Raw genomic sequence first — 144,179 nt, forward strand, 5'->3', positions numbered from 1 at the left:
ATTCTTAGAAAAGGCAGAAATCAAAGCAGTGGTTGACTTGGGCTGGGAATGGGAGCAAATGGGCTGAGAAAACTTTTTAGGGCAGTGAGAATGCTCCAAAACTCTGTAAACCCATGAAAAACAATCAATGACCTGTATACTTAAATTGGGTGAATTTTGTAGTATGTAAGTTCTACCCTAAGAAAGCTTAGTGTACCATAAAAATCATAGAATCATTCTATATGGATGAAAAAATCATCTACCCTAATCTTATTTTGTTTCAGATTCTTCCAGTTCTTTTCCCTCTTACTGTTTCTAGTTCTTTCTAGTTATCCCCCCTCTTATTTCATTGACAAGCTTCTACACATGGTGACTTTTGCTTAATCTGGAGACAGAATGAATCATAGACACTTATAGACAAGTTGAAACATTATGATACTCATCTTTTCAAATGACTAAATACATTTGTTTAAATTTCATCTCCAGTACTACCTACAGGATATTTGAAACCATAAGAATCAATTTTTGAAAGCTGAGGCAGAATTTGTTATTTGGGAAAGAGAAGATGTATGCTTTCTGTTGATTTTCTCTCTTGCTTCTCGTGTGTAAATCCCAGTATTGGAGATTCACTAGGAAACTTTAAGAATCCTTGCAGGTTGAATATGTTTATCTGTGATTTTACTTTATAGAAAACTAAATCTATTTTATTCTTGAAATGTAACTTTTTGTGTGTGTGTGTGAATCTTACAAATATAAATTGTCAAAGAGAAGGACCTTCAAAATCATATGTATTGTCCCATGCTCTCATTTACCTATGAGTCTCACAGCTTATGAATGCTAGAAAAAAAAGAGTTCACGTATTAGTTTAAAATTCTTAAGTGGTTTTATGACGTTCTTCAAAAATTTCATTCTAGTTACCTAATACTCACATCTCTTGAGAGTTGGATCTGTTTATCTAAATTCCAACTAGAAATGTTCATTTGGTTGATCTATGGGTACCTCTTCCTCCAAGGGTCTAAAGTTGAAGTTATTATACATTCTTCCTCAAGGAGGGTAAGTACTGAAGATCATGTGCTCTGTTGACTTTCAAATGACAGCTCATCTATGTGTTAATTTTGTGACCTTGCACGTGTAATTTAGCTTCTCGAAGACTTAGTTTACTTATCTATAAAATGAGGATTATAATAGTATCCCTTTCATTGGTTTGTGGTAAATATCAAGTAAGATAATTCATCAAGAAAAACTGCACAAGATTTCAACAATCGTAAGTACTCAATATTATCTATTTTCTCTTTTTTTTATTCTTTGTTTCCTATTTCAGTAAATGTCATCAGATTCTTCCAAATTACACAAGCAACAACCGCCTTTTGGTCCTTCTTTACCTCCTAAATAAATAGCATCAAATCCTGCTGTAATAAAAGAGAGATATCAGAAAAAAGAGAGGTAAAATCAAGGGCAGTGAAGGAAAAATGAAGAGTTGGGGGCTATGGAAGAAAAGTCTGAGGAGTGTAGGTTGTGTGGTCACTGAGAATGTGGCCCATGAATAGTGTTGCTGGATGTTATGAACTGTATTCCTTTTTGCTGCTATGAGACAGAAGTAAAGATTGGAATTCTTTTTCGTAGTAGCCATATTACCTCACATCTGAGCTCCATAAGTCCAGAACTTTATTAGGATTATAGTTGGATACATTTTAATTTAAAATTGAGTACAAAAAGAAACAGCGCTAAGAGTGGGTGGCAGGTAGTTTTCAATTTTTCAATACTTGATTTACTAACTCAAGGAGAGTTTGATCACCAAAAGCATTGGATTGTCAAACTAAACCCAGGAGGATGACATACTCTTACTTCCCACTAGGCAACCACTTTAAGATGAGAGATGACATATCGTGAGATAAAATTACTTTAAGTTTTTAAAAATAAAAACATTAAGAATTTTGGAATATATTCCTGCAGTCTGTATGCATGGATGTGTGTGTGTGTGTGTGTGTACGAGCACACACGCTAAATTAAGATCACAGTAGTCACACTATTATGACACCAGCTTTTTTCATTTAACAAGAAATCTAAGCATTTTATCATATCATTGAATATTTTCCAAAATATAATTTTGCTTGGATGCATATGGATATATGTAAACCAATTTTTTTAGATCAACTGCTTCATGTTTTCTTTCAAAATTTTGAACTGAGATGATAATGATTCAAGCACTGATTTTTAAAAACTCAAACCTTTCCTATCTTTCTGCCTTCCCTGACATTTTATAGACGCTGTGGGCTCATTCATGATAAGTTGTCTTATTTTTTCTTGATGGTAACCACATTTACTTGATTATAAGTAAAAGTAATTAATTTGGTATAAATTATAGGGGAAAAGGCCCATGTGACTCATAAGAAAGTCTGAATTGTAGATTATTTGAAAATAAATTTAGTTTTATTTCTAATGACCATATATAAGTAAAATTAGGATAATAAAAATAGTTTATAATTGTTCAAGAATCTAGTGACAAGAAGAGTAAGGGGTCATGTGGAATCCATTCTGGAGAAAGTGTGGAAGGGGTAAGTTTTCTGTGCACTGCTGTCCAGTTTTGGTGTTATCAGTGGGGTGAGCTTAGGCCCAGTGTTGGCTCTGTGTCTTCACCAGCAGAGTAGTTCTGTGCTGTGATATTAGGTATTGCTCTGGCTGTGTAGCTTCCATTCCTGATTCTGCAGCCATCTTAAGATCCTATGAGCTAGGTCCTTTTAATAAATTCCTTAAATTTTTTTCTTAGCAGGTTTCTGTGTCTTGCAATTACAAATACCAATAGAGTTGTAGATACCATTCATCACACGAAAGTTTACCTAGAATATGGAATGTATAAAGCCAATGAGCCTTTTAAAAAATGAGGAGATCCAAGGCTTGGCAAGCGGATTAACTTACTTATGGACTTGCAGCCAGTTGATGTGAATTTTACGATGATTTTAGGGGAAGGAGGTGCAATGGTCTGGAATAATGGAAACTGCCCGGTCCATTGGGCCATAAAATTTTGACCTTGAGCGACTGAGGCAGCTCAAGTGGTAGAAAGAGACTAATTTTGCCTACCTTTTTGAATTTGCCCAGGAAGAGCCTGAAAGCCAGTTGTAGACTTCACTGGTGTACTCTGTAGGCTTCACGCATGGGGTCCATGTCTTTGTGGAAGGCACAGGGGTGGAGGTGATGAGGCTGGTCCTGCACCGTCTGCTGTAGTCAGCCTTCCCAACCAGGTCATACAAATAGAAAAGACATTCTCATGCTTTTAAAGAGAGAAGAAGGCTCCGGGCTACAGAATTGAATAGTACAATTTAGGTGCCAGGCCACTCAGTCTTTGGAAGGAAAGTACATATAGGCTCTGCCTTCTATACAACCGATTGCTCAATAATTACAGCATGGAACTGGGTGCACTCTTCACCACAGAGCAAGGGGATCACTTTTTGCCAAATTGTCAAGAGAGGTTCATCACAGTCATGACAGGTGTTTTTATTTCACTTGCAGGCTTCTTTGAAAAGACCTTGGAATGAATAAGTTTCTGGCATGCCAGCTTAACCTGAAGGGAATTCCAAGCTGCAGAAAGCCTTTTCTTTGGCTACTAAAATTCCTCCACCTCTTTCATAACCAGTCTCCTCCCTCTGCTTCCAAGAATTTCTTATTTTGAGAGGTCGCAAATTGGCTCACACCAACACCTGCACGTTGAAAGCTTGATTCTGTATCTATGAAGATTTTGCAGGTTGATACCAGATAGTGTCTCTTCCTATTTCCACATCAGATCTGTGTCTTCCTCTCAGACTCTGGTTCCTCCCTGCCCTTGGTCAGCCTACTACCACATTTCTGTGTAAAATAGAAATTAATAGGATTTGCTTATCACATCAGCTTTGGAGCCTTCATTATGAAGCGTTTGTTTACAAGTCACTTGCTCATCTGTTTCGGTTACTGTTCCTTTCCTGATTGGTTACTTCCTTTGCTTCCTGCTTCCTTTGTCCTCTGCATCATTATCACTCTTCACGTGGTGGTGGTGGGGGATTGTATTAACCTTGTTCTCCTTTGTCCATTATCGTGTTTCTAGTTCCTTTAAATAAAAGCACACACATGTAATAGACGTGTTTATGACCGTTAGCAGCACAACGATCTCAGTACAGCTTGCGTCCAATGGTAGGTCGTGAAATGTCTTGGTTCGGAGGGGACTTTTGGACGGCCATTCCCTACCCCAAGGCAGACTCTCATTTCTACCCACACAGATTCTTTGCCAATGGGAATTGTATAACCTCTTCACTAGCATCTTAATGACGCCTCTTAAGAAATCCTGCCTTCTGTTTAAATGCGCACATGGATGATATGAACTGACAGGGTGTCAAATCCTTTCGTCTCTTTCATTTCAGAGGATAGTTTGACACTGAAATGTACTAGGAATTCCAGATTCAGCTCCAGGTCAAATTTCAGAAGTTGGGTTGTTAAGAACTCCTCAGGCCTACTTTGAGCAAACTGTTTTGAACCTTAATACCAAGATAGCCTTAGAACTGGCTGGCCTGCAGAGGCTTTTATGCTGGGTGCAAAGACTGGGGTTTAACTTGTGGAATTTGGCCTCAGTAAACATCCCTAAAGCTGGGATAGAGTTGAGTAATTTCTAGTGGTAGAAAAATACCTTCCTTTCCTCACAGTCACTTTGGTGTTAGATTACCATGAAAATCTCTTTTTCCCTTCTGTATTCAGGGAAAGGAGAACAACATTCTCCACTTAATAGCTATAGATATGCATAGTGGGTGGAGTCAAAGTGAGAATATAACTGATATGGAACTCTTTTTTTTTTTTTTTTTTTTTTTTTTTTGCGGTACGCGGACCTCTCACCGTTGTGGCCTCTCCCGTTGCGGAGCACAGGCTCCGGACGCGCAGGCCCAGCGGCCATGGCTCACGGGCCCAGCCGCCCCGCGGCATGTGGGATCTTCCCGGACCGGGGCACAAACCCGTGTCCCCTGCATCGGCAGGCGGACTCTCAACCACTGAGCCACAAAGGAAGCCCCGATATGGAACTCTTAATGTGCAAGAGCAGAGAAGGCACTGCATGCAGGGCCAAATCTAGGCAAATTCTGAGGACACAAAATATGTTTTTATATTTTTAATCTCCATATCTAGGCACTATCCTAGTATTCTCTAATACAAATTTCCAGACTGTCATGCACCCAGCACTCTTACATGTTCCCTCCACCCCCCTTTTTAAAAACTTGCATTCAGGAAGAGATGAAAAATGCATCCACATTGTGTTAGCACTACCAGGACTATTTATACCAAAGATCACTGAGTAAATCAACTGTGAAACTTTCTGCGGAATTCCAATCAATCAGTAGTATGGGAGGTAGAGTTCTATGTAGTGGACTCCACTCTGTAGAAATTATACAGTATAGGAACTTGGACCATAATTTCTGACTTGAAACTATTTTAAATAGTTTTCATGTGATGACAGAGCAAAACATTTGAACTAGAGATTGTCCTGGAAAAATTAAGACAAAAGGTCATTCTACACTGGAGAGGTCACCCATTGTATCTTCATATATTCTACTTTTTTTGTGTTAATTATGAGTCAAAATCCTGCCTAATGTTACCGTCTCATTTTTTTTTTTTAACTGCTAGTTAACAGTGGATTTAGGCTACTAACATCAACTCTGGAAATCGGTCAAACATAAGTTGGGAAAGCTAACACATTATTAGAAATTCTTTGAAGTCACTTTCACTTCAGTAAGACTCATAATATAGCCTTGTGTAAGTGGACTTGAGGATACAATTACTGAATTTACTTGAAAATCATCTCCAACAAGCACACAGAACACTAGCTCTTCATCATATATTTTATGGGCTGGGCTGCCTTCCGGCATGGAGGTGCGTGGAAAGAAGTGGAGTGAAGTCAGTGTCAGCTTCTAGCCTGAGACACATAACAACTTTTCTCAGGTGTTTATGAAAGTGACCCTTTATAAGGCTATTCTAGACAAAACATGAGAAAATAAGACTTGGAAATGTGGCCTTTTCAAAACCAATTTTAAGGCAAGAACCTTTATCCTAGCTTAAATCGTTGGGATTTTTTTTTTAATACCTTCTGTTTCCCTCTACCATTCAACCCCATTTTTCATTATGTAATACCTTTTTCTTCTCAAGGAGAAAATCTGTGTTCACATAAATGGTAGGCAGATAAAAGCTCTAATACATTATCCTTGAGAGTGGGGAAGGCAAAACTCTAACTCCTTTCCCAAGGTTTGGCCTAGGGTAGATACTCTGTAAATATTAGCTTAAAGAAGAAAAGAAAAAAACAAGTGAATGGCCAGTTTGAATGACAAGCACAGATATTTCATCTTGAAAAGGAGTACAAACTTATGGTTTGAAATAACATCTGCCTAAAAACTCTTTATGGAATATCTTCCAACTTCTTCTAAAATAGTTAAAGAAAATAAAAATGTAGTAAAAATCAAATCACAGCCTAACTGTAAGTCTTAGAGACAACCTACTAGAGATTCTTGGAGAAATCCCAAGATAATAAGTTTGCCAATACCTGGACTGATAACAGTACAACTAGCCTCGCTGTATTTTGCCTAATGTAACAAAACAAACCTCACATACCTGAAGTAATGGAAGACATCTCCTTGATTTACTAGTCTAGATTTAGACCCAGGTGGTGAATCAGTTAGGAAATGAGGCAAGGGATTCTTCTACTCATGCTTTTGGAAAAGCATGATACTATTCTTCTACTCCCCATTTTTTTCCCTCCATATTAATAAAATGTAAGCTCATTAGGACGACAAGTATCTCCCGAAGATGTCAACTCTCCAGAAGACTACCAAAAATTCTGGTGATCGGTCAAATATGTATTTAGTAGACCTAATGCAATAAAGGAGAACACTACTTTTGTCATCTTAGAAGTGTCTCAGAAAAGGAAGGTCTGGGAAGGATATTTATAGGGTGTTAGTATCCAGGCTAAAGTGGCTTAAAGCTAGTTGTTCAGGGTGGGAAGCCTATGTATTAGGACTGAGCTAAGTTCATGACATAATAGTTTAGTGTTAGTGAACGCAGTGGAATTACGATCTTGAGAAAGTCTTACTAAGCAAGTTGTTTGCTTAGATTATAAAAAATACATTGGTTTGTAAGAATTTACCGAAGCCAGCGGTGAAATTATTTACCGACTTGCATCCCTATCTTCCTTCAATAATGTCCTGGAATAAATAAAGTCATGTTGACACATGCGGCCGGATTCCTCCATTCTAATAGTTAAGTTCTGTGGACACAAGTGGTCTTAGCTCTCACAGTTTAGGAAGCAGGGAGAGAATGAGTGGTGATGACTGCATCCTGGGACATTTAAAACTGAGGTGAAAAGGGTAGAAATAGGAAGAGTCCTGGTTTCAGTGGGTGCTGTGGCTCATAAGTGCACACAGTCTGTTAGGAATATCAGATTCTAGGGAGTGGGATATGAAGATAATCTCAACTCAGTTTAGCCTCAAAGACATTGGGAATTGGATTAGAAAGTGCACGTGTTAACATGCTCGCTCCTCTGCAGAATTTTGATGGATGGAATTTTGACCAACACCCAATCAAAGGATAAGCAGGGCCAAGGACCTGCTATTTCCCAGGATTTTTGGAAACATCAGGTCTTCATAGGGCTTATTTGAGGATAAGTAGACAGTACAAAACTTACACAGAGCCAATAGAAATACAAAAGGAGAGTGGAAAAGGAATACCATTTGTAGCATGCTGCTCTAAATGATTTTCCTTGGAAGTCAGAGAAAACTTTTATATGCTATTTGGCATCCTAGGTGGGGTGCAGAACAACCTGCCTGACCACTATGAACAAGGAGCAGAAAATTATATGTACTGAGAAACTCAGATAAAACAGGAAGAGCATAAATAAAGAGACAAGAAGATACGAAAAAAGGAGCAGAGAAGAAAAGAATTAAAATTAATAGTCTGATAACAAATTTTTTCTACAGGTTGACCTTGTTGAAAAATAAACAAAGTTTTGAGTTCTGCTATAGAATTTGTGACTTTAGAGGCAGTCTTTGTCTTAAACGTGTCAGAGCAGAGACAGAGTGCTGCCGTTTCAAACACTGGAACTAACACAGTAGTGTTTATGGTACTGGTGGAAACAACGATATAGCTTTTGGGAGAAAAACTGAAAATTAAAAATTACATTTTTTTGTCACCAGTTTGTGAGTTACCACAATAGCATGAAACATATTTCATGATTCTTTACATGTATAAAAGCTTTTAGAAGTTTATAGAGCTGATATCTAAAAAGAATCCTTTATGTTAAAAGAATTTAATAGCAATATAATCCTTATTTTGTTACATGGAGTAGTGTGAAAACACAACAGAAAATAATTTCAGTTGCACTAGAACATAAAAAATAGTCCTTAGTTTAGCAGCCTGGGTCATATGTATTCTGCATCCTCTAACTTCTCTCATCAGCAAAGAGAAGATATGTACATCACAGAGCTGGAATAAAATAAATTCCCTCAGTGATCGGTGAATGGCTTCACAATTTTTTAACAAAATTACAGCTGACTGGAAAAAGGAGACTCACATTTCTGGTTTCATGTTTTTTCTCTTTCAAATGAGAGCTCTTACCGCCTCCAGTTTAGTTAAGTGTAAGAAGTTCTGTGCCTAGATCTCAGCAAAGTAATTGAGTTTGAAAGAACTAGCTAATATAAAATTAAATATAAATTATTTCATAAACATAGTTACGTTTAAGAGACAGTTTCTGGATAAGATACTGAAATGAAGTATCTGCTGCCTTGTAGAATCTCCCTGCTCCAATTCGTAATGGAATAAACAACAACAAAGGAAAAACTAGGCAAAAAAGTCCAAAGCAGCGATCAAAACCAGAAAGGGACAAAACTCAGGCTTCAAAGAGTTACAGCTAAGGAAAGAAACATGATTCTGGCATGGCAAGGTTCCTAAACCCACAGCACTCCCCAGGAGCCATACTGATGAGTCCATGAAATCCTGAGAATTCACTCTAATATGCCTCAATCTGGAAGGAAGCAACCTGAGTAAGTCACCTTACATTTTCAAGTGATGATCTTTTAAATGAGAAATAGCAATCCAAGTTTGCAATGTTATATTTTATTGCAGATTTCTTTCCTTTGTGGATACATGTTACCTAGAAAATAGCTATTATTTTGTATACCCTCTAACGCACAGCACTAGAATATACAGATTATTAAGCATATGTTTGATCTAAAAGGGCTGGAATCTGTGTTTCGAATGATTAAGAGCAAAATGGCTAATATTTCCCACACATCAGCTCAGGGAGCCTGGCTCACGCTGGGTTCTACAGGACTCTTGTCCTCCTCTAGGAGGTTGATTTCCAACTGGGAGTGAGAGTCACTTCTAGAGATCTAAAAGATACAAATATCTTCCATTCCTTCTTCTATCCCCCCACCAACTGGAGTTGGGAGAGCTACATATGTATTTTTTAAAAAAATTCCACAGATGATTTTGATATGCATTCCCTGTTAAACACTTCTTTGAAATGATATTTATTTTGTGAAAAAGGATGGTCAAATAAAACTAAAATAATTGTTCCATGGTTAAATAAATGTGGATTATACCAGGTGAAACAAGTTTCTTTTGTGTAGAATTATACACACATTTTAATATACTAATGTGATTGTGAAATTCCAAACAGGACTATTTTGTAAGCAAAGTCTGCAAACAATGAACAAAAGGGCCATGCCAGATTCTTTAGCAAGAATATTTCAGTGCTGTCCAAACTTTTTATCCTCAGGTTCAGCATGAAAATTGTAATCTATTAAATCTGGCTACAATATGTCAAGTCATATTACATCAGAAATAGCAAATGATTAGTCACTTTGACTTTGTTACAGAAAATCTGAAGGGATATATGCATTAATATTGTGAGTACACATTTGTTTGTTCTTTGGTTTCCCAATATTCCTTTCTGTTTGCAGGAGAGCCTTGAATTCCTGGTGGGGAATTACCATCATAAGTGGCCTTGATATGATGGGGTTCCCAGTTTTCCCTCTTAGTACAACTGTCAAAGGGGCCAGATTCTTCTTCTCGCCCTGGGGACATTCAGTGTGTGGGCATGTGATCCACACACACTGTGCCAACCGGACACTTATTCCTAGGATTTAGCTAAGCGTGTTATAAGAGGTAGGGGACCGCTAAAGTTTGGATCATCTCAAGGAAACCATTTACTCTCTGAAGCGTCTAGAAAATGAGTTGATTATCACCATGGTGGAAATTTGGATTAGAGCATTATTAGTAGTATTATTCACAGTTATTTTTCCGAGATAAGGGGTGGTTACTGGTGTCACTGAAGCAACTGGGAACGTTGAGTGGTTCCCACCAGCATTTACAGCCTTCTCTTGTCTGCAGAAGGATGTCCCAGCCGGAAAACTGAGCCCACATAAGTAACGACTGAAAGAGGACAAGAATGTGTAAAAACAGAATATTAAAACACTGAATGTCTGGCCAAAGTTTATTTAGTGCAACAAACATTTGTCCAGCGCTTATACTCTGTGCTAGGCACTCTGTCATACAAATTATTGAAAACTAAAGGGTTTTTCATTTTTTAAAGCAATCTATCTGACTCTTTTATTTTTCACGTGAGGAATTATACCACAAGAGATTAAATCTTTTCCATAAGTTTCCAAAGCTGGTTAGTGAAGGTCCAGGACTGAAACTCAGATACACTGTCGCCTGACTCAGGCCTGCTTCTTCTGCCCCCGTTAGGCTCCCCATGAAGGGCTGCTCTGTAGAGCGTGACTGTCCTCAGTCCTTGGAGGGTGAAGGCAGTGGAGAAGCAGAGACCAGATGGGATGAAAAGAAGGATTTGCCAGTGCGGGCTGTCATACATTCCTGTCAATTATTAAATCTCTTCTTTGAAAGGTTTGTAAATAAATATCATGGTCCATCTCTGGGAATCTATTTGCAGGTAGCTGGGTGGGCTGTACTCAAATTTAGAAAACAAGAGTATTGATCTTGGGCTCAGGAATGTAGACCCTGTTCTCTGATTTTAGGAAGTCCGTGAATCACACTGAGTCTATTTGTAAACGGAGCAATTGAGCCGAAATACAGGAGGACGCTCTGGGGGGGGTACCGCCTGTGTGACCAGACAGCCTTACATTCCAATCCTGATTTTGTCGCTTGCTAATTACATGACTATCGGCATACTTCTTAACTCATTGTTCTTTGGTTTCTTTGCTGTAAAATGACAATAGGCTTGTCTGATTTTTGTGAGGACTGCATGAATAATAACTACTAAGCTGTTAGTACAGTGTGTTGACTCATTATTATTATATGATTATATGATTATAATCATATAATATATATATAATATATATAATATATATATTATATGATTATATGATTATTATATGATATCTGCTGAAGTCTCTTCAAGCTAAAAAAGTGTGTACTCTATCTATAATTCAGTTCTATACAAATGTATTACAAATATTGGTTACGATCTAAGAAAAAGCAGAACAAATACACCTGCAAAGGAGAAGAGTCACTTTAGTTGTATGTAAGGCATCTTTCTTGAGTGTCCATTATGCAGCTAACATAGTTCTGAATAGATTAGGTGACTTTCTGCCTAGAGATGGGAAGAATAACTTCAGTAACATTGTCCTCTGATTTACAATGTCTGTTGTTTCCCTTTATTTTCACTGTAAAAAAGTATATAGAGGGACAGAGATAAGAAAAATTAGATCCATGCTCTCAGATCCAAACAGAAATATCAGGAAAGTATTAAAGAGTCAAGAGAGGGATAAATAACCCTGAGGGGAGTCTGAGAAGGCTTCTTAAGGAAGGTTTGAGATGTCTTCATTGTCACAAATTACCTTTCGTTTCCACGGAAAAAATCAGACAGATGCAGCATTGGGCTTCAAGAACATACAAATTATCTTAAATAGTAAAATGTGAACATGAATCCTTCCTGAACTCCATTCCCTAATCTGGGTTAGAAATCAGTAAATGTGAAATTCCACGATTTTCTCAGCACTGTGCTAGTTAGTCTCTGTTGGCTGAGCTGACACATTCTGCCATCTTGATGAAAATTAGTTATGGTTCCCACTGAAAACTCCTCTATGCCAGGGATGTGCGGTGATCTCCTGGTATTACTGCTGACAGTTCTGTCTCAGAGTCATGGGCTCCTGATTAATTGGACTTTCCTTAAGTGCAAGCTTAGTTTTGTTTGAAATTTGAGCTCTAGTATCTTCTTTGTCCAGAACCAATTGTTCGCCCCAGATGTTTAGATTTTTTTTGAAGTAACCTTGAAAGACTCCGACATAAGACTTTGACCAAGCTTGAGTCATGAGACTGTGGTGCACCCTGCGGTGCTTTTCTTGTGCCTAAGGCCTTAGGCAGCACCCCTTCTGATATGAATACCATTTGTAGTTTGCCTACACTTTTAATAAAACCTTTTTAGCTGGAATCAGCATGACTCCTTCCAAGCTGCTGCTTGCCCAAGAAGGCAATGCCCGTAAGTGCCACCATATGACCAAATCTGTTGCAAAATTGTGTCTTTGGTTTTGTTCATAGAAGCTGATGAAGAGACATTCTCCCTAAGAACTCAGGTTATTCAAGCTCAACTGCATTTTCATCTGAGTTGAAGTTTGTTTTAGAAAGTTTTTTGAAGGCACTTTCAGCAAATACTGGAAAAAAGTTTATGTAAATAAAAATAGTGAGACATTTTAATTTTAAGAAGAAAGTCAAAGACATGTTTTCCTTGAATAATATCCCTGCTTTCCTCCTGTCTTAAAACAACACGATCACTATGATAAGGTTATACAAACATAGTCCTTAAGGAAGTGGACAGATGCTGAACATCAACACGGGAGTAGGGACTCTGGTCCATAAAAACCCCAATCTGTTGTTATAAAGCAGAAACTAACACACCATTGTAAAGCAATTATACCCCAATAAAGATGTTAAAAAAAACCCCAAAACAACCCTAATCTGCCAGCTGTCTGTCAACCCAGGCCTTCCTCATCTCTGTATCTCCTATCCCCTTGCCTAGTAGAATAACTGCTCTTTGCTGGGGAACCTCTATTTGAGGGTATCAGTACACAGATGCATATTCTCTAGTACCTGAGAAATGAGTAGGACAGAAACAGTCCAAATCCACCCATGTGACTGGAAAAACAATTCCAGATGATACTGATAGCATTTTGTTTACAAAACAAATGTCATTAAACTTCTTATGACAAATCAGTTAAACTGATGGTGATTTATTTTTAAGATCCCTAAATTTGGTTTTCTTTTAAGGTTTTCCTTTTATTTTTCAAAATGAAAAAGGTTCTATTATTTATTTTAACTGTAAAATAATACATGTAAAAAATCCCACCGTTAAAGAAAAATATTATAACAAAGTAAAAGTTACCTATATTCCAGTATCCAGCAATAACGTCTCCTACCATTTTAGCGACTGTCCTTCCAAATGGTTTTCCATGCTACAGTTCTCAAACTGTGCTCTCAGAACCCTGGTTCAGTTAATATATTATGTTTTTTTTTTTTTTTTTTTTTTGCGGTACGCGGGCCTCTCACTGTTGTGGCCTCTCCCGCACGGGCTCCGGCCGCACAAGCTCAGTGGCCATGGCTCACGGGCCTAGCCGCTCTGTGGCATGTGGGATCTTCCCGGACCGGGGCACGAACCAGTGTCCCCTGCATCGGCAGGCGGACTCTCAACCACTGCGCCACCAGGGAAGCCCAATATATTATGTTTTAATGAGAAAGGTTTAGTGATAAATTAAGTCTGAGAAATACTACTTTGAACAATGTTAAGCATATTTCTTTATTGTAACTTCCTCAGAACTTTTACTATCTGGTTATGCTGTGAGAACCACAAAGAAAAATTTAGCGTACAGTAGTTCCCAAACTTATGACACTGGAATTCCTTTTTGGAAAACAAACCCCAAAAATATGGAAAATGCTGACCTTTGGGCACTTACTCATACATTCATACACTTTATACAAATGAGGTAACAGAACCCAAACCAGTCTTTACTGTGTTTTCATGTAAACTCAACAATGTGTAATGAACATGTGCTTGTATTCATGAATAGAGAGCTACATCATCATTTTTAATGGCTGTATAATATTCCATGGTATACAAGTACTATCCTCTACTCAGCAAAATTCTTTATTAGTGAGCACTGGGGCATAAAGCCAAAATAAAGACATACACACTAAATTTACAAAAATATCTGCAAAAACTATAATAAAATCAATAGGCAGAAAGTTAAACATATCATTAATAACATGTACAAAAACACAGACAATTCACAGAAGGAAAAACAATAGACCAATAGAGACACAAAATTATGATCAACCTTACACTATGCCATGCAAATAAGGACATTGAATTATAATGCTTTATTGATTAGATTGGCAAAGGGTGGAAAGACTAACAAAACTGAGCACTGGTGAGGATTTGAGGAAATGTACACTTTTTCCCTGTTAGTGAAAAATGTAAATTGGTACCACCTTTCTTGGGGTTAGGGTATCTATAGTTATTAAATTTTCAATGAGCATATCCTTGGAACCAGCAGGTCCACTTTAGATTACTTTTTGGCTGAAAAACCACTACCATCTTCTATAAATTATCCCCTATTGAGGTATTGCTGCAGGCTGCACACTGTGCTAGATTTATGGGCAAGACAAAACTCTGTTCTTTACTTTTCCTCAAGAAGTTTATGATATGCGGACTTTGAGGAAATCAAGCTCACAAAGACACCACTGGATTTTTCACCAAAAACTTTTGAATACCCGGTAATAATAATAATGCATTCGACTAAAATCATGATTAGAACACTGAAATTAATGAAGCTTTTTCTAAACAGAATTTTTCCTCTTTCAGTAGGGATTAAAAGAAAGTTTATATTCCCAGAAGGTCCTGACAGGGCTAGCATTTGGTACCACTGGAAATCCTTCTAGTGCGTATAGGCTAGTGAAGGGCAGGCTTCAAGTCAGTGTTTTCTGAGACACTCTGTCTTTTCCTTCTTGTACTTAGTTACACGTCTATCTCCATCATGATTCTTTACTTCAGTCACTGAATGATGACTTTTCTTTTCAGAAAAATAAATTCTGGCATAGAGGAAGACATCAACTGTATAAATAAGATAAACCCTTTCAGCTGGAAGGTCCTTGAGGGGAGGGGTTGTGTGATACTCACTGCCCTTTCCCCAGGACCCAGTGCTAAATGCCCTGCCCAAGGGGTGGACTCAGTAAAGACTTGTTGACTCTAGTTGGGCAAACCTCATGAAAGGTGATGTTAATAAACTTAGACCTTTGAAGGTGCGCTTTAGGTGGAAAGCATAACCCCGATATCCACTCCACATCCGTGTTTAATAACTTTTAATAACATTTAATGACTTTAAATGTTATTTCCTAGATATAAATTTAAAATCACTGTATATAGAGAGTAGAAACTTCATGGCCAAATGGAAATTTAGCTAAATGAGAAATATAAAGAGTAAATATTTGGAAATGCTTCTCAAAATCAGATTGGATCATTAAGATGGAGTATCAAGGGCTTCCCTGGTGGCGCAGTGGTTGAGAGTCCGCCTGCCGATGCAGGGGACACGGGTTCGTGCCCTGGTCCGGGAGGATCCCACATGCCGCGGAGCAGCTGGGCCCGTGAGCCATGGCCGCTGAGCCTGCGCGTCCAGATCCTGTGCTCCGCAACGGGAGAGGCCACAACAGTGAGAGGCCCGTGTACTGCAAAAAAAACAAAAACAAAAACAAAAAAACTGAGTCAGTGACCAAGAAGTATTTATTTGAGGCCTGTGATGGGCCTAATACTACTTTAAGCACCCAGTGATGCACGGAAGATATAGAAGAATCATCTCTGCCCATAAGGATCTTTATATTTAGGTGGAGAAACACGCATAGAAAATAATTCAAGGGTAGTGTAGAAAACACAAATTCCTTTTCATAGGTAAAAACGTTCAGCACAGTGCCAGCCAGACTGTAATCTCATCATAGGTTCTGTTAAGAACGTGCAGCCCCAGTGGAACTGACAAACAAACAAACAAAAATTGAAGAATAACTTTTCCACTTTACAGATACATTTGACATCTTGCTGATTCTGAATAGTCTTGAGTAAACTAAAGATACCATTGGTAATGCTGAGAAGGAGTAACTCCCAACCTAGGCCAAATGCATGGTAGGGAAAACATTCTGTCCTGGTGGGAGAATAAGATGAAAGATGAAACAGTAAAGCACTTTCCAGGTTCAACAAAGATCTAAATAAACTGAAGAAGTGAGGGGAGAACAAGACAGAATTATGAAAAGATCAAATGGAAAAGACTCGTGGACAAGGTTGTCTCTGTGACTCACCTGGGAGCGAAACTGCTATCACACAAGACATTTCCTGAGGTCTTAGAACTCTAGTCAGTCTTCCTCCAAAGCCTGTGTCCCTACATCTTTCACCTTCCTGTGAACAGTCCCTGGAGGTGTTGTTCGGAGGGTAACTCGATGGAATTGCTCAAGGCTCTTCTGGGAGACACAAGACGTTAAGGAAGGGGAAGTAGAACAGGGAGACTCAAACTCCAATGGCTCAAAATCACTGCAGGTATAGGAGACAAGGGGGCTGGTGAGGAGCAGGGCTGGGAGGGGACCGCAGGTCTGAAAGCTCCCCCTGCCAATCGGCTGCCACCATCTGTTGTCACAGGGAGACATGGACATGCCAGAAGTCCAGTCGTTCATGTAAAGACATCTCTCACATTTGAAACATTGGAATTTAATTCAAGTTGGTTTTTAAAAAAAGTACTGTGCAGGCTAACTAAAACATCTTTCTAGTTAATAACTGATGGGTTGCAAACTCTGCGATGGTATGCCATGCTGAGCACTCTTTATTACTTGAAGGTAGAATTCTGCCTTTCTTTTATTCGAGAAAGCCTTTAGGGAGAAACTGGTCATCTTCCTTTGTGCTATTGACTTCTAGAAGGAGAGTGGAACTCTTTGGGAGAGAGAATGGTAACGGGTTAAAGGCTCAGAAATTGTGTGGGTCTCAATCACAGAAGCCCTAAACAGCCATTTGACTCTGCTAATCCCCTTGCGGTCTGTCCACCTAGAGTGTCAGCGCTCGTAGGCGGAGGAGGGCTTGATATACCTTAGAACACAGTTATAACTAGTGCAGGACAGAGCAGAAAGCGAGTGCTGAAGGAATACTCAAATGTTGACTAAAACATTTGATGTAGATTGAGTTGTATGAAATGAGCAATATTTGATTGATTTTGACCCCAAAATGTCACTGTGGTGATATTGTGACTGGCTCAAAGTCACCTCCTTCCTCAGATACTAACCCAGATAAGACGGTTGACCTTGAGCATCAGAAGATATCTGGGGGGGAATTTAACATGATGAATAAAAGTGTGGGCTATGGAGCGAGACTGCCTAGGTTTGAAAACTGGCTCTGCCATTTTCTAGCTGCTTTGCCTCTGTTTCCTCACGTGTGCAATGGGGCTAAAAGTAGAACCTACCCTCTATTGACACTGTGAGGGTGAAAGGCGCTATTGAACGTGACATTTAAAAATGGTGCTGGGCACTTAATAAGCTCTTAGTAAAGGAGAACTATGGTTTCCATGTTCTCTTTCTCCACTTCTCATAATCTGTTTGCTTAGGAAAGTTCACCCTAGACACCTTACCCAGCCTAGCTTTCCCCTGACAGCACTGCAAAATGACCTATTCATTTCCTTATCCAAATTTCTTTCCCAACAGCTCTAATCTTAATTGTCACAAGAAATGCAGTTGGATAGGTTATGACTGAGACCAGTTTACGAGGTGACTTTTCCCCGTGGCATTTGCATTTTAAATAAAACTCCTGAGGAAGTAATCTTTTGTTTCCCAAACCTGCCTGATGGCAAGAAATACTCAAGGCTGTTCAACCTTCTAATCCCATCCTTGGAGATTCAGGCTTATGTGGTCCAGGATGGGCTCTGGGAATCTATATTTTAAATAACTACCTAAGGAATTAATATTTTGGGGCAAGTTTGAAAAAAAAAAACTACTTTAGGCCAAATAACTCAATTTCTGATGATTACATGCCATCCTCTATGATCGGTATCTTTTTTTCTTCTTTCTTGGGAGGAGTTTGTTCTAATGGCCCTTAAATCACAAATATGGGCCACTCTCTTGTCCATCCACACTGATAAACTGAGATCTTAATTTTGAAATTAATTGTGAAATTCGAAAATAAGTTACTCTGTCATAAAGTCTACAAGGAGAGGGTCTTGCTTGTGATCGTTGCTGATAAAAATACTCTTCAGACGAGTGCTATTCAAGGTGAGAAGGAACAATAGCACTTGCTTCACCTGGAAACTTGTTATACATGTAACTTCCTTTGGCTTCACCCTGGACCTCCTGAATCAGAATCTGCATTTTAAAGTGTCCTTGGGTGATTCACATGCATATTAAAGTTTGAGGAGCATAGCCTCCGATCATGAAAAGACCTTTCTGACACATTTAATTTACTCAATAGAGTTTGATTAGCAGTGATATTTAAAAATGTTGTCTTCTATATTCTTTTTGTTTGTTTGTTTGTTTGAGGTACGCGGGCCTCTCACTGTTGTGGCCTCTCCCGTTGCGGAGCACAGGCTCCGGACGCGCAGGCTCAGTGGCCATGGCTCATGGGCCCAGCCGCTCCGCGGCATGTGGGATCTTCCCGGACCGGGGCACGAACCCGCGTCGCCTGCATCGGCAGGCGGACTCTCAACCACTGTACCACCAGGGAAGCCCCTCTTCTGTATTCTTGATGTTCTCTTTTTAAGTAAGGTGATTTTGTGTTTTGTATTTTGACAATATCATTTTATTATTTTTTATTTTTAATTTAATTTTTATTTTATATTGGGGTATAGTTGATTTACAATGTTGTGTTAGTTTCGGGTGCACAACAAAGTACTTCAGTTATACATATAATTATATCCATTCTTTTTCATATTCTTTTCCCATGTAGGTTATTAAAGAATATTGAGTAGAGTTCCCTGTGCTATACCGTAGACAATATCATTTTAGATAAAAAGAAAAATATTTTATTATATATTTCTATCTGTAAAGAACCTCTCCTGTAGTTTAAAATGTCTTCCATATGTGTGATACTTTAAACCGTGCATTTTAATGAAAAAAAAAAAACGTGTAGATAACCACTATGAAAGTTAGTTCAACAAAATTTCTAAGCATACATTCCACATGTGGCAACTTATAGAAAAGCACACTAGCATGACCTATATTGATGTATCTGTGGTTTCCTTGCAGACTATGTCCCAGCCACTTCTCTTTTTTTTTTTTTTTGCGGTACGCGGGCCTCTCACTGTTGTGGCCTCTCCTGTTGCGGAGCACAGGCTCCGGACGTGCAGGCTCAGCAGCCATGGCTCACGGGCCCAGCCGCTCCGTGGCATGTGGGATCCTCCCGGACCGGGGCACGAACCCGCATCCCCTGCATCGGCAGGCGGACTCTCAACCACTGCGCCACCAGGGAAGCCCCACCTCTCTAACTTTTTAATGAAAAGTTACAGAGGAAAAATTAAACCTAGTTCAGATCAGTGACATTTATTTACTAGATAGTATTCATTTTTTCATGTTTAGTAGGGAGAGGTGCTTACATTTTCTTCATATAGATTTTAGCTAATACAACCAACAACCTAGAAATAGAATTGTTACTGCTTCTTAGAATTGAAACTGACTTGGGAATGTCTGTATCATCAGAATATTGTTAGCATGGCTCTATTATAAAGTTCAAAGTATGGTGAGGTGCAAAGCATATAGTCAACAGAAATTGGGATGGTACATAGATGACATCATGTATATAAATATTGTCTTATTTTATGATAGCCATAAAATTTTTCATAGCTCTTCACTGATGTGTGTCTATATTTAAAAAAAACCTCTTCTTTTAAAAATTCAAACAGTATTGAAATTATAAACATCTGGGGGAAGTGTTTTATTGAAAATTTATTAATTTCATGGTACTTTATTATATTTCCAGAATATCTTACATTTAAAAACCAAATTACCTATATATTCCAACACAAAGACAGTAGACTCAAGTTCATTATATGGTAAAGTGCCAAGACAGCTGTTTTTACAATGATCTTGGACATTTATTTTCTAAGGGAATAGAATAGTATTGGAGAAAAACATATTTAAAATGAGAAATATGATAAACAAATTGCTTCCATATTTTTCTAGTTAGGAAGAAAATGTGATACATAATTATACTATTGTGAATTGTAAGCTTAAATTTTTTTTAAATGAAAGAATGCTATACGTGGTGATGTAAGGCTGAGAACCCCTTATGAACTCATTGTTGGAAGCGTCTTCTAGATGAAGCCTGTCTGTGCTGTCCAATAAGGAGCCACTAGACGTAGGGGACTCTTGGGCACTCAAAGTGTGACTACCAAGACTAAAACAGTGAATTTTAAATTTTATTTAATGTTGATTAAATTTAAGGCTTAAATAGTCATGTGTGGCTAGTGGCTGTAATCTTGGTCAGTGCAACTCTGCAATAAAAAAGGAAGAGAATATTAGTTCCCAGGGAACCATCTCTGGCTTTTTCTTTTGGCTGGAATTTTGTTAGTAGACTGCTATATCCCAGAAATTGGGCTTGGGCTGTCAGATTTTTCTGGACTAAACAGCTCATTTAGATCAAATTTTAAGCACAGTTTGTGAAGAGGAATGGTATGCATATTCATACCATATGCATAGCAATAAGGATTGCTAATGTTACTACATGTACATCTCTCTTCCAAATTCTCTCATTTTCGAAGAAGTTCACCCCAAAATTTTGCATGTGGGAGACAGCTTTAGTGTGAGCTTCTCATTCCTCTTGGTTCCATTCCACCCACCACTTCTCCCAAATAACATCTCCCCTGAATTACTCATTTAGGTGAAGGAAGGGATGGCCAGGATTGCCACTGTATCCCAAACCTTTTAATCAGGTTGTTGAGACTGAAGGGCAATACAAATGTGATTTCCATTCATGCTGACAATAGCTGGGAGATAAAGCCACAGGCAAACATCGCAAAGTGTAAGAACTTCAGTCTTCTAATACAAGTCAGAGAAGTTACAGAGGCCTGAAGAGCCCGCCAAGCTCTTGAATAAAATGTCTGCAGCAGTGCTGGAGAAAGACACGTTTAATGCTCTAATTTAGGTGAGAAGACATGAGGGTAAGGAATTGACCAAGCAAGGTGTGGAATGATCAGATTTTACTGGTGCGAGGGAGCTGATAAAGAGCATTTCAACATATGCTTTCAACATATCATAAGTCATAAATTTATCCAGAGAGAATAAATGTCTTGACTCAGATCACAGGTATATGGGAAGAGAACTATGGTCTATACTCTGAGTCAATTGCTAGGCCAGTGGTTTTAACTGGAGAATATGATTCTTACTTTCCTAATTCCCTGAGAGAAAGCCCTGACTGTTGTTTCTGGGATAGACCTAGAAGACGGCAATTGAGAGGCCAACGTACAGCAGGAATGTCTCGTGTCCTTTCCCCAGTGTGATCCGCAGAAGAGACAGTCCCCAAACAAGTCTTCAAATAGGGGCTTTTAAGTACCCATAATAACCTACAATTTCAAGCCTTTTAAGGTCATTCTGAGAGAGAGGTTTAAGATGAGAGAGTTCTTTTTCCTTTTGTAAAAAGAAACCTCTAGTTTTCCAAACATTTCATAAACCTCTTGAACTCTTTGGAATGAGCCAGAAGTGGAAAAAGTAACTGGAACTTCTTGGTAAAAATTAGTGGTAGCTGTTGAAAAGAGCATTTATCAGTATTCCAGACAGCAAGGAAGTCTGGACATTGCTGAACAGGCAGAGTGTGTTCAGTTGGGGCATTGCTGGTCAGGTAGCCTGGTCTAGAAGTGGCTGGGCTGTTTTAGTTTCCTGGGGTTACCGTAACAAAGTACCACAAACTAGGAGGCTTAAAACAATGGACATTTATTCTCTCACAGTTCTTGAGGCTAGAAGTCCAAAACCAAGGTGTTGGAGGGGCCAAGCTCTTGTTGAAGTCTCTAAGGGAGAGTTTGTTTCGTACCTTTCTCTTAGCTTGTAGACGCACATGTCAATCGCTACCTCTGTCCTCTCGTGGTTTTCTCTTTTGTATGTTGTGATGTCTCTCCTCTTCTGCGTGTATCAGTCTAACTCAGATGTACTCCCACACACAGTGACATCTAGTGGGTCTGGACACAGGCATCTGAATCCCCTTGCATGCTGGAATTCCCTGATGGTTTGAGTATCCCTTATTCCTAGGACTGCAAGCTTATGTGTTTCCAAGGAACTTTGCTGACACTGTAGAGCTATCAACATGGAAGAAGACTCAAATCTATTCACAGCTCTGTAAACCTGATAGATACAAAGTATGTTTGATTTTCTTTTCTTTTCTTTTTTTGAGAACCAATAAATTTCCACAGAAGCCAACATGGAACATGAGACAAGTCATTTCCTCTGTCTTTAGTACCTTTAAGCCATAAGAGGGGCACAGTCCCATCTGAAAGAGACTTCACATTTGTATATGAAAATTTACTTCATGAAATGTGACTCGTAAAGGTAAAAACAGGGACTTCCCTGGTGGTGCAGTGGTTAAGAACCTGCCCGCCAATGCAGGGGACACGGGTTTGAGTCCTGGTCCAGGAAGATCCCACATGTCGTGGAGCAACTAAGCCTATGTGGCCACAACTACTGAGCCCGTGAGCCACAACTACTGAAGCCTGTGCTCCGCAACAAGAGAAGCTACCGCAGTGAGAAGCCCGTGCACTGCAACGAAGAGTAGCCTCCGCTCACCGCCCGTGCACAGCAACAAAGACCCAACACAGCCAAAAATTAATAATTTAAAAAAATGGTAAAAACAGAGATCTGTTTTAGCCAGTCTCCTCATCAAATTTTCCTTGGCTCCCCTGCCCCTCTCTCATTGTGGGCTTTGTTTTCAGCCCTTGAGAGAGGCCTTTGTTCTACTCACAGTTGAATTGATGGATCGTGTTTATCTAGAGCTTCTGTACATGATCATAATCCTAGGGGAAAGCTACTTGAGATGTTCAAGTGTGGTTCAGTTTAAATATTTATAGTGAGCCATATAGACAGCTGATATACATGAGGAACTACATGTTAAATTTTAAACATCAGGTGAATAACGTCAAACAAGTGGAAATGTTTGTTTCTTGTGCATATAATCATTGGATCAAATTTGAGTGTTCATATATTAACAGATTACTGAGTAATGTTCTCAGAGTACACAGGAAATAGAGTAGCTATTTGTTCTAAGATGAAAGTTATGGCAACATACATGCTACCATTTGTATTTTCTTTCTAAAAACTTAGCAAAATCAAAATAACATTAGCCAACTATTTAAAATTTTTACAACGATGTTAAGCTTTATTACATGAGATCTTTGTTAGAACATGCATCATAAGATACAGATGGTTTTAAAAATTGTCCCCTGCTGCTTCTTCCTGAGTTCCTGAGGTAGCGCTATTTTGTGCCTATGTTTAGTCCCAGACGTAGTTCAGTTCCGAAACCAAGCGTGGCCTGGTATGGCGGGTCTTCTCTTTGGCAAAAATTGAGTTTGATTGTGCTGGGAATGGCACGAGCTGAGCTGGGCCTCCTCGGCTGGGGCCTTGCGTAATGCTTGTCCTCTTCCCAGGGCGTTTGCTTCTGTTCTCTGAACCTCTAATCCTGGTTGGGGCTTTGCTCTGAGTACATAATCCTCCTCCCAGTCACAAACTTTCCTGTTGCTCTGGCTGGTGCTTTTCTCCATCAGCTAGTTTGGAATTCTTGTTGCCATTGCTTCCACGAAGCCTGTTTTGATACAGCCATGAACTGCAATGCTGCCTTCCCCGATTTGTGTTTCCTTAAGTTTCCCAACTTAGCTTGCCAGATACCAAATGCCACCCTCCTGCTCTCCAGAGCTTCCATATGTGGAGCTGTCTTTGGCTCTGCTCAGGGTCGGGAGAGGCCTGTGGTCTGGCCGATGCAGAGTTTGTGTAAGGAAATTAGGATGGGTAATCTGATTGGAAGGGAAATCTGTGAGATGTGCGGCGAAGCTACATTTGTGAACAGACACACCATTTTCTTCAAATTGAACGCATATTTGAGGCGCTTTGGGAGAGGCTGATGGAGATTATGGGCAGTGGGGTTCAGTCTTCCCGGGGGGCCCCTTTGTACTGCTGCTGAGCCCAGACATTGCTTTCTTATTTTCTAGGAAATATTATATTTCTTTTATCTTAAGGCTTTAGTAAACAGTAGAAAAAAATAACTAAACATTGTTTGTTTCTTTCTTTAAAATAATATAATTATATTAAGACTAGACAAATGGCCCTAAAATATCTGAATCCAAAGAAGTGACTAGTTACTAGTGACTAGTTACTTCCGGCAATCTAGGTTGTCAAGGCTGGGGGCAGCACTCTTGGCAACTTGCAGTACTTGGATCAAGATGTGGTGGCTTCTGTAACTTTTATGCCTGAGGTCATTCAAGTGATGGGAATAATGGTCTTACTCATGTATCGCTTTTCCCCGCTAAAGTCCCAGGTGTGGTCTTTATGTAGCTAGGACAGTAAACTTCCTCTTAAGAATGAGTATTTGCTTCCTGTTTCAATTTCTCCATCAAAACAGGGTCCTTAACACTGAAAAATTTTCACAGAATACCCATTCAAGCCATTTATTCTTCTTACTCTTTTCTTAGCTGCTTTCCTGTTTGGTCTTTTTTTCTGTCTTCCTGTAATAACTCACCCTCCTATGTGGCTACTTGCTGACAAAATGGAGTATGGGACAGAGGTGAACCAGGAGATAGTTTTTTTAGGGGGAAAACCCCCCAAATCTGAAATTAAGATAATCTTAAGCAAGATTTTCAGTAGAAGCCAGAACATCAGGATAATAGTTGAAACTGTTATTGAAGTATTATTTTCAAGTTTTGTTTTGTTTCATTGTTTTTGTTTTTTGGTTTTCTTTAGAGAGGTCACTGACTATGGCCAAGACTGGTCAGGTTGACGCACTTCCCTCAGCAGGTGTGAGGTCAGAGGAGGTTTGTAACTGGTTTGTGAGTCAAACTTGGACAAAAGAATCAGGAACAAAGATGGCAGATGATAATCTTTCTAAGTTATAACCTCATAGTGACCTGAATAATCACATTTACCTTGGCCATGAGTGATAGGACAAAGGAGTGCAGATTTACCTTATCCTTTCTTCCAAGTGGACAGTATGTCTTTCTAGACTAAATCCTTAAGGAAATAAAAAGTCTTCAAAAAAAATAAATAAATAAAAAAAATAAAAAAAAAACAAAACCAAAAAAACAAAACAAAACAAAACAAAACAAAACAAAACAAAAAAAAGTCTTCAACCTAGAAAACAGAAATTTATTTTTTATATGTGGTAAAATATGGCTAAGAAAACCTTTTATTATTCAGTTTTCCAGTTTTTTAAAATAAAAAATCATCGGTTTGCTTCCTCTGCCAGGTACCTATGAAGAAACTTAAACACATTCTTCTATTTCACACAATATCAATATATTACTAAATATGTAGAAGAAAACCAATCAGAGCCATTCCCTCAGCCTGGGTCCTGGAATGAAGACAAGGTGGAGAAGTCTTGTGATGCACAGGTAGTTTGAGTGAATATTTACTTTATGGTGCAAGCCACTGGGGTTGGTTTTTGTCACAGTATGATTTGATGTACGTTGACTGCTACAAAGTTATAATTAGGTAAACAATAGCAACAACAACAGAGGCTTACAAGGGATCAGTAGGATTGTGTGTGTGTGTGTGTGTGTCTGTGTGTGTGTGTGTGTGTGTGTGTGATCTTGTGCATGTATCCTTATTTGTGTGAGGACACTGGATGATAAAACTTTTCCCATTCTTCAGGCTACACATTCCTCTCTCTCCCTATAATTAATCTCTCCTATTTAGAGAAGTGAGTGTACGAGGAACAGTGGTCACGTCTGGGGTTTGTTTCCTCCATTTCTTTTTTTTTTTTTTGTGGTACGTGGGCCTCTCACTGCCATGGCCTCTCCCGTTGCAGAGCACAGGTTCCGGACGCGCAGGCCCAGTGGCCATGGCTCACAGGCCCAGCCGCTCCGCGGCATGTGGGATCTTCCAGGACCAGGGCACGAACCTGTGTCTCCTGCATGGGCAGGCGGACTCCCAACCACTGCACCACCAGGGAAGCCCTCCTCCATTTCTTATTGCGTTAGGAGGACAAGGAGAATACTGTCTTGTTTCTGTCTAATAATTAGGAAGGAATTGAATCTGGTTGCTTTTGCAGATCTGTCTAGCTTATGACTTTATGTTGTCATATGTTAATGCTATATAAGAGGCATGATTGAATCTTCACGAATAAGAGAGACATTAAACCTGTTGTCCAGGGAGCTGAGGCATGAGAGAGGGCAGAGGAAGTAAGTCTATGAGACATTGACCCTTATGCACAAACGTGTCTGCTGAGTGTGTAGATGCAACACAGAGCTAACAATGACCGGATTACACATAGATTTATTTTATCAGGTAGATTGTATTATCATTCATCTTATCCCCATACACTTCCAGTAGCAGGATCCCTGAACTTCGGCCTGCACATCATGCACTGTAGTCACTTTTTATTGTGTTACCCTTTGTAGGTATTGTCATAAAAATATACTCTGTAGAATGGACAATTTTGCATTGTTAAGGGGATTTCAAGAATCAGTGATGAAAAAGCGATGTCTGGGGATGAGAAGAATTAAGGAGGTGTGAACAGAAAAGGGCCTGTCTGTTCTATGTATGATTGAGTTGTTCCAAACCTACTACAGACAAACTTCATGAGGGTGTCAAGTGCAATTTGGTAAAGAGAGCATGGGATTTGGAATTCAAGGATACCTCAACTTGGGTTCCCCCAGAAACAGAATCTGTGATGAAATTCGTGTGTAGGAGGTTTACTGGGGGGTGCTCTTGAGATCAACACCCATGGAAGGGAAGGAAAGAAGGGTTAGGGTTAGGGTTAGGAGAGAGGAAGAAATCGAGCTTTGATGTAGCCACAATGGAGACCTCAGCTGACAGTGACAAAGTTCTTACGATGGGATGGCCTTTCTGAGCTGTCTCGAGGTAGAGGAGAGGACCAAGCCTTTGTCTCTCCATCAATTAATCATTGGATGTGGGCCACCTTGGAAGAGGTGTGACTTTTGGTGAGGAACTGACTTCAACTTCTGTTTTTTTGTTTAGGTGTTGGGCAAGCTAGGAAGACTTAAATTCCCATGAATTATAAAGAAATACTGTATCAAATGAGCCATAGAAGAGAGAGGAACCTGTAAGCAGACAAGTGTCTTTTAACGCTATTGTTCTTATGCTACACAGACTGGAAGGCAGAGCTGCTGCCCTGCACAGTTCCTAGGGTCTTATCTCTATAATATGATTCATATGAGTATTGTCTATATGAATTGCACTCCCTAGATTTGTGCGGTGAACAACCTGTGCAGCCTTAAGCTGTGCTCTAATATAAGAAATATGGAAATAGAAATGAATGTGACTTTCTGAAATCCAAGAGAATTGTCTTTAATTTGTCAACATCTAACTAATAGTCCAGATTATAGAATTGCCTTGTTCCTTCTTTTCTTCACCTGGCATCACTCATTTTACCTAGTTGATTTTGTCTTCTTTTGAATCTGTTTGTTTTGTGGCTAACCCTAACATATCTGATGTCTGGGGATCACATTTTAAATAATAAAGACATATTCTGCTTTCCTTAGGGGACTGAAGTTCTCTAACTCCTTTTTTGTAATTATATCTAAAATCTGTGACATTTATTGAAACAGCTGGTTACATAAATGGGATGATCTCTTCAGCAGTAAATGTGGACCCAGGCTCTACACATGTACACACCTCCAGAGGGGAGAAAACTGTCCTGAGAGTCAACTTAGCAAAACATCGGTTTCCACTTGCATTCTCACTCCTACAGTATCTGAAAGCACTGAAGAAGGGCAGTTATTCCAGGCAAGTGCCCTGGTGTAGGGAGGGCATAGCCTCCATAATCCATAATTCTATCCATAAACCTTTTAACTGAAGACCCTTGAGGTCCCTACCTGTCATGCCATCTCATGAATTTCTTAGTATAATCTTCTTTTTCTGGTAAAGGGGTCTGTTTTTTGAGGAAGCTAGCTGAAAAATGCAGTATTGCTTTTGTGTAGTTTCACCTCCCCGCCTTAAAGATCTGGAATTCTTCTTACGTACCAGAAGAGCTAAGTCTTAGAGTCAGTTAGAAGAATTCAATAGACCGGCTACTGAAAATGCAAGTTGTCAAAATAAGAAAACAGAATTGGGACTTCATCCACCAAAACCAGCATTTTGAGTTTTGCCGAAAATCAGTTGTATAAAAGTCAAGAGTAACCAAGAAGATGTGGCTCAAAACTTGAGTGGAAAATACTGTCTTGTGGGGCACGCTACATTATAAAACCTTTTATCAAGCTTTGGAGCCTGGCGACCTGCGCTGCATCTGTCAGAGTGGGTACTCACCATGTACTATTTTCAATCTTGCTGAACTGACTACACTCATCCCCAGGCTCAGAGGCAGACCTGTGCTGCATCAGACTCAGGCTATTGACTCAAATGTGTCCAGCTGTGGCTTGGCCAGTGTCTAATGAGGTGGTTTGGCAGTTGGAGAAGCAGCTAGCTAACTAAGGTCATAGAAGAAGAAGTGAACAATGAGCGTGAGATGAGAGCTGAGCACATGTGCAGACAGAAGGATTGGCAGTCTCCTGGGGGTGGCGGTTCCAGCTGGACCACAAGTATCTTCAGTTGAAGTGAACTGAGGGAGCCTCTGTCACAGACAACCCCCGCTTTCACACTTGACCCTACCTTTCAGCCACCATGGTGGCCTGGTTGTAAGAGAGAAGGGATCTGATCACTAAGAATGGTTTCATCACGTTCAGTTAGGAAAGACTGCAGTACCTGCCTTGTGTAAAGGCGTTAACCAGACAAAACCAATGGGAAGTAAAGAATGACTGTGGAAAAGGAAAAGATCATGTTGTGCGAACCTTGGTTAAGTGTCTCTCTCTCCACATGCTTCTTCCTTTTGGGAGATTTCTACCTTCATCCAAATTGAAACAAGGCCCTAATTAGAACAAATGACAATGAGTTAATGCAAAAATGAATGACTGAAGTTGCTTGTGAACCGTGTCCCAGATTTTAGGCACACCCACGCTTTTAAAACCTGAACAATTACGGGAACAAGCTTATTTTAAAGTTGAACAGACAGGCTGACAGCAGAAAATCTTGAGACATTAAGCAAAGGAGCTCCTGAAATTTCTAAGTACGTCCATTTTAAGAATATGAGGGTGTGCCTGTATGCAGCTCTGGCAGCTGTGGGCTCTGCGGCTAGGTGAAAGTATTCAGACTAACCATGAATGGGAAAGACTTGATAATTTGGGGCAGAGGACAGTGTGTTCAATTCAGCACGCAGGGAATAAGATAGTAGGCTATAATGCCAACTGTGTCCATGTGCTCCATGGATCTAGTACATCAGAGAACTGGAAAAGTTATCTCCTCTGTTTGTGTAAGCATGCCACTGATATTCCTCATCCCAGGATACATTCCAACCGTTTACATTTCATGCTTCCTGGAAAACAAAATCTCAGACTGCCTGGAAGGTTTTGCTACTTTATGACATTACTGCCAGCATTTCATTAGAACCATATTTAGCTGAATACCTTCGGAAGAATTTTATGTACAAAAAAAAAAAAAAAAAAAAAAAGAGGACCCTGAACGAATTCTTTATATGTTGTTGTATTTTGACAAACAGTAATGAACTTGAAAGAGGATCAAAATTCTCCGAAGGTAACATTATTTGTTGACTCAGTATTTACATATATAACAAACTAAAAATAACTGTGTTGCAGAAAAAATTAGTGACTGAATGCTTGGTTTCTATGCTGCCACATAGACATCATTTTTAGGTGCAAGAGGAAAACTCTCAAAGCAGCATGAAATCTGATTCTTCATGCTGTCACAGGGCCAAACACTGGTGGTAAGAGGTTTGGCTTCAGCAATATCATTGTATATACATCACATCGATTGTTTAACAATGTCAATAATTTGTATTCTTATGTTGGTTTTGTGGCTGTTTGTTAGTTCCTGGGAACCCCCCCAAAATGAAGTGTTACAGAACCAAAAATGGGGGAAATTTTAATTAGGATCAATCAGTTGGTGGAAGGAAATTCATCAAACCATTTGGCTTGAAAATTCTATACTGTCCTAGCAACCGTTGATGAGGGACATTATCACAGCGTGTGCAGGAGTTAACCCTGAGTGTGGCTCAGTGCAGCAATATCAACATGCCCAATGCGTTTCCTTATGAAATAGAGAAAAAACTAAATTGGAAATTTATTTTAAATATATTTAACTCTCAGAACATTCGAGGTTCCCCAATCTTGACTAATTGTTGGGAGGATAAATACAGAACTAAGCCTATTTTGTCAAGTTGGTATAGTTAGTAAAAGTCAGGGAAAAAAAATACTGATGAGTTTGATCAGCTGCTGCTGATGTATACTAAGATTTAACCGAATTCAGCATCTTCAGTGTACATAGAGTTTTACAAATTCTTCAATAAGAGTATGTAATTTATGAAAATTAAACATGCTTCATGCAATTTTATTTACAAGATGAACTTGTCCACAAATCCCTTTTCATGGACTACTTTATGTAAATATTGCTTTGCACCAGCTTAAATTTTATATAGTTCAAAATTGTGAAGTCTAAATTAATGATATTTAAAACTGCTGAGAATATGGACCTCACAAAACAAAGACCAGGTTCATTTTAAATAATTTTAGATTTTTTTTATAAGAGAAATATACATCGTAAAACTCATTAAATCATTAACATGTGTATAAACAAGCACTGTAAATTGGGGACATCAATAATTAATTTATGTTTTGGGCTTCTTTTTTCAAAATTGAATCTAGTTCTGTCTTTCTGAAACCTTTTATGCCACATTTTGATGTGTGAAAAACTAAACATAAACGGTCAGGGTTAAATCTTCCTCCGATGGTAGTTCGGGTGATTTGCAACAAGAAACACTCTTCCATACTCTGCATCTGTATCTGTGCTGTGCACCAGACACTCCACGACGATCATGCAATGTGGGTGTCCTTTGTCCTTGAATCTACACCTTCCTTCTATCTGGAGGCCTTTGGATTTTCTCTCACAATTTCCCTTCCTGCTTCTCATCTTCCTCCCATTTCTCTTCTCCTCCTCTCTCCCCTCCTCTTCCTTCTCTTATAGATTTAGATATAAGTATATAGATATAAATTTAATGGTAGAAGTATTTTGCATTGTTAAAAATTAGAAAATCAGATGAATAAACATCATATTGCCACCAACCATAGATCATCATTTTAAGCTCTAATGTACATCATTTCAGGTCTCATATCTATATAGAACATATATAATATACATATGTGTTTTTTCATATATATATAGTTGTTATGTATATGTAAACACATTTGTATGTTTTGTGTATGTACATACATATAAAATACATGCATATACGTGTGTATGGTGTGTGTGGTTTGTTGCTTCGTAACCTGTTTTCTTCAGTTAACCATCTCCATTTTACTATATCAGTGCATCTCTCTTTCACGTGATAACCCAAAGTTTATTGAAATTTCTCCAGTTGACTCCAGGATGACCTCTGTGGCTGGTTTGTCCAAAAGAGTATCCAATTCACAGCCACAATTTGCTTTGTGTAGTTATGCCCCTTAAGTCTCTTTCCATCACAGTCCCTTTGTATCGTGACACCATTTTGCTGAACAAACAGGGCCACTTGCCTGCAGGATGGGTCTCCTTCTTTTAAATATATTGTCCAACAACCATGGCAGGAACAACTTTGTGGATTATTTTAGGATGGGATTCAGTTTGTTCTCAACATTGACAACACTTGAGTTTTCTGTTCACAGGTTGAGAGTGAAATAAGCACTGATAGGTGACTTTTTCTCTATCTAGATTTTGATGTATTTTTCTTATCCATCAGAACGTGCCTAGACGTGGATTTTTTTTCCATGAAAACCATTTGAATCTCAGTGTGCAGATTCAGATCTTTTTTCAGCCCCGGGAATATTTTTCTTTCATGTATCTGGTCCACTTTTTTCTCCCCAAACACCCATGATGTGTTTGCTAGATCTTCTACCACTCTTTCACCTTTTCCCACATGACTTTTACTTCTCTCATTCTTGTGCCTTAAGATATTTCTTAAAATTAAGCTGCTGATCTGAGCATTCGGTGGTCAAACTCTCCTTTATTATCTACTGATTTGTCTAGTTTGAAAATGATTTTAATTTCTAGAAATTGTTTTTGTTTGTGTTATTCCATTTTGTTCTCCTTAAGCATTCATGATTAATTTTTATTCAGATGATCACCTGTCTCTTCTAGCAGTTCTATAGTGTGTGTTCAAATTGTTAGTTTGATCCTTTTCTTTTAGGCTTTTGGGGCTCCACAGATCAGTAGTTATTTTTTTCTGCCAGCACATTGGAGCTTGAAATACTGGTGGGACTGGTGGGAATTCTGCTGCAATTCATCCATTAGCCTATGGGCTACAGGCAGGATGTTAGCACCATGTAAAGTCTCTTTACTCTCTACCTTCCCATAGTTTCTTGGTCGAGTAAGGTAAGGAAGGCTTCTCATTTTCAGTCTCAGAGACTAGGAGACAAGCCATATAGAGAAAAGATTCGCAGTCCAAGAATCCTGTACAGAGCCAACACTCATTCATATGTCGGGTAAAAGGCATGAACTCGGGAATAAGCAAGAACTCAGGCTGAATGCCACCCACCTTCCCCATATTAGGAAAATGCACGAAATAGACTATAACTAGACAACAAATTAACCGAAGTAGGGACTTCAACCTGAACAGCAATGAAGAGAGACAACCACAGTGGTGGGAGAGTGTGGTCCAGAACTTGGAAACACAAGGTCTGAGTGGCACACCTGGATTCAATTCTCGCTTGTGTCACATTTTCTGTGTGACATTAGGCATGTATTGAACATCTCTTTGCCTCAGTTTCTTCATCTGTAAAATAAAGAATGGGAATAATGGTAGAGTTTATCCCATAGTGTGGTTGCAAAGAATAAGTGGTTTAATAAATGTAAAACATTTAGAAGAGAATCTGGCATGTAATATATGCTCAGTAAATGTTATATCATTATGATTCTATACAGTAGTTTAAGAAAATGCTGTCTAAGAATAGACAATATAACTGCTGGTTAAGGAGTCTTGAAATAGAGGAGACATTCCATAAGGGAAGTTTTGATACAGTGAGCACTTAAGAATCCTGGCAAACCTTTGCTCTGTAGGGGCAAGAAAGGAGAGATAAAAGTATCCCAAGGGATGGGGGGCATATATCGGGGGGAAGGATGGGAGGGATGATCAGTTACCTTAAAGCTCTTTTTCTATTGGAAAGGTGGGAAAGAAGGTAGGATTAGAACATCATGGTGGGGAAAACAGGAATATAGTTAGTACGTTGTTTTTAAAGCAATCGTAGTGACATATGTGTCTGATTAGGAGAGCAGGGAAAGAGATGGTAACCATTAAGGAAATGGAAAAATCCACCAGAACCTTTAAATTAACATGGGGGAAATAGGAACAAGCAGCAATTCAATCAAACTAGCAAAACCAAGGGGAAGAAAAATAGGGAAATGACAATGTAAATGAGTAGAAAACAATGAAGTAAAGTGGAAAGAATAAAATCAACAACATTAGATCTTGTGCCAAATGTGAATGGACTGAATTCATCCATTAAAATCTAGAAACTTCTACTTTGGGCTAAAAAACAAATTCCAGATATGTGAGTCTGCAATGAAGTGCATATTGAGTCAAAAATAATTGTCTCGGGCTTCCCTGGTGGCACAGTGGTTGAGAGTCCGCCTGCCGATGCAGGGGACACGGGTTCGTGCCCCAGTCCGGGAAGAACCCACATGCCGCGGAGCGGCTGGGCCCATGAGCCATGGCCGCTGAGCCTGTGCGTCCGGAGCCTGTGCTCCGCAACGGGAGAGGCCGCAGCGGTGAGAGGCCCGCGTAGCACAAAACAAAAAAATAAAAAAAATAAATAATTGTCTCTCTCTGTCTCTTCCTTCCTCCCTCCCTCCTTCCCTCCCTCCTTCCCTCCCTTCTTTCTTCCTTCCTTCCTTCCTTCCTTCTTTCCTTCTTCCCAGTAAAGGGGTAGGGCCACATAAGGAAATGCAAACCGAAAGAAAACTGGAATGACAATATTAACATCACACAAGATGAAATTGAAAATTAAAAGCACTTAGAATAAACAGACATATTGTGTAATGATATAAATCTAAGCCAATAAATATTTGTCATAAAATGACAAAGCAAAAACTATTAGAAATGCAAAGAAAACCTCATACAAGTACAATGATGGTGAAAGATTTTTGATTATATCTCTCTCAGAAATAGATCAATTTATTAGGCAGAAAAATAAGAATTTCTTTAGCAAACTTGATGTATTGGATGTATGGATCTTACATTCTTCAAATAGAAAATATACTTTTTTCAAGTCTAAGTACAAAGAAATTGATTATGTACTAGGCCACAAAGAAGTCCTTACTGAATTCAAAAAAAGGGAGACTTTAAAGGATATATACCATGTTAAAATTACAAATAAATAGTAAGATGGAGACCCCATCAAAAACTTAAAATATTTAAAAATTAAGAAATAGTGGTAGATAACATTTGAACCAAAAAGGAAATTAAAAGGAAAATCATTTTCTAGAAATCAATGGGAAAAAATACTTTATTCAAGTTCATTGAAACCTAGCAGCTATAGTTCTCATAAAAAAGTATAATATTAGATATCACCATTATTAAAAAGTAAGGATGAGACAAAATAACTAGTTACTTCTCTTACTGAAATTAAAAATAAACGAAAAGAAACTGGGAAGAGGGGATTAACTGGTATAAGACCTAAACTTAATGAAATAGAAAGCAAAAATTATTAAAAGGATAAATGAGTCCAAAAGCAGGTGTTTTGAAAGAAAACTATATATTTCTATTAAACTTCACCTAAATATGTGACATGATCAGGCTCCAACAAAAAAATAAATGGTTCACTCAAATTATTAGAATAATTCCAGGATGGTTTGAAAAAGATACTGTTCACTAAGACAAGGGTACGGGGTAGGAGAAATGAAGAAAGTAGCACAGTATCTTCAGGTATTAACAGTAGAGTTGTTATCACTATTCACTTTTGAAGGGACAAGGAGAGGAAGCTACAAGTAGAACGTGGAAGAGGAGAGTTGTGCAGGGAAGCCATCTTCCATGGCTTTCAGTGCAGAGTCAAAGCCAGCCTGCACTGACCCTGTGGAAAAGGAGGCAGGAAGTATATGCCCCAGCCTCACTCTGCTCTCTCCTTCCTGTCTCCGGATGGAATTCCCCATTGGTGAACCCAACTGGAAGCCAAGAGAGGGCCCTGGAATTCACTGATCTTGTCCATACAGGTCAGCCTCTTAGGCTACAGAGCAGAGTGGAGAAGGGTGGAGAGTTCATTGGAGGGGCACAGCACCGTACCAGTTCCGAGTGTGAGTTCTCAATCTCAAGCAATACCTCTTATATATCATATGCTGGGAAACTGCAGATTGTTGGTTAAAAATGAGACATACATTGTAGATGATAGCCAATAAACTATTGATTTAAATCATAATATTGAGGGGTTTCCTTTGTAGGAAAAAAGAAATAATTGAACAATGATTTTGTTTCATCATCAAGTTGAGAAAGTTGTTAAAGTACAATTTTAATTGTCAAGAGTGTAACTTGCTTAAAGTTTTGATATAACATACAGATTTCAAGTAAAGAATCTCAATTTCCCTATCTGATGAAGAGGGGAAGGCAACAGCTTTTATGGTGACTTCTTCTATTTCAATGGTCCACTCATAGCGTTGGGGCTTCCATGTGGTTTTACAGTCACACTGATGTGGCATTGAAGAAACCCAAGTGTGAAGAACCAATCAGTATTCTCACCAATATTAATCAGCACTGTGGCTTGGCATTTTAGGCTGCTATAGACATTTCAGAATGACTTCTTCACCTATGCCAAAGAAACTCAGTTTTTCTCAGCTGTTGCAGGTACTGAGTCTTTGGGTAGAATTGAATGAAAGGAAAAGAAAAAATATGATATAGGTTTACTTCCCTTGCTCTTATTCACATGTGCACTGCATCCTCCTTTTTGATTCCATCATACGAAACAGGACCATGTGAATGATTAATTCTCAAAAAGCTGTGATTTCTAAAATTAGTTGATTGGGGCACCACAGTTCTGTTTACACTTTTATATGTCAGTAATAACACATGAAACATCAGCATTTTGAGGAGTCTGGGGTCTGTCCTATTCCCTTGATTTTCTGACCTCTCTTTTGTTTGTAATTCTTTGAAGTCTTCAAGACTTACACTGGTAGCTTGTGTAGCAACTTAATCTATGATGGCAAGTAATAGAATAATAAAAATAAGTGATGAAAGAAATCTCAGGTATAATTGAGTACAAAACTCTAATTTTAAGGATGAGGAAAATGAGATCCAGAGACTTATTAATTGGACAGAGGACACAGTCATTAGTGGCCAGAATGCTAGAATACTGGAACAAGCCACAACTGGAAACCCATCTCTCTGTATCTAATTAATAGCTTTTTTGATTATTCCCTAATGTCTGTTAAAAAAAATGTAACTTATAGAAAATTTTTATACCTACCTGAAAAAATATATCTAAGAAAGCGTTTAAATAAAAATCAAAAGAGATTAATAGACAGATTGTGCTACTAAAAGTTATATGTATTCTTACTCTAATGCCCAGAGTAAACTATAATTATATGTCAAAAAAGTGATATCAATTATAATTTTTATTATAACTTTGTTAGGGTACTTATTTAATGACAACCTTCTAGTGTTTGAAAGATGTTCGATAATCTATTTCTCTCAAGATTTGCTTAGGGCCATTGAGAGTAAGGAGAAAAGCTTATTTCAAATATATTTTCTTTGGGGAGAAAATAGTTAAATATTTTGCTTTTAATAAAAGAATGGTTAGACTCATGGAATCCCAGAATTGGAAGGGCACATAGAGATTTCTAGTCTAACTTCCTACCCAAAATAGGAATCTCTTCTGCAGTGTCTCTGAGAAGCAGTCCTGTGGTCTCTGCTTGCATATTTCTAGTAATGAGAAACACACTATTTGTGAAGCAGCACTTTTTACCAAGATGTCATAAAATTCTTCCATATTGAGCATAAGGCAGCCACTTCACCTCAATACTATTAGTTCTTCCCTCTAAAGCAAGGGAAAAGTATTTATTTGGGTAGTCATTGCACAAATATTTGGAGATTGTTATTCTGTCTGTTCTAAGTGTTCTCTTCTGCTGCACCAGCATTTCAAGTTTCTTTAGTTGTTCCATATAAAGCATGGCTTTGAGGTACCCAGTCACTTCAGCAGTTCCACTGAATAGAGTGATTTATTAGTGTACCCCCAGAAATTGATGCTCACATAATCATTGTAGGTTCCCAACACTTTCTTGTATATTCCAGGTTCTGCTTACCAGATCAAGTATCGTTGTTTTATTATGCTCTTAGATTAGGGCATTAAGCCTCCAGTACAGTCCTGGCTCATGCTGAGCTTGGGGCTCAATAAAATATCCCAGATCTTTTCAACATGAAAATCATCTCCCTGATCCAGTCGTCTTGGTGAAATTTGGTCCATGAGACGTAAATGCAGAGCTCTATATTTTCCCCTTCTAGTTATTTTTTTTAATGGTTTGTTTCCATTGTTCTAGCATTTTGAGCTGACATAGACAAGTGACAAAGCTTGGTGGGCATCTGGGGCTTATCCCATGTAAGGATAGATCCTGGTATTGTATCTAGTGAAAACTTTGGCCCCTAGGGAGCTTCAGTGGGAGAACATCTTAGTCTTTAAGGGACCACACTAACAGGGATAAAGAGGTATTAAAAGGGGAGTAAGGCAGAAGGGAAAAAGTGAAAGGCCTCCGAAGACAAAATTTGCAATTTTGTCTAGAGCTGGCTAGGAATAGGGCATTTTAAAAAGACACACTGATATTTTATTATATAGAACCCATCATTTATGCAAAAAAATAAAAAAGCTATAGGAGTAAATTAGGGGTAATTAGTAGAAGAATCTCTGTTATTCTGATTTAAATTTCTTTAGATCAGGGTTTTTCAACCTCTGCACTATTGACATTTTGGGCCAAATAATTTTTTATTGTGGGAAGATATCCATTGAATTGTATAATGTTTAAAGCATCCCTGGCTTCTACCTACTAGACGCCAGGAGAACTCCTGCCCCACTCGTGACAACCAAAAATATATAAGATGCTGCCAACTGTCTTCTGGGGAGAATTTAAGTGACCTTGGTTGAGAACAGCTGGTCTAATTCAGTACATAATTAATAAACTACATCAATCACGGTAAAACACATTCTGTTAAATTTGTTGTTAAATAGCCAACAGCAAACATTAATTGTAGGGAACATGAACAAAATAACATGTTCCATGCTCATTTCTGTACATGGTCTATATAAGGAATTGTTTATTTTTTACCCCATGCTTTTATGCTCTTAGAAAAACCTCATGGAAATTTCTTTGCAAAATCTTTGAAATATTATTAATTAGTTAAGTAAATATTTGCTGAGCTGAGAATGTGTTCTGGGTAGAATTATGCACACTGAATTACAGCAATAAATAAGACATAAAAATCCCTGCCTTCATAAAACATACATTAATGTGTGTGTGTCTGTGTGTGTGTGCATGCGTGTGAATGCAAGTGTGTGCATGTGTGCTGGAAGTGAGGGTGAAGAAACAATGAAAATTAAAAAAGAAATCATATAGCGCTACTAAAGCATTGAGGTGCCGTGAAGAAAGCTAAAGTAGGTAAGGTATAGGATGAAGAGGTCCTACGTGCTACTGTAAACTGGTATAGAAGACGGCCTGCTTGAAGAGATGATATTTAGGCAGAGGGCTGAATGATATGAAAGGAGGAACCATGAAAGTCCTTGGGAAAGAACATTTTAGGCGGAGACAAGAGCACTGTTACGGCCTCAATTGTATCCTTTCCATATTGCAGTGTTGAGGTCCTAACCCCCAGCACCTCAGAATGTGACTATGTTTGGAGATACAGCCTTTAAAGAGGCAATTAAGGTAAAATGAGCTCACATGGGTGGTCTCTAATCCAATATGACTGGTATCTTTATGAGAAGAGGGGATCTGGACACAGACACAGACAGAGATGGTCATGTGAAGACACAGGAAAGGTAGCATCTGTGAGCCAAGGAGAGGGGCCTCAGGACAAACCAAACCTGCCGACACTCTGATCCTATACTTCCAGCCTCCAGAACTGTGAGGAATTAATTTCTATTGTTTAAGCCACCCAGACTCTGGTATCTTGTTATGGCAGCCCAAGCCGACTAATACAAGTATGTCAGCTGTCAAGAGCTCGATATGTTTGCTGAATGGCAGGTAGATCAGACTGAGAAGGGAACAGTGAGTGGTACGAGATAGGACTGGAAAGACAGACAGGGACCGGATCACGTGGTGATAAGGAAGCTGGGTTTTGTTCCTAGTAAGTGTGAACAGGTTTTTGCACGGGGGATTGACATGAGTGACATAGCAGAGCGAAGCGGAAGCAGAAGACCAGTTCTCAGGCATGTGCTGTAGCCCACATGGACGAGAATGTGCCCTGGACCTGGCCTGCTGCTGGTGAAGGAGGTAAGGTACCAACAGATCTTGCTGGAAGTACCGTGTCAAGGAAAGAGAAGCACACAGGAATCCTATGTTTTGCTCCTATGTGAGACGGCGAACGCTGCCTTTCTTTTCTGAGGGGGGAAATCTTGAGGGAAGACTTATCCTAACCCTTGAATGTAGCTTGCTATGTTTTGTTACATTAAGTGCACCAAGAAATATTTTTCCTTTACTTAAATATTTTCAAGTGTAATATTTGTGGGAAATGCAAAGAATATAAAAGTATACGAGAAAAATCTACCTTTGTAATCTCACTCCTTAGAGTTGAGCACTGTTAACAGGTCATGGTGCATCTTTCTAGATCTTTTTTAACATACATTTAATCAATATCTATCTCTGTGTCTCGCTATCTCTCTGTACACCACACACGCACTTAGAAACTGCGTGTGTGGTGTACAGATTATAAACTTATGATTTATATCATAATAAAAAAGTGACAAAATTCTCAAAAATCATAGCATTCAATGGAACATGAATTTATCTCCTTTTTTTTTTCTAATAACTTTAAGGGAGCTTGTTAAAATTGTGCACAGAAGGACAGAGAGTGGGTGGTAAAACCACCACTTTGAGGAAAAGAAGAGTGGCATTCTCAGATGGCAGTATTTGCTGTTATTCTGGGCTCCAGGTTCTGGATCTTTGCTTTCAATTGGATTTGGGTTTTATTAAGGTAAATTTTGCTCAACATATTTAAGTGCTGTTTGTCCATAATTTTACAAAAGGATCATTTTGGGGGCCTGGTGAAAAATTATAAATACCAATCAATGGAGCACTTTCTTAATTTCTTATTTGATTATTATTATTATTTTAAACACTAGGTATTTTTACATAGTGATCTAATTTTTCTGACATTTTTATATGATTAAACCAAATGTGAACAAGGCAATTCAAAAAACCAAATGTACCTGCTGAATTCACCAAGTCTCCAGATGGGAAAAACAGAAATGAACAGATTCCATATAAAACATGCAAAGGAAAGGACAAAATAAAGTTAAATTCTTCATCTGAAATAGTTTGCCAGATTAAAGTTTGTAACCCATAGAGGCACCATAAAATGAGATAAAGTAAAAAAAAATTATGTGTGTCATTACTATGTTATTAAGTATCATAGAAGAACATTGTAATATGTTGTGTAAATGCTGGAATAGAGGTTCTCACCATAAAACAGCTGATTCTCCATAGTCTGCGCTGTCCTGTTCTTCTCAATCCCCAAAGAACAGGATAGATATTCTAGAACAAATGAGCTACACAGTGCTTTCAAAGAGAATGAGCAAATTCAGACGACCAAATACAGCTCTTGGGGAAGGAAACATAGATAACAGAACCTGTATGGGGTCTTTGGGGAGAGAAGTGATGTATCATCTATGCCAGTCACTGTGATAGCCTTTAAAGCTGACATCCCATTGAGCCCTTACATAACCCTCGATGAATGCTGTCATCCCATTTTGTAGACAGACCCAGAGACATGAAGTGACCTACCCAAGTTCTTCTATCTAGTACATTGCAGAACAGGGAGGAATACAGATCTGTTGGATCTCAAGGACCAGGTTCCTTCCTCCACAATCCAGTACCTGCTGCTCCGCACCCCACTGGGGCTCACCAGGGCACTCATCAGTGACAAGTTTCACATGTATGTCACTTACCTTTAGCTCTTTTATATTAAAATATTTTAAAATTGTATTTCCTATTTCCATAACTGCATAATAATACTCATTGTGTCTTTTTTATTTTTAATCTCTGATTTTTCATCAACATACTTTTTAAAAAAATTTTTTTAATTTTATTTTTGGCTGTGTTGGGTCTTCATTGCTGCACGCAGACTTCCTCTAGTTGTGGCGAGCGGGGGCTACTCTTCGTTGCAGTGCATGGGCTTTTAATTGCGGTGGCTTCTCGTGTTGTGGAGCACATGCTCTAGGTGTGTGGGCTTCAGTAGTTGCAGCATGCAGGCTCAATAGTTGCGGCACATGGGCCCTAGAGCGTGCGGGCTTCAATAGTTGTGGCGTGCAGGCTCTAGAGCGCAGGCTCAATAGTTGTGGCGCACAGGCTTTGTTGCTCCATGACATGTGGGATCTTCCTTGACCAGGGCTCGAACCCGTGTCCCTGCATTGGCAGGCAGATTCTTAACCACTGTGCCACGAGGGAAGTCCCTCATTGTGTCTTAATCATCTTTAAGTCTACGTCCTCTAGCCCAACTCTTTACACAAAGCGGACGTGAAATAGGCCTTATTTGATGGGCTAGTGGAGATTACTCTTTTGGCATCCCAAAGAGAGATTCTCTAAGATAATAAAAGGCTATTTTTATTTGAAACTATCTTATATATACACCCTACATCTTAGTTTAATGTACACCATGAAAATAAAACAGAAAGAAAAACATGGAAAACTTTTATTTAGAAATGTAAAGGTGAAATCGATAGTTCTCATGCTGTGTAGACGAAAGTTATAATCAGTTCTTTTTTTTTTAACATCTTTATTGGAGTATAATTGCTTTACAGTGGTGTGTTAGTTTCTGCTTTACAACAAAATGAATCAGTTATATATATACATATGTTCCCATATCTCTTCCCTCTTGCGTCTCCCTCCCTCCCACCCTCCCTATATAATCAGTTCTTGAGAGTTAAATAATTTCTCTTATTGGCTTAATCTTTTCTGTGTTGAAAGAAGTTAAGAATTTTGTTATTTTAAATTATCTCTCAGTAGTAGTATAATTCATTACTCTTCCTTGAACTGCTAATGATTTATTTTGTAAATAATTACAAAATGTGATGGGTTATTGCTGCATATATATTTCTCTGTCCACGTTTAAACTGGTACATATAATAACAGATTTTGAACTTTTCTTCACTTCTTTATATTTAACTAATGGAGCTTATCTAGGACACACCAGAAGGTATTTATACAGGCTAATTGAATAAAATATAGCCAAATTCCTAGTTTTGTGGTATTATATTAAGCAATTGAATAGTATTTGAATTATATATTACTTCTGAATCTTAAGCTTTTATGATACTTATAAATAATACATATTTATTAATATATAGAGTATATAATTCTAAAAACAGTTACTGTGAATGTGCATCATCTCATGTAGATACAAAATAGGAAAATAATTTTTTGTGATGAGAGCTCTTAGGAATTACTCTCTTAGCGGCTCTCATCTGTGCCACACAGCAGCACTCATTATATTAATCATGTTGTACATCACATCCCTAGCGCTTATTTATTATATAGCTGGAACCCTTCATCACCATTCAAATATATTAAATTATTATCAACTATATTCCCCATTGTGTACATTTCAGCCCCATGTCTCATTTATTTTGTAACTGGAACTTTGTACCTCTTAATCTCCTCACCTATTTCACTCATCTCTCCACCTCACTGCCCTCTGGCAACCACCCGTTTTTCTTTGCATCTATCTATGACTCTGTTTCTGTCTTGTTATGGTTGCTCTTTTGTTTTGTTTTTTAGGTTCCGTGTATAAGGGAAATCATATGGTATTTGTCTTACTCTGCCTGACTTATTTCACTTAGATTAATGCCCTCAAGGTCTGTCCATGTTGTCACAAAAGGCAAGATTTCAGTCTTTTTTATGGTTGACTAATATTCTATTATGCATTATATATATTATCTATTATATATAAGATATATATATTCTATTGTATATATATAGCTATCTATATATCTATCTATATATAGATATCTCACATATCCTTTACCCATTCATCTATCAATGAGCACTTATGTTGCTTCCATATCTTGGCTATTGTAAATAATGCTCAATGAACATAGGGGTGTACATATCTTTTGGAATTGGTGTTTTCATTTTCTTCAGGAAAAATACCTAGAAGTGGAATTGCTGGATCATATGGTAGTTCTACTTTTTAAAAATTAATTAATTAATTGGCTGTGTTGGGTCTTCATTACTGCACGCAGGCTTTCTCTAGTTGCGGCGAGTCAGGGCTACTCTTCGTTGCGGTGCACGGGCTTCTCATTGCGGTGGCTTCTCTTGTTGAGCAGCAGGGGCTCTAGGCACACGGGCTTCAGTAGTTGTGGCTCGCGGGCTCTAGAACGCAGGCTCAGTAGTTGTGGAGCACGGGCTTAGTTGCTCTGCGGCATGTGGAATCTTCCCGGACCAGGGCTCGAGCCCGTGTCCCCTGCATTGGCAGGCGGATTCTTAACCACTGCGCCGCCAGGGAAGTCCCAGTAGTTCTATTTTTAAGTTTTTGAGGAACCTGCACACTGTTCTCCACAGTAGCTGCACTAATTTACATTCCCCCCAAAGGTGCACAAGGGTTCCCTTCCCTCCACATCCTTACTAACACTTATTTGTTGTCTTTTTGATACTAGCCATTCTGACAGCTAGGAAGTGGTATCTCATTGTGGTTTTGATTTGCATTTCCCTGATGATTAGTGATGTTGAGCATCTTTTCATGGGCCTCTTGGCCATCTGTATGCCTTCTTTCAGAAGAATGTCTCTTCAAGTCCTCTGCCCATTTTTAATCTGTTTTTTCTTTCCATTGAGTTGTATGAATTTTTGGTATATTTTGGATATTAAGCCCTTATTTATGAATATCTTTAGTTGCCTGATTTAGATCACAAAATTTTCCCATTGTAAAGAAAGGATAACTTTTTGCCATTAAGATGGAGACCAGCAGTCTTTTCTCTGAAAGAAGTAGGGTAAGATATAGACAAAGTTCCACCCAGAAAGGAAGAGGGAGTAGGAAGCCAACAGTTTCTCCCAGGGATTGTGGAAAGGGGTAGATGGAGATTAGATAAGTGACAAAACTTCTAACTCTAGGCTCAAATCTTAGGGAACAGATTGTGTCATTTAGTTTAAGGGAAAAACCCAATGCCGAGGAATGTTAGGCCACTCCCCTTTTGGAACCCTAGAAAGAGTTTGTCTTAGTGTGTGGTCTCAAAAACAACATGGCAGAGGGATAATAGTGGTTCCCATTAGAGTAGCAGTAGCAGCAAAAGATGTCTGGAAAAACAAGCTTGTTTGTATCAAGCTGACCTTGGACTATGTTGTCATGGAAAGGGTCCAGAAATTCTGACATGCTCTCTGGATGAAGTGGAATATATTTAAGAATTTGACTGGTGAACTTGCCAGAGGGTTTATCATAGCAGAGGTGACTGGATGTTTCACCAGGACTGGAGAAAGGCAGACTTGTTGAGGCAGGATGGAATAGAAGTCACAAGCAGACCTCATAGGAGACCCAAGTGCAGGTGAAAGCTACAGTAGGCGTAGTCATCAAGATATGCAGAAAAGAGAACACCGCTGCCTGGAGGCCAGCAGGGTACAAATGACCAGGTTGACTGGGGACAGCACCATGGAGAGCAGAAATCCCCCCAGATGGAGGAGACAAGGATTGCTGCTCCTTTCCCTCAATGAAGGCATGTGGACCTCCTACACCTCCTGCTTTAACCCAGATCGATCTTGAAGGCGAGTGTGGAGAGGGGAGGAAGTGTGAATGATTAAGCCTTTATTCAAAAGAGACAGAGTCACAGAAAATTGTCCCTTGTACTGGAAGATGTTGAGATGCCACTAGTCTGCAAGGTTAGGATCTCACTCTCTTCCTAATGAGGACTTGTGAGGAAGGGTAGATGCATTTTCTTTGCTCATTTGTAAACCAGTGCAGTCCTATAATTCTGGCTGACAACTTTCTTCAGGCATCTTTTAAAAAATCAGTTATTTTTCTAGATGGTGACACCACTGAGACAGGAAGCTCCTTGGAAGCGACACTACCTTGCCACACACTCTCTGCTTCTGATGACTTTAAAGGGTCGTGAACCCACTGAATTATTCCTGGGTGGTCATAATCTGTGGGTGATAGCGCTTCTATCAGGCTCAGCATTTAAGTTTTCCCTTCAGTCTTTAAGAAACATGGACGCTGATTCTCTAAATATACCCTAAAATGTCTTTATTTGGCCAATTACATTTCCTTGTCTTTAGTTGATTGGTTGATTAATTAACTTATTCAACAAATATTTGCAGACCATGTGCCAGGCACAGTGGACAAAGCTGAAACGTCAGACAGGCTCTCTGTCCTCATGGAACTTACGTTTGAACTATTTGGATTAATGTCACTGCTCAGGCACCATGCAACTCTTGCATGTATAGTTTCTTCTTTATTCTTCACAAATATTTCCATTGTCAAACAACTCATCCTGTATGGGGTACAACATTGGTCATTTTTTCTCCACTTTCATTTTTATTTCTTCTATTTTTATTTCTCTTGTAATTTTATGCCTTTTAATAATACTTTCAACATTCTCACTGTGTGTTTGCACTTCCAGGACCTTATAAAGTCCCTAATGTTTGGAAGATAGTTAAAAATTAATCACCTATAGAGAAAACACATCGACTAATAAAATCCACAATGGCCAGTTCTGTAACAACCTGCTACAAACACTAACACTATGTGTTGGTGATGAGCTTTTGCTCCAAGGCATAGCTTTGTTCCTATCTACAGAAACCTCTGAGTCAAAAATTTTTTAATTAAAAAAATTCTACTTTTTAGAAAAGGGACGATTTAATTATTTAATTGAAGTAAAAAGAGATGATAAAGTAGTAACTAGAAAGACAAATTTTAATAATTAGAAATTCCTGTTTTTAGAAACTTATTGCCTGGATGAAGAGACAATTATCTAAAAATAATCAACCTCACTAATCGTCAGGGAAATGCAAAGCAAAACCGTAATGAGATATCACCTCACACCTGCTGGAATGTCTCTCATCAAAAAAGACAAGAGATAACAAGTGCCAGGGAAGCTGTGGAGAAAAGGGGACACTTGTGCACTATTGGGGGGAATGTAAGTTGGTGCAGCCACTGTGGAGAACAGTACGGAGATTCTTCAAAAAATTAAAAATAGAACTACCATACAATCCAGCAGTTCCACTTCTGGGTATATATCCAAAGGAAATGAAAGCAAGATATTAAAGAGATATCTATACTTCCATGTTCATTGCAGCATTAATCACAATAGCCAAGATATGTCAATAACTGATGGATGAATGGATAAAGATGTGGTATTATACACACACACACATACACACACACACACACACACACACACACACACACACACACACACCATGGAATGTTATTCAGCCATGACAAAGAAGAAAATCCTGCCCTTTGTTGACAACATAGATGGACCCTCCTATTTTAATTGGACAAATTATACTAAGTGAAATAAGCCAAACAGAGAAAGACAAGTCATGCACGGTATCACTTACATGTGGAATCAAAAATAAAAGTCAAAACTCATAGAAACAGAGTAGAAAAGTGGTTGCCAAGGGTTAGGGAGTGAGGAAAATAGGAAAAAGTTGGTTAAAAAGTTACTATGATTTTCACCCATAAGATGAATAAGGTCCTCAGATCTCCTATAAAATATGGTGAGTATATTTTATAACACTGTATTGTATAATCAAAATTTGCTAAGAGAGTAAAACTTAAATGTTCACACACACAGAAAGATGTGATGTGATGGACATGTTAATTAACTAGATAAGGGGAATTCTTTCACAATGTGTACTTATAGCAAATCACCACAAGGTACACTTTTTTTTTTTTTTTTTTGGTGGTACGTTGGCCTCTCACTGTTGTGGCCTCTCCCATTGTGGAGCACAGGCTCCGGACGCGCAGGCTCAGCGGCCATGGCTCACGGGCCCAGCCACTCCGTGGCATGTGGGATCTTCCCAGACCGGGGCACGAACCTGCGTCCCCTGCATCAGTAGGCACACTCTCAACCACTGCGCCACCAGGGAAGCCCCACAAGGTACACTTTAAATATCTTACAATCTCATAGGTCAATTATACCCCAGTAAAGCTGAAAAAAAGATGATTTATAAACTCTGTACTTGTATTTTGGAATATCTTGACTCATGGGAAGAACCTTCTGGTGGAACTCCTATTTTAATTGGACAAATATTTATTATATATTGGAATTGCAGTGGAATGAGAGTGCCTACCTATAATTTTGCAGGGTCTGTGTTTGGAAAAGTATTTAAGGGGTAATAAATCAACTTATATTAAGAACTTTCCTTAAAAGGAAACATTCTTTGAATAGACAACATTGAATGAAATTACTTGGCCTACAAAATTGATCTGTTCCCAAACAAAAAAGATGAGGAAAATAGAAATGAGGATAGACTTCCTTTAGCAGACATTTTTCTGAGTACCTCAAAACCTTTAGAAAGTATTTTTCTTAATTAATAAAAAGTATGTTTCATAGGCAAAATTCCATTGAAAGTGTTATAATTTTATATCTACTTATCAAAAGTGCAATTCTGAAGATTTCAGGAAACTTTATGAAAAATGTAAAAATAATAAAACTATCATGAAAATAAAATTCCTCAAAAGATACTATAAAACAATTTTAGATATTGAAATATGTATCATAACTAATTATTAATTTATGTTATTTTTAATGTTCAGTTAGTCATGAATTTTTTCAATTTGCTTTATTTTTATTTTAAAACAATTATAATTTTGAAAAATTTTGAATAAAATTATTTAGTAGGTTTACTAATGTAATAAAACCAACTCTCAATAAATATTTCAAAAAGTCCTATAACTTTAATGACTTTGTGTTTTTGCTCATGTTCAGATGTATCCCAGTTGACAACAGATTTTATAGACATCTTATTTTAGTAGCTGCATGACCTTGAGAAAATCACTTAACTACATTAGTCTTATTTTTCTTATGTACAAATGGGGATGATGTTACTTATGTCAAAGTTAAGTATGAGGGATAAAGGAAATAATATGTGTCAAGTGCTAATCACAGTCTAGCAATATTATTAATATTATAATGGTTCTTAGAAAAAGGCTACAATCAACTAGACAATCCCAAGTATTCAAGGAATACTTTCTACTTGCCTAATAATTTTCTTGGTATTATGACCTGCAGGAATAAGTCTCTTATAACCTACTGAAGAGATATCACAGGCAGCCATGAAAAATATGGAAAAAATGATTATATGTGGCAGATTATAGTTTTAAATGCTTATCTGTATGCTTACAGAAGTAGAAAAGGCATTAGCGATTGGAGAGAACATGATAAGCTGGTGTTATCATTTGGTCTTTACAATATGCCTAGTATTATGTGAGGAACTGGAAATTCAAGAAGACAGAGTTCTTATTCTCAAGAAGCTCAGAATCTCCTGAATCAAGGAAGGCACCACATGTCAGGTGGGAGGCACTGTTTTGGGCAAAAGAATAGAGCATTATGGGAAGGGAGTAAGCATTTTAGGTGTGGTGAGCTTTGTTTACCTGAGACATTGGCTTGGCTGGAGAGGAGGGGGTATTGGAGAGTGGTGGGCGGTAGGGTTGGGTAGGCAAAGAGAGAAATTCCACAGTAAAAACACTTGGGATTGCTTTCTGAGCATGGCATCAGTGTGTTGCCTGGCAGAAGAATATTTTTCCTGAGCCCTGTTAGGTTGTTAAGTTTTCCATTATTAGCTTTATAATTCTTACATTCCTCCTGTATTATGCTGAGAACAAACAATGTGGGCTTCAATCTTTTTAACACTTGTTCCTGTATCAACCAGTTCTCAACCACATGGAAGGATGGAATTAAGAGCCACACTAGTGTGGAGTAATTGTGTGGGTTGATTTTTTCCAGAAGTTGACAGAGAAAGACATTCTGTACCACTCATAGCATTTTAGATACCATCTCCTAATCTTATAGGCGAGAACCGACGCTCACGGCAGTTGCCTAAGATCACTTGGATATATGTGGAGGGCTGGGACCCAGACTCCATCTCCTGATGCCAGGCCATGGCTTATTCTGCTCGATCAGCATCCCCGAAATGGGCTGCTAGGGACACTCATTCCAGAAGGTATTAATTGGAGCTCCCAGAACAAAGGGTTCTAGGGAGAAAAAGAGTCTTGGAAATACTGCATGTTAAATCCTTCTCTTGGGGATCCAGGTTTCATAGTAGCACATTAGAAACTTAAAGGAGTTCCAAAGGTAAAAACAAAACAAAACAAAACCCCCCAAAACAAAAAAATTCTTTAACAGTGTTAATAGTTAAGATGACATATCTGCAGAGAAAGACTTTCTTTGTACATCTTGCTAATGGGGAATTGTTTTCCCTTAACACCAGTTTGGGATGACCTCACACCCCTCGTCCTCATTTCTCAAATTAGCGTGGCCCACAGCCTTTGCTGGGTGCAGCTGAAGTCAGAAGGACCAGGATTCTTAGCAACAAGAAAAGTCACGGTCTTCACAACAGGACTTTACACTCCCAGGAGATTGACTTGCACCTCCGTTTTACTGAGTGTCACCAGACCATTGATGCATCTATTGGGCTGAAATATGAGCTAAGTATATCTTATTTCTCGTTTATTGAAAGCAGTATGGCCAGCAGGGAAGAGTTTGTATTTGGTGTCAGCTAACCTTGTTCTTGTCTAGCTATGGCATTTAGCAGTTCTGTGATCTTGGGGAAGTTATTTAAGCTTTTTGAGCCTCCATTTCCTTATCTGTAGAATGGGGATAATAATTCCCCACCCTCAGAATATTTGTAAGAATGAGATGCTATAGTACAGAACATATAACATGTCACATACAGTGCATAATATATGTGTTTAAGATTCTTAGCAGTGGGGCTTCCCTGGTGGCGCAGTGGTTGAGAGTCTGCCTGCCGATGCAGGGGACGCGGGATCGTGCCCTGGTCTGGGAGGATCCCGCATGCCGCGGAGTGGCTGGGCCCCTAAGCCATGGCCGCTGAGCCTGCGCATCGGGAGCCTGTGCTCCGCAACGAGAGAGGTCACAACAGTGAGAGGCCTGCGTACCGCAAAACAAAACAAAAACAAACAAAAAAAGATTCTTAGCAGAATTCTTGGCATATAGTATGTGCGCATAGATGTAGCTATATGAGTATCATGTTATCGCTCCTTCGTACTGAGTGTATGTGACGGGCATGTGCTAAGTGCCCTTACATACATAAACATATATGTAATACAAACATGAATATAAATGAGCTTTATATTTTGTATATTCACAATAGTAGTTGTCATTTCCTACGTGCCAAGTACTCTGCTAAGTCTTTTTATGAATTATCTAATTTAGTTTTGACAATAGTCATGAGGAGTTAGTATTTCCATTTTGTGGAGGAGAGAATTGAGGTGCAGAAAGGTTAACTTATCTAAAGTTAACCCCCTTATCTAGGGGCCGAGCTAGGCTTTGAACCAGCCGAATGTTATGCTCTTGTACCTCTTTAATGAAGATAAAAATTGCTTAATTTCGAATTTTAAATTTCTATTTTCATATTAGACATACAGAGTATAATAAACTTGGTAGTCAGGAATTGTTTTAAAATTTATAAAACAATATTAAAATTAATCTAAAAATTTTTAAAAATCCATCATGCAACCATCCAAACATAACTTTCATGTGTTATACTCCCTTCTAGCCCTTGTGCAAAAAATATTTTACCACGATTGTAATCAATGTTGTGTTCTTATCAATGATGATTAAATTATAATGGTTTTAATGTTTCATTTTCATAATTATCATCTTCAGTAGCTGCATACTGTTTCATCAAGACAACATAACAATTAGCCCAGTCATTCTTCTACTTGTCAGACTTTGATCTTTCTCCACCTTCCCATTATTCAGCATGATCTAGGGTTACTTTTAATGCTACAAAACAAAACAAAACAAAACAACCCTCCCTGAATCATCCATATCAATTTTCAGTTCTGAACTCAGTATTTCTTTAACAAAATGCATCTGGGATTCCAGATATAGAATACCGTTATCCTTTGGAAAGGCTACTTAGTACTTTCTGGCATTTTAAAGCCTGTGGGAAGTTGCACAGGTGTGATTCTTTCTTAGGGACATGGTACAGCCTGTTCATGCAAACGTTGCCATTGGACATTATCTCACACAACCTTTACATTCGGAAACAGACGAGGGAGAGACCGAGTGATGCCAAAGTCCCATAGAAGAGAAACCCGTCTCCAGTTATCAGTCGCCCCTTGAAATAAGTCACACAGTGTCAACCACTCTGCTACAACGGACTTCCAGGTCTGGTGATTTGTTTTCTGTCATCTTCTCTTCTGGTTATCCCTTCAGTTAGGTATGCTCATTGCTATTAATAAAAGACTATCTGCCTCTTTTATTTCATTCAAAAGATACTTATTATGCCTCTGCAATTTCTGGATCCAAAAAACATTTTTTCCCCTAATTGAATCCACCTGCACTAAAATTATAAGTTTTATTCTCCTTACTCCCTTCATTATTATAGGTTTTGACAGAATATGGGATATTCATACCCACTTCATTCACTGCACTGTTTTCTGAGGTTATGGGATCCATACAGAAATGGCTTGGCTACAGTACATTTTGCCATCTAACTTTTAGCTACTGAACAGTGCCACCTTATCTACTTTGGGATCATACTCATATTAAACAAAAAAGTTTATTGTGGGTTTAAAAACTTTTTTTTCCAGACTGAGGCATACACTGAATTCAGTACTGCAATTTATCCCAACAGTGCAGAAACTGCTTTAAAAATGGTTCATTTTTCCAGAGTATCCTGAAAGGCTAGGCTTTGTGATCTTTCTTGGAGAGCCAAGTACAACTTGCCTCCATTTACAAACCTAGGGGAAATGATCATTGCACAAACTTCATATTTTTAAATGGAAACGAAAAAAGCAATAGTTCTCCAAAGACTCCTTTAAGAAAGGCAAGTTTATGGAACTCAAATATTTTCTGAAATGTTTGGCCTCATGATATATTTACAGTAGGAACCCACTATTTTCCTTGAGCCCTCGAACTTTCATTTTAAGACCTATAATCATTCTACAGCTATAAGTTAACTGCTGAAGGATGGAATTTTACAGGATGTGCTACGGACACGGTGTGAACAGAGGAAAGCGTATGTTTTCACACTTCAGGTTGTTAGGGGAAAAACGGTATTTGAGCATAAATTGGCATTAGAAGGAAGGAAAGTCTTGGTTGGTAGGAAAAAGAAGTCTGCTCTGTTGAACTGCAATGTTTGAGGTCTTCAAAATGATGTACAATTTTTTTCATGTTTTACATTTTTAAGCAAACTTGAAAGAAACATTGGGAAGGAAGGGATCTTGTGATCCTAGATTGAGGTTGGATTTCCATCGGCATTTTCATTTTCCACAGTGTCAGTGCTGCAAGAAGAACTGAAAGAAGACCTCATGTGGCAGGAGAAAACTGGATGACAGAGACATAACATTGAGAGCAGCAGGAGAAGAAAAGGAGGCAAAAGAGGAGGCTGGGCAGTGGTGGCCCAGAGGAGGGATGATGGAGGCTGGGACTAGGGATTAGCGTGAGGCAGTGGAACTCGTGATAAGTGGCTGAGTTCGAAATCTATTTTGTGTGTAGAACTGACAGTAATTGGGATGGATTTTTTTTAAAAAATGAAGACTGAGTGATGAGGCACTATCAAGAGTGATTCTCAGAATCCCTGCTTGAGAGACTGGGTGATGGAAGCGGCACCAGTTAAGGTGGAGAGCACGACTGGAGGAGGAGATGTGCAAACCAAGTGTGATTTGCAAGCATCAGGCAGAGGTATAAAGCAGGCAGTTGAATGCATGGAGCTTAGAAGTGAGTGTAGGATGAAAATATAAACTTTGAAATCATTAGAATATGTAGATGGTATTTAAATTATGGGACTGTGGTATACACACACACACACACACACACACACACACAATGGAATATTACTCAGCCATAAAAAAGAATGAAATGATGTCATTTGTAGCAAAATGGGTGGACCTAGTGCTTATCATACTAAGTGAAGTAAGCCAGATAGAGAAAGACAAATATCATATGATATCACTTATGTGTGGAATCTTAAAAAAAGATACAAATGAACTTATTCCAAAAACAGAAAGAGACTCACAGACACAGAAAACAAACTTATGGTTACCAAAGGGAAAAGGAAGGTGGGGGGAGAGATAATATATTCACACTACTATATATAAAATAGATAACCAACAAGGACCTGCTGTATAGCCCAGGGAACTACACTCAATACCTTGTAATAACCTATAAGGGAAAAGAATCTGAAAAAGAGTATACATTTATGTATGTATAACTGAATCGCTGTGCTGTACACCTGAAACTAACACGATATTGTACATCAACTATACTTCAATGAAAAAATTATGAGACTGGGAGTAATAACAGCAACTATATCAAACCTCGAACAACTCCAAGGCTGTTTGTTCCAAGAGGTACATAATGCTGTCTGACTCATTAGAATGACTCTTTTGGTTGAAGTCATATACCCACTAGTCACTAATGGCCTGAAGTTTTAGTGGCAAAATCATGCAGATATTCCTTCTCTTTTTTATCCATGTTTTCCAATAATACAAAAAATATTTTTGTATAAAAGAGTAGCTCTTGATTGGAGTCCTATCTATTTAATATATGTATTTAGATTTGAATTTGCTCCATGAAACTCAGGTGGAAAAAAGTCACATTTTAATATATTTTGTTACTCAAATATAACCTGGCTTCCAGGCTCCGTGCTTTATTGGTGGGAAATGTAACTGTAGTTCTGCTTTTATGAGAAGATTCTATTCTGCCAGAGGCTTTGGCAAAAGTTCCAGGGTCTTAACTGGTCAGAAAACTTGGGCCAGGACCCTCTGAGCCCCTCACTTTCCCATGGTTATAGACAGCTTCATCAGCCAGTGAGAAGCTGCCTTTGCCTTAAAGGAAGCCATGTAGGATTTAATTTTGAGCTGAAAGTTGGGCTGATCTTCCAACCAGAATCTCTAACTGAGAATCTCAAAAATTTCATGTTTCTATTTCTACGGAGGTCCCTGAGAGAGAAGGATCCAGGCTGTGGACTTTGCAGGTCCTTCCTGGGCCCAGGAGAGGCTGGCATTGCCACTTCGCAGCCCATCCCTTTTCTACTGCGTGTCCATCACCAGGTGTAATGTCAGGTTTTTTTCTCTTGCCTACCTGGGTCAGAGACTGGTTTCTTGGGGGACCAGGACATTCTCCCTCCCCACCTGGTTTGTGGTTTTCAAGCTCCACCAAGCCTGCTTTTGCTTTCACGGGATGCCTATGCCCTTGTTTTCAGATTGGTGGGTGCAGCTCGTTCCAGTCCACTCACCCTGCCCACACGTAAAGCTAACCAACGGGCAGTTGCACTTCTCAACCCCCTTGTTGTGGTTGTGCGGTGTGGTCCTTAGCCTCACTGTGGGCTCAGTCCTTCTCCTGCAAACCCTGGACCTTTGCCTGTTGCCCGACTAGTCACACTGACTAGTCACAAGCAAGCGGACTGACAGGTCTGCCCGCTGGTAGGTATGAGCTATCTTATCTGCCAGTGTGTTTTGGAAGGGGCCTCAGGAAAGGTGCTGACCCCAGGCTTCCCAACAGCTGACGAAGCAGCTGACTGAGCTTTCCGCTGCTCTGATAATGTCTTGTCCACTTTAGCTGGTTACAGCTTAGGCCAGTTCCCCTGAAATCATCCATTTGACGCCTGTTTCTCAAATATTGGATGCGGGCCATCGCGGCCTTCCTCTGCTTTTTTCTATAATGGCATCGGTAGTTGAAAAAAATGAGAGATGTGTCAGGGTTTAGTCAAACTGATCTCAGAGCAAAGCAAGTGGCTGAAAATTGTCCTGCTGTACTTGTTTTTAAGAGACCATCCACATTTCCTGAGTCTAAAGGGACCGTGGCTAGAACCCCTCCAATCCGTCCACATTGTAGTGTGTATCTACACACACACGTGTTCAACTGGCCTCCTGGATTCATTCAAACAACTGACATGCTCTGATCTCTGGTATTCAACACATCGGGGCATCTGTTTTCATTAGTGAGACAGTCATTCAAATTCACTGCAGCCCTAAAGGGTGGGAATTCTTTTCCTGGAAAATAAACTCAGTTATTGATAACTTACTTTTTGCATCAGAGGAAATACAGCTTCTCCCCACTGCCTGTTTCCGTGTGTTAGCTGCTGTCTTGGGTGGTATGTTTAAGTGAGGGACCATGGGAGTGTTTTCATACCCCAGGACTCTGGCATCCAGGTCATCGTGGGCACTTCTTATTTATGAAGATGTTTCCTGTTTGGAAATTCAGGATCTGAGACAGAGACTTCACAAATCAATTTCTATACTCCTCTATTTTTGGTGTTTCTCTAGTAATGACAGAGAAATCCACCTCTTAGGCAAACTCTTAAGATTGTTCTCAGCTATTTTTCCTTTCTAAACTTTTTGAGTATTACTCTACACTTTCTTAGGAGAGTTAAAGCATTCTGTACATGCTTTCAAACTCAGTTCTGTCACATTCACTGGTATTTCCCACATCCGTCGTTTTGAGAGTCCACGTTTATCTTTGCACAACAGGGCTCCGACGGGGTCACAGCTGTAACTGGTTTCTCAAGCAGTCTGAACTCAGTGGGGAATGAACACGAAACCATCCAGTTTTCCTGTAGTCACTGACTGGGACCAAGCTCAGATGAATTTCTCTTTGTTGTATCTTGGACAACATCTTGGGCAGATTAGAATTGGGGTCACTTTGGATGATTTAAAGTGAGTCGATTTTAAAACTCTAGTCTCCTTTCTGACTGAAAACTTAGCTCGTCCTCTCTGCCAGTAGATTTGGAATGGGAGTGGGCAGGGTCTGCTCCTTTACTTCCCTTTTACTTGCAGAAAGGAGGCTGAGACTAGAATACCTCAGGGATAACTGTTCTTCTCTGAGAACAGGCAGACTCTGGTGGTCATTAGGGCTGCTCATCGGGGTTTCTGTTCTCCTTCCTGACACTTGGAGGAGTTGCACTTACCCACTCCCTTATGTACTTTTATACTGACAGATGGAGGAAAAAGGGAATGTGAGGGAATCCTACATTCTTAAAGTTTCCGTCTGGAAGTGGCTTATCTCACTTCTAGTCAGTTTTTATCAGCCAATGACCACCGTAGTCTACCTTTCTGATCCTCAAATAGTTGGCTACCTCTTACCCAAAAGTTCCATCCAGGTATTGCATTCAGCCCCAAGTCCAAAATCTCTGAGTGATGCTGCAGAGTGTTTTTACCAGGTCTAGACATGGCCGCTGTTATTCTGAAGACCTGTGAATGTGATAGACAAATTACCTACCTCCCACACACCCATTACAAAGTGGTGGGAGAGAAATAGGACAAGAAAAATCAACATTCCCATTTAGAAAGAGGGAAGAACTGGAGACACAAAGCAGCTTCAGGTCCATAGTGATTCTGAAATCCAGACAGTGAGGAACATTCCTTGATTTAGACCCCAACTCTGCTCACTGGGAGAGCTTCCTGGTCCACTGTTCCCCATGGCTTTTGAATCTGTCACTCTAGAGTGTTCTTTCTTTTCCATTATTCTTTGAGATAATCAAAACAGATACTGGGAAGTTTGTCTGTCATTGAGTACTGAGCAGTTTTATCAATCTGCTTCATACCTGTGGACACCTGAGATCATTTTAAGTCTTGAACAGTCACCACCCTTTTTCAGTTCCCATATATGGTTTCTGTGGTAATATAACTGTTGAAAATAGCAAGCACCATATCTTTTAGATTCCATTCAGTTATATTTGCCAGTAACCAGTTCGTTTTAGACATACTGATTCATTTTGCTGAAGTTCTCCTGTCTCCACTTGACTTAATTAAGAGTGTATGAAGCTTTTATCTTCTTTCCCTAAACCCTGTTTCCAGTTGGAAGAAATAAGCATTAAACCTTTAGCTGTACCTTGCTGTTCTGTCTCCTTAATCAATTCAGAGGTTTTAACAATGAGTTTGAAAGCCACAGCCTTGATTTTATCCTCCATGCGTTCTAACTGGTCTCTATCATTCTAAGGCATCCTTAATTCTTTCTTGTACAAATTGAGAAAGGAGAAGTAGTAGCCTCTTGCAGCTTTTTGATTTGTGGATTTTATCTATTCCAGTTTATTTGCTTTTACTTCTGCATGAAGCTAGCCAATTCTTTTCTGAACTCATCTATTCCTCATAATACTTTATCAAACGAAGCTAACAGCAACCAGCACACAACAGTAACATTATTTTCTTATGTCTTTCACTAAAGCTACAGATTCTCTCTACATATTATCTTCCCTCCAAGTTATTTCAGGCAACAGTTTTACCAAAAATATCATTGGTATGCAGCATTAATCCTCATCTTTTCAGCTTCCAGTAACAGTTTCCTAGCTGCCCATCACCTGATTACTAAGCAATGCTATGTATTTGTGGTTTTATGTTATATATCATGACTGCACGTCACACTACGTGCTAACTTCTGTATCAGTAAGAATATGCTACGTAGTGCTAGCTAGAATATGCTGTAGTAACAAACATCCCTAAAACTTCAGTGGCTTAACCCAACAAAGTTTATTTCCTCCTCCAGCTACATGTCCAACACAGGATAATAGAAGAACTTTTTTCCTTGTGGATGTTCAGGGACTCAGACTGATGGAGCCTCTAGTTGATGAAGGCTCCGTGTAACTAGCATTCATTGACTACAGCTAGTTACTTGGCTACACCTAACTTCAAATTGGATGGGGAATTGTTAGACTACCAGATGCCTGGAAAGAAAACTGGAATGTTTGTGAACAGCTCTAACGAATTTTATAATCTTTGGAGCAAAATAGTCATTGGTTCTAGCTTTTGCTATTTTAACTTGCCCATCTGTGGTGCAGATGTGGAATGCACAAGAATTCTTAACAATCCTGATACTTCCCCCAAGCCTGTTTCTTTCATACTCTTCCCAATTTACTTAATAGCAATTCCATTTGCTCTGTTTTTTTGTTAAAAAATCTTATCTTCCATGTTTCTCTTTCTTTCACACTCAGCCTCCAATCTGATAGTCAATCTGATTGGTTTTACCTTCAAAATACATCCATACTATTACCACTTCTTTCCAACTTCACCTCTACCATTTAGCTCTAAGCTACCATTGTTGTTCACCTCCTAAACTGGTTGCCCTTTTTCTACACCTTCAACCTGTAATTATTCTCAATACATTTCTCATCATAATTTTTTAATGCAAAAAGCATATCATATAATTCCCTTGCTCAAAACCCTCCAAAGGCTGTATCTTTAGTGCCTGAAACAGAACAATGCCTGGCACTTAGTAGATGCTCAGGAAAGTTTGAGCATCTGAATGAATAAAACAACATTGATCCGTGAAAACACAAATAGATCCATGGAACCAAACTGAATATTCACGTGGGAATTTTGTATATGGTGAAGGTGGCATTTCATGTCAGTAAATAACAAATATTGGTAAAGATGTGGAGAAAAGGGAACCCTAGTACACTGTTGGTGGGATTGTTAATGGGTGCAGCCACTGTGGAAAACAGTATGGAGGTTCCTCAAAAAGTTAAAAATAGTACTACTATATGATCCAAAAATCCAACTTCTGGGTGTATATCCAAAGGAAATGAAAGCAGGATATCGAAGTGATGACTGCACTTTCACGTTGGTCGCAGCATTATTCACAGCTGCCTAGATATGGAAATAACCTCAGTGTCTGTTAACAGATGAATGGATAAAAAAGATGTGGAATATTACTCAACCATTAAGAAGAAGGAAATTCTGCCTTTTGTGACAACATGGATGGCACTTGAGGGCATTATACTAAGTGAAATAAGCCGGACAGAGAAAGACAGATACTGCACAGTATTACTTATATATGGAATCTAGCTAAAAAGTCAAACCCTTAGAAATAGAGAGTTGAAAGTGGTTGCCAGGGGCTGGGGGAAGGGACAAATAGGGAGAGGTTGGAAATGGGTAAACACTTTCAGCTATAAGGTGAATAACTTCTGAGGATCTAATGTAAAAACATGGTGACTACAGTTGATAACACTGTATTATATTTAAAAATCTGAATTTCTTCTCTAAAGACAAAAAATAATGATCCCTGAATTAATGTTTCTCCCAGAACATTATTTGAGTTATTCATTCATGCATTCATTTGGCAAATACTTTTTGAGACCTAGAAGCAGTCTCTGGTTAGGTCCTAGGTACAAGCTAGTGAACAAAATAGACAAAACCTCTACCATGAGGGAACTGAAACATTCATTGAGCATCCAATATGTACCAGACACTGTGTTGAGGCTGTAAAGATGAATATAGTTCCCGCCTTCAAATACTTTTTAAAGAAACAGATAAGAACATATAATCACAAGCCAGAAATAGTATATACCATTATACCTCTAGAAAGAAAAGTGGTGTCAGAAAAAAAAAGATTGTATATGGCATATATACTATAAAAAGTCAAAACAGATAACATGACAGAAAAAAAGTAATTTCATATTCATAAGACAGCTAACTGGTTAATTTCCTTGCTATATGAACAGCTTTTACAAATTGATTTTAAAAAGAAGGTCAGAGAAACCACAATAAAATGCACAAAGAATGTGACCAGAAAGAAAAAGAAATAGAAATGACTCAAACATATGAAAAGAAAAATCATGATCTCAGTGCTAATACTGAGAAAAAAAGCAAATGAGAACTTTAATGAGATACAATTTTTAAAAGCACAATATTAGCAGAAATAATTTTTTAAACATCTGGTGTTTGACAAATAGGGTCAAGTTATAACTGTAGAAGAAAGGATAAATACCAGATTTTAAAAAATCGAACATAAGCTTTATAAGCAAATAAAACTTCATCATGAATTTATTAAGTATTTTCTGTTAATACTTTATTTTCCCAAGAAATACTGATATCCTTTAAAATATTCTGAGGTTTGCATTTCATTTGGACAACAAATGATGGTGTCCATTCTCATGCCTGAAGTTGATCATAGGATTGGCAACTTAGTCCATGGAGAGTTGTCCTTGGATTCTTGATGCTATGTAGAAGGTTCATTGAGAAGACCTTCTTCTATTCCTTACTGGGGAGCTCATTTACTGAGAGAAAAACCTTTTTAGTTTGTTCTTCACAGATATAACAATGATCAGGATCATACCTTTGTGGAAACCATGGATATAAAAGCAAATAAGCTGCCTCATCCAGGGCTGGGGACCCACCCAGGGAGGGCAGCTTCTCTGTAGGCAACATGGCTGTTATACTCACTTCTGGTTCCTCACACTCTCTGTAGCAGCACCTCCCTTCTGGCAGCATACTAGACATTGATTTATTTTACTATCTGTGGCAGCTGAGCTCTAGAGCATTTGATCAAAAGGAAAGGCAACAAATTAATACAGTCCTTCCTCCTGGGGGTCTGGAGGGAGGAAGAAGGGCATTTAAAGCAACTGAAAAGGATGTTTAGCTGTTTGGATTCTCTTACATCCTCCCCTTACTCCCTGTTTTCTTCTGTTGCTTCTAATCCACCCAGGGTACCCCTGGGCCTCCCAGTCTGGCCCTGTTTTGCTCAGGCACTGGATTTGGAAGGACTCTCTGTTAAGCAAGACCGGGTTTCAAGGAGGACCAGTCAGAGGATCTGTAGAGCGAACAGTCTGTGGGGCAGTTGAAGCTGTCACAGAAATCTTGCCTTGAGGCCCAGTACGTAAACCCAAACTACTGGTAGGAAGCTGTAAATTCTTCATTTCAGTGGAAGGATTGGAGTACACTTTCTCCAGCTCACATGGAGGCTAACAGAAAACATTTATCTTATCCAACCTTGTAAAGTTGGTCCAGAAGCAGACTGGTTGAAGGGGACAGAAATGACGGGAAAGCGCTAACCACCAAGAAGTCTTGGTCCTTCCAGGGAGTCCTCTGCGGGGGGTAGCATGTATCCACACAAAAATGTTTTCATGGTCTGGCTCCACTTCTCTGGCTTGCAGGGGAGGCCAGATTCAAGGGCTTCCTTCGGGGAGATCTGCTGGTGATTTCAGTCACCCCGGACCCCGCTTCACTAGAGTTACATTTTTCTGTCTCTGATAATGATGATCTGTAAACAGTCTCAGCCTCTGTGTTGCAACCCAGATGTGAATTATACACGCTGATGCAAAGAGAATTAAAAAAAAAATTGGTCCAGTATGTTCTTTGCAACATTTAGAATTCCTTCGAGAGGAATTTTCCAACTTAAAGGTCTTTTTTTCCTCTCATAAGCATTTTATAAGTCTTGCAGGATGATTACTCATTTTTCTAAATAAAACATTAGCTACTCAGTGTCTAAATAAGGTATTTGAAATGCAAAGAGGTTTTCCTTTGGCTCTTCTTAAAATAAAACATTTCTGAAAATTTCTTGGATGAAAGGATATTGAGGCTTAAATGTGTCAAAAGTTTGAGCAGATGGGGATGGAACCTATTTACGTGGTGACCTGGTTGCATGACTGCCCTGTGTTTGTTTTCTGTCAAATGATTTGTAGGGTATTGAACCTGGGAGGCCTTAGCACTATTCCAATGCATCCATGATGTTTTCATTGTTAATGTAATTATGGACTTTTACAGAATATCAAGTGTATATAAAAATGAATCATTCTGTTTCTGAAGGCTTAATGGGCTTCTCAGAAGGGAGAGAAAAGAGATTGTGTCTATTAAGGAGTCCCCTTTCCTTCCCTCCTTCCTGCTCTTTCTCCCTCCTGTTTCCCAGTAGAGCTTATTTCCTTAGTTACTATGTCTACTTCTTTATTTTTTCTCATTTCCAAGATTTGCCAATAGCAGACTTCCAAACTCCCTGTCTTCACAACCACGGAACATGCCTAATCGTTTCTCTTTGTGGAAGAACTCTGAACACTATAAGGTACTGTAGTAATGTTAAGTAACATTTGCTATGGAAGTAAAAAGGAAAACATAATAGAAATAAACAGGAGACCAGAAGGCATAGGTATTGCTCAATTTAATCACTTAGTGATAATCAGAGGAGAGCAGAAGTATAAGTTGAATCCTGTTCAGAGGCTGGGAAATTACGATTCCGGTGATCCCTGATTCAAATATGAGTATAATTTTGTTGCATGGGTAAACACTTAGGTACTAAGAATGAAGAAAAGGCATATGGACCTTTTAACTATTGTCTTTTTTGTGTGATGTGGGAAATTGAAAGTACAAATAACTTAACCCAGTGGTTCTCAAGGGTTTTTTTTTCCCCCAGGGGATGTTTGCACTGTCTGGAGACATTTCTGGTTGTCATAAATGAGAGTAAGGGTGCTACTGGTATGTAGTGGGTAAAGGCTAGGGCTACTGATGAACATCCTATAGCACACAGGGCAGCCCTCACAGTAAGAATTATCTGGTCCAACATTTCAATAATGCTGATTTTGAGAAACCATGGCTTAATCTAATCCATCATTATTTGAAAATGAAAACTCAAAATAAGCAAACAAACATAAAAAACTAAGCCTTAAATCATCTTTAGCCATTCTTCCTTTTTTTTTTTTTTTTTTTTTGGAAACTCTGGTCTGTGTCTAGCACTATTGAACTCTAGAGAGTCTTACTATGTGGAACTTTAAACTCTGTGCTATAATACTCTCTTCTTCTTCATTTAATTTACATTTAAAGATATTCAAGACTTTTCTTATATGTCACTCTTACTATGTGAAGCTTTCTGTGACACTGTCTCCTTATGACTCTGTCTCCTAGGAAAAACAAATTATGTCCTAAACAACCACTGTAGTGTGCCTCTGTTACTTATTCTTCACACTCTACTGTTTGTTCCCATTTAAGAACCTTCCCCCCACTGTGAGCACTTGAGGGCAGAAGCTGGATTCCACTCATCTTTAAAAGCCCCAGCAGAGAGTCTATCCCTCAGCAGCCTCCAAGAGATGGGGTTGAACAAATGCCTTCATGAGTGAAAGTTTCAGGGAAGGAGCATCCCTGGGTTAACTTCTCACTTACCTGTGCTTTGTTTATCTTTTGAATATTTTTGTGACATGTGAGCTTTGTTCAGGAGCTCATGATATCACTTTCTAGCCCAAAACTCTTTCCTGAGCTGCATTATTGGTGTATACATGTATAATTATTTCCATTTTTTCCTGGATGTCTCTCAGGCACCTCAAACTTACCTACATCAAAACACTCCCTAACTTGCTTCTATTATTCCTCTCACATTATTTCCCTCCCTAACTTGCTTCTTTTCCCAAATACCCTGTAATCAAGAGTGATAGAGCACTTCCAAACAGCTTCCAAATTTCTTTCTCATTTCCAGGACCACTGCTTTAGTTTACAACTCTAACTCAGCATCCTACTTCGAGAATTCTTTTAATGAAAAATCTCTTCTTTCCCCTGGTTAAATCATGCACTGATTCAATGGCTCCTCATTGCCTGTAGATAAAATCCACATTCTGTAGACTGGGAATAGAAGACCCTGCATGATACTATCTCGTGCTATTATCTCCCCAGCCCGTATCAGCTCACACCTTCTTATGTGCTCCCAGCACACCAAACAATTTGTCGTTCCTTAACGTACTGTGCTTTGTTACATGCTTTCATCTGTGTTGCTCCCCTTGCCTAAAAGCACCTCCTCTCATCTCCCACCCTTCTTGTTATCCACCCACTGTCATCTACCAGGTGTCTCTCTCCGGAAACTATTCACTTCTATCTTCAGGCTGGATTGGTGTCCCTTTGCTGGGGTCCCAACTCATTCTGGCTATATTTCCAGGTCAACCCTTTTCTAATAGAGTTGTCAGTGCCTCTCTTCCCTATTAAACTATGAGCCCGTCAAGGAAGGAGGATGCATGGGACCCATTTCTTATTACAGAGTCTGACAGAGAGGAATAGTAAACACAGAGCCTCTCCTGCAGGAAGTACTCAGTTAGCACGTACTCAGTTAAACTGAATCTCGGATGAAGAACCCACTGGGAGTACATCTGGAAATGGAGTGGCTGTAGCATATTCAGCTTATTTCTCATGTGTCAATGTTATTTAAAGGGACAAAAACTCAACTCCCCTCCCCAGAGTGTGAGGCTCCAGTCTCTTTGTTAGTCTGCTCTATTGGATTTTGTTAGTCTCCATTCCTGTGGACGTTATTTAACTATTCAAACTCACAAAGATACCATCCGATTGCTTTACTGAATGGAATTTAGTTTGGCCTTTAGAAAGCTATCTTAACTCTTTCCAGCCAGTAGGTTATCATTTAGTTAGAGTATTGAGGTGGCGAGTGGTTGGGGAATGAATGAAGAAGTGATGGCCTCTGACAACATTGCAGAAATGGCAGGAGAAATCTCCAAGTGACCACATGCGGGAAAGGATAAGTGGGTATTAGATGAGGGCCAACAATGAGATAATTCAAGTCCAGTTTCCAGGTTTCAGCTACTACAAAAATGTTGAAGATTTAAAAATAGATATAATCGGTTCCCCGTCCCATTTCCAGATGTGGAAGCGTCCTCTGTCCCGTTCTCAGACTCTGTGGGTCCAGCAAGACATATAAAGTAGAGGAGGGGTGGTTAAGTCTGGACAAAGTTGAGGCATGACCTAACGTTCCACATTCCAAAAGGAAAAAAAAGAAACCTCAAAACAAAAATCACATCACTGTATTCTTGCAGACATAGCTGAGGTTAATATTAAAAGTGTCACATCAGTTTTATTTTATTTTCTCTTTCTGAGGAATGAAGCAGCGGGAAAAGGACGAAATGAAGTTGAGGAAGGTGAACACATGACTTATAGTTCATATTTTCCAGAAAAATATAGCATGTAAAAACCTTTCTGGAAAAAATGCTGAAACTGGATTGGATTATTATAAATTTTGAATTCAGGTACATCAGCTATTTTATCAAAATGAAAGTCAAGCTGTGTTCACCCAGAAAGCATTCCTCAGGGGTGTTAAGTGTGATGATGGTTATAAACTTTCTCAGTTAGATTTCAAGAAAAGAAAGAGTAAATGTAGTTTGGCTTGTTATTCGTACTCTACTGAATTATGTCAGATCCAAACTGCACAAAACCTTTAGGTTAATTTTGGAAAAAAAGAAACTAAAAATCTTTTATGTGCATTTTTGTTGATACCGTTTAACCTTCAAACATCACACAGTTTATTCAGCTGCCTTTTTCTTTCTTTCTTTTTTGACTGTGCTGGGTCTTTGTTGCTGTGAGCAGCCTTTCTCTAGTTGCAGCGAGCAGGGTCTACTCTTCGCTGCAGTGGGTGGACTTCTCATTGCGGTGCTTCTCTTGTTGAGGAGCACGGGCTATAGGCGCACAGGCTTCAGTAGTTGTGGCTCACAGGCTCAGTAGTTGTGGCTCGTGGGCTCTAGAGCGCAGCCTCAGTAATTGTGGCTCACGGGCTTAGTTGCCCTGTGGCATGTGGGATCTTCCCTGACCAGGGCTCGAACCTGTGTCCCCTGCATTGGCAGGCGGATTCTTAACCACTGGACCACCAGGGAAGTCCCCAGGTGCTTTTTTCTTAATTATACTTTGTTACTAAACAGAGTGAAAGTATCACTTGAGAAATCACTTACTTTTTCAGGAAAACTATGCATATCATTAATAATTATTTTATTAAAAAGAGATGTTAAGAAAGGTTTTACTGAAGAAAAGTTTTGGAAGGAATCCCCTTTTTTTTGGTTTCTGGAAATATGTGGAAGTCAGTAACAAAGCTTCGGCTATCTTTTATTGTGAAAAGATTCATTTGGTTTACTTTAAATGGGTTTATTGAGAAAAAGAAAGTGGAGAAAATTTCTATAACAATGAAAGAAACTTCCTTGGGCAAATCTGCTAGCTGCTTTATGCTTTGGTTGCCTCATGTATAAAGTCAGTTTGGATTAACTATATAAAAATGTTCCAGGCTTTAAAATTCAATGATTCTGCTACCTTCTTAATTATCTAAAGGACAGTTGATTTAAAAAACATACAACACTATACACAACACTATAAAGTGAGTACTATACATCTTGCTTTTGAAAAATAAAAATTATTAAAGATCAAGTAATATTTCATTCATTCTTATTTTGCTTTTGTAGTCAAGATAATTTTTTTTTTAATGAAGGAGTAATGGTTTTGCAGATTAAACTGTTCAAAGAGGTAACACAATACACATTTTGGCCAGATGCTGGAAGTTTGGGCATTAAAATCAATGCCTAGTTTAAGTCAAGGCTGAAGATCACCATCGTAGAACGAGCCTCTGGGGCAATGGAGGAAAGCTGAAATGTTATCCAATAATTATTTATTATTAGATTGTCCTTGATAACTGTTCATAGTAAACATTTAAATGTGTTAAATAACTCAGGAGCAATAGTCTCTCAGCACTGCGGACAACAAATGGCTCTGAGCTTCCTCCAAACCACATTTGTGTTGCCAAATAAACATTCAACTGGTGGTTGAAAAGCCCCACCTTTCTCTAACACCATTGTTTTTTCTTCATATTCTTTATTACTTCTGGATAGAAGACAGTTTTCATAGCTGGATGTTGTCAACATGATTTTGGAAACCTTTTTCCCCCAAATCTTGAAATCTTGAGATGTTAAATTAATATTCTGCTTTCCATGTATCACAGCAAGATATAAAAATTACAAACTAGTACTACTTGAAGGATGTATGACTTAAAAAAATAAATAATTAAAAAAAGAGAAATACAGTGTTTAAAGATATGTATCCATGAGGTATCACTGAGACATTAATCTTTTCTTAAAAATTATAACTTTTGTTGTATAATCATTTATTTACAAGTCAAAAACCCCAAAAAGCTCTGAAAATAAGTTTTTCTTTTTTTGTAAATATGTGGCAAATATTTGGTGGCAAAACAGGATCTGAGCTGACATAATGTCATTCCAAGGTTTATTTACTTTACTTAGAATGACTGTTGCAGTGGGAAAATATTACTCTTCTTGATTACATTTGCTTCCCTAACGCTGGGGATTTTATATAGGAAGCATTCAGATACCATGTTACCTTTCTAAAAGGTAGAAAATTCTGAATTTTTAAACACACACAGCCCCAAAGCTTTCAGATAAGATTTTCCATATTCTTAGGGATATGCTGTGGAAGATTGTTTCCCAAAAATGTCCTCAACAAAATTCCTTATTCCACATGTTCTTTTCGAACCTTAACATGATCTCATCAAGAGGTAGAACCTAATTCCTTTCTTTTGAATTTTGGCATGTTTGGGGCTTGCTTATAATTAGTAGGATGTGGCATTATTAACATTATGTGTTTCTAAGGCTGGATTTAAAAATGCCACAAATGCCCTTGTTCTTGTGGGACACTTGCTCTTGGAGTCCAGACACCACACTCTGAGGAAGCCCAAGAAACCTATGAAAAAGCCAACATGGGGCTTCGTTCCGTACTCGTAGGTGAGTTATCCACCAATAGTCTAGACCAGTGTGTCAGTCATGTGAATAAGCCATCTTGAGAGTTAACTATCTAGTCCCCAGTTGAACGACTTTAGGTGATACTGTGCTTAGTCCTGCTCACATTTCAGATTCATGAAATTTGAAGCCATTCATGAATAAATTAATGATTTTTTTGTTGTCACTAAGTTTTGGGGTAGTTTGTTATGCAACAATAGTACTGGAGGCTTAAACTGCCTTGTAAGCCGCTCAGTTGCCCCAGGGAAGCCATTCATCAGGGAAGCCCAAGCTACCCCACACGGAGAGACCTTACGGAGAAGCTCTTAGACTGCATTTAGAAAAATAGATCCCAGCCAGTCACCTGCTCCAGCTGCAGCCAACATTTGACCAACTCAGAGAGAGACTGACTCAGAACACCCCATCCATGCTCTTCCAGAATTCCTGATCCAAGAAGCCAAAAAGGAAGAGCTATGAACTTAAGAAATGGAAGAGGCAGCTAGGTGAAACCATTTTTAGGAAAGATCAAACTGGTTCTGAGTGGTTTCTGTAGTCATGTGTTCTGAGGTTTTCACTCTGATCACCTTTAAAGAGATCAGACCTGCACAGAGTATTACATATGTATGTATGTATGTATGTATGAGAATACAGTGTGTACGGGAATATAGAAAGGAGAGTAGTTAATTCTGCTCTGGGGCATTTGTGAACAATTTGTAGAACAAATCAAATTGAAACTGGTGCCTGACAGTTGGTTAGGAGATTTTTCCAGGTTGTAAAGTGTGGGTTTGTATGTGTTATGGCTATGTGAGGAGAAAAGAAAAGAGGAGGAGAGAGACAGCTGGGAGAATGGCTACTGAGACTTCCAGAGGCTAGGTCTTGATTTTTGTCCTTTCTTCCTTCCTAAGAAATTTCTTCTTTTGATTTCCTTGAGATAATCCCATTTAAGGTAGTACCCTTTTTTTTTCCTCTGAAACTTGTCCTCAAAAGAGCCTTGACTAAGACAATTCTTTTGGTTTATGACTACCCTATTCTAGGTACTGTGATAGTCATGGTGCATATGTTAATCAATTTAATTCTTACAACTACTTTTTGAATTTCAAAAATTCAAAACGGGGATATCGTCATCCCCATTTTGAAGATAAGGAAGCTGAGACTAAATACCTATTAAAGTTACAAAGCAGGAAAATGAAAATGCTGGATTCAAAATCTAGACTTTCACCCTTTACGGTACAATGGCTCTCGTGTTTGATCTTATTCTCTTTAGAGCTCATCTGGTATTTATATATTTGTGTTGCCCATATATTTTATATGTAGACCTGCTTTATCCCCACAAATTCAGAGTATAGTAGAATTTGTATTTTAATTTTATTTTTTCCTTTGAGTTGGCCTTGTATTTTGTCTAGAATAGATGCTTTAATATTTAGTTGACTCAATTAGTGAAAAATAATGAAAAAACTAATGGCAGATAAGAGCTTTGGATTATGATTAAGACTTGAATGAAAATGAGAAAGAGACGTGTTTCTTCTGTTTCTTTCTGTGGGAAGGAGGAAAGAGGCTGTGACCTCGGGTGTGTGGGACTTTGCAGGGTATTTATACGAGGCTGGACGTCTGCAAGGCTCCACTACAAGAGCTGTTCATCTTTGTTTTATAGCTGTTTGCTATGATGAAATAGACATTTGAAAGCAATTCTTGAATTCTTTGCAGATGACCAGATTTAATATTATTTTCTTTAAGAGATTCTTCCCTTTGTACAGTGAGATTTTCCTTAAATACTACTTCTTTAGAAAAAATATTCTGCACTGGTATTATTTACATACTATGTAATTTTTCTCTTGCCTCAGATATTTTTGTTCCTTTCCTGCTATTATAGTAAAAGATAACAACCACAGTGAATCTGACATTTAACTGACTAGCTTCTTTTGGAATACTGAAAAATTAGATTAGATTTATATTCTATTATATAATGTCAATTTTTTCTTAAACCTTTCAACACCAAAAATATCTCTCAGGTTAGCCTAATGTATTGTATAAATGTTCAAGTTGAATCATAGACTAATAAATTTTAGTATTTGAAGAAGAAAAGGAAAGTATGCAGAGTGGGGTCTGGACATTAAACACATACACACACAAACCCTCCAGGTGACTCTCAATGCCCAGCCAGGGTTGAAAAACCAGTGTCCAACATTTTATCTTACAGATGAAATAATTGAATCAGAGGAAATATTGATAAAATGTCATTTGGGTTCCAGAAGAATGCATAAAACTAAAAATAAACTTAAAAATTCACCTAACAGGAATGATTTATTACCGTAATATATTTAGTAATAACACTTATTGGCAAACGACTGAAAGCCAACCCCAAATGGCATATGAAAAAAGGCAAATGGGTTGGCTTATAGAATTCAGGAAAATGTTGACTACCAAACCCTGGGAAGGGCAAGGATGCAGTTGGGCGTGAGGCACATTCCATGCCAGGTACTCAGATGCCACCATTCCTGTCTGTTGTTGAACTTTATTCTCTTCCATTGAAGAACACACTTCTCCACATGGCAGAACATGTGGTTGCCAATGGCTTTCCATCTTTATACTTCATCCTTTAAGACACCAGGAAGAGAATGACCTCAAGATATCACCCTAGGGCTGAACTAAAATATCCTAGAAAAGGATTCAACTTGAGTGGAGCACAAAACATAAATCAAATTGGTCCAAGGGACAAGGTCACACTGTACTGAAAGAAGCATTTCCTTCTAAACATAATGATGGGGGAAGAGGCAGTTTGTAGACAGGAGATCCTTAGCAAACCAGCTCAGGTGTCTACTAAAGTAACTTAGTCAGTTAATTGAGAGAAATGCATTTAAATACCTCTAAAATTCTTTCATTGGAAAATCTTTACCTGAAGTACAGGATAATTTTCTTGGGGAATCATTCTCTAGACTAGAATCTTCCAACCTTCTAGCAGTGGTGGCCCAAGAACTCCATAGCTCAATGCACAGACTTTTACCTAGTCTCCTTGCATTTCATCCTGTGCCTCATTTTTTGTGCTACATGAGGTCTGCATCCCCAGTTTAAAACAGCCTGGTTCAATTTCTCCAGGGAATAAGTCTCTCTTCTCTGGCAAAGGAGTGGAGGAAGAGGAAGTCATTTTGTAAAAGTTGAGATGGGCCTGGGGAGACATTGTACAGCAGGCTGAAGCTCCTGTCTTTAGAAGGGCCTGCTTGCAAGGTTGGCCGTTGGCTGGCTTCTGGTACCTTGGCTTTTCAAAACGTTCCCTTTGTCCCTAAGTGGTAAGGTTAGTTGCTGTGCCTCGTCTGTTTATACAACACTGTGATTTATGGTGAATACCTGCTTTCCTGCTGCGAGTGTAGATTTTGGTAGGTGCTAGGCAAAAGGTGCTTACATGATCAGCCACCAGTAAAAACCCTAAACTTTTAGTCTCAAACAGGCTTCCCTGGGCAGCAACACCACACATGTTGCTGCATTTTCCTCAATGGCAGGAATGTGTGCTCTGTATGACAGAGGATGGAGTGTAGGAAGTCCTCGCATTGATTCCTCTAGGCTCCACCTATGTCTTTCCTACTGATCCTTCTTGTATCACTGTAATAAATATTCGCTGTGAGTACAACTATATACTGAATCCTGTGATTCCTTCTAGTGAATCATCAAAATTGTGGGTGGTCTTGGGATGCCTGAAACAAGGACCTCACTTTCCAACTTCACGGTTTGCCCCAGTTCTGAACCTCTCTTCGATATTGCTTTCCATGGCCAAAACATTGTAATTCATCGGCTTTCCTTCTTCGCAAACCTGGTTGGAGTCTTATCTCACTGGTGTCCCCTTTCAAATTCTTTTGTCCGTATGGACTTTCATTACCACTTTTCATTACTGTAAGGTGTTTTGAGTGCAGATTTATGTAAGGGAGGATAGAAACATGTGGCTAGCTTGTCATATTTATGTGGAAGCCCTCTATTATATCTGTGAGGGTTTTTTCCCTGTTCCATTTATCCTAGTCATTTTTCAAAAAACACCATATTTTGGGTCCCCAATATCTATCTTCATATCTATCTATAATTATTTTTATCTCTTTGTCCATTTCTTCATTTTGTGTAATTTTTCTGAAGTTACTTTTCCATACCATCATTAGAGTCTTCTGTGTATTAATGGTTTTAATTACATTACAAATCCTTCATTTGTATTATTTTTCTCTGTAGTTCTTTTTGTGCCTATTTGATTTTAAAAATAAAATATCACCCTAATGCCTTATTAACTCATGTTTCAGCATGTTTCATAGAGTTAGTGTTCTCAACATTCCTTGAAAGTACAGACACATGTTATTTAATTCTTTGTGATATATTTCAATTTCCTAAAATTGTTTCTCATTTCTGACATCCTCTATACCTTTTGTAATATATACCTGAAGTCTTTTTGACAAAGTTTCAAGTTGCAATATTTTTCTATCTACACATCTTGGAATAAATGGTTATTTCTCCACCTATTATTTGTTCCAGAATAGTGTAGTTGTAACTTCCTTGACTTTGTTATTTGCAGCTACAATCTGAGTTTTTGTTTTTCTCCGTTTTGTTTCTTTGTTTGCGTGATTTTTCTTTAATTGCTTGAGACTATTGTGTTGGCAAATTGTGACACAACTTTTGCTTCTGGGTGTGCCAACACTTTGGTGAGAATACAGTTTAGAAAATGTACTGACTTCTTAAGTATATTTTTTCCCCCTAAGTTATCTTTGTTCTGAAACTGCAGAGTTGGCTTTGGGGATATTCTTTTCCATGTCACACAACCCACTCTTACCTCCACACCTAACACCTGACAGCTAAGAAGTGAGGTTAGAGGAAAAGTACTGGTAATGCATTGGCTCCTGGTCTGTCCTCCAGCCCCACCCCCACTGATGATCTGTGGAAGTGGGGAAATGTGCTCCAACTTAGAGATTCCCCATCTTTTCTTGTCTGTATAATCTCCAGTGCTTGTGCACGTGGGCTTCAGTAGTTGTGGCACGTGGGCTCAGTAGTTGTGGCACAAGGACTTAGCTGCTCCGTGGCATATGGGATCTTCCCGGACCAGGGCTTGAACCTGTGTCCCCTGCATTGATAGGCAGATTCTATTTTTTTTTTAAAATAGGTCTTTACTAGGGTATAATTGCTTCACAATAATGTGTTAGCTTCTGTTGTACAAAAAAGTGAATCATCCATATGCATATGTATACCCCCATACCTCCTCCCTCTTGGGCCTCCCTCCCATCCTCCCTATCCCACCCCTCTAGGTTGTCGCAAAGCACCGAGCTGATCTCCCTGTGCTATGCTGCTGCATCAACATATATACACTATGAAATGCAAAACAGTTAGCTAGTGGGCAGGATCCTTAACCACTGTGCCACCAGGGAAGTCCCCACTAGAAGGCTTTTAAATGACAAACCTCTCAGATTGATATTATATGAACTTCCTAGCCTTAAAGGAAACTTTGGATAGTTTTAACTGAAAATAAAATGACCCCAAAAATGGGGCTACCCCATCATCACATACAGTTATTTAGAAAAGGTACAGTCTGAATTGACAAGCTAGAAAAAAGACTCACCCTCTGAGTTGATAAGAACTAAAGCCAAAGAGCAATGTTTGGTGAGTGGAGCAATAAGGATTTTGGTTGTCACTCAAGCTTTTTGGCTGGGCATAAACTATACAGCATAACAAGTCACCCTTCAAAAAACATGGTAGGTATCTAGTAAAATCAGTAGTGTTTAATTTCTATGCAAAAGAAATTGATTGAAGTCCACAGCTAACATCATAGTCAATTGTGAAAAGCTGATAATTTTCCTCTAAGATCAGAAACAAGACAAGGATACCCAGTCTTGCCAATTTTATTTGACGTAGTACTGGAAGTACTACTCAGAGAAATTAGGAAAGAAAAAGAAATGAAGAGCATCAAAATAAGAAAAGTAGTAAAACCATCACTATTTGCAGATAACATGATACTATATTATAGAAAACCCTAAAGAATCCACCAAAAACTGTTAGAACTAATACATGAATTTGGTAAGGTTGCAGGATACAAAATCAACATATTAAGTTTTCTTTGCATTTCTATACACTAATAATGACCTGTACACTGAAAACTATATGACATTGATGAAAGAAATTAAAGATGATACAAATGAATGGAAAGATGTCCCATGCTCATGGATTGGAAGAATTAACATTGTTAAAATGTCCATACTGCCCAAAATAATCTTAAGATTCAATACAATTGTTATCAAAATTCCAATGGCATTTTTCATAGAAATAGAACAAATAATCCTAAAATTTGTATGGAATCACAAAAGACCCTGAATAGCCAAAACAATCTTGAGGAAGAAGGACAAAGTTGGAGGTATCATGCTTCCTGATTTCAAACTATACAACAAAGCTATCGCAGTCCAAGGAGTATGGTATTGGCATAAAACAGACACATATATCATTGGAACCAAAAAAAGAGGACAGCAGTAAACCCACACATATATGGTCAATTAATTTATGATAAAGAAGTCAAAACTGTACAACGAATGGTGTTGGGCAAACTAGACAGTCACGTGTAAAAGAATGAAACTGGATCACTATCTTACACTATACACAAAAATCAACTCAAAATGGATTAAAGACTTGAATGTAAGACCTGAAACATAAAACTCCTGGAAGAAAACAGGTGGTAGGCTTTTTGATATAAATCTTAGCTACGATTTTTTGCAAAACAACAAAAGCAAAAATAAGTAGGACTGCGTCAAACTAAAAAGCTTCTGAACAGCAAAGGAAAACATTAACAAAATGAAAAAGCAACCTACCAAATGGGAGATAATAGTTGCAAATCATATATCTAATAAGGGATTAATATCCAAAACATATAATGAATTCACAAAACACAATAACAAGAAAACAATCTAATTTTAAAAAGGACAGAAGATCTAAATAGACATTTTTCCAAAGAAGACATCCAGATAGCCAACAGGTACAAAAAGTACTCAAAATCACTAATCATTAGGGAACTGCAAATCAAAACCACACTGAGATATCATCTCATGATAGCCATTCTAACTTATTGAGTTATAGGACCCATGATGGCATCTTAGTATAATTTCTAACAGGTAATAAGTTTAAAAATTTTATAAATGTAGGCTATTTGACAAATGGAAACTTGACTGCAAATTACTATAGCATGTTATCAGTCCTATAAATTTATGTTACTTGAAGAATAAAAAATTTGTATTTTAATAATAATATTCATGAGGTAAATTAACAACTTAATATTTTCTGTACATCTTCACACTCTGTGTTTAGCTGCCTGGAAACTATTCAACATCTACTTATGATTGTTTTTTAGCACCTTTTAATGCAAACATTACATAGAGTAACTGTTAAATTTCTTTGGAGAGCAGAACTGACATTCTGGGTGGATAAAATAAGATTAAAGTACTTTAAAAAATACCCTAAATCTGTCATGTAAAGACGTTTCCTGTTAGCACCAAGAGCTGCAGATGGTCTCATCACCAAATATATCTACAATGTATGTTATGGGATTATGAAGTTGAATTTCTAAAGCTCTGACAATGTTCTCTGGTTACTACCACTTATAATATCTTAAGGTTGTTTACTTCTTTTTCTTAACACATTAGTACCAGGTTTCTCCTGGAATAAGAGAAGAGAAATGAGAGGTTTTTCATAGCTACTATAGATATAGAGAAGATGAACTTTGCAATTTAGTTAAAAACCGTAGTTGAAAAGTAACATTGAATTATCATCCAGCTATCTATTTAGACAAAATCTCTAGTATTAAGTCCCACAAATACTGAAACATACTTTAAAAATAAACATGGATAATTTTATCCCTTTGATTACAAGTGTAAAGGTATTTGTTCTATGGAAATGTATACATATAAAATGGTATACATAATTTATGACATTATTTATAGTAAGTATATGAAAATATGATAATATATGCATATAAAGAAACTATTGTGTGTATGGAATAAGGTGTGGCATTGCCATTCAACAACCCAATAAGCTTCCTCCAATTTTGACAAATTGAAACTTCTGAACTGCAGATAAGATGATATATTAACTTCTAAAAATTCAGATATTTAGTTCATGGATCTTGGTTACTTTTTCCTCTACAATTTGGAATAGATATTTTGTTCTAGAAGGCTCTGATGTAAGCAACACATTTCATTTTGGTACAAACTGTTATGAATGGCTTGGGAAAATACATTATTCTATAACTTGAAGAGTGGAAAGTTTCACACTCTAATTTAGACTTTCAGACTTTGTATTGAAACTTAGAATATTCCATCTATTTTTAGAAAAGAACATTGCGGAATCCACAAAGAATTCATTAATATATTTTGTTGAAAGTATGGGTGTCTCCTCCCTGCATACATTTGTCTGCCTCATTTCTAGGCATCACAATCCCATCTGATCCCTCTACTTGGATTAAATACTCATAGGCTGCCCCCTGGAAAGTGAACAGGCGATTCTGAGGACAAGACAGGCAGTGGTCTGGAACCACATTATAATGAAAAATAAAAACATACTCCTCATCATGAGCAAAAAATGCTGCTGAATTATCGAAACACAGGCCCAGAAGATAGAATGGTATTAAGACCAATTAGTGGGAGGAGTTGTTGGATAATGGGGTTTTCTTGTGAAATGAAGGAACTTTTCAGGTAAGCAAGGACTCTGAATTAATAGTCTGTTACACAAAACTCTTACAGACAAGATAGAAAGCGGCACTTGATCTAGAAAATCTGTGAATTAAAATAATACTTTGATTGATCCTACCAGCTATATAATAAAAAAATACCCTAGATACCAAACAGTTTCTTAGAAGTGGAGAAATAAGAATCCCATGGTCATTATCCAATTGGCAATTTAATATCTCTAAGAGTCATGTAACAATTCTTGAGATGGGATATACAACTCAATAATGAAACAACCCTGATGCGAACGTGTAATGATCTGATATGAGAGATCTTGATAGAGAAATTAAAGAATTTGTTCAAGTGTTACCCAACTTATAAATGTACACGCCTAGGATGTTGTTTAGTCTCAATTGTTCACCAGATTTTGGTGATATCACAGGTCAAAGCAAACAAAATTAACTTTATAAAACATATTAAAGAAGAAATATGATTTAAATTTGCTGCCCCTGAATTTGTTTGTAGAATTGATATAGAATGCTCTTATAGCTATGAATAATTTATAAATTAACACAAATGTCCAGGCATTGGAGAAGTGTAACCTCAACTTTAAATCTACTGAAAGTACTATTAGAGACTTAATTTTATTTAAGTCCTTGATGAACCATATGGTACTAAGGCAACAGGTGATATTTAATGGTTCAGTAGCAGGAGCTAAGATTCCTGAAATATTTCAGTTGTGACATCTGCTTAAACCATTCAGTGTTTGCATATTAATCACGTGATGCAGTTGGAATAACTGACATTTATAGACTCTAAGAACCATTCTGCTTTCGGACAGATAAAATTGGCTTAATTCTCCTTAGTTACTGAGAGTAACTGTGTCATCACAGGTGGTCATGTAGATTAATAGACAGTATAAGAAACAAGAAGGTAGTTTGGTTTTTTCTTGTGATATTAAATTTTAAGTTATTGACTCACTTTCCCCTCATGTATTTACAAAATTTTTAAGGAAAAACTTGCCAAAGAAGAGACACACTCACACATGCATGGGTAAATGTGCACACACACACACACACACACACACACACACACACAGAGACAGATTAAATGTGGAATATTTTTAAAAGATAATAATGCATCTAAGAGGAGAAAAACAATTATGCTCCATAATTCCTCTGACAGCACCAATTCTGATAACAGTCACAAAGGCCAAAATGATAGCATTTTAAATTACATATTTTCATAATCAGAGAAGGGAGAACAGGCTGGCTATTGAGAAAGACAATTCTGTTCCTAATTAACAAACAAAAAAAATGGACAACAGTAGTTTTACAGTAAATGTAGAATCAGAATTCAAAAGTTTATTTCCAACATTCACCTTGATAAACTCCAAGGGCTAAAACTACATTGTAAGTCTGTGATCAACCCCCTGCAAGGAGTTAGTGTAACAAATGTTAAGGTATTTATTTGGTATGGAGAGCTCTCAGGTAGACCTTTAATGACTCATTTGATTCAAGAGTAGCACTAGAATCCTTAAATGAATGTTCACAAAGCACTCATTCTGGATTGCAGACATCATATATCACTTATTGTCAAACAACACGTTCACTTTGGGAAGCCAGCAAAGCAGGAGTTGTGACTACTTTGTGTTAGTGAAAACTGAGAAGGCTGCCAGCGCTCTCCCCTGGATGGAAAGACCCTCTGCTACCACAAGAGTTGGAAAGATGATATATATATATATATATATATATATATATATATATATATATATATATATATATATATATATATATATATATATATATATATATATATACCTGCCTCAATCATATATCCTCCGATACCTGCACTCATGATTACTGAGATTTACAGTTGTGATGGGCTGAATTGTGCTCCCCCATTCATATGCTGAAGTCCTAACCCTAGTACCTCAGAATGTGACCTTATTTAGAGATAGGGTTTTTACCAAGTTAAAATGAGGTGATTATGGGCCCTAATCCAATATAACTGTTTTCCTTATAAAGAGAAATTTGGAGATGGACTCACATACAGGGGAAAAGCCATAGGAACATGAAAATGGCCATCTACAAGCCAAGGAGAGAGGCATGGAATAGGTCCTTCCCTCACAGCCCTCAGAAGAAACCAACCCTGCCTACACCTTCATCTTGGACTTCTAGCCTCCAGGCTTTGTGGCTGTAAATGTCTGTTTAATCCACCCAGTTTGTGGTATTTTGTTATAGCAGCTCTGGGGACCTAATACCCCAGCAATGATTTAGGACATTTGACCATGCACCAGAATAAATCCAAAAACTAAAAGAAACTGATGGAAAAAATATAGCTTTCTTTTTATGACTCTTCATATTTAGTTGCCATTTTCTGCTGAATATGACTATACAGTTGTAAACAAACATATACTTCTAAGCTGTTAACCAGACAGAAATTCTTACATTTAAAATAATTTAAAAATATCCATAGGGAATATGTAAGAAAATTTTATTTTCATAACAGTATTTTCTAAAAAAAAACTTGATTTTTATTCTAAAGTTTTATTACAATTGTGTGTAAAAATATTTTTCAAGCTAATTTGCTTATCCTTTTGAATTTCCACTTTTTTTCTCATCAGAAAACATCCTTTACCTAAAGATCTTGATCTGTGGTGTATTTTGTACTGTCATTAGGTAGAATGCTGAAATGCGATCACTGCTTTTAGTCTGATTTATGTGGAATTTACCAAACACTGAAGGTTTAATAAAGTTATAGTAGGCTTTTTTATTCAGTGAATTTACTGACCTTTCTGACAATAAAAATATTTAAATTTGAATTCAAAACTTTTTTATAGATGCCAAAATATATTCCTAGACTGAATTAAAAAATATACAATAAATTTAAAGTTAACCTTTATATATATCGATGTATTACAAAATACTTATTGATAGTAGAAGCAAAAGGTTCTTATTAAAATAATCGTTTTTACTGAAGTATAATCTGAAATCCTGAACCGAGGTTAAATATTTTAAAATAACTTTTTAACTCATTTTTTGGCTCAGCAAATCTATTGCTGTTTGATAGCTTATGCCTCTGCATTCAGAGTAGGACACACAAGCTGAATTCACATTGTAAGCAAAATGTTGTGTCTTTTTCTTTCATAACAGTAATAATCATAGACTCATGAACATAAGAGATATTCTATATGTGTTTCTTTACATAGACATGCCAGCCCCTGCTCTCATTCAGATGTTCATCCTCTGGCCTCTGTTACCTGGATTACTAACATCTCATCCCCTTTTTAAAATTCAAAACTTCACCAAACATGAGAGTAAGTTACAAGCTTTATTTTCCTAATCCATATATAAATTATCTTCATGTTTAGAATTCTATTTAGCCAAAAAAGGGACACATAGGAAAACGAGTATATGTCCTTCTTTGACTTATTCTTTCCTTGTCACTTATGGGTTTTCAGTGTATATATAAACTCTTCCATTTGTCATTTAAGTGAAAGCTGAGTGATTTTACTGTATGATGTTTTTAGGCTTAAGTGGTTTGATGATAGGGCTATTAGTGGTAATAGTAACTAAAACCAACCATGCAAAATCCGTCATACCATTCTAAAACATCTGGATTCTGCCCCACCTCAAATCCCCCCAATTTGTATACATTTTATGATTTTTAATCTACGGGGAGTCTTGTTTTCTTAGGCAGTAGTAATCTTGCTCACTAGGTAGCAAAAGGAAAGTCTTTCAATAGAGGAAAATTATTGGACAAGTGAGATTGGTGATTGTCATAAGAACTCATTGACCACAAAAGGAGAGTCAGCAACTTGGGACATGGCCGAGACCAAAGACCAAGCAATCTCAGCTGGCTTACAAAGACAGCTCTTCCTCAAAAACCGTTCGTAATGCAATACTCCCTAAATTAATAATTTCACTTTGATTAACAATGTAATCAAAGATTATATTGGAAGCTGGGATCTACCCTTCATCCATTTAAAATGAAATCTCAACTTTAGATTTATCATAAAAATCACTCAAGGAAATAATAATGTTCAAGATTTCATACACAGCTCAGTTTGAAAATTGTATGCAAATTATTTACCCAAACGTTTTAAAGCCAAAGGTTTAGCTGTGGCAGAGATGACTAGCGCTCCTCAAACATGTACTTCTCCTTTCTTGGTATAGAATTGTCTCTGGGAAACAGCTGCTCAACCAGCAACCAAATTCCCCAAGTCCTCACGGCCTTGACATTTTGGTAAAGGCTCTGGGTAGAGGGACTGCCATGAATTTCTGAAACCACCTGTGACTTTTAGAATGCCATTATTTTCAGTATAGTCTATCTCTCCCTCTTGGAATCTTTAAGCAAAAATAATGCTAGTCCTGAATACTTTGTCTTCCTCAGTCGTCTAGCAGACACAAGAGCTACTCATCCATATGGTCAGGCTCTCTGAAGTCACCTGACCCACAGGTGCTGGCATGGATTCCCCTTTCTTGGCGACCATGCCCACTTTACAACGGAGGTGGCCAGATATGATTTTCTATTTTTATCATGACTGAGTATGCCTTTGGGTCTTTATAAGATTGGCAAACTGTTTGTAAATTTAAAAAATCAGAGTTACAACTTAGGTTAAATACAGGAGAAGAGGTTGCTTCCCACACAGAACGCTTACCCTTTGTCCCCACTACTCACTCTTCTACGCTCAGCCATGTCTCACATTTGCAGTTAGCTATGTGGCCTTTGTGTTTCTAGCTCACACTGTACAACAGATTTTAAACCTCTCATAAAATTCCCCTTTCTATTAAGTGTAAAAATAATTCTCTGACAGAGGGGCTATAACAAAATTCACTTGATGTTTACCTCCCATGTGTAGCCAATGTGACAGTTTAAAAAATCCAATGTTTGCTTTGTTGTATGAAATAAAAATGCGATATGCCTCCAGTCACTTCATGTCATATACTGGGGAAAGTGTATTTGAAAGAGAATTGAACACGTGGAGGTGGGATAATGACGCTAGGTTTCTTCAGTATAGAAGATGGTCCAAGAAGTTCAGCTTAACAGGAGAGAAATGAGGAAACAGCCAGTTATCAGGGCCAACTTCTTAAGAATTCTGCTGTAGGTACTTTCTCTTTAGTGTAAACAGTGAATCCAAGTGAACCAAAGATAATTTGTTTAAGCACTGTTGTCCCTAAAAGTAAGAAAATTTCATGGATTGGATTTTAAAAGCTAGTGGAAACAAAATGAAAAATAAGACCTCACATTTGTGTTACCTTCTCACCTGCCTCTCACAGCAGCCTTTTGGAAAAGATGAGGTCATACTGTTTGATTCTATTTTAGAGGTAAGGAGGCTTTCACTTACAGAGGTGATGTGTGCAAGTTCTCAGAACTGAGACTTGGGTTAAGTCTCTCCTTCATTATTGCAGTCCCTGCTTCGTATATAATGATGCTGCTCGGATTATGCAGGGTTGTTTAGTGGCGTGAAGAGATGGTGCTCTTTGTAGGGCATACGACATCCAAGAACAGGGTCAGTTGGCTTCCTATTGGCTTATTTTGTCTACTTTGGAGTTGTAAAATCTGTCAAATGATATTCAGAATTTTTATATTTTACTATAAAGTGAAATCAAGTGTATGCACACACACATGTATCAATGAAATAATATCATTTGAAAATTTAAGCTGAATACTTGCTATAACATTATCATCAGGGAGATATTCAGAATATTTAGGCACCTTTTATGGCACAGACAGTAGCGCATCAAAATAGAACACTGGCCAATCAGAATGGAAGTTGATCATAAACAGCCCGTTTGCATGTGTCTCAGTGGACAATCAACTCTAACTCTGAAGTATCCATAGACTGGGATACCTGGGGGCAAAGATAATAAATGTCAGCTTCTTCCTGCTCTGTGAAATCTGTGAAAAATGATTCATAGACCATGCTTATGTTCAGTCTCTTATTTTTCAAAGTAAATAGTTCAAACTTTCACAAATTACTATATTCATCAAAACGTTATCTTATGTTAAAAATCACACGCTGAGGTTCAGACTCTTGCAAAACTGTGAATAAACTGGATCTCTCTCCTGGGCAGTTTTTTGTTTTTTTAACATCTGTATTGGAGTATAATTGCTTTACAATGGTGTGTTAGCTTCTGCTGTATAACAAAATGAATCAGCTATACATATATATATATTCCCATATCCCCTCCCTCTTGTGTCTCCCTCCCACCCTCCCTATCCCACCCCTCTAGGTGATCACAAAGCACCGAGCTGATCTCACTGTTCTATGTGGCTGCTTCCCACTAGCTGCTATTTTACGTTTGGTAGTGTATATATGTCCATGCCACTCTCTCGCTTTGTCATAGCTTACCCTTCCCCCTCCCCATATCCTCAAGTCCATTCTCTACGTCTGCATCTTTATTCCTGTCCTGCCCCTAGGTTCTTCAGAACCATTTTCTTTAATTTTTTTTTTTAGATTCCATATATATGTATTAGCATGCGATATTTGTTTTTCTCTTTCTGACTTACTTCACTCTGTATGACATTCCATCCACCTCACTACAAATAACTCAATTTTGTTTCATTTTAAGGCTGAGTAATAGTCCATTGTGTATATGTGCCACATCTTCTTATCCATTCATCTGTCGATGGACACTTAGGTTGCTTCCATGTCCTGGCTATTGTAAATAGTGAGGCAATGAACATTGTGGTACATGTCTATTTTTGAATTATGGTTTTCTCAGGGTATATGCCCAGTATTCTCTATCCTGGAAAATGTTCCATGAGCACTTGAGAAGAAAGTGTATTCTGTTGTTTTTGGATGGAATGTCCTATAAATATCAGTTAAGTCCATCGTGTTTAATGTATCATTTAAAGCTTGTGTTTCCTTATTTATTTTCATTTTGGATGATCTGTCCACTGGTGAAAGCGGGGTGTTAAAGTCCCCTACTATGATTGTATTACTGTTGATTTCCCCTTTTATGGCTGTTAGCATTTGCCTTATGTATTGAGGTGCTCTTATGTTGGTGCATAAATATTTACAATTGTTATATCTTATTCTTGGATTGAATCCTTGATCATTATGTAGTGTCCTTCTTTGTCTCTTGCAATAGTCTTTATTTTAAAGTCCATTTTGTCTGATATGAGAATTGCTACTCCAGCTTTCTTTTGATTTCCATTTGCATAGAATATCTTTTCCATCCCCTCACTTTCAGTCTGTATGTGTCCCTAGGTCTGAAGTGGGTCTTTTGTAGACAGCATATATATGTGTCTTGTTTTTGTATCCATTCAGCCAGTCTATGTCTTTTGGTGGGAGCATTTAATCCATTCACATTTAAGGTCGTTATCAATATGTGTGTTCCTATTACCATATTAAAAATTATTTTGGGTTTGTTATTGTAAGTGTTTTCCTTCTATTGTGTTTCCTGCCTAGAGAAGTTTCTTTAGGATTTGTTGTAAAGCTGGTTTGGTTGTGCTGAATCCTCTTAGCTTTTGCTTCTCTGTAAAGGTTTTAATTTCTCCATTGAATCTGAATGAGCTCCTTGCTGGGTAGAGTAATCTTGGTTGTAGGTGTTTCTCTTTCATCACTTTAATTATGTCCTGTCACTCCCTTCTGGCTTGCAGAGTTTCTGCTGAAAGATCAGCTGTTAAACTTATGGGGATTCCCTTGTATGTTATTTGTTGTTTTTCCCTTGCTGCTTTTAATATTTTTTCTTTGTATTTAACTTTTGATAGTTTGATTAATATGTGTCTTGGCGTGTTTCTCATTGGATTTATCCTATAGGGGACTCTGTGCTTCCTGGACTTGATTGACTATTTCCTTTCCCATATTAGGGAAGTTTTCAACTATAAGCTCTTCAAATATTTTCTCAGTCCCTTTCTTTTTCTCTTCTTCTTCTGGGACCCCTATAATTTGAATGTTGGTGCATTTAATGTTGTCCCAGAGGTCTCTGAGACTCTTCAATTCTTTTCATCCTTTTTTCTTTGTTCCACTCTGCAGTAGTTATTTCCACTCTTTTATCTTCCAGGTCACTTATCTGTTCTTCTGCGTCATTTATTCTGCTACTGATTACTTCTAGAGAATTTTTAATTTCATTTATTGTGTTGTTCATCATTGTTTGTTTGCTTTTTAGTTCTTCTAGGTCCTTGTTCAACATTTCTTGTATTTTCTCCATTCTCTTTCCAAGATTTTGGATCATCTTTACTATGATTATTCTGAATTCTTTTTCAGGTAGACTGCCTTTTTCCTCTTCATTTGTTTGGTCTGGTGGGTTTTTACCTTGCTCCTTTATCTGTTGTGTATTTCTCTATCTTCTCATTTTGCTTAACTTACTGTGTTTGGGGTCTTCTTTCTGCAGGCTGCAGGTTGGTAGCTCCCATTGTTTTTGGTGTCTTCCCCCAGTGTCTAAGTTTGGTTCAGTGGGTTGCGTAGGCTTCCTGTTGGAGGGGACTGGTGCCAGTGTTCTGGTGGATGAGGCTGGATCTTGTCTTTCTGGTGGGCAGGACTGCGTCCAGTGGTGTGTTTTCTGGTGTCTGTGAACTTATTATGATTTTAGGCAGCCTCTCTGCTAATGGGTGGGGTTGTGTTCCTGTCTTGCTAGTTTTTTTGTCTAGGGTGTCCGGCACTGTAGTTTGCTGGTTGTTGAGTGGAGCTGGGTCTTAGCGTGTGATGGCGATCTCTGGGTGAGCTTTTGCCGTTTGATATTACGTGGGGCCAGGAGGTCTCTGATGGTCCAATTTCCTGAACTCAGCTCTCCCACCTAAGAGGCTCAGGCCAGACACCTGCTGGAGTACCAAGACTTTGTCAGCCACCCGGCTCAGAAGAAAAGGGGGAAAAAAGAAAGAAAAAAAATGAAATAAAATAAAGTTATTAAAATAAAAAATAAAAGAATTATTAAAAATTAAAAAAATAAAAAGAAAGAGAGAGCAACCACCCAAAAAACAAATCCACCAATGATAACAAGCGCTAAAAATTATACTAAAACAAACAAACAAAAACAAAAAATGGACAGACAGAACCCTAGGACAAATGGTAAAAGCAAAGCTATACAGACAAAATCACACAAAGGAGCATACACATACACACGAAAGGAGAAAAAGGAAAAATATATATATATATATATATATACACTAAAAAAACAAAAAGGGAAGAGAGCAACCAAATCAATAAACAAATCTACCAATGATAATAAGCTCTAAATACTAAACTAAGATAAACATAAAACCAGAAACAAATTAGATGCAGAAAGCAAACCCCAAGTCTACAGTTGCTTCCAAAGTCCACCGCGTCAATTTTGGGATGATTCATCGTCTGTTCAGGTATTCCAGAGATGCAGCGTACATGAAGTTGATTGTGGGGATTTAATCTGCTGCTCCTGGAGCTACATGGAGAGATTTCCCTTTCTCTTCTTTGTTCGCACAGCTGCTGGGGTTCAGCTTTGGATTTGGCCCCGCCTCTGCATGTAGGTCGCCTGAGGGCATCTGTTCTTTGCTCGGACAGGAGGCGGTTAAGGTAGCAGCTGATTAGGAGGCTCTGGTTCACTCCAGCCGAGGGGAGGGAGGGGTATGGAATGTCGGGCCAGCCTGCGGCAGCAGAGACCAGTGTGACATTGCATCAGCCTGAGGCGTGCCGTGCGTTCTCCCGGGGCTGTCCCTGGATCACGGGACCCTGTCAGTGGCGGGCTGCACAGGGTCCCAGGAGGGGAGGTGTGGATAGTGACCTGTGCTTGCACACAGGCTTCTTGGTGGCTGCAGCAGCAGCCTTAGCGTTTCATGCCCGTCTCTGAGGTCCGTGCTGATAGTCGCGGCTCGCGCCCTTCTCTGGAGCTCATTTAGGCAGTGCTCTGAATCCCCTCTCCTCGTGCACCCTGAAACAATGGTCTCTTGCCTCTTAGGCAGTTCCAGACATTTTCCCGGACTCCCTCCCAGCTAGCTGTGGTGCATTAGCCCCCTTCAGGCTGTGTTCATGCAGCCAACCCCAGTCCTCTCCTTGGATCTCTCCTGGGCAATTTGAATAACATGAGTCTGTTACTGGAGACTGATCCCTTCCCTGCTTAGCAAATCAGCAGCAGGCCCCACTGGACCCTGTTCCTGCCATACACCCTTCAAATCCCTCAGCCACCCTCTGGACCCACTTTCTCTGCTTATGAATGATTCCATATGGTCACATGTTTCATACTTACGTAATATGATGATATAATTATTTTATGAGCTTTTTGTCATAATTTCAAAAGAAACACTTTTCCCCCATATTATTTCTAGACTGAATTCTGTTTAAAAGTATCCTGAAACTTAATGATAAATCTGGTCCTTTCCATGCAACAAAACTTCCACCGTTACAGATAAGTGCAGAAAAGGACTTCCCTGGTGGTCTAGTGGTTAAGACTCTGTGCTCCCACTGTAGAGGACACAGGTTTGATCCCTGGTCAGGGAACTAAGATCCCACATGCTGCAGACAAAAACAACAACAGCAACAAAAACCAAATAAGTGCAATAGCTATTTTTATTCTTTTCATCAGTATGACAACCTGCACAAATAGGAAGTACAGTAATAAACTGACGCAGACTTTAAGAGAAATTAACAGCCATGGAAATAGTTGAGATAATTCCACGAGGTTTGTCAATAAATATTTTCTGAAAAAAATTTGGGGAAAGCTATTTGCATAATTTCCAGTAATATAATAAATTCCTAAGGGAAGTAGGCTTACTGTTAACATTTTATTCAAGTTTTGTACATTCAGAGTTGCAATTAATCTGTGGGGAGAGGGTGCTGAGATTATATAATCTCCAGGTTCAAATAATTGTCTGACCTATTTTTAGTAAATTTCTATAAACTAGATAGCAACTGATAAGGATACCTCCTTTTAGAAGAGGTATTTACTAACTGAAATGTAATATCCAGATTTATAGAGCTGGTTCTCCTGCCTTGCAATGACATATTTAAAGTCATGCTTTTATTTTCAAGTGAAATTGAGGGAAAACTGAAAATTTGTGTCTTTGTTTAACTCCTGCTTTCAACTTTCCCAGACTTTCCCCTTGAGTGTTAAATATACTTTATAATATACATAACATGTAACCACTGAATATTTATTTAGATGATTTTTGTTTGTTATGAACTGAATTGTGCCCACCCCCATTCATATGTTGAAGTCTTTAACCCCCAATTTGACCGTATTTTGAGATAGGGCTTTATATGGAGGTATTTACGATTAAATGAGGTCATTTAAATGAGGTTAAATGTGGCCCTAATTCCACAGGAATTGTGTCCTCATAAGAAGTTTTCATAAGAAGAGGAAAAAACATCAGAAATCGCTCTCTCCATGAGCACACAGAGGAAAGACCTTGTGACTCTATTGCTTAGTAAAAGAGAGAGACATGGCATTGAAAAATTGGCAGTGGCCACCGATTTCATGCATGTGCTCTGATGCTCTTGTGGATCTCCCAATAATTTTGGAGACTATTTACACATGGTTGAAGAACTACAAGAACACTGATGTGCAGCAGATCCAGACCACAGGTATTTGGTCATCACTAAAAACAGATTTACCAATGGGAATTTGCCAGTTTCTGTTTTTCAGAGCAGCTGTTTCCTTCTATGTGCTCAGTAACATTCAGTTTTGTTTACTGATTTGTCCTTTTGGATAGATCACTGTGTTAGCCACCGTGAAGAATTATAAAGAAAATCAGACTTCCAGACTTCGTATTGAAGACACACATATTTATCTGAAGATCTTCCACAAACCCCACTTGAACGAGTGTAGAAGAACAGAAAAGGTAGAAACTTGTAGTCAGAATAGGAGCAAATGGCAAAGAAAAGGTCTCAGTTAAATTTTAGGTAGTGGGGGTCTGGATGAGGAACTGTAAAGCAAGGTATTGCTATTTTTTCTTTTAAATAAGATTTTAGGACTATTTACTTTTTCTCGTTAAAAATAGGGATATTATTTTGATAAGATAATTCTTTTTTTTTTAAAGAAAAAAATTATGAACACAAGTCTTGCTATCCCTGGCTCTTCTGGGGAAGAGGTTGGTTAGTATCCAGGGAACTGCAGTGGTCACTGTCACAGAAACAAAGGCACTATCCTTTACTGTGTGAGGGGTGCCCCTGCTCTCATTCTCTTGCTATATGCAACCCTGATAATATATCTTGGCACTGGCAACACATCTCAAAGAGGCAACTGTCACAGGTTAAAATTTATAGTCACAAACTCATATTTTTTGAAATGTAACTTAAACTTTCCCAAGAGTGTTTATTTCTGTTCAGGGGAAAACACTTAATATTGCCACTTCCAGGAACACTGTTTCAAAATAGTTGCTTTCAGTATACATAGTTCAGTGTACAAAAGTACCTTTTTTTCCAGGTGATTTTCCCTTATCTAGGGGTTTCAAGGGGAACCGAACCCTGGGTACCACTAGCGTGCAGGGATCTTGATTATATCTCCCTACAAACAAGACCCTCCTCTTAGCTCCTTCTAGTAATGTCGATCTGCTAAGTCTTGACTATGTCTTTCATCCTTTCCCTGAAATATCTCACAGCTCAGTATAGGGTTGCCAGATTTAGTAACTAAAAAATATAAAATGCCCTTGTAGTTACAAGATGGCAGCCCAGAGCTTGGCACTGTTACTACAGTGGTCTTTAGTGAAGTGGGAGATGGTCTCCTCTTCACTCTGGAACATAGTGATGAGGCCCCTGGGAAAAGCAGTGTTTGAGACTCTGGGCTTAATAACCATGAAGTTTTCGGATTAGCATGAGCCCTAGAAATTCACTGGGAGCAACGAAGCGCTCTTCCAGGAGACCAGCATCTACCTCAGACACAAGCTCCTCTATTGTGACCTTGGACGTGCCAAAAGAATCACAGAGAAGGAATAAACAGAAATTGGGATCAAGATGACAAAGCAGAAGATGTGGCAGCATCCTCTGTGGTCAGTGAGGAAGTCTTGAGGAAGAGAGTCATGAAAAAAAAGCAAAGTGTAGGAAGGTTAAATTTCAATCTGATAGTGAAGGGGCTTTTAAATGTTTCAACGGTTTGGTTGTACTTTCTGGAGGAGGACAGTTTTCTGGATTTGGTAAAGGCACTGGAGTTCAACCTTCACAAGGACTGTCAAATGGAAAGAGCAGTAATTAGTGCCCCTTCCCTCAATAGTCCAAAGACTGGGACATGGACCAAGGTAGCCTTTGATTCTATTACTTCAAAAGGTGAGAAAAAGAGTTCAAATCCCAAAACTAATGGCCCTTTTCCTGTCTTTATTGGGATAAAGCATACCAATGGAATGCTAGTAACAAGAAGTCGGCTGTGTTAAACTTTTTCTTCATGATTGGATAGTGAAGCATGTGACACAAACCCACTCTGATCTAGCACCTATCTTTAAAGACTGTAAGAAATATTTAGCAGACATTAAACATGGGAACAGAGGCAGTAATAATGATCAAAATGGAACTAACAAAATGTTGGTTGAAACACAGTCTCTTTCCCTATTTGGTTCAAACAATTACAGCAAGAACCATCATTTTTGTTTCATGACAGCAAAACTAAAGCTACATCTGAAAAGAAAGTGAAGTCTGTGTCTGAAAAGAAAATGGACCCATTGCTAGGAGCAATAGATGCTTTTGCAAGAAGATTGATGCCTCTGTTTTAGGCTTGTTAAGCTTTGGCCCCCTGACTGGATTTTTATTTTCCCTTGGCAAACCAGCTTTTTTGGCAAAAATATTCCACAAAGTAAACCAGTTTCTTCACCATTTTTTCACGAAAACATTGGTGAGCCAAGCAGAAAATGGCAGAAATGAATGCAAAGGCAAAGATAAAGGAAGGGATGATGAACCGCCCAAAATAGTAATTACTCAAGTAAAAGGAGATGCTTTTTACTCCAAAAACTATAAACTATTTTATAAGAAAATGAATTTAAAAGAGAAGGGTATAGGTACCCTGCATTAAAACCTATAGCAAATCAGAAGCACAGCTGCAGACACCAATTTAGGAAATATACTGCTGAATGTTTTTTTTTTCTTTTTTCTCGGTACGTGGGTCTCTCACCGTCGTGGCCTCTCCCGTTGCGGAGCACAGGCTCCGGACGTGCAGGCTCAGCGGCCATGGCTCACGGGCGCAGCCGCTCCGTGGTATGTGGGATCTTCCCGGACTGGGGCACGAACCCGCGTCCCCTGCCCTGCCTCGGCAGGCGGACTCTCAACCACTGCGCCACCAGGGAAGCCCTCTTTAGTACTTTTTGAAACCCTACTTAGAGAATTCAACTTACCCAGCAAAGTAGACTAATGACCAATTGCAGCTAAATACAGCAAATAAATTGCAAAGCAATAGGAAATGTGATCCAGTTGATAATGTGCAATAATAGAGCAGAAGTCATCTGAAAAACATTTCCTTTATTACTTTCAAATGGGAACTTGCAGAGGAAAATAGCTTCTCATTTCTACCTTCTATTTTGGCTCAGTAGCGAAAGGTAATCAGAACACATAGGGATGGATCCTTTAAAGCTATGATTTCTTTAGATATTCATCAATAAATATTTATAATATTTATTTCAGTTAAGATCATGGGCTTTGGAGCCAGACTGTTTGGTTTTCAATCTCAAATCTGCAGTTTACTAGCTGTGTTACCATGGGCAGGTTAAGTTTGCTTTCATTCATATGTAACAATAGCACTCCTCTTCTAGGTATGTTTGTGTGATCATACAGAGAGCACTTAGTACAATGCCAGGCATTTAATAAACATAAATTTAATAAATGCTGCCATAGACATTTAGCTTAAGCAACCCCATAGACACAGTTTATTAATAGAAGTAAATTTGGCCCTTAGTATAGTGTATATCCTATAAGCATTTAAAAATGCAAAAGCAAAGACTGTATGGTATATAAGTTGATTTTAGAAAACACTCCTAATATTAAGACTCTCAATTTAGCTGTAAAGTCACTTCCAACACGAGACATCAGTGGTTATTGTGCCTGAATAATTAGAGAGCTGCTTTTGTAAACTCTAATCTGAATTGTGGCTTTGAAATTCTAACAATCAAATTTAGTTCTAATGATTAAAATAAGTGTGCTTTAGAGAAACAGAACCCAGTGTAGGCTCTTAGAACAAAATATTAGCAATTGTGTTAGTGGTCATAGATGTGCCTGCCATCTGTGGTTAAGTGTCTTGATTAAGTCTATAATCTGAAAATGTGTTGTTTTACTCAGCTTGAGGCTTGTAGAGGAAGGAGTCCTATTGTATTCTGACTGCACGATGCCATTTGGTGGGGATGCATGCACCCTGTTTACTCCCAGAATCATTAGACCACGGGAAAGTTTGCCAAGTTCCATCTATGCATGTGTAGCTTGAGGTCAAATCTGTTTTTCCTTAAAGTTCAATTTCCTTATAAAGACAACCCTGGCCTCCAGGCATCCCCATGCAGTTTTCTTTGTGAAAAAGTAAAATTAAAAAAAAAAATCTAGCACATTCTGAAGTTCACCTGGGCTTCATTTCCATTGTTTTTTTTTTTTTTTGAGTTGTTCACATTGCAGAAGAAACACGTTTATATTCTTCCAAATGAGCAGAGACCATAGTAAATAGATTATTACAGTGACTTTATAGATAGATATCAGGATTCAAGGATATGAAAATTAATGCTAATTTATTTTCATTTTTGAACAAGCAAGATTTGTTACCAGAAACACATAGTTTAGATAAAATAAGCAGAAATTGGAGATTGTATTTATACATACTTAAGGCTAAATGAAAACATTATGGATATAATGAATGAATGATTATTCTCTAATACAAAGGTGGTTTATTTTGAAAATTAATGTCAATTCTGCTGAAACTTAATGCATCAAAAATTGCCAAATGTTTTCCTACTTTGTTAGGAATAAAATGGATTATTATTTTTAAGGGACAGAATGAGGTTTCGCAGGGGACAACATTGTTATTAAATCTCAGGGACAGCATAATATGCTGAATTCCGATCGGAACAAAATATTAGCCGTTCTTTTAGTGGTCATGGATGTACCTGATATATGTGGTTAAACATTCTGATTAAGTCTATCATCTGAAAATTTATTACTTTACTTAACTTGATAGTTTATGTAAAAATCAAGACACTCTCAGTGTGCAAAATTTGCTCTTCCTCTGCAATAAGCCAGGTCTTTTAACTCATACTTAGATATTCAACATGCTTATGACCAATTTTCCACTTTCAATTTGTCTTTCTTTTAATACCAACATCAAATTAATCATTGTAGGTGGTGTCTCTCAGTTCCATAAAAATTATTCTCTATGGCTTTGAGGTAAGGTGCACACTCTTTAAATCGAAATACCCAGCCCTTTACAACACGGCTCAATCTGGCTTTCTAGCTTGTTCTTCTAAAATTTTCCTTTATGGACCCTCACTTTATTTCAGTCAAACTGTCCTAAATGACCTCTTGTAAATTTCATTTCTCTAAGCTAGCAGGGTGTTTGGAGCCCATGAATCAGAATCCCAGGGAGTGTTTTTATGGAGCAGGTGCTTATTAAAAATGCAGATTTCTTGGTCACACTCCAGATCTATTGAATCAGAATATCTGGGTGCAAGGCCCCCAAATCTGCATTTTGACAAGCGTCTAGATGATTCTGATTCACATGAAGCATTTGTCTTCATCTTTCCAGCCACCCTATAGTAAGTATTATTTTCCTAGTATGTCGACCTATTGGGATTCTTGTATGTAATTATGAGTTCTTCAGAATTCTGTTCAAATCTCACCTCCTTCAAAAAGCCTTTTCCGATTCCCCAAGGAAGATGTTTTTTATTTTCTTTACCTTCATGTTGCTTATTGTTAAGACTCCTCTTATAAGACCTATATGCTATGTCTCTGGTCCTGGAACAACACTGAAAAAAGCATAAGAGCAGAAGATTTGAACTGTTTTTTCTTGATCCATATATAAGAAATATATTTTACATCCGGACATAACACACACACACACACACACACACACACACACACCCCACACATACATCTAAGTTAAAACAAATTTTACAAAACAATCTTTATTGTATTAAATGCCATTTGGTTATTCCCATTTTGTATTATATTGTATTGTAGTCTATTATATTCTATCTATTTCATTATGAAATACTTAAAAATATCATGGCTCACCCATAGGCCACTATAAATGTTTTGAAAAATACAGATTTAAAGGGCTAGTTTGCACCCAGCAAAACACGTTGTAATGTTTTCCCAAGTGTTTAATTCCTTGAGAAATCATTAGACTTGGTAAAAAACAGATTATTTCAAAACGATTAGATTATGGATTGGCAGAAATTAATATTCAAATACAATGAGTTTAACTGGTTACATGATAATTTTGATTTGAGCTAGTTTCTGACAGTAATATTTGCCTGATCAAATAATTTTAAAAAGCTAGAGTAGTTTGAATTCATCAATAAAAAGATCATATTAAAAGTCATAAAAATAGTTGGATTTCTCTGAAGACTCAGGTATTGCATCTGTCTCTTAGAGTCAGTTTTTCCCTTACATTTTCAAAAATAATCCCCTGTCCCTAATTAAACCTCAAAAGTTTATTTGACAGAATCTGAGCATATCTATTAAGGATGATGAGTTGCCTTGAGGATTTTAACTTGGTCATTTTACAATCCATAACCTAGCACAATGTTATTCATACACTAAATTATCAATACATATTTATGAATAAATAACTTAATGAAGAAACTATGGATTAATATCTGAATTTCCATTGGCTGAATTCACAAAGCTATATTTTACTTAAGCCATTGCAACCCATTCTAGATATAAAATTTTTACTTAGAAATAATTTTAGATATAAAGAAAAGTTACAGAGATAACATAGACAGTTTTCATATACTTTTTACTTTGTTTCCCCTAGTGTTAATATCGGTGATAGACTGAATGTATCCCCTCATAATTCATTATGTTGAAATCCTAACTCCTAATATGATGGAATTAGGAGGCAGGTCTTTGGGAGGTTATTAGGTCATGAGGGTGGAACCCTCATGAATGGGGTTAGTGCCCTTATTAAAAAAACCCAGAGAACTCCTTCACCCTTTTGCCATGCGAGCACACAGTGAGAAGACTACAGTCTGTGAGCCAGGAAGGGAGCTCTCACCAGGCACAGAATCTGCTGACACCTCGATCTTGAACTTCCTAGTCTCCAGAACTGAGAGAACTAAATTTCTATTGTTTATAAGCCACTGAGTCTATCGTATTCATCTTATGTATCATAGTACTTTTGGTCCAAATTAAGGAATCAACATTGGTACATTACTATTAACCAATTAGTTAATCATTTTTCCACTAATTTCCAGAATCCAATCCAGGATAATACATTTCCTTTAGCTGTGATGTCTCCTTAGTCTCCTTCAGTCTGTGACAACTTCTCAGTCTTCCTTTATTTTTTATGATCTGACATTTTTGAACAGTACTAGTCAGGTATTTTATATAATGTTTCTCATTAGGGTTTGTCTAATGTTCTTCTCATGAGGACTGGGTTTGTGGATTTTGGAAGAATACCACAGAAAAGAAGCACCCATCTCATCACATATATATATTTAGGAGTATATGGTATCAACATGATATTGATAATATTAACCTTGACCACTCGGTTAAGGTTGTGTTTGTCAGATTTCTCCACTGCATGGCTACTATTTTTTCCTGCCTGTATCCTGTGGAAGTGCATGACTAGGTCCATTTCACATTCCAGGGGGTCGTTATTAAGCTCCACTCCTAGAGAGAGTAATATCTATATACAGTATTTGGAATTCTTTTGTAAAAAGAAACTATCCCTTTCTCCTCATTTATTAAAATTATTTATTTATACCAGTATGTACTCATATATATTTATTTTATACTTTGGGTTATAAAACAATGCTATTGTTATTTATTTTATTGCTCAAATTCTTTGGCCACTAGAATCTCATTCAGATTGGCTCTTGTATCTATTTGACACCACCCCATCATTTTTTCTTTTGAATACTTCATTCCTTTGTGGCACTACGAGATACTCCAGGCTCATCTCATAGCTTCACTGCCTCAGTTCTAGAATCAGCAATATATTCAAGTAACTATTATATACTATAATAAAATTAATGACTTACAAATTAAAGTAGGAAGAGAACAATTAAAAATGAGAAGAAATTAGTGAGTATAAACATAGAAATTAATGAATTTGGAAATAGAAAAATAGTAGATCTAATAAATAAATCTAAATGGAAATTATTTGAAAAACATCCATTTTGTTTATGGAAATACTTTGCTGAAAGAAAATTCATTTTGGAGGCTACCAATGAAACAAACAAACCACTAGCTATCCTACCAACATAAAACTAAGACACAAATACACAAAATTAGAAATGACAAGTGGAAAATAACTATCAAAAAAAGAAAATTTTTAAAATGATGAGACTAATTTGCACAACTTTGCAAGTAAATTTGAAACTCTAGATGAAATGGAGAAATTCCCAGAAAAGTACAACTTATCAAAATTGGCCTTGGGAAAGACAGAAAATCTAAACAGATTAATTATTGCAGAAAATATAGAGAAAGAAAAGCTCACCCACCCAATGAACGTTCAACACATACTAGGTCGAGGTGGTTCTGTAGGGAAATTCTATCAGCTTGTTAATGATCAGATACTTTCAATACTGTTTGAATGATTTCAAATCAATTAAAGGAAGGAAAACATTCAAATCATGTTTTAAAAAAATCCTGAGATAACTCATATATATTATGCACATTTTGTTGCAACTTATGCTTTTGATTTAACAATATTTTTGGATATTCCATGAGTTAGAGTGTATGAGTTCTAAATTATTCTTCTAATGTCTAGTTTCATACTTAGTAGAGATATATAATAATTTATTCAACCATTTCCATACTGAAGGGTATTCACATTGTTTCCAGTTTTTTGCCCTTGCAAGTAATGTTATATTAAGTATCCTTGTACGCATATTGTTGGAGGCCACAGCTTAGGTTTTTGTAGCACTAAGCAGCAGATCAAGGTGATGAGATATAGAAATTATTTTAGGGAATAAATATGACACAAAACTGAATTCAAACACATATTCATGACAATCTGCTGGAAAATCAGTTTGTGCATTAATACTATACTACTGATAATAGTTTATATAAGTAAGTGAATGTAATCAACATTTATCTAAATTTTTTGGTGCAAAAATCCACATCCATTCAAGAATGTAATTAATTTGTTTCCTCAATGCCATTTTCCATTGCAAAGCATTAACTCTTCCGGAGCATATTAGTCACTGAATTTCCAAAGAAGCAGAATAACAGTCATGCATGCCTGTCTTCCTGTTAAATTATTTCAGTCAGTGAAAATCGAACAAAGAAAAGAAACACCCTTAGGCTATATTTTAAAATGGGAATTCTTCAAAGACATAATAAGACTTTTATTTCATAATCATTTTACTACTTGAGTAGTATTCCATTTCAAATGGACATTACCCTCTTCCATTATTATTTGGTTAGGTGTTTAGTGCATTGCAATTTCATATTATTAAAAAATTGCTTTATTGTGGTATATTCACATTAATAATTAAAAACATACCTATTCCATAAATGGAAAATTGTGTGACTCTGACAAGTTAAATATTCTGTTACTTAATGCAAAGTAGTTGACTTAATTTATATCTATGCATATATATGTGTATATATAAATATATGTGTATATATATATATAGATTTTTATATGTATGTGCATGGTTTTTTACTGCAATTCAGACATGTAGAGGAAAATGTGTTACATTATTTGGATAAAGCTGATCTCTGCTTCACAAATACAAATTTTTTAGCTGGAGAAAGAAGGAACTCATACATTCTGGTTTTTAAACCTAATCTGAGCTGATATTTTCAATAGTCACTTTGGTAATATTTTGTCTCTTAACATCATCGTCATTCCTCTACAACTTCCTTTAGATAGTTTTGGGTATAAGTGAACAAGGGAACCTTAGTGGTAGAGACGGAGATGGTAGTGGTCTCTTGTCTTTGAGCTAGTCCTTAGATGTGTACTGTCTGGGGTCCACTGGTTTCTGGAATGATAACTTTGTATTATCTCTAATGTTTAATTGCTTGCAAACTCTAAAGCAAACATGACAAAAGACTCAGATCTGATAAAGTTGACTGGTGGTCACATGGTTGTTACTTTTTCTTTATATGTCTTTGTGTTTTTGACCTGATAAAAAAATAATTTAAAAACAACATGCAAGTCATCTGAAGTTAATTGTTCACTCTGATAGTAATTTGGGTTAAGATAGTTTGGCAAAGCCAAGTGCAAAACAAGAAAGTAAAATTAACGGCTAAAGCAAAATTCAGGAATTTTGTTTTTTCATACTTTGCCCCAGTTATCTGAAATAATAGAATCATGATTTTTCATGTGTTTTCTGCTGACTGTCCTTACACTTTAAATTATTCCTAATTCAGTCTCCTTTTGATCTATGGAAACTAACCAGTGACAAAATATAAAATAAGACAAAGCCAGTCAAACTTGAATTCACAGGATGCCAAATATTGGAATGGAAATTTCACTGAACCAGCTAACAATATCAAAAGATCTAAATTTTTGACACAGTGTAGTCAAGGAACCACAGAGCTAGCTGAATTTTGCAATATTTATCTAAATATTTTTGTATGTTACTCATGCAAAAATTTACCCAAGCTCCCCAGAACTTAAAACTGTGTAGTTTCATGGAAAATTTAATCAAAATAATGGGCTGCAAGTAAATCAAAATCTATTTTATGTCTTACACTCTCAAATCATCAAATTTATTCACATCCTGTAACATTTAAACACTGAGTGTTATTAAACTAATCACGTAAGATGCTTGGCTGAAAGAAGAGGGGCCAACTAAACGTTCATCATGAATTTGAGGTCCCTCATTAAATTGTGCCACCAAAATTTAATCCCATGTAAACCTAATTATCTAATGCTTGTTTTCCTTTTTTTATTACTTTGATAGTTTCCAGCCGAGGTGTTACGAAATCTAGCAATAAAACAAAGGAAATCCATATTAACTATTCATAATGTAGCTATGAAAGTGACTGAAAATGATTACTTACGTAGTAAACTTCATATTTTCTTTATTTTGGGGTTAGCTCTGTAAAAACTTTATGAAGGGGCTTCCCTGGTGGCGCAGTTGTTGAGGGTCTGTCTGCCGGTGCAGGGGACGCGGGTTCGTGACCCGGTCCGGGAAGATCCCACATGCCGTGGAGTGGCTGAGTCCGTAAGCCATGGCCGCTGAGCCTGCGCGTCCGGAGCCTGTGCTCCGCAAAGAGAGAGGCCACAGCGGTGAGAGGCCCACGTGCCGCAAAAACAAAAAAATGAACACACACACAAAAAACTTTATGAAATATGTACTCTGATACAACCAAAAATAGAAGTAGGAATGCTGGGAGGCTGAATCATTTTTATTTATTTTATTAAAAAATGTTAATTGCCACACTGTATGTAAAGCCCAGGAGATAATATATTGAAGAGAAAATAAAGATATCTGGAGAAGCCAGGCAAAATTATAGAAATGCTCACATAGCCATTAACTTATAAAATCATGGTTGTAACCACCTCGAGAGCATATTGACAAATTCAAAAAGGAGTATTTTTAGATTTTTAAAAAATAAGCTATGGATGTCGCAGCATGTTATACTGTGAAAACACATAAAAATCTATTTTAAATGCTTGTGAATAGAAAGGATGCTTAAATATAAGAGAATATTTTTCGAATAGAAGAAAAGTTATGTTAAAATTGGATGAAATTTATAAACTCTTAGATAATTTTTGGAAGTACTTTAACCATGTAACCAACAGGCTAGACTAGGTGTTAACATGTCTTATGCTTCATACTTTTTCTTCTTCTTCATGCTTATTCACTGACCATGTTTTAAAATATAAATAATAAATAGCAGTTTGTGGGCTGTCTGCTATCTGATTATTTGAACTCTTTAAAGAGAACTGGATCACTGGTAATATGACAACAATCCTTCTTTCTGTAAAACTAGAGTCATTTTGATTCCCTAGGCTTCCTTTTCCTATCCCTAAATGAAGAGTTGAAATACATTATCTCTGAGTCCCTTCAAATGTTCAGTTTCCATGAAAATCTGTGAACAGAAAGAAAGTTTCCAGAATTTCAATGTGCAAATGACAGAGAAAGGGAGATGGGAAAATACAAAAAAGACCAAGTAGCTTCCTTTCTAACAACTCATGTACCATCCAGGTCACGAAGGAGCAGATAATAGAGACAACCACATTTCCAGTTGGGGGGAAAGATACTGTGCCAGAAAACACCAAGAATGGATTTTTCAGCTTTTAAAATAGTCCAAACATAGGTTAAGGCACAGGGGTGCTTGATAAGCATCCAGGTGAGCCTCTCAGCATCCTGGTTTTGCCTGATGAAGGGATATTATTTATCAACTCCTTCCAAAGTCTCCTTTGTTGAGTAAGTAGAGTTGCGTGTATATTGTCAGACATACGAATCAGATGTCTAATCTCACTAAAGTCAAATAAAAAACCTAGTAGAGTGCTTCCACTTTCACCTCAGAGATATACAGAGCTGGAAAGAGCATCGCTCTATCCTAACAAAATGAAAACCTAGGCAAACTACAAATTAATGACTTTTCTTGCACCCACCAGAGAAATAAAGTTGCAGGTTAGACAGCTTACCTGAAATTTGTAGAGGCACCTGTAACGAGAAACAAGATCCATGCATTTGCTTGCCTCAGATAGAATGCCATCTAATTTGGTAGAAAGATTAAGGTAGAATTTTTTAATGAACTGCTGAAAACTGAGTTTAGGCTAATGTGAGAGCACTAACAAAAGGAAAGTTTGAGTAGTTGTATTAATTTCATACAAAGTAGACTTTAGAACAATAAAGATTATCAAGGATAAGTAGGATACATTATGATACAGGGATCAATTCTCAAAGAAGGCATGACAATCCTAAAGGTGTATATTAAAATCTCCTATTATAGCTGTGTTTTTGTCTATCCAGCAAACTCATGTGGTTTTTTTCCTTATGAAATTTCTTTACTATTGGATGCATAAATATCAGTAATTAAATCTCTGTTGTAAATCGTAGCTACTAGCACTAGAAAATATCCTTCTTTGCCTTTTTTAATGTTCTGATTGCTATCTCACCAGATTTAAAAATTTCCAACTTTGCTTTCTTTATATTTTTATGGTGGTATATATCTGTTCATCCTGTCATTTTAATCATTATGAATTTCTTGGTTGTAGGTATATCTCTAGTAAATAGCATATTTTTGGATTTTGCTTTGTTGACAAATTTGAACATCCTTTTCTTTTGATAGCTATGTTTTGCCAATTTATGTTTGCTGACAAAATTAATGTGTTTGGCTTTAGTTCTGCAATGTTGTATTTCATTATTTTATATGATGAATATAAATATACTATATTTATATGATTATATATTCATATATATATACATTTACATGTTTATATAAATATACTTTTTTTTTTTTTGCTGTACGCAGGCCTCTCACTGTTATGGACTCTCCTGTTGCGGAGCACAGGCTCCGGACGCGCAGGCCCAGCGGCCATGGCTCACGGGCCTAGCCGCTCCATGGCATGTGGGATCTTCCCGGACTGGGGCATGAACCGGTGTCCCCTGCATTGGCAGGTGGACTCTCAACCACTGCGCCACCAGGGAAGCCCTATATAAATATACTTTTAAATGCAATTTCATATATTTGTTCTTACTTTTTGTTTTATCATATATTTAGAAAGGTTTGTTTTCTTGTCTTAATAACTCCCTGTATATTAATTCTTTTATACAGTACTCTTCATACCCACCCTCTTTTTAGAGACCATTAATCTTTTCCCCCCATGCAGGAGAAAAATGAACTAGTACTATCTTCTACTCTTCTCCATCTCCAGTGGTCTAATCTCAAGCAACATACTTGAAATCACTGAGCTTGTTCTACATTTTATATACAGTCCCAATTATTACAACATTGTTGTAGTTGCACTGTTACTACCTTGTCAGAGAATATAACTATCATATACTATTCCATCTCCCTGAAAATCATTATCTAGTCTTTGTTCTACAGGTAAATGTAGATTCTATGGCCATAACCAGTCCTTTATGCCAGTGCATTTCTGGTCATTTTTGTGTTTTAAAGTTTATTCTCAAGTAGATTATTATTCTCAAATAGATTATTTGAAGCTTATTCTCAAGTAGATTCAGCAATAATATTTCCTATGCTATTTCATTTTCCTCATGGTTTGTCTATTTATACAAGATCAATTTGATCTGAAAAAATTCTTTATTAATAATGTTTTTCTTAAAATCTTACACATGTTACTCCATTGCATTCTAGTATAAAACACTGATCTGGAAAGGCCTGCAATCTATTTATTTTTTCATTATAAGTGACTTGGTCTTTGTGCCTGGATTCTCCAAATATTCTTTCCTTTAGTTTTCAGGTCAATAGTTTTATTAAAATATATTGCAACATTGGCTGTTCTGGGTCAATTCCCCCCAGTAGGTGGCATAACCTTTTAAATATAGTTTCAAGCTCTTTTATAAAGTTTAGGAATTTTTTTCTGAAATTGTAATGCTTAGTATTTATTCTGTACTATTGGTTTGATTTTCGCTTTCAGTGACTCCTGGTGTACTTATATTAGATCTTCTTTACCTGTCCTCTATCTAGCACTTTCTCTCAAATCCTTTCCATCTCTTTCATTACTTGTTTTTAAATTTTATTTCTATATTCTTTTTATCTTTTACATTAGTTGTTATTTTAATATGCTTTAGTGTTCTTTCTAACTTGGTGTTCAAATCTATAGTTATTTTTTTCTTTTAATTCCTTTATTTTCTTCCTTTTCATCTTACATTCTCACTTATGAGTTTTTATAATTCTGGTTTGTGTCGATCTTTTATTGCTTCTAGCATTTCTTAACTTCTTTTAGCTTGATTTGACATTTTTGGTTAAACTATGTATTTGTTGCATGGGCATACCTTTCTAATGTACACTTATTTTATTGATTCATTAGTTTCTTTTTCTACAATAACTTTTTAAGTGATTCAACTAAGTTCATTCCTACTACTTATATTTAATTGGTTTTTTAAACTGAACTCTTAGGAAGGGATGGTGGATGAGGACAGCACAGTTTCAAGACTTAGAACTTCCTCTTCCATTGTTATATCTCTCACCTTTATCTGGGCTTTTTCTTTCCTTGCTTCCTGGTGTTTTTTTCTTGCTCAGTTTGGATTATATCTTCAGCAGTTTCTCCCCAATGCAGAATTGTTTTTCTAGAATGGAGTTTCAATTGGTTACGTTTCAGAGTTCATAAGGAGCCAACCAACAAATTTAACACCATCTGAACTTCCATGGGTGCCTTGTTCTTACCTGTGAATTTGAGCCTGCAAAAGTCCACATTTGTTTCAGCCACCAGCCTCAAATTGGTCCGCTGATTTTGGAGTTCTCCACCACTTAGAGCCCCCAGAATGTCTAGTCCTCCTTCACTTCCTTCTACATAGTTAATATAGGAAATGGTCTTCTTGTTATCTTTCTTTTGTCCTCACCCACTTGCATATTGAAGTTACTGGGAATTCTTAGTTTTTCTGTAGATATTGTCTGTGTATTTTCTGTTTTATTATCCTAATTGTTTTACATTTTGTGAGGGGAGATTTGAGGCAATTACAAAACTATACCACCATCACCATCTTTTTCACAATCATCTTCAGTACTTGTAAAACAGAATAAACTAGTAAAGAAAAACCTACAAAAAAAGCAAATGAAATGCCTATTACTTTAACCTTAAGAGTACAAAGTACAAACAAAGGACCCCTCTTCAGTTCAGTATAAAAGATCTCAAATCCTAAGATCACAATTTCATATGACCTGAGAGTAGGATTCTAGAGAAGAAATTTAAATTAAAGTGAAAGAAAGCCCTGAAACATTTTTATGCTCTCAATGATACAATTCACTTTCTGCATTGTTGGAAAATGATCTCGATTGTTATTTTTCCCTGGAGCCATGTTGTCCTATACAGTAGCTACTACCTGCGGGCAGCTACTGAGCACTTGAACCATGTCTAGCATCACATATAGAAGAGATAGTATTTTTGATATACTGGATTAAATTAAAATATTATAAAATTCATTTCAATTATTTCCTTTTACTTTTTTATTTATTTAAAAATTTTTAAATTTTATATTGAAGTATAGTTGATTAACAATGTTGTGTTTGTTTCAGGTGTACAGCAAAGTGATTCAGTTATACATACACATGTATCTATTTTTTTCAAATTCTTTTCCCATTTAGGTTATTACAGAGTACTGAGCAGAGTTCCCTGTAGTAGGTCCTTGTTGGTTATCTACCTTAAATATAGCAGTGTGTACATGTCAATTCCAAACAAAATTCAGAACTATATATATGGCTTGCATTTGTGGCTCACATTAACTTTCCATTGGTTAGTACTGCTCTGGAGCATGAGAATCTGCATTTTCCTTTCTCCATCCTCTGTGTCCAACTGAATCTCAAGGTATTCTGTAGTATTATAAAACATAAGCAGAATAAACATTGGTATGAACTCATGTTTAGCTTAATATAGAAGAATATGGTTACATATAGAAATGTTTATTGCTATGTGTATATACATGGGTTAGTAGATATACAAATAATTTATGTAGATATTCTGCCCTCAAGGAGGTGGAGGGCACTCACCTCTTAAGTGATATAGCGTAGTGATTTCCTTCCACAAAGTACAGTATGGAAAAATAGAAAGAAGGAAGAGGGTGAGAGAGTGAGAGTAAAAGAAAGACAGAGGAACTTTTAAATTCTTAAAACCAGTGATGCTTGATTTCAACCCCACCATTATCCTTTCTAATTTAATGAACCAGTAAATTGTCACTTATATTTTGCTTAACTGTTCTAATTTATCTCTTCCAAATATAAGATTTGTATTTAACAGGATTCTCCAAAGAAACAGAACCAATAGGATATAGCTATAGACATAGATACAGATAAGAGATTTGTTATAGGAATAGGCTCATGTGATTATGGGGGTTGAGAAGTCCCACAATCTGCCACTGCAAGCTGAAGAACCAGAAAAGCCAGTGGTGTAATTCAGTCCTAGTCCAAGGGCCTGACGATCCAGGGAAGCCAATGGTCTAAGTCTAAGTCCAAAGTTCGGAGAAAGAGGGCCCAGTGGCATAAGTCCTGTTGTGAGTCCAAAGGCCTGAGAACCAGGAACAGTGGTGTCCGAGAATAGGAGAAGATGTATGTCTCAGCTCAAGCAGAGAAAGCGAGTTTTCATTTCTTTTCCACCTCTTTGTTCCATTCGGGCCCTCAACAGATTGGATGATGTCCACCAGCACTGGTGGGAGCACGCTTCTCTAGTCAGTCTACTGATTCAAATGCTAATCTCTTCCTGACACACTCTCGCAGACATACCTAGAAATAATGTTTTGCCAGTAATCTGGGCATCCCTTAGCCAAATTGACACATAAAATTAACAGTCACAACATTTGAAAATATACCCTCTTCCCAGAAACCCTTCTTTACTCTTCACTCCCTAAGCTCTTGACTAATTAACTAATTTCTTTCACCAATAAATATCTCAAATGAGTAGTCTATACTTACTTGTTTTATTCCCTGGTTACCATGGAACCTTTTGCTTCCATCCTGTCTGCTAGTTTTTTTTCTTCTGTGACGTTGGTATTTATGTCCCCATTTTCATTCTTCATAGTAGTAATTTGAAGCTTCTCTCTCTCTCTCTTTTTTTTTTTTTTTACTTTATGAGTCAAACTGAAGACTTGCCAATTTTATCGACTTTTAAAAGAACCTATTTTATTTTTATTGATTTTTCTCGTTTTTTTCTATTTCCTATTTCTTTTATTTCTTCTTTGATCTTTATTTTTTTCCTTCCCTCAACTTGGGTTTAGTTTGCATTATTTTGAATTCCTTAAGGATGAAATTTTAGTTATTAATTTTATTCTTTTAAAAATATAGGTGTTTAGAACTATAAATTTCTCTCTAAGCATTACTTGAACCTTATCCTATAACTGTAGGGTATGCTGTATCTTAATTTTTATTGATTTCATAGTCTTTTTTTTTTTTTGGCTACAGCATGCAGGATCTTAGTTCCCTGACCAGGGATTGAACCCATGCCCCCTGCATTGGGAACATGGAGTCTTAACCACTGGACAGCCTGGGAAATCCTGATTTATTTTTAAATTTCTCTTGTGATTTCTTATTTTACCCAATCTTTATTTAGAAGGGCGTTGCTTAATTTCCATATACTTGTGATCTTCCAAAATTCCTTTCTATTTATTAACATCTAATTTTACTCCATGTAATCACAAAACATATTTTATATGATTTAAATTCCTTTGAATTTATTTAGCCTTGCTTAATGGCTGGATATATGGTCTATACTCAGAATATTCAATGTGCACTTGAGAAGAATGTATAGCCTGCTCCTGTTGAGTGAAGTGTACTATAGATGTCTGTTTAATATAGTCAGTATACAGTGTTGTTCAAGTCTTCTGTTCCTTTGCTAATTTTCTACCTAGTTGTTCTGTACATTGTTGAAATTACATGGAAGTCTCCAGTTATTATTGTTGAATTTTCCTATTTCTCCCTTCAATTCTGTCAGATTTTGCTTTATTTGTTTTGGGACTCTGATGTTAGGAGCATATATGTCTTTATATTGATAATTGCTATATTTGATGTATTTAGATATAGCAGTTCTTGTTTGATTGACTCATCATTGTCTCTAGTAATAAATTTTGTTTTAAAATCTTTAATTTTGTTACCATATGCATGGCATATCTTTTTCATCCTTTTCTTTCAACCAATTTATGTCTTTGAATCTAAAGTGTGTCTTGTATGAAGCAAATTCATTTCACACCCTAATGATTGGTTAATCTTCTAAAACCTCCACTGTCATTATAACTGTCCTCTCTGAGGAGAGCTGCCCTGTTAATTACAGCAATGATTTTCTCTTGAGCACTGAGAGCACAGGTATTCCAAGAGCCCGCTACACACATATAGACACACACACACACACACACACACACACACACCATGCAAACAGGGCTTTTGTCAACATATGATAGTTGACTGTTAACAAAAAAAGTTTAAAAATGATAACTCTATGGTACTTGTTCTCAAACAAGAATGACCTGGTGAACTTGATACAAAGCCAAATTCCCTAGCTTTAGCGGAAGGATTCTTATATAGCAGGCTTACATGGGTCCCAACTATTTTCAGTGAAGCAAGTTGGTAATTATGATGCAGGTGGTCTTCAGACAATCATTTGAAAAAGCAGAAACCAACTCACAAGAGGATCAAAAAACTGGCATCAAATGCCTCATAAGTTGGCTAAGGATACCTGTGTAACCTTGAAAGCAGCAGCTCTCCCGAGATTGTCCGATGAATGTGTTTTGCTCATGCTGTACCTTGGCTGATTTATTCGCCTCCATCTGACATGCATTATTCTTCCTTTATGCTTGACTTCAGCCTACTCCTCCTTAAGCTCAGCTCAGATTTCACCTTCTTCATTTTTACTGACACTTACCTAAGTTAGCCTACAATGATCTGAAGGATGAATTGGGCTAACTGCTATTGTTTTCCTAAATAGTAGCAATAATTGCTTAGTTTAAAATTTTCTGATTTCATTACCTTAGTGAAGGGTTTGACTAGGACTGATATTTCCTCTCTAAAGAGCAGTGAACTCCTGCTGGACTTGTCAGCTGAACCTGGCCTTAGACTGCAGGGCATGGAGACAGTCCTGATACAAAGATGTGTCTGACAATGCAGAGCTCAAGAGTCAGGTGAGAAGTCCCTCTCAGGTGGCAACCTGGAGAAGCAGAGGCAAAGTCCAGATAGGAATCAGGAGTCCCAGAGGAGAGCAAATTCTGAGTGAAAGGAAGGAGCTATGCCTCCATCTGGACCATATGTCCCATTTTTGCAAAGGCTGGCTGGATTGGGTGCTGGTGAGGGTGCCATTAGAAGCATAGCCACAGAGAGAGAGAGAGAGAACTATAAATGATAAATTAAACTCTTTCATTCTTATTAAAAAGGATAAGAAAACCAAAAAGACCAACTTTGAAAGGCCACCATGTGCTATTCTTAGCTCACTCCTACAGAGACTATCTTTGACCTCAGGTTGGCTCCCTAGTGTCTTTCTTTGGTCTAATCTTCTGAGTTCCTCAAGGTATTAGAGGTTGGAGGGAAAAAATAAGGAGCAATCTTGTGCTCTGTTGATGGCTGCAAATAGGGTCAAATTAAATGTTTATCTCTTCCATTTCATATCTGAATTACTGACAACATAGAATGTCACCAATCACATTGTACTAACTCAACATTAAAAGATATTTAATGATGATTTCTGTAATTAATATACAGAACATCTCCAAGTCAGAAAAGGAGCTGATTTATTTTTTTCTCCTACAAAACTGCTTTTGGCATCATTTAAAATTATCTAGATATATAAAGATAAAACATTTTAAAACTCTGACTAGATACCAAAAATATTAATGTTTTTCTTAAATCACTTGACTCCATTTAATGCTTTTATATAATGTTCATAGGTCCGCATATATGTATGTATATACATATATGTTTATTTATCTGAAAGTATAAGCATAGTGAGACAAAATAGAAATATTACTATGTGTGTCCCTTTCCTCTTATACACTCCATTTCAACCTTTGCTTTTAATTATATTCTTTCTTAATAGCCAGTGTACCTTGGGACAATATTTATATTTTCTTTAATATCATTGACATATTAAGTAATTGTAAAAATGGTACATCGAGTATACAGTTAAATATGATCGGTAAACAAGTGACATGTATATAGTAAATAAAGAACTTTTTATGGTAATCAAAGGGCATTAGATATAAGTAACAGTAGATAGAAAAACCTTATCTTAACACAGATATGTTTCATAAAATTAACTAAAAGCCTGTTTTATATAAATTCACACACATAACACCTCAGGGTGATAACAACTCCTCAGACTTTCAGAGAGTATGTTCAGGTTAAGATTGACAGAGAGGTTGTTTGCTTTTTCTGTTTCTTTTCATTCATTTATTTATTTGCTGGGCACATACCAGGTGATAAGTAAACAACACAAGCAAAGTCCCTATTCTCATGGAGCTTCTTTTCTACTGGAGGAAGGCAGCATGGAAACATGTAGACAAATGTTTAAAATGATAACATTTCAAATGCTTTTCAGAGTTATAAAGAAAATAAAGGTGGGTAGTGGAATATGGGAATAATGGAGAATGCAGTATTTTAGGTATAGAGATAGAAGAGGCATCCTTGAGGAGGCGTATCTATTCCAAAACCTGATATATGCAAAGCAGTTACGCATGTGGAAATTTGAGGGAACCTGCTCCAAGCAGAGGGACCCCAAGTGTGAAAAGCTAGGGGCAGGAACAAGATTGATCACCTGTGGAAGTGGAAGAAAATTAAGTAGCTGGGTTCTAGTGAAACAGGCTGTAAAGACGATGTAGGAAAAGTAGTCAGGGGCAATATGGTGTAGGGCTCTGTGGGCTCTGGTAAAATTTGACTCTATTCTAAAAGTCAGGAGAAGCAATAGGAAGATTTTAGGCAGGACAGTAAAATAATCTGATGATGAACCACGTGGACTAGAGAGCCGGCAGGGGACCTTCTGGTTTGGCTTTAACAGGTGCATCTGATCAGCCGTCCTAAATTCTCTCCCCATTTATCTTGTTTTAACTGCATCCAAAGCCAAGCAGGGGACTGTGGAAAGGCAACCTCTTTTGAAGAACATAATGGTTTAAAGGAATCTGTTTCTTTTGGAGAGTATTGAAGACCATAAAATGTTGGAATGTTGGTAGATTACCCATGAGAGAATGATTGCCAAGGGGATTTAAAAATGTGTATCAGGAACAAAATGTTCCCTTATCCACAGGATAAAGAGTAGAAAAAGTGCAATCTCTCTTTTACTCTCTCTGTCTCATTACAACAACATTCTTCTTCTTCTTTTTTTTTTTTAGTTAGTATATTTTTTAATCAATAGAATTTGTACCGTTGTTGAAAATGACATGCCACGTCTCAAGTGTTAGTCATGTATTTTATAATAAAAGTCAAACAAATGAGAAAAAACTAAAATTATATTTCTATCTCTTTCAATTTTCTTTTTCGATGATCTTTCAATAGATGATAAATTCTCTTCTTTTGCTAGAGATTCAAAAGGAAAAAATTGATAGGACAGACAGTCATTTCACTTCATTTTGGAAGAAATAAAACAGATTAGAGTGTTATTTATTACTGTCATGTTACTATTCCATAGAGCCCAAAATATCAATGGTAAAACTTATTATGTAAACACTTTTGCATATTTCCAAATAATTATGTAATATTTTTAGAATGTCATCAAATCAGTTAAATACCATTAGTAATAATGAAAATGCTTGAGGAATTCTTTACCTAACTATAAAGCATTTGGCTTTTAAAAGACATATTTGATCTCATTGTCTACCAAATCTGAACAATTAATATCTCCAGCTATCTCTTGAATATTTTCATAAAAATTGTGCTCATAAATATGACTTTTTTAGATTAATGGCTTAATTATTTTATAAAAATTATGTATGCTTGGGATAAATATTTAAGAAATACATAAAATGAGAAGAAGGTTTTTAAAAAACCATTCCATATATAACCAACTAGAAATAAAAATGGAAGATATGTGATTTCATCCAGAAACTCTCTCCCCCACACTCTTTCACTCACTATATCTATTTATCTATCTATCTATCTATCTATCTATCTATCTATCTATCTAACATCTATCTATCTATCAACTATCTGCACCTGCATATCTATACCTATATCTACACACACACACACACACAGTATAAGAAATAATAGGTCAGGGTGGGGGGGAATCAAGATAGTGGAGTAGAAGGACGTGCTCTCACTTCCTCTTGCGAGAACACCAGAATCACAACTAGCTGCTGGACAATCATCGACAGGAAAACACTGGAACTCACCAAAAAAGATACCCCACATCCAAAGACAAAGGAGAAGCCACAATGAGATGGTAGGAGGGGCACAACCACAGTAAAATCAAATCCCATGACTGCTGGGTGGGTGACTAACAGACTGAAGAACACTTATACCACAGAAGTCCACCCACTGGAGTGAAGGTTCTGAGCCCCATGTCAGGCTTCCCAATCTGGGGGTCTGGCAAAGGGAGGAGGAATTCCTAGAGAATCAGACTTTGAAGCCTAGTGGGAATTGATTGCAGGACTTCAATAGGACTGGGGGAAACAGAGACTCCACTCTTGGAGGGCACACACAAAGTGGTGTGTGCATTGGGACCCAGGGGAAGGAGCAGTGACCCCAGGGGAGACTGAACCAGACCTACCTGCTAGTGCTGGAGGGTCTCCTGCAGAGGCGGGGGGTGGCTGTGGCTCACCATGGGGACAAGGACACTGGCAGCAGAAGTTCTGGAAAGTACTCCTTGGTGTGAGCCCTCCCAGAGTCTGTCATTAGCCCCACCAAAGAGCCCAGGTAGGCTCCAGTATTGGGTTGCCTCAGGCCAAACAACCAATAGGTAAGGAACACAGCCCCACCCATCAACAGTCAAGTGGATTAAAGTTTTACTAAACTCTTCCCACCAGAGCAACAGTCAGCTATACTTCCCACTCGTCCCTCCCATCAAGCCTCTTAGATAGCCTCATCCACCAGAGGGCAGACGCAGAAGCAAGAAGAACTACAATCCTGCAGCCTGTGGAACAAACACCACATCCACACAGAAAGACAGACAAGATGAAAAGGTAGAGGGCTATGTACCAGATGAAGGAACAAGATAAAACCTCAGAAAAACAACTAAAGGAAGTGGAGATAGGCAACCTTCCAGAAAAAGAATTCAGAATAATGGTAGTGAAGATGATCCAGGACCTTGGAAAAACAATAGAGGCAAAGATCGAGAAGATGCAAGAAATGTTTAACAAAGACCTAGAAGAATTAAAGAACAAACAAACAGAGATGAACAGTACAATAACTGACATGAAAACTACACTAGAAGGAATCAATAGTAGAATAACTGAGGCAGAAGAACGGATAAGTGACCTGGAAGACAGAATGGTGGAATTCACTGCTGCAGAACAGAATAAAGAAAAAAGAATGAAAAGAAATGAAGACAGCCTAGGAGACCCCTGGGACAACATTAAACACAACAACATTCACCTTATAGGGGTCCCAGAAGGAGAAGAGAGAGAAAGAACCAGAGAAAATATTTGAAGAGATTATAGTTAAAAACTTCCCTAACATGGGAAAAGAAATAGTCACCCAAGTCCAGGAAGGGCAGGGAGTCCCATATAGGATAAACACAAGGAGAAACACGTCGAGACACATACTAATCAAATTTACAAAAATTAAAGACTAAGAAAAATTATTGAAAGCAGCAAGGGAAAAACAACAAATAACATACAAGGGAACTCCCATAAGGTTAGCAGCTGATTTCTCAGCAGAAACTCTGCAAGCCAGAAAGGAGTGGCATGATATACTTAAAGAGATGAAAGGGAAGAGACTACAACCAAGATTACCCAGCAAGGATCTCATTCAGATTCGATGAAGAAATCAAAAGCTTTACAGACAAGCAAAGGCTAAGAGATTTCAGCCCCACCAAACCAGCTCTACAACAAATGCTAAAAGAACTTCTCTAAGTGGGAAACACAAGAGAATAAAAGGATCTACAAAAACAAACTGAAAACAATTAAGAAAATGGTCATAGGAACATGCATATCGATAATCACCTTAAATGTGAATGGACTAAATGCTCCAACCAAAAGATACAGGTTTGCTGAATGGATACAAAAACAAGATCCATATACATGCTGTCTACAAGAGACCCCCTTCAGACCTAGGGACACATACAGACTGAAAGTGAGGGGATGGAAAAAGATATTCTATGCAAATGGAAATCAAAAGAAAGCTGGAGTACTTATACTTATATCAGATAAAATAGGCTTTAAAATAAAGAACGTTACAAGAGACAAGGAAGAACACTACATAATGATCAAAGGATCAATCCAAGAAGAAGATATAACAATTATAAATATATATGCTCCCAACATAGGAGCACCTCAATACATACGGCAACTGCTAACAGCTATAAAAGAGGAAATCGACAGTAACACAATAATAGTGGGGGACTTTAACACCACACTCACACCAATGGACAGATCATCCAAAATGAAAATAAATAAGGAACAGAAGCTTTAAATGACACAATAGACCAGAAAGATTTAATTGATATTTATAGGACATTCCATCCAAAAAAAGCAGATTACACTTTCTTCTCAAGTGCACACGGAATATTCTCCAGGATAACTCACATCTTGGGTCACAAATCAAGCCTCAGGAAATTTAAGAAAATTGAAATCGTATCAAGCATATTTTCTGACCACAACGCTATGAGATTAGAAATCAATTACATGGAAAAAAAGCATAAAAAACACAAACACATGAAGCCAAACAATACGTTACTATATAACCAAGAGATCACTGAAGAAATCAAAGAGGAAATCAAAAAATACCTAGAGACAAATGACAATGTAAACACGATAATCCAAAACCTATGGGATTCAGAAAAAGCAGTTCTAAGACGGAAGTATATAGCTATATAAGCCTATCTCAAGAAACAAGAAAAATCTCAAGTAAACAATCTAACCTTACACCTAAAGGAACTAGAGAAAGAAAAACAAACAAATCCCAAAGTTAGCAGAAGGAAAGAAATGATAAAGATCAGAGCAGCAATAAATGAAATAGAAACAAAGAAAACAATAGCAAAGATCAATAAAACTAAAAGCTGGTTCTTTGAGAAGATAAACAAAATTGATAAATCATTAACCAGACTCATCAAGAAAAAGAGGGAGAGGACTCAAATCAATAAAGTTAGAAGTGAAAAAGGAGAAGTTACAACAGACACCGCAGAAATACAAAGCATTCTAAGAGACTACTACAAGCAACTCTATGCCAATAAAATGGACAACCTGGAAGAAATGGACAACTTCTTAGAAAGGTATAACCTTCCACGACTGAACCTGGAAGAAATAGAAAATATGAACAGAGCAATCACAAGTAATGAAATTGAAACTGTGATTAAAATTCTTCCAACAAACAAAAGTCGAGGACCAGATGTCTTCACAGGTGACTTCTTTCAAACATTTAGAGAAGAGCTAACACCCATACTTCTCAAAGTCTTCCAAAAAATCACAGAGGGAGGAACACTCCCAAACTCATTCTACGAGGCAACTATCACACTGATACCAAAGTCAGAAAAGATACTACAAAGAAAAAAATTACAGACCAATATCACTGATGAATATAGATGCAAAAATCCTCAACAAAATACTAGCAAACAGAATCCAACAACACATTAAAAGTATCATACACCATGATCAAGTGGAATTTATCCCAGAGATGCAAGGATTCTTCAATATACACAAATCAATCAATGTGATACACCATATTAACAAATTGAAGAATAAAAACCATATGATCATCTCAATAGATGCAGAAAAGGCTTTTGACAAAATTCAACACCGATTTATGATAAAAACTCTCCAGAAAGTGGGCATAGAGGGAACCTACCCCAACATAATAAAGGCCATATATGACAAACCCACAGCAAACATCATTCTCAATGGTGAAAAACTGAAAGCATTTCCTCTAAGATCAGGAACAAGACAAGGATGTCCACTCTCACCACTATTATTCAACATAGTTTTGGAAGTCCTAGCCATGGCAATCAGAGAAGAAAAAGGAATAAAAGGAATATAAATTGGAAAAGAAGAAGTAAAACTGTCACTGTTTTCAGATGACATGATACTATACATAGAGAATCCTAAAAATGCCACCAGAAAACTACTAGAGCTAATCAATGAATTTGGTAACGTTGCAGGATACAAAATTAATGCACAAAGATCAATTGCATTCCTATATACTAATGATGAAAAATCTGAAAGTGAAATTATGGAAACACTCCCATTTACCATTGCAACAAAAAGTATAAAATACCTAGGAATTAACCTACCAAAGGAAACAAAAGACCTGTATGCAGAAAACTATAAGACACTGATGAAAGAAATTAAAGTTGATACCAACAGATGGAGAGATATACCATGTTCTTGGATTGGAAGAATCAATATTGTGAAAATGACTATACTACACAAAGCAATCTACAGATTCAATGCAATCCCTATCAAATTACCAATAGCATTTTTTACGGAACTAGATCAAATCATCTCAAAATTTGTATGGAGACACAAAAGACCCCGAATAGCAAAAGCAGTCTTGAGGGAAAAAAACGGAGCTGTAGGAATCAGACTCCCTGACTTCAGAATATACTACAAATATACAGTAATCAAGGCAACATGGTACTGGCACAAAAACAGAAACATAGATCAATGGAACAAGATAGAAAACCCAGAGGTAAACCCATGCACCTATGGTCAACTATTCTATGACAAAGGAGGCAAAGATATACAATGGAGAAAAGACAGTCTCTTCAATAAGTGGTGCTGGGAAAACTGGACAGCTACATGTAAAAGAATGAAATTAGAACACTCCCTAACACCATACACAAAAATAAACTCAAAATGGATTCGAGACCTAAATGTAAGACCGGACACTATAAAACTCTTTAGGAAAACATAGGAAGAACACTCTTTGACATAAATCACAGCAAGATCTTTTTTGACTCACCTGCTAGAGTAATGGAAATAAAAACAAAAATAAACAAATAGGACCTAATGAAACTTCAAAGCTTTTACACAACAAAGGAAACCTTAAACAAGACGAAAAGACAACCCTCAGAATGGGAGAAAATATTTGCAACCGAATCAACGGACAAAGGATTAATCTCCAAAATATATAAACTGCTCATGCAGCTCAATATTAAAGAAACAAACAACCCAATCTAATAATGGGCAGAAGAGCTAAATAGACATTTCTCCAAAGAAGACATACAGATGGCCAAGAAGCACATGAAAAGCTGCTTAACATCACTAATTATTAGAGGAAGGCAAATCACAACTACAATGAGGTATCACTTCACACCAGTTAGAATGGGCATCATCAGAAAATCTACAAACAACAAATGCTGGAGAGGGTGTGGAGAAAAGGGAACCCTCTTGCACTGTTGGTGGGAAAGTAAATTGATACAGCCACTTTGGAGAACAGTATGGAAGTTCCTTAAAAAACTTAAAATAAAATTACCATATGATCCAGCAATCCCACTACTGGGCATACACCCAGAGAAAACAATAATTCAAAAAGACACATGCACCCCAGTGTTCTTTGCAGCACTATTTACAATAGCCAGGTCATGGAAGCAACCTAAATGCCCATCGACAGACGAATGGATAAAGAAAATGTGGTGCATATATACAATGGAATATTACTCAGCCATAAGAAGGGACGAAATTGAATCATTTGTTGAGACATGTATGGATCTAGAGACTGTCATACAGAGTGAAGTAAGTCAGAAAGAGAAAAACAAATATTGTATTTTAACGCATGTATGTGGAACCTAGAAAAATTGTACAGATGAACCTTTTTGCAGGGCAGAAGTTGAGACACAGATGTAGAGAACAAACGTACGGACACCAAGGGGGGAATACCATGGTGGGGTGGGGATGGTGGTGTGCTGAATTGGGCAATTGGGATTGACATGTATACACTGATGTGTATAAAATTGATGACTGATAAGAACCTGCAGTATCAAAAAACAAACAAGAAAAACCAACTAATACTAAACTTTGTTTGGGTTATTTGTATGGAAATATGTTAATATAAATGTATCAGACATTACATGAAATTTCTAAAAATCTTATATGTTCTGGTATAATGTTATAAGTCATAATTCTAGTTATTATTTTAAAATGTATATCTCAGAAATAACTAAATTTCCTTGTCAATTGCATTATTATGAACTTTCATCAAATCTTTAACTGCGGTCATTTTTAAGTCTTTTGTCATTTACAGACAGTTCTGGGTGTACTCTGATGCTTTCACAAAAATGTTCCTATAAAAAGATTTCATTTTCAAGGAGTTCATGGAAAAGATTCTGACAAGTACACGTTTCTGGTAACTGACTATACTGCTGAACTGAATGAATAAGCATTTTCAGAACTCTAATGGAAAATGATGAATTCATAAAAGTGTTAACAAAAGATCAAGATGAAAAAAGATTAATTACATGGGACTGAGTGAACTGATGAGGATGGTTATAATTTTTGTGAATTTCTGTTTGAATAAAAATAAAATCTCACAAGGACTCAGAGGCAAAAAGTATACAAATTAATTTTCACTGCAAAGTAAAGGAGCTGTTACAGTGGAGGATTCCTGGACTGAATGTCAATATTATGACATAGTGTGAGTGTGTTTCATGTTTGGTAATTGCAATCATTGTTGCTTTTGTTGTGGTCATCCATTTACAATGCTTGGTGTCAGTTGATTTATCTCTTGTAAAAATAAAATACAGTGTGTGTGTGAGTTGTGAAAAAAAAAGAAAGAATAGGCTGCATAAAATATAATGTATATTTTAAGGAAAATAGAATCACAAGATACATTCTGTTTTAATCAAAATATATTAAATTATTCTTGAATTTAACCAAAGAAAAGTTAGTAAAGGAATTGTTAAACTTCAAATGATTTTTTTCTTCCAACAAAAGTTAACAAATCTTAGAAGATGCTTCTAAAGTTAATTAAAAGATTATGAAAAATTTAAAAGCTGTTGGCTCTTTTTTGTTTTGCGGTACACGGGCCTCTCACTGTTGCGGACTCTCCCGTTGTGGAGCACAGGCTCCGGACGCGCAGGCTCAGCGGACATGGCTCACGGGCCCAGTCGCTCCGCGGCATGTGGGATCTTCCCGGACTGGGGCACGAACCCGTGTCCCCTGCATCGGCAGGCGGACTCTCAACCACTGTACCACCAGGGAAGCCCTGGTGGCTCTTTTTAAGCTACTCATTTCAACAAAAGACAGAATCAGTTGACTACCCTGCTAAAAAGATGAGAAAATACCCCATTTAAGCTTCTCTCAATTTTCCTTCCCCACACCTCCTATTCTTTCTGACATTGATGTGTTTTAAATTTTACATTCTCTTGTGTAACCATAATTTCCATAATTGTTTAGTTTTGCACTCATCTAAAGTACACCATGAATCCATTTTACTATGGCTTCTCCATTTCAGAGTTCCTTATTAGAGTCATCTTTTATTTGGTTTTCTTTCATTGTCGGTTTCCTTTGTTTGCTTCCATGTTCCAAAGAACTACTCATACGTGCTGCTTTCCCTGAGTTCTTGAAAGTTTCTGAATGTTTTTCTGTTTTCTTCACAGTTGAGAAAGCTTAGCTGAATTTACCAGTTGGTTAGTATTTGCTACCATTCATCCATTTACTCAACATTATTAATTAAGCTCCTGCTATGTACCAGGTATTGAAGACACACAGTGAACAACATTGCGCAAACAACACAGCCAGTGCTCCAGACCTTATGAAGCTCACGATCCATTGTGGGTAGCAATACATGAATTTTATATTGTGGTGTATGTTGTGGAGAAGAAAGGCGGGGTGATGGGATAATGTCTGTGCCTTTTTAAGTGTTATGGTTATGTAGTGCCTCCCTGGAGATGATATTTGAGTTGAGATAGTAATGACAAAATGAGCCAGTCATGTGGAATCAGTTGGAAAGCATTCCAGGCAAAAGAAACAGAAGAAAAGTAAGTGCATGGACCCTATGATAGAAAAAAAAAAAAAGCTTTCTGAAGATTTCGAAGGGCAGAGAGAAGGCCTTTTTTGGCTGAAAAGTAGTGAATGGGGCAGAGGCCGTTGTTAGGAGATGATTCAAAAAGGTAGGGAGAGTGGGCCATGTCAGGGCTCATAGGACAACATGAGAAATTTGGGATTTTTCTAATTGCAATGGGAAGTCCACATTCTACTCCAGACACTACCTCCTTTGTCTATGCCTCCTCTGGCAAACTTTTTGAAAGGGTAAATTTCTTACATAATGTTATTTCCTTCATCTGCTCCTTTCAGGTTTCTGTCATCACTGCTCTAAGACCTTGCTGACAAAATTATCACTTATATTTGGAAATGGTGGTTATCAGGGTCTGGGGGCTGGGAGATATGGGGAGATGTTAGTCAAAGGGTACAAACTTGTAGTTAGAAGATGAATAAGTTTTGGGGATCTAATACACAGCATTGTGACTATAGTTAACAGTATACTGCATTATATACTGAAAGTTGCTAAGAGACCAGACTTAAATGTCCTCACCACAAAAGGAAAAGATAATTACGTGATGTGATGGAAATGTTAGCTGGTGGTCATATTGCAATATATGTGTATCGAATCAACACCTTAAACTTTTATTGTGTTATATGTCAATTATATATTAATTTAAAAAAAAGAGGAAAGAAACCTGGCCACCACCTTATGAAAACAAAACAAAACAAAGTTAGAAATGGCAATTAGATTGCTTCATCTAGTGGTCACTTCTTTGCTCTTACCTTTCTTCATCTTTCAGTGATTTCATTTGATTAGCCAACCTCTTCCTCCTTTTTCTGTTGGCATGTATGACATGGCATTTCATAGTTTTCCTTTGATCTTACTGAGCACTCCTTAGTTTTCTTCTTTGTGTATTTATACACTGTTTCTGTGTGATGTCTTACAGTCACATGACTTTGATATCATCTATGTAACAATATCTCCCAAATCTCATTGTCCTGGCCTTCCCCAGAACTCCAGTTTCATGTATCAACTGCTCACTTGGCATCTCCTCTTGGATGTTGTAATATGTATCTCAAACATAACATGGCCTAAATCAAACTCTTATTAGCCAATCCCAAATAAGTGATCTCACGGACTTCCCCATCTCAGTCAGTGGTACCCTCATCCACCCAATTGGTCAAATATATAAATGTCTCAGCATTCTTGATTATTCCATTCTTCAGCAAATACTGTCATTTTATGTCTAAAATGCACCCCCAGTCAGAACAATTCCCTCCAAGATGACCAGCCTCAATTTTATTTTCATGTACAGTTCAGAGATTAGTTCAGAGATTATAGAAATTCTATGGGTTTGAACAATTCTTGGAGTAAGGGTAAAAGTTGGGAAATAAATGTTAGTTCCTTTAGCCATTTAGAATTGCATTTAATTACTTGTAACAGCCAACAACAGTGCTTCAACAATTTAGGGGTTCATTCTCTCGTGGGAAAACAATCTAAAAGTAGGCTCTTCTGAAACCATTAATGTCCCAGATTTCCTCTTTTTGCCTTGCCATTCTTTATGTATTTCACCTTTGAGGGTGCCTTGTGATTACAAGATGGCTGCTGCAACTCAGGCCATCTTGTTCACTTTTCAGGAATAAATTAGGGGAAGAGGGGTGGAAAAAAAGACACTTCTAGTTGAGTAAGCTTCTTTGAAATCTCTTTAAAGATTTCAGAAGCCTTACCTAGTGACTTTTACTTTGCTATTCTAACTTCAAGGGAGCTCACCACCACCTTGAATAAAAACATGTTTGTGCTACAAAAGAAGGTAAGAAGCATGGATATTGGGTAAACTGATAGTAGTCCCTGCCACAGTTTCTTTCCCTCCTCTTTCCACAAAGCATGTCTTTTCCTCCATTTAATATCTAAAATCAACTCTCCAGGAGAAATATTTTAAAACAAAAAACATTGCTTTAAAATTAAAAAAATCACTTGTTGGTCTTTTAATTCCATTTGTTTGCTCACTAATATTATATCATGAAATGTTAACTCTGAGAGAACGTTAAAAATGACCATAATAATGTGAGCTTTTCAAAGTGTGGTGAAGATCAGTGCCAGTTCCTGGATGATAGTGTTGTTTCTTGTCAATTATATATAAAAATTAAGTGTTTTTTATAGCAATTTTGTAGAAATTAGATTGATTAATTATATTCCTGATCCTTTAATAATTTTGAAAAATGGCTTATAATTTTTTTTCACTTCTTTAGTCATTTACTTTTATTGTTTTTTCCACATTATTAATTTATGACATATAGGATATTTTAAAATAAATAGAAATAAATATATTGACAGATAGTCTGTCCTTTTAGTTTTTAGACAAGAAAAGTAAAGTTTATAGGGCTGAGAGATAGTCCTAGAATTACTATTCAATAATCATAAAACACATTTTACCATACTATCATCAGTACTTAATAACAATGTTAAGCTATAAACTCAAAATCTTAACCAGTAACCTCAATATCTAAGCATTGCATCTTGGTAGCTTGTCAAAAGTTTCATCACACTGGAATTCTTTATTTACTAATTCAATTGTAGTGGAAAGGTGTAACCTAATGGCTGCTGGAAGCCCTGGGTCCTAGGATTGATATTCTAGGGTGGGGATAGAAAGATTTGAGCTAGGTAATTTTGGTCTAAAATTTTTGCACAAAAATTACACAAACCTATCAAAAATATGCAGTTAAGTTGTTCCAGAATAATATCAAACTATGAGGAAAAAAATTTACTGCTATTAACTATCTCCTTATATTTCCATTGAAGTCAATTGATTAATGTGGACATAGCAAGTCTTCAAAAAGTACAGAGTAGTAACTGGAACCAATCTTTAAGGGATTTATAACATGATTATAAGTCAAGAACAGTTTTACTGTCTTAGGTTTAAAATCTGATGCTCTAGGAATAGGAAATCCAATTATTAAACATTCTCTAATCTGTCTAATTTGCTTTAAATTATTTTATAAACCCAGCCATATTTTTTAATTCTTCTGTTTCTTCTCTTCTAGTGCATCCAAATTGGTAGCATGTTGGGATTAGACACATTATTTATAACAAAAATGTCTGCTTGAGCTTGGGATTGTTTATTAGCTCTGAAGCTAATACATAGCATGACAACCCCTTCTACCTGCTTTTTAATTTGTTGCACAATGTTTGTTTACTTCTCAACAGAAGCCCTAGCACCCTTGACAAGTCTAAGAAATATGTTTCACAGAAATTATAAAAGAAGTATCAGGCAGCCCAGTCATGCTCTGAGCAATCTGCTCAGAAAAACACAGAAGCCAGAGAACAGCAAGTAGGAAGCCAGACTAGACTAAGAGAAGGAGTATGAGGATTAAAAGATTAATGGTACAGAGACACAGATACCACCCATTCATTACTTAACATGCTTAGAATCATAGTAGATCCTCAATATATGTCTGTTCAAGGAATTATAATTTAAAAAGTCAAGGACAGAACTTAGGCATGGGTGGTGGACAAGATCAACCCTAAGAGAAAGTATTGAATAATTTTACTTACTGCACTACAAATTCACTGAGATCAAAGACAATATCAGTTCATTTTTACATCCATTGTACCTACCACAAATTATCATCAATGTATAGAATGAATGATTAAATGATCTATGGTAGCTGCAATAAAAGTAGATACAGAGAAACACTAAAGTCAAGATAAGACTGAGGTGGATTTATAAACAAAATGGAAGTGAAGACATGGTTGTAATTTCAACATACGAGAGCATAAGAAGAAATGGAGAGTGAGGATACCAGGAACAGGTAGAGGCAGAGATGAGGAGAGGTAAATGTAGTGTAGGTCTACACTAATGTAGGTCTGCGTGTATGTGTGTTTACATGTGTTAATGGAAACAATGAGAGTAGAGGAAAGATTGAAAACGCATAAGTGGGATGGGGTAAGTGAAAAAGTAAGGACCACAAATTTACAAAACTATATCCTTCTTGTTTCCTTCTCAAATTAGAACAAAGAGAATAGTAATTAAAAAACATAGTAAAACAGCTTGAAAATGAATTATCCAATACTATATGCAGATATGATTAAGATGCAAAGCTTCCAATTTAATTGATTACTTGATGTTCAAACAGATAATTTTGTATTAAGAAAAGGGAGTGAGATGTTACATCTAAAGAGAGATACTTATTTGTAATTAAGTTAAACCAACCAATAATCAAGTCCTTCTGAATTTTCCAACCAAACTCCTTGAAATCATGGACAACAATTGCAATCAGTTTATAGGAATATGTTTTATACAAGCATGTCTTTAAGCGTGTCATTAAACTCAATCATATTCAATTAAGTTTTCTAACGTCCTATCTTTCTTTCTTTTTTTTTTTTTTTTTTGTGGTACACAGGCCTCTCACTGTTGCAGCCTCTCCCGTCGCGGAGCACAGGCTCCGGACACGCAGGCTCAACGGCCATGGCTCACGGGCCCAGCCGCTCCACAGCATGTGGGATCCTCCCGGACCGGGGCACGAACCCGTGTCCCCTGCATAGGCAGGCGGACTCTCAACCACTGCGCCACCAGGGAAGCCCTGTCTTATCTTTCTTAATGAGCCAAGGCAGAGTGGCTGGATCAGGCATTTTTATCTGATGGAATCTTTTAAGGATGGAGGTAGGTATACTTCTAGATGTTGTACTTCAGTTATAAATATGTGGTTCTCAGTGTCAATCAAGGCTGGTCAGAGTTCCTCATTTTGTCTCACCTGAAGTGTTCTTTGAATATTTATTACTGCTTGATACAGGTCTACTGTGTCCTTCTACTCATCTACCTTAGAGATATCAAATGTCACCAAGACAGGCATGAGTCCCAGCAGATCAGATCTACCAACACCTAGGACTTATTGCTGATGTCCACAATCTAAGATAACTCTAAGCATCTCACTTACAGTACAACCTGCTCAGATGACATTTTTCTAACCAATGACTCTTTTATTTTTCTATAACCAATAATTCTTCCACATTTCTTTCTCAAATCCCTGACAACTTCAATCCATATTCAATCTCATTTTCCCAATTATGATGTCTTCCCAAGACACGGACCATCATAACTCTGTAGAAATTTCTGAGTCCCCCCTTTTAAGATAGTCTTGTCTATGAGACTCTTACAGTGTTCTAGCACAAGAAAATGGCCGCCTGTGTTTTTTCTCTTCCACTGCTACTGGTACTAACACTGGTACCAGCTACTACTACTGCTGTCTTTCCACCATCTACTATGACGACTTCTACTACTATTACTTTTACTGCCACCACTATAGCCATCTACTACTACTACTGCCTCTGCTACTGATGCTACTGATTCATGAAACCTCTATTGCGAGCCAGTTGTGGTACTAAGCTCTTTACTCAGGACAACCTTGTAAAACAGACATTTTATTCATTCATATTTTATAGATGATGTTATCAAAACTAAAATGAGGTCATGTAATCTGCTATTAAATGTCACTGTGTGGATTTAAAAACAGGCCTCCTTAGCTCCAAATCTTGGATAGTTTCTATTCTACCAAGAACAGAATGACTATATTTACCTAGGAAATCACCAAGAAACCAAGATCCCTTAATTTGGAATCTGGAAAAGCTTAAGTGTACATGCTGGGATTGACTTGGCTAGTTGGAAGGCAAGAAGAAGTGACTTTCTTGGTATAGGACATTTTGTCCTTTCTTACACTCTAGTTTACCTGTGGGTTATTTAGAATGAGAAGCTCAGTTTGGGGACTAGGTGTTAGGTACATACTGCTCTCTAAGTAGATGTCAAGAGATGGAAAAGTTCAATGAAGTTCACTAAGACTCATTGTAATCCATGGAGAATTATCTCAGGTTTAACAAAGGTAAGGGTCTACTAAAGTTCCAAAGGGCATTAATTCATGAAAAGAAATTATCCACTTTATGCCTGCTTGCTTTAATTATATCAAAATTGAAGCATTTGAAGTTCATTGTGTTCACTATTATGTATGAATCTGTGAAGCCCCACATTATAAAGAATAAATTCATTTATGGTCTGAGGTCAAGAAGATGGGAAGAAAGAGTTAGGTTGGAACCCCATATTTTTAACTTTAGCCAACATAGTCTTTCTGATTAAAAAGAAAAAGAAAAAAAGAAAGAAAACAGCAAAATTAGGAGGTGCACAGTGAAAGACTTTTAAAGATATTCCCTTCTGACTCAAAAGTGAAATCAAATGAAATGAACACTTATTGGTGTAGGAAAATACTATACATAGCAGATATTTAATAAATATTTGGTAAATAGTTTTACATTGGCAAATATATTTAAGCTCTTGCAGCAAATGACATTTTTAGACCTCTCATATACTATCATCTGATTTTTGGAATACAGTTTAAAACTTTAAAATTAACCGTGTGGTAATTTTAAAAAAGCTTTTGGAATAATTTAGTGAATGCAAATATTTTTGCTATTACATTCTAGGAACTGATTGTTTAGAAACATGAATTAGGTTTTTTAAAATTTATGTAAATTGTTATCACATACAATACAAATAAACAATATTTGCAAGCAGTAGAAATCACTTTTTAAAAGAAGAGATTTCACTGAAATTTGGCTTTTTAAACCTTTATGAAAAATCTTTATTTGAATCTCGGAGGCTCTACCACTATATAATGCAATAAAAAAGCAACATAAAAAATACTCAGGAAAAATGTTAAACATGTAAACAAATGCATGAATTAATGCACAATTTCTTATATTCTCCGCAGACCTCAATAACCTTCAGTGTCAAGTTCCAGAAATGTGAATGTGGTTACAAGTACTATTATTTCTGGGGGGTAAGATTATACCTTTATTGAAAATAAGGTCCTCCATATAACCTCCTGCTTACTTTCCCTGCATGAGGCCACTGCTTTTTAAATTGCTGTTCAGCTCCTGCTATTGCTCCTATAGGTGATTCTGCAAAAAATACATCAAGCTTTTAGAGAATTTGAGGGTTCCACATGTTAGGTGAAGTTGAGCTTGGAAAAGCTGTAACAGTGTTGGGGAGTTCATACTGGGTAGTGTCTGAGGCACAACCAGTGGGCCTGAATGGTGCCTGCCATTTCTTAAGGGTGTTTCTTCCTAAAGCCTGAATATATTCCCTTCAGTTTACATTATTGCTTAAAATTCCACCAATTTGGGCATATACCCAGAGAAAAATCATAATTCAAAAAGACACATGCACCCCAATGTTCATTGCAGCACTATTTACAATAGCCAGGTCATGGAAGCGACCTAAATGCCCATTGACAGACGAATGGATAAAGAAGATTGTGGTACATATATATAATGGAATATTACTCAGCCATAGAAAGGAATGAAATTAGGTTATTTGCAGAGACGTGAACGGACCTAGAGATTGTCATACAGAGTGAAGTAAGTTAGAAAGAGAAAAACAAATATTGTATAATAATGCATATATGTGGAATCTAGAAAAATGGTACAGATGAACCAGTTTGCAGGGCAGAAATAGAGACACAGATGTAGAGAACAAATATATGGACACCAAGAGGGGAAAGTGTGTGGTGGTGGTGGTGGGATGAATTGGGAGATTGGGATTGACATGTATACACTAATATGTATAAAATAGATAACTAATAAGAACCTCTGGTATAAAAAAATTAAATTAATTAAAAAAAATAAAATAAAAAGGAAAACAATTCCACCAATACATTTGAGTTATAAATACAAATACTTCTGGGAAATGTATGGAGTGTTAGAGAAATGAGCTCAATCAGATTGGTTTTTTTGCTAGAAACTAAAGTGAGATCCCACTCTGGGACTAGGAGTTTGTACAGAAAGCAGGTGGAGTGACTATGCAGGATTCCCTTCAGCAAGAAACCCTGGCACAGCAGGATGGAATGTTCTAAGGCTCTGCAGAAAAAAAAAGGTGCATGGGTACCTACAGGAAGTTTAAAAAGGCTTTATCCTGAGCCTGGGAAAGGAATGAAAGAAGCAGAAGTCCAGTTGTCAAGGTTTAGGGAAGAATAGGGATTAGAGGCAATTAGGGCATGAGTGTTATCCAGGGAATTTGTAAAGAAAGAAAATAAATTGCAAAGCAACTGAAAAGAGTAGTGAAATTGAACTTTTTCCCCTTACTCCTAAATTACTCATTCCCGGCTCTCAGGAATTACACATATTAACAGTCTCACTACGTTTCAGTTTCTTTAATGGTAAAAAGAAAAAGGCCCTTGCTGAGGAGAAGGGGAACCTAATCATTATTGTATGTGCATTTTAAATTCCAAAAAACAAACTCTTTAGAGTTCCCATCAGAAAATGCCTCAGAATGGCAAATAATTTGTATTTCATGATCTACCCTTATTTTGAGATAAATCTGCAGTCTCTCATTATTGTTAATCAGATAGAATGTTTGTAGTTCTGGGAACACATAGGGAGGTCTCATGTCTTTAGGATCTGCTCAAAACCTCCAGCCCCTGCCCTCACTCCCCCCCATACCCTCAACCCAACTTGGGTTGGATTTCCTAGACTAGGTGATAGGGAAATAGTGTCTCATTTTTTAAGACAACAGACAACAGCTCATTTTTCAGCCTTTTATGACTCTCCCAGGATGATTTGGCTATTCCCTCCATCACACCCCTATATATCTTGTTTCTTCTCTTGTCATATCTCAAATATTTCTTTGCTCTTCCCTGTTTTCATATCTTTCTTCCCCTATTAGAGGGTAAATCCCTTAGAACAAATGATCGTATGTTTGTCTTTGCAATCTCAGGGCCTTTCGAAGTAAATTCTTCCCCCAAAATGGGTGAATGAGCGAATGCATGCATGGATCCTTCAGTGAATGAAGCAGCAGCCCGGCAATTCCCCTTTGGGATGTAACCCATTAATCAGTTGGAGCTGCTTACCTGCCAGGAATTACTCAGAACTATGTCTTTGGTTCCTGTGCTGGTTTCCTTTTCTCAGATATCAAGATAATTTTAAATACTCAGATGTGAAGATTGTAGGCAATCTAAGGGGAAAATTAAATCTTTTTATTTTTGTAATCCTGTGATGATTCAAGAAATTCTCCCTTCCATAATAAACATGAACTAGCAAAAAATAAAATAAAACCCTGTTCACTCTGGCTACGTAACTACATATGTAGCTGGGAAACAAAGAAAGGGGAGGGATCCCAAGCCAGGAGTGATGGTTAGAGATAAATAAAGATGATGTATTTCCAGTAAAACAACTTACAAACCTGCTAGAGATTTTAAACAAAGTAAAAATGAAAGCTTTCTTCTGGATTGCTATTAGCCACATCAGATTCTCTAGATGATTTGAAACTTCCAATGAAAAGCAACTCAAAATTTATGCAGTGCACTCCTTCTCTTCAGAACTGTTGTTTTGCAGAATTAAAGGAGAAATGTGACCTTGATTGCATTCCTGGAGGCCATGCCTAATCTAATTTATTCCCAGTAGAGCTGAACAAGGAAGAGTTGGTGCAGTCTGCTGGCCAGGTCTGCCACCACAATACTTTCTTCAAAAGGTTTTTCCATCTGGAAAATGCATAATTCAGCTTCACTGGCATAAGTACATCATATGTAGGAAATAGAAGAACAATGATATTAACTGAACAAGCTTCAAAATAAATATGGACTATTTGAAAAGGAATGCTAACCAGTTGCTGAAAAGTGAACAGTTCTAAATGGCTTTCATCTTGATGTTCTGGACCATCCATTTCAGTCTGTTTTTATTTTTGGAGTAGAATTTACTTATTTTTCAATCTAGGGAGTATAAAGAGAAAGAAGAGGCAAGTGTAGAATGTAAAAGAACATATCCAGAGGAAGGGAGCCCTGAAATAAAGGAATTCTGGAATTGGAATATTTGATTTTTTTTTCCATGAAGAATTTTACTCATAAGAATTCTGTCACAAGCAATGGAAAAACAGTGATAATAAGCTCAATGATAGTGTTGAGAGTGAAATGCTTAACTTGTATGGTGTCGGAACAGCCAGCTTTAGCAGCCCCAATGATAACCTGAAAAGTTGGTCACTGTCACATGTGGAACTAAAATTGTTACCAGGTGACACCTCTGACCATTGGTTTTCATGTTCATTTGGCACAAGTCTTTTAGCCTCTCCATAAATGCACCAAATATCAGGCACACATTCCCAAATATATAAACACACTTCATCAGGCACAAGGACACTTCTCCCAGCTAATATTCATCATTATTATCACCATCATCATCGAAAAGAATATTTATTTATTTATTGAGAACCGTCAACATTTCATCATTTCTAAGATGAATGATTTTTTTTTCATATTTTAACATCTCTGGTGTCAGAATGTGTTTTTCAATCAATGTTGTCTTATAATTGTTATCAGTCAGATGATTAATACAGCATAGCTGTTTTACCTGACAGTTTTGGAAATATTAAGAAATAGTCAAAATATCTATAATGAGTATTGTCAACTTGAGCTAACCCTCTGGGTACAATGATGAAATCTTTTAAGAAATGTTGTATGACTCATGATCATGAAGACATTGAAAAGAATATCTTGTGGAAAAATACAAAAATCAATGAATTTAATTCTAATTAATTAATTTTAATTAATTCGAAATGTTCTGAACACTTTAAGCAAATTATTTTATTTGTGTTGAACTTTTCATTTATGTAAAGAGTGATATATGATAAAAATAAGGAATTGGCTCACATAATTATTGAGACCAAGACATTCCAAGATCTGCAGTCAGTAAGTTGAACATCCAGGAGAGTAGATATATATTTCTAATCTGAATTCTAGTTTGAAGATCTAAGAACCAGAGGAATTAATGATAAGTTTCAGTCTGAAAGCCAGCAGAAGGCTCAGTATCCAAGAAGGGCCCATGGTTCAGTCTGAATCCTGGAAAGCTAGAAAACAATGTTCCAGCTCAAACAGACAAGGGGATGATGGTTCCCTCTTATTCACAGGAGGATCAGCCTTTTTGTTCTATTCAGGCATTCAACTGCTTGAAGGAGGTTCACCCACATTAGGGAGGGCAATCTACTTTACTCAGTCTACCAATTCAAATGTTAATCTCATTCCCAAACACCCTCACAGGCATACCCAGAATAATGTTTGACAAATATCTGGGCAACCCATGGCTCAGTCAAGTTGATTTAGACATCACAGGTCTTCCCCTTGTCAACTTGGCATCTATATGCATCTCCTTAAGCCATGCTTAATCTCCAAATAAAGGCAATAACAAGATCTTAATTCCACTAATGTGATACAACTCTCTTGCGTACAACTGCAAATGCACTAACTCTTTCCCCAGAAGAGGAGCTAAAGTCCTTGAGTGACGTTTACTCTTCTCTTTGGTGTCCTGGAACTTAAATACTGTGATGTAAAATTAATAGAACTTAAATACTATGATATTACAGATATATATATATAATTTTATTATAACATATTTTATATAAAATACACAAAGGTATTCATAAAATAAGGAGGAAATATTCATGAAAATTATAATCCTAATTTCTGCTACTGGTCACATAGTCATAGCTGGTATTTATAACTATCTCCTTCCGCTATCCATTTTGTATTCTCTTTGCCTCAAAAAGCTCTTCAACTGGTTTTTATTCTTTGCTTGGTGGGGGGACCCAAACTTTCATTCTTGAAGGGTCCAGGCCATTAGTAGTCCTGCCTGAATTGGGTTGTTGTAGTTTTCCATTGACCTTAATCTCAGAGCATGGTGATGCTAAGAGACAGCCTAGGGGATCTCCTGTATCCAGACATACTATTCCTCACCTCTACTGTAGTCATCCAGTTTCTTCAGAGTAGTCACACTCAATCCCCTCAGACAGCACAGTAACTCCCTTCTTTGATTCAGAGACATAAAGAGCCCAAAAATTCAGTGGCAGTTTTAACTTCCTGTTCAGTGGCATCACTACTGTATCTTCTAGGGGAAGCATTCCTCCCTTTGGAAATAAGACCTCTGGGCCAGCAGAGTCTTGGAAACAGGAAGCAAAAACTTTGCTAGTGGATCACTAGCAAGTAGTGCCACTCCCATTTCTACTACTTAATTCCTAGACTCATGAATTCTAGCTAGGGAAGGAACAGCACCATATACTGAACACTGGTTGAGAGCATAGACAGCCTTCTGGAGAGCCTTGTCTCAACCTTGCAAGTTATTGCCACCTAACTGGTACTGTAACTGTCTTCAAAAAGCCATTCCACAATCCTCTTGAGCCAGCTGTTTCAGAATGGTAGGGAACATGGTAAGACCAGTGAATTCCATGAACATGGACCCGTTGACACACTTCTTTTCCGGTGAAGTGTTCCTCAATCAGAAATAATATTGTATGGAATACCATGATGGTGGATAGCCTTATACACGGTATTCCATGTATGTCTATGGATGATAGTTTTGGCAAAATCATAGTGTGCAGGGAAAGCAAATCTCTATCTAGAGTAACTATTCCAATAAGAACAAAACACGGTCTCTTCCATGATGAAAGCAGTCCAATGTAATCAATCTGCCACCAGGTAACTGGCTGATATGTGGAATGGTACCATATCAGGGACTCAGTGTTTGTCTCTGCTGCGGGCAGATTGGGCACTCCGTGATGGCCATAGCAAGGATGACCTTGGTGATTGGAAGTCCTTGTTGCTGTGCCCATGCATAAATTCTATCCCTGCCACCATAGCCATTTTGCTCATTAGCCCATTTGTTGATGACAAGTGTGGCTGAGCAAAGAGACTGACTGGTATCCACAAAATGGGTCACCATCCCATCCACTTGATTATTAAAATCCCCTTCTGTTGAGGTCACCCTTTGGTGAGTATTCACAGGGGGCACAAATATATTCACATTTCTTTTTGCCCTATTCAGAGATGTCTATTCATATAATACCTCTTCCCCAAATTTCTTTCCAACCAATTTTTCAATCATTTTCTTTCCAAGTCCATGACCATTCAACTAAAGTATTGACCACAGCCCATGAATTGCTATATAACCACACGTCTGGTCATTTCTCCTTTCATGTAAAGTGAAAAACCAGGTGCATTACTCAAAGTTCTGCCCACTGGGAGAATCTCTTTTCACCACTGTCCTTCAGGGATATCTGACTGAGAGGCTGTAGTGCTGCAGCTATCCACTTCTGGGTGGTGTCTGCATGTTGTTCAGAACCATATCTAAACCAGGCTCAAGACTCTCCTCCCCTGTCAGCTAATCATAGGAAACTCCCCAGCAGGCCATAGGTGCAGTCTGGGAGAGAGAAAGCAGTATAGCAGCAGCTTGAACCATGAGTATTTGGGTTACATCTTCATGTGTCTTTGAGGCTTGCTTGGACCCGGTCACACATATACCACTTTCATTTGGTGGTGGAGTACTGCTGTGCATGTCCAGCTTTATGGTTTGCTGTGTCAGGAAACACCCAGTTCAGGATGGGCAGGTCAGGTTGTTTGGTTAACTTGGAGACCCGTGGTTAAGCATTCAGCCTCTACTAAGGCCCACTAGCAGGCCAAGGACTCATTCTCATAAGAGGAACAGTTATTTATAGAGGATGGTTTTTTGCTCTAAAATCCTGAGGACCTGCACTGAAATTTATCTACAGGACCTGCCGAAGGCTACAAACAGCATCCCTATTTGCCGCCAATACTGCAGGCAGAATTGGGTCTGCTGGATCATATGGCCCAAGCGACAGAACAGCTTGCAACAACTGCCTGGACCTGTTGCAGAGCTTTCACTTGTTCTAGGCCTCACCTGAAACTAGCAGCTTCACTCGGTAAATGGGCCAGAGTAACACACCCAAATGAGGAATATGTTGTCTCCAAAATCCAAAGAGGCTCACTAGGCATTGTGCGTTTTTTTGATTGTAGAAGAGGCTAAAGCAACAACTTACTGTCTACATGCCCACACCACTGGACCCCTGGAAGACCCTTGAAATTTGGTCAGATTTATTTCTCAGCCAATGACATACCAATAAGTCTTACCAGTAAGTCTAAGGTAGTCATGTCTTCTTGCTCACTAGTTCCAATCAGAATATGTAATGGATCAGTGTGTTATCTTGTGGAAGGGAAAGGTGATCAAGATCCCTGGAAACTAAATTATTACATAGGGCTGGAGAGTTGATACTTTCCTGAGGTAGGACAGGGAAAGCGTGCTGCTGATCTTGCCAGCTGCAAGGAAACTGATTTTGGTGCCTTTTGGACAAATATGGAGAAAAAGGCATTTGCTAGATCAATAGCTGCACACTAGGTACCAGTGAATGTGTTAATTTGCTCAAGCAATGAAATCACATCTGATACAGTAGATGTAATTGGAATCATCACGTGGTTAAGCTTACAATAATCCACTGTCATTCTCTAACCTCCATCTGTCTTGTGTACAAGCCGAATAGACTAGTTGAACAGGGATGTGGTGGGAATCACCATCCCTGAGTCTTTCAGGTTCTCGATAGGGGCTCTAATCTCTGTAATCCCCCCAGCAATGCAGTATTGCTTTTGGTTTACTATTTTCCCAGGTAGAGGCAGTTCTAGTGGCTCCCACCTGACCTTTCCCACCATGATAGCCACAGGTAAAGAATCAATGTGGGAATTCTGCTAACTGTTGAGTATATATATTCCAGTTATGAATTCTGGAACTGGAAAACATCCACAAGATGGGTTCAGAGACCCACTGGGCCCACTGTGAGACAGACTTGAGCTAAAACTCCATTGGTCACCTGACATCCATAAGTGCTTACTCTGACTGGTGGACCACAATGACATTTTGAATCCTGGAATTAATGTCAGTTCAGAGCCAGTATCCAGTAGTCTCTGAAAGGCTTGATTATGTCCTTTCCTCATAGCAGTTACTCTGGTAAAAGGCCGCATGTCCTTGGGTGAAAAGCTGGGATAACAGTTTAAGAGTATGAATTTTTGGTAGTGTACTAAGGTCCTTCCTCAAGGGGAGTTCACCACCTCCCCTACTTTCAAAGGGTTCTGGGTTTATAAACCCACTTAAATCTGGGAATTGATTTAGGGACCATGACATTCTTGGGACAGTTGTTCATCACTTTGGCCTACATAATGGTTTTCCAATAGTGTTTCTCATAGCTGCTCAGAGAGCTTCTGAAAATGCAGATATCAGGGCCTCCTTACTAGAGATTCAGATTTGGTACATCTGTGGTGAGGCCCAGGAACCTCAATTTTGAATAAGTAGTCCAGGTGGTGCTGAGGCTAAGCTTTTATACACACTGGTTAAACAATTAACAAATAATTATTTGATGATTCAACACACAAACAGCACTTTGGAATCAGGTTTATGGTATTGAGAACGAACCAGTTAGGTTTCCCCAGACATGGAAGGCATTTACAATCTACCCTAACTTGTAACACTGTAACTGTTGTTGAACCCAAGCTTGTGTGCCCAATGCACAGTGAGACCAAACAAACCAAAATGTTGGAGTTTGGAGCACAGAAAGTGTATCACAGTGGATGAGCAAGGAGAACGGGTTGCTAGTACTCAAATGACTAGAACTCCCCAATGGTTTTTGGGGGAGAGTTTTTAATGGCAAAATTTGGGGGGAGAGCTGCAGGGTGTGTAACCTTCAACTGCCTGGTTGGTGGTGAGGTAACAGGTTGGTGTCCTAGAAATCTCAATCATCAGCCTTATGGTTCCAACCAGTCTGGACCCCACATGCTTGTGCTCAGCCTGAAGTTACCACCCTCTGGCTGGGTGGGGGCCTTAGTTCCTGTAGAAGAACTCGGAGATATATTGTTATGTATGTCTCTTAAGGAGGAACCAGGACACTGCTTTATCCCTGCACTATTTTTTTTTTTTTTTTGCAGTACGCGGGCCTCTCACTGCTGTGGCCTCTCCTGTTGCGGAGCACAGGCTCTGGATGCGCAGGCTCAGCGGCCATGGCTCACGGGCCCAGCCGCTCCGCGGTATGTGGGATCTTCCCAGACCGGGGCACGAACCCATGTCCCCTGCATCGGCAGGCGGACTCTCAACCACTGCACCACCAGGGAAGCCCATATCCCTGCACTATTGTTTCTTGACCACTCCTCCTTAGCTTCTGCATTCCCTCCCTTCCTTAATTAGTAACTGTTTGAATCTGCCCTTTGGAATTCAGGGAGGGAGACTGAAGCCTTTTTCCTACAAATGAGAAACATGACATACAGAAAGGGTTTTGTACCCAGGAGGGCCCCAAAGAGTCCTGCTCAGTTTCATAATTATTAAAATAACCAATATAAATATTTACTAAATATTTTAATGTAAACAATTGTGATATACAAATTACAGTAATAATAATAATTGACACTATTAACTTCTGTCTAACTGCTTAATGTAAATTACCCATCAGCTTCCTTTCCTTTCTCATCCTCACCCCGAATCCAAACCCCAACACTAACCCTAACCCTAACGCTAATCTTAATCCCATCAAATCCTCCAAACCAACTTCCAGCCTGTACCCATCATACTTATGAATCTTTTCTAAAACTCGTGCTTGGACATTTGCTTCTGGTTCTTCAAACTTCATTTTGAACACTTGGTCGAAATTGCACAAAATGAAAATAAAACATTCTTTTCAAAATAAGTATTATTAAGAAAGTCATCCTTAGAATTGGAAATAAGATGCTTTCAGAAAAGCCAAAAGACTACTTTAGAGAGAAAAATAGAATGAATATCATAGATGTTTTATTGATGTATTGAAAAATATATTTAAAAGTTATGTTGTATTTATGATGTATAAAATATGTTTGAAAATAAACTATAAATATGTACTACTGAAACTTCCAGATACACCAAACTTTGGACATAATTGGAAAATAAATATGCCAATGCAGTTTTCATACCCACTTGTATTACTTACTCAAAAGATTCTGTCTTGGATCACCTTTAAAACTCTAAGGCAAATTTCCTGCAGTTTACTTTGTGCCTCAATTTTTTATTTCTGTAAAGTGGAGAAAATAATCTTCCTTGTCTTGCAAAATTGTGATAACTAAATACATGAATACACATAAAGCTCTTGGAGCAGTGCTTTGCACATAACACAAGCTCAAAATGTATTACCTATTACTTTTTACAATTATAAATTTATGGCACCTACATCTTTTGAAGTTCTCCATGAGGAAAATCTTCCTCTATAACTAAGTAAGACAGGGCTTCCCTGGTGGTGCAGTGGTTGAGAGTCCGCCTGCCGATGCAGTGGACATGGGTTCGTGCCCCGGTCCGGGAGGATCCCACATGCCACAGAGCGGCTGGGACCGTGGGCCATGGCCACTGAGCCTGCACGTCTGGAGCCTGTACTCCACAACGGGAGAGGCCACAACAGTGAGAGGCCCACGTACCACAAAAAAAAAATAATAATAATAAGGAGAGAGAGTTCAAGATGGTAGCATAGGAGGTCCATCCTCACTTCTTCTCATGGACACAAAAAATTTACAGCTACACATGGAATAATTTTCCCCTGAAAAGGACTTGAGAACTAGATGAAAAGCACCTGCACAACAAAAGATAAAAAAGATGTATTGTATGGAGACAGTAAGAGAGGCAGAGAATCAGTCTCTCATCTAGGACTCCATGCCAGGTTCAATGTCCCACAACTGGGAAGGGGTCCCCAAAATACGAACTTTCCTTCAAGGAGTGAAGGGTCTGTGCCCTACATCAGGCACCTTGACCCCTGGGTCCAACACTAGAAAAATGAGCCCTCCAAATGCCTGGTTTTGAAAATCAATAGGGATTAAATCAAGGGGAGCCATAGAACTGTGGGGAATGGAGAACACACTCTTGAAAAGCTCACGTGAGAACTCACTTGCCCTGAGATCCAATGCAAAAGCAACAGTTTGAAAAGTGAGGGAGACCCACCTACAAATCCTAAAGCAGCTGCTGGAAAGGGGGGAACCTGCAGTGACATTCTCTGGGGATGGCAACACTGTCATGCATCATTTTTGCAAACTCATTCTAACTTGCCTGTGATGGAGCTGGTGAGTGCCACTTTTGGTGCCCTCCCTCTAGCCTGCTAGCACTGGTGGGCAGGTCCCATGTCCCACCCATCCCACACAGCAGCTGAGAACCTGCTCTAAAAGATCTCCCACACAGATTCAGTTACCCTGACATCCAGAACAAAAGCAGCAGTTTGAAAAGTGCCTAAACCAGAAGTGAGGGGGACCCACTTGCTAATCCTAAAACAGCTGTTAGAAAGGCAGGAAGCACCAGTGATTTTCTCTGGGGACATAAATGTTGAGTGGGTGCCATTTTTGCAATTTCATTCTAAATTGCTGGTGATGGAGCTGAGGCCCCCATTTTTGGTGCTCTCCCACTAGCACCAATGGGCTTGTCCCAAGCCCCACCTGCCCTGCACAACCAAGTTCGTTGAGTGCCCTGGGCCCAGTCTATCTTGTGCAGCAGCTGTGGCCCCACCATACCTTGCAAGGGTGCTCAAGGGATGACCTTTGAGTGCTGGGCTCTGGAGACTAGGAGAGATTGTGCTTCTGGGCCCCACACATCACAAGACCCCACAAGACCCCATGAGACCACATCTTCAAGACTGGGAGAGGTAGCTGTGTTGCCTAGTACATACAGACAAACACAGAATCAGGCAATATGAGGAGACAGAGAATAAGACACCAAAGAACAAGACAAATCACCAGAAAAAGACCTTAATGAAATGGAGATAAGCAAGCTACCAGATAAGGAGTTCAAAATAATGGTCATAAAGATGCTCACCAGGCTGGGGAGAAGAATAGATGAACACAATGAGAACTTCAACAAAGAGATGGAAAATAAAGAAAGTACCAAACAGAGGTTATAATTAAAATGAAAATTATACTAGAGGGGTTCCAGAGCAGAATAGATGAAGTACAAGCACAAATCAGTGAGCTGGAAGACAAAACAATGGATCTCACCCACACATAGTGGCAATATTTTAACAAAAAGAGTTTTAAAAACTAAGGATACCTTAAGGGCCTCTAGGATAACATCAAGCAGACTGTCATTAACAGTATAGAAGGAGAAAGATAGAGAAGGGGTCTGAAAAATTATATAAAGAAATGGCAAAAAGTTTTCCTAACCTGGGAAAGGAAACAGATATCCAGGTCCAGGAAGCACAGAGTTCCAAAAAGGATCAGCCCAAGGAGAACCACGCCAAGACACATTATAATTAAAATCGTCAGAGTTAAGGATAAAGAGAGAATCTTAAAAGCAGCTAGAGAAAAACAATTTAATACTTACAAGGGAAACCCCATAAGACTGTCAACAGATTTTTCAGTAGAAACTTTCTAGGTCAGAAGGTAGTGGCATGTTATATTCAATGTGCTGAAAGGAAAAAACTTACAACCAAGAATACTCCACCTGCCAGGGTTATCATTTAGAATTGAAGGAGAGATGAAGAGGTTCCCAGAGAAGTAAAATCTAAAGAAGTTTATCACCACTAAACTGGCCTTATAAAAAATGTTAAAGGAATTTCTTTAAGTAGAAAAGAAAAGGCCATAACTAGAAATAAGAAAATACATAAAAGAAAAATTCTCACTAGTAAAGTCAAATATATAGTAAAGGTAGTAGATCAACCACTTATAAAATGAAATCAACTATAACTACAATAACTAGTTAAGGGATACACAACATAAAAAGATGTAAATTATGATGCCCAAAACACAAAATTTGGGGGAGAGTGAGGGAGTAAAAATGTAGAGCAGAAGCAGACTACTATATATATAGGTTGTTGTATATGAACCTCATGGTAACCACAAACAAAAAGCATGTAATAGACACACACACACACAAATAAATCAATAAAGAGAAAGCAATCCAAACATGACACTAAAGAGAGTCATAAAACCATAAGGAAAGAGAGCAAAAAAGAAGAAAAGAACAGAGAAGAACTACCAAAAGAAAAAAAAAAGAGCAATTAACAGAATGGTAATAAGTACATGCTAATCAATAATTACTTTAAATATAAAGGGATTAAATTATCCAATAAAAAACATAGGGTGGCTGAATGGATGTTTTAAAAGTCCCATATATATGCTACCCATAAGAGACACACTTCAGATCTAAAGACACACAGAGACTGAAAGTGAAGAGATAGAAAAAGATTATGCAAGTGGAAACAAAAAGAAAGGTGAGGTAGCAATAATTATATCAGACAAAATAGACTTTAAAACAAAGACTATAGCAAAAGACAAATAAAGGTATTACATAGTGATAAAGGGGTCAATCCAAAAGAATAAAACATTTGTAAATATTTATGTATCAACATAGAAGGACTTAAGTAAATAAACTAAATATTAAGAGATATAAAGGGAGAAATTGGCAGCAAAACAATAATAATAGGGGATTTAGCACCCTACTTACATCAATGAATAGGTCATCTAGACAGAAAATCAAGAAAACATTGGCTTTAAATGATACATTTGACCAAAGGGCTTAATAGATATATACAGAATATTCCATCCCCAAAGAGCAATTCACATTCTTTTCAAGTGCACATAAAACATTCCCCAGGATAGATCACATATTATTTCACAAAACAAATGTTAATAAATTTAAGAAGATTGAAATCATATCAAGCATCTTTTCTGACCACACTGGTATAAAGTGGTATCAAAACAAAAGCAGTTCTAAGAGGAAAGTTCATAGCAATACACATCTACTCAAGAAACAAGAAAATTTTCAAATAAAAAAAATTAATTTTAAAACTAAAGGAACTAGGGAAAGAACAAACAAAACCCAAAGTAATTAGAAGGAAGAAAATAATAAAGATCAGAGTAGTAATAAATGAAATAGACTAAAAAACAATAGAAAAGGTCAATGAAACTAAGAGCTGATTCTTTGAAAAGATAAATAAAATTGATAAAACTTTAGCCAGACTCATCATGAAAAATAAGGTGGACCAGGGCTTCCCTGGTGGCGCAGTTGTTGAGAGTCCGCCTGCCGATGCAGGGGCCACTGGTTCATGCCCTTGTCTGGGAAGATCCCACATGCTGTGGAGTGGCTGGGCCCGTGAGCCATGGCCGCTGAGCCTGCGCATCTGGAGCCTGTGCTCTGCAATGGAAGTGGCCACAACAGTGAGAGACCTGTGTACCGCAAAAAAAAAAAAAAAAAAAAAGGTGGACCAAAATAAATATAATCAGAAATGAAAAAGAAGTTACAATCAATACAGAAATACAAAAGATGGCAAGGAACAACTATAAACAATCATATACAAACAAATTGAACAATCTAGAATAAATGGACAAATTCCTAGAAGCATAAAATCTTCTAAAACTGAACCATGAAGAAACAGAAAATCTGAATAGACCAATTACTAGCAACAAAATTGAATCAGGAATCAAAAAACTTATGACAAACAAAATTCCAGGACCAGATGGCTTCCCCCATGAATTCTTCCAAACGTTTAAAACAAAATAATAGCTGTCTTCTCAAACTATTCCAAAATATGAAGAGGAAGGTATGCTTCCAAACACATTATTTGAGGCCAGCATTACCCTGATACCAAAACCAGACACAGATGCTACAAAATAAGAGAATTACAGGCCAACAATGATCACAAATGCAAAAGCCCTCAACAAAATATTAGCAAACCTAATTCAACAATACATTAAAAGGATCACATACCATAATCAAGTGGGAATTATTCCAAGGATGCAAAGATGGTTCAACACTTGCAAATCAATCAATGTGATACATCATATTAACAAAACAAAGAATAAAAATCATATGATCATTTCAATAGATGCACTAAAAGCATTTGACAAAATTCAACATCTATTTATGATATTAACTCTCAACAAGGTGGATATTGAGGAAATGTACCTCAACATAATAAAGACCATATATGACAGACCCACAGGTAACATCGTATTCAACAGTGAAAAGCTGGAAGTTTTTCCTCTAAGATCAGGAATAAGACAAGAACGCCTACTTTCACCACTTTTATTCAACATATTGGAAGTCCTAGCCACAGAAATTAAGCAAGAAAAAGAAATAAAAGGCATTCAAATTGGAAAGAAAGAAGTAAAACTGTCACTATTTGCAGATGACATGATACCAATATATAGAAATCCTAAAGGTGCCACCAAAAAACTACTAGAACTAATAAATGAATATAGTAATGTTGCAGGATACAAAATTAATACACAGAAATTTGTTGCATTTCTGTAAACTAATAACAAACTATCAGAAAGAGAAATTAAGAAAACAATCCCATTTACAATTGCATTGAAAAGAATAAAGTACTTAGGAAGAAATTTAACCAAGGAGGTGAAAGACCTATACTCTGCAAACTACAAGACATTGATGAAAGAAACTGAAGACGACACAAATAAATGGAAGGATATTCCATGCCCATGGATTGGAAGAATTAATGTTGTTAAAATGTCCATACTGCCCAAAGCAATGTACAAATTCAATGCAATTCCTATCAAAATACTCATGGTATTTTTTCACAGAACTAGAACAAATAATTCTAAAATGTGTATAAAAGCACAAAAGACCCTGAATGGTTAAAACAATCCTGAGAAAGAAGGACAAAGCTAAAGGTATTGTGCTCCCTGAATTTAAACTATACTGCAAAGCTGCAGTCATCAAAACAGTGTGGTACTGGCACAGAATTAGACACATAAATCGATAGGGAAAAATAGAGTTCAGAAATAAACCCACACTGGTGTGGTCAATTAATCTATGACAAAGGAAGGAAGACTATACAATGGTGAAAAGACAGTCTTTTCAATAAATTGTGTTGGGAAAACTGGACAGCTACACCTAAAAGAATGAAACGGTACCATTTTCTCAAACAAACAAAAATAAACTCAAAATGGATTAAAGACTTGAATGTAAGACCTGAAGCCATAAAACCTTTAGGAAAAAACATAGGCATTATGTTCTTTGAAATCAGTCCTAGCATTTTTTTTTTTTGATGTGTCCTCAGGCAAGGGAAACAAAAGCAAGAATAAACACATGGGACTATATCAAACTAAAAAGGTTTGCACAGCAAAGGAAACCATCAACAAAACCAAAAGGCCACCTACTGAGTGGGAGAATATATTTGTAAATGATGTATTCAATAAGAGGTTGATATCCAGAATATAATATATTAAGAACTTATATGACTCGATATAAAAAAATCAAATAATTCAATTAAAAAATGGGCAGAAGACCTGAATAGATTCTTTTCTAAAGAAGACATACAGATGGCCAACAGGCACATGAAAAGATGCTCAACATCACTAATTATCAGGGAAATGCAAATCAAAACCACAATGAGATATCGCTCCATACCTGTTAGAATGACTACCATCGAAAAGACAAGCAATAACAAGTGTTGGTGAGGATGTGGAGAAAAAAGAATCCTCGTGCATTGCTGGTGGAAATGTAAAATTGTACAGCCACTGTGGAAAACAATACGGAGGTTCCTCAAAAAATTAAAAGTAGAACTATCATACAATACAGCAATTCCACTCCTGGCATTATTTACAATAGCCAAGATATGATAGCAACCTAAGTGCCCATCAATAGATGAATAGATAAAGAAGATGTGATATATATATATATATATATATATATATATATATATATATATATATATATATATATATATATCTCACTTATTTGTGAAGTCTAAAAAACAAAACAAATGAACAAACATAACAAAACAGACATAGATACAGAGAACAAACAGGTGATTGCCAAAGGGGAAGGGGGTAGGTGCATGAGTGAAAGGTAAGAGAAATTAAGAGGTACAAAACTCCAGTTACAAAGTAAATGAGTCACAGGATGAAATGTACATTGTGGGGAATATCGTCAATAATAACTTAATATCTTTGTATGATGACAGATGGTAACTAGACTTATTGTGGTGATCCTTTCATAATGTATAAAAATAAAGAAACCATATTTTGTATACCTGAGACTAATATATTTTAAGTCAATTATAATTCAATAAAAATTAAATTTCAGAATTTGGAATAAAAAAGAAGTTAGTAAAAGAAAAACAAGTAAAAAATTAATATATGGAAAACAGAATGAGAAAGATAAAAGAATTAATTTAGAAAAAAATTCAAATTGAAACCTAAATCCAGAAATTACTTCTCTTACAAAAGTAACAGGTCTATATAAATGAGAGAAGACATAATTATAAATAATATTGAGAATATGGATGAGATTGAAATAGTAAAAAATTATTATGATAGTAGGAAATTTTAATTGAAAATTTCATTTTTAAAGAGTACATTAAAAATTAAATAAAATTAAGGAGAAAGAGAAAATCCAAATGAGACAATAAACATAGTTGAAATAGAAAAAATAATTTTAGTAGCAGATCATTTAAAATCATGATTCAGAAACTCATCAAAGTATTAAATATTCAGAAAGTGTTGAGCGAAGAAATCTATTCCAGTTTGTTTAAATACTTCTCATATTTACTTGAACATAAAACTTGGGGTACCGGTTACAAATGTTATCATTATTCATGTATTCTAATGAACCCATCTCGGGCATTGCTGCTCTGAAAGAATATAACTGTATTGAATTAGCAATGATGTACAGGTCATAAGCTTGGAAGATATAATAGACTTTACTGGCCATCTACAACTAAACGTTCTAAGTCCCCTTCCCTTGAAGTTCCCAGAAGGATTGAGCACCTTTTTACTCATAGTGGTGCTCAAACAGTGACAATTATGTTGACTCTCTCCCTCCTTCCTTCTTTCACTCTCTCAAGTCCCTCACTACTATAAATAGGATCAGTTATCAAATGACCTGCCTGCATACAAACTCTTGTCTCAGGCTCTGGTTTCTGGGGAACCTAAGCTAAGTCAATATTAGATAGGTCCTTATATAAGATAAGGACCTATCTAATATATGTTATATACTCTATATGGAATATAATATAGATAACAAATCTTGTGCTTTCTACCTTTTGAACTTAGTACACAAGCTATGAGTAATTGTGTATGAAACAAAACTCACATTCTACATCTGATAGGGAGGGAAGAATAAAGAAGTGTTTTTTTCATATTTAACACAAGCCCACCTTATTTCAAGGTTTATTTGAGTTTGACTTATAAGTGAATTATCGCTATCATTTCCACCTTTACTTAATAAGATCTTCAGTGATCTTGACCTTTGGTAAACAAGGTATAAATTTTACAACAAAAAGATAATTGCATGGACAACAAGAATTGTGCTCATTGATATTGCTGATAACAGAATTGGTGTGTCTATATGGTACAGTCTTTTCATTTTCTTTTAAAACCCATTGTGTCCTTTGGTAGGTATATTTGTTGAGACATGAGGGCATTTAGGTTATTTTGATTTGTCAAAAGATTTTCAAAATTTATTTTAAAGAATAAAAGAGAAATTTATATCATAAAAGAAAAATAAATGAAATTGAATAGTTTAATAAATAAAATCCCTTGCCATCAGTAAAATAAATGGGAAGTAAATGAAATTCAACAAATTCAATAAACGAAATTCTTTGTCATCAGGAAAAAAGAGAAAATTAGACGGAAACAATCCACTTTCCAAAATGAAGCACGTTTCAATGGCTCAAAATGAAGAAGGTTTTAATCCACATTTACACTTGACCATTTTATTAAGAATAAGATAAATGAAGGCCTTTTGCTTTTAAGCAAACAATTGACCTTAAAATATATCAAATTTAAGTATTGCCCTCGTTAATCAAATAGGAAAGCCAACATCTCATGGCTTGGATTATCCTTGTATTTGGCAGAGCCACTGGAGACGGGCCCCAGATTGACTTTAGTTGGTATGGCACATGTGGATCACTGAGTGATTCATTTCCAGATGGAAATATGTGCTCTACAGTTCTAAGATGAAGCAATCATGGAGAAAATTTTTCTGAAATTGGGAAGGTCATCGTGTCTGGCTTGAAATGAAACCATCACAGAGCATAGTCATATAGCAAAAATAAAATCAAAGCCGCCCTGGTAGTTATCATCCTCTATAAGCATTTCACCTTCTACTTACATTTACTACAGGCAAAGGAGTAT

General features: G+C 37.5%; 1 pseudogene; it reads left to right on the plus strand.

Moving 5' to 3' along the window:
- The first annotated feature begins 12,429 nt into the window (after positions 1 to 12,429).
- Positions 12,430 to 90,486, plus strand: LOC132437180 (nuclear pore complex protein Nup50-like; annotated as a pseudogene).
- The last annotated feature ends 53,693 nt before the right edge of the window (positions 90,487 to 144,179 follow it).

This window comes from Delphinus delphis, chromosome 14 (genome assembly GCF_949987515.2).
Source record: "Delphinus delphis chromosome 14, mDelDel1.2, whole genome shotgun sequence".
NCBI classification, from domain to species: domain Eukaryota; kingdom Metazoa; phylum Chordata; class Mammalia; order Artiodactyla; family Delphinidae; genus Delphinus; species Delphinus delphis.